Source organism: Callithrix jacchus, chromosome 2, assembly GCF_049354715.1.
Source record: "Callithrix jacchus isolate 240 chromosome 2, calJac240_pri, whole genome shotgun sequence".
NCBI lineage: Eukaryota > Metazoa > Chordata > Mammalia > Primates > Cebidae > Callithrix > Callithrix jacchus.
This window is the reverse complement of record NC_133503.1, coordinates 199,167,541-199,311,719: the sequence shown is the minus strand read 5'-3', so window position 1 is coordinate 199,311,719 and position 144,179 is coordinate 199,167,541. Positions and strand designations below refer to the sequence as shown.

General features: G+C 46.1%; 2 protein-coding genes across 7 annotated transcripts; one reads left to right on the top strand and one right to left on the bottom strand.

Moving 5' to 3' along the window:
- Positions 1–57,440: 57,440 nt before the first annotated feature.
- Positions 57,441–89,159, bottom strand: NSUN2 (NOP2/Sun RNA methyltransferase 2). 4 transcript variants are annotated; one of them, XR_013532372.1, is made up of 19 exons: positions 88,999–89,159; positions 88,724–88,881; positions 88,044–88,148; positions 83,590–83,695; positions 81,274–81,345; positions 80,055–80,139; positions 78,442–78,634; positions 76,325–76,399; positions 75,136–75,266; positions 72,528–72,601; positions 71,768–71,898; positions 70,630–70,726; positions 64,690–64,874; positions 64,287–64,379; positions 63,032–63,167; positions 62,372–62,452; positions 61,932–62,070; positions 60,558–60,789; positions 57,441–58,450 (listed from the first exon to the last, which is right to left on the bottom strand). XR_013532372.1 is itself a non-coding variant. In XM_002745141.5 (19 exons), the coding sequence occupies exons 1-19, from the start codon at positions 89,092–89,094 to the stop codon at positions 58,120–58,122; spliced, it is 2,328 nt and encodes a 775-aa protein (XP_002745187.3). In that variant the 5' UTR covers positions 89,095–89,159; the 3' UTR covers positions 57,441–58,119. The 4 variants fall into 4 exon arrangements, 2 of the variants coding, with proteins under 2 accessions (XP_002745187.3, XP_078221816.1); XR_013532373.1 differs by having other exon boundaries at positions 63,032–63,134; XM_002745141.5 differs by having other exon boundaries at positions 60,558–60,597.
- A 299-nt stretch (positions 89,160–89,458) lies between these two features.
- SRD5A1 (steroid 5 alpha-reductase 1) lies at positions 89,459–122,625 on the top strand. Of its 3 annotated transcripts, XR_013532374.1 has the most exons (6): positions 89,459–89,966; positions 101,984–102,150; positions 108,848–108,949; positions 111,032–111,135; positions 111,992–112,142; positions 117,032–117,704. XR_013532374.1 is itself a non-coding variant. In XM_008992258.5 (5 exons), the coding sequence occupies exons 1-5, from the start codon at positions 89,674–89,676 to the stop codon at positions 119,520–119,522; spliced, it is 729 nt and encodes a 242-aa protein (XP_008990506.1). In that variant the 5' UTR covers positions 89,459–89,673; the 3' UTR covers positions 119,523–122,625. The 3 variants fall into 3 exon arrangements, 2 of the variants coding, with proteins under 2 accessions (XP_008990506.1, XP_008990505.1); XM_008992258.5 differs by lacking the exons at positions 111,032–111,135; positions 117,032–117,704 and adding an exon at positions 119,507–122,625; XM_008992257.5 differs by lacking the exon at positions 111,032–111,135 and having other exon boundaries at positions 117,032–118,858.
- The last annotated feature ends 21,554 nt before the right edge of the window (positions 122,626–144,179 follow it).

Here is a 144,179-nt window from a genome sequence, read left to right as displayed (position 1 = left end):
GATTTGGGGTCCAATGAGTTCTAGCCTTTATGTGGAAAGGCGAGGACCGGTTTCTCAACCCCAGCCCTGCCGACATTCTGCACTGGATAGTTCTTTGCTATGTGAGACCCTCCTGCACACAGTAGGATGTTTAGCAGCATCCCAGGCCTCTACCCATTTGACGCCAGTATCTCGTCTCCCCTCCAATTATGACAACCAAAAATGTCTCCAGACGTACATGGATGTTCACAGCGGCACTATTTGCAATAGCCAAGGGGCAGAAACAGTCCAAATGCCCATCTACGGGTGAATGGGTGAACAAATTGCAGTCTATCCACACAACAGAGTATCATTCACCCACAGAAAGGAATGAAATTCCGATACATGCTGTAACAGGGATGAACCTCGATGATATAACGCTCAATGACAGAAGCCAGATACAGAAGTGTGTATGGTGTGTGGTTCGAGTTATACGAGCTATCCAAGTGGGTAAATCATAGAGACAGTGCACACCGGAGGTTGCCAGGAGCTAGAAAGAGTGAAAATACAGAGCACCTGCTTGATGGGGACTGGTTTCCTTTTAACTGAAAATGTTTTTAAACTAGATAAAAGTGGTAGTTGCGCCAGGCATGGTGGCTCACATCTGTAATCCCAGCACTTTGGAAGGCCGAGGCAGGTGGATCACCTGAGGTGATGAGTTCAAGACCACCCCAGCCAACAGGGTAAAACCCCGTGTCTACTAAAAGTACAAAAACTAGCTGGGTGTGATGGTGGGCACCTGTAATCCCAGCCACTCAGGAGGCTGAGGCAGGAGAGCCACCTGAACCCTGGAGGTGGAGGGTGCAGTGAGCTGAGATCATGCCAGTGCACTCCAGCCTGGCGACAAGAGCGAGACTCTGTCTCAAAAATAAATAAATAAATACAGTGGTGGTTGCACAACATTGTGTATGTGGTCAACGCCATTGAGTGGTTCACATTAAAACGGTTAATTTCATGTTATGTGAATGAATTTCACCTCAATTAAAAAATATACATACCAAACAAAATAAAAAATATCTACAAAGATTGCCAAATGTCCCTGGAGAAGAAAAATTGCCCTTGGTTGGAATCCAGTGATTTTGACCCAACTCTGTCCAGACAGATCCTGAACCAGAACCATAGCCTGGAGGCCTTGGGGGAGTCCCTTTGGGGCTGTGAGCCTCTGCTTCCCGCTTCAGAGAGGTTCCCAGGTTGTCGGTTGCTAAGGGTATTTCCATACAATCACGAAGAGGGGTAGCAGGGGAACTTACCATACAATATCTCACCAAGGAAGGTATTCACAATGGCAGATAGAATTGCTCAGCAGGATGAGGTGACAGTGTTTACAGGTACTGTGAACGCTGTGACCCACTCAACGGTTCAAAGCTTTGAGTGCAGCATGACCCAGTGATGCACCTGAAGAGCCGAGGCAGGGAGGGAGAGGCTCGAGAGCGCTTGTCAGGTTTGCAGCTAAGATGGAGTCAGTTAGGCTAACCCAGGTTAGGTTATTACAACACGAAGCCATTCAGAGCATTCTGGTGGTACCATCCGGCAGGCTCAGAAGGAAAGTTTTTCCAGTTAGGGCCAAAAGAAAATGTGGCGTATGTCTTACAATTGCCTGTTTTGGAAATCCACCAGTCAGACGTGAGGCCCAGGTGGCCTGTGCGGCAGGTACAGCGGGAAGGTCCTTACCAACAACCGCACCGCACCCCCCAGGACAGGACTACTGAAGACCAGAGACACTGGCTGTGCCAAAGTCCCCCCTTGGTCCTTGGGCTGCTCAGAGCGTAAGGAGCACAGCCTGGGGAGCCCCAGAGCCACAGAGGTTTCGGTGGGAGGATGTCACTGTGTGTCCAGAGGCACAGAAGGGCACCCTAGGGTGGGAAGTGGGCAACTGCTGAGCACCTCGGTGGGCCTGCTGATGTAGGAAGATGAATTTGATGTAAGGAACTCGGCCGACACCACTCTGTGCCGAAAGGTGGGTGTTCTGAAGCATGGCTCTGCCCCAGCAGTCCTGGTGCACAGGCTCAGCGGGGAGGGTCTCCCAAGCCAAGAGTCGCAAACCCAGCCCCAGCCTTCACCCCATCTCACCTACTCACACTTATTGGGGGTGATGTCAAAAGCAGCCTCGGGAAGAACGGTCCTTCCTCACCAACTCCCTTCACGGTGCTCCCCTCCTATGGAGTAGGACCCGGAAATGGAAACACCTCCCCGACGGCATCCTGGCTCAGGGACCTGCCCTCTGCCATGGCTGCACGTTGGAGGCTTTCTGCTTATTCTACTGAGATCCTGTCAAAGTCATCATGACATCTTCAGAAAGGGACAGAAAAGGGTCGTGATGAATGGGGCTGTTTCCTTCAGTTTGGGTCCTGTTACGAATGGAATGTTTGTGTCTCTCCAAAGTTCACATGTGGAATCCCTAAAGCCCAGTGTGACGGTATGTGGAGGTGGGCTCTTTGGGAGGTGATTAGGTTTAGATGAGGCCAGGCAGGTGGGGCCCTGATGAGGAAACCGGTGTCCTTATAAGAAAAAGCAAGAGAGCTCTTTAATCCCTCCTTTCTCTCTCTCTCCCTCTCTCTCCCCCACTCCATGTTTACACACACAGAGAGAGAAAGAGAGAGAGAGAGAGAGCAAGGTCACATGAAGACACAGGCTATCTACAAGCCAGAAAGAGGGCCCTCACCAGAACTCGGCCATGCTGAAAAGTATTTTCTCCACTCTGCAATGTATCCACTCCCTGCTCCTCGGCACATGAAGCAGTCATGGGTTCTGAGCATCCCTGAGGATCTTGCATCCCAGAAATACTGAAAGAGCAAACGGTCTACCCAGGATGGAGTTCACAGGCATCTTTAGCACCTGTTTGCCCCCTTCCTAGGCCATGAAACTTCCCCCGGGGCCCATCTCTGACCGCAGCCCTAGCCCCATTCCCTCCAGTGCCTTCCTGGTCTCCATACCTGGTGCTGGCTGCCTTCTTCCTGTAGCCCTTCCCAGTGGGCCTTCTGCCTGGGCTCTAAGTAACCAGCAGGAGAGCTAAACGGGAGGTGGTGAATTCAGGGGTGAATGACTCGTGGCTGCTTCACATGATTCCCCTCTGTAGTGGGCAAATTCATAGTGGGACACAATTTGTGTCCCCAGTAGATATGCTGAAGTCTTAGCCCCTTTTACCTGTGGATGTGACCTTTTTTAGGAAATAGTCATCAGGTTGAGGTGTCATACTGGACACGTGATCCAATGGCTCGTGTCCTAAGAGGAGAGGGAGGTCTGCAGGCAGAGACACAGGACGGGCAGTGGCATGAAGATGGGGGTGGAGACAGGAGCCCTGCGGCCACAGCCAAGGAGCACTGAGGGCAGCCAGCATCCTCCAAAGCCGGAGGAGAAGGAAGGAGCCTCCCCTTCTGCCCTTAGAGGGGGCACAGGCCTGCTGACACTGCCATCCCAGTTTTCTGGGGCCTAGAAACATGAGAGAACACATTTCTGTGACTCCAAATCACCCAATTTATGGTAATTGGTTAAAGCTGCCCCAGGAAACGAATTCACACTCTGTGTCGTCATCGGTACATTCATTAGAATGTCAGTCACCTCCACCAAAGAACAAGTAACGTGGGAATGTGGGAACATCTGGGGGACGTAGAGCCTCTGATGCCCCTGAGACCATGTCCCTCATGCCACCCACACCACACCTGTGCTGGCCATGTGCCCACTGCTGGGGTCCTTTCACCTGGCCGCCACCATCCCTGCTGGGTCCCCTGTGCAAAGCTCCATGATCCTTTGAGGCCTGTTTCCTTCTCCACGAGGTCAGTGCCAGCACCTCCCAGACACAGTTCACCCAACTCCCTGACCTGGCCTGCCTCCCTCAACCCGTCTCCACCCCTGCCCATCCCTGTCTCCAAAGGAGCTGGCATGGGTGTCCCAGCACCAGCATTGGCACATCCTGCAGACAAGCTGTGGAGTCTGTGGAGGCTGGTGTCACCCCACACCCTGCTCCTGTGGCCTAGGTGGCCCGCACTCTCCTGGCCCTCTTGTGGGCTCTTCAGCGCCCCTTCCCCTGAACCTAGGACCTACCAGGCTGGAGCTCCAGCAGGACCTTTCATCACCTCACCCTGTGCTCTGAAGCCTCATTCCCTCCGTCCTGTCATGAAAAGCTGACCGTTCCTAGAAGGTGTCGCGTCGCCCAGAGTCCTCCTTTCTCTCCCACGCCCAGTTCCACCAGTGCTGGGGGAGTGGGGCCGAGTCCCCCTTACCTCTCACTGTGTACCTGAACCCAGGCTCAGCTGATCATCACTCAAAAGTCAAGAGTCAAGAGTTAAGAGTTGGTGGGAGGAAAAGCAGGTTTATTCAGACTGCCAGAAAAGCAGGATGCTGGCCATACAGCATCTAAAAGCACCACTGGAAATCAGTTCATATTTCAGGCTCTCTGCGGGTTAAGGAGGTCGGGGGTGGGGAACGGGGATTGGGAGCAAAAGCAAACTCACAGCTGCAGAACCCGGGGCAGCAGGGAGAGTCCGAGCAGTTGGGGAAGGCATCTGTGCTTGGTCAGGTCGCCCTGCTCCCTTCACAAAACATGGTTGTTTACATACTTTCCCTTTCACCCAGAGTTAGTTTTTAGAACTCCTCGACTGCTGTACTTGCATATTATCTCAGTGCTCCAAAATTATCCTAGCCTACATGCAGGAATGGGTAGAGATGCCTTAGACAAAAATGGAGTTTGTTATGTCAGTTCTTTTGCCGTTTCACTGTGACAGCTGCCCCCTGCCCAGGTCCTCGGAGCTCTGTGCCCTCTTGCCACCGCTGTCCCATGCAGCCTGCTGTGTGAAGTGGGCTTCCTGGCCGGCAGCTGCAGCCTTCCCTGAGAGCCGGCAAGGAATGCTGAGTCTCCGGCCCCGCCTCAGCCCTGACACTCAGAACCTGTATTTGTCAAGGCCCCAGCAGTCTGCACCTGCAGACTGTGTGCCATACACACTGCCACCTCCTCCACAGATTCCAAGGACATCAGCACCCACATCCACACTCCTGGCAAATCCCCAAGTCAGTTAAATCCAGTTTCCCCAACTCTGCTCCTATGTCTGGGCAGCTGAATATAGCTGGAAGAATAGCACTCACCATGCCAGCCTCATTCAACCTCATGGCCAGAGGCATCCACTGGGCCCTGGCACTGCCCAGCACCCAACCTCATGCCCCCCGGGCCTCAGGCTCCTCCTGTCTCCACTGCGATTCTTCCCACTCTCACTGACCATCCTGCTTCTTACTTCAGTGAGAAAACAAACCAGCCCTGCCACAGAACTGCCGACCTGTTTGCGGGTGTGCTCCTCCTCTGCCTTCAGTCGCATTTCCCACAAAAGGGGCTGAACTCACTTGTGCATAGGATCCCACCTCCTCTTTTTTTTTTTTTGGAGACTGGGTCTCGCTCTGTTGCCCAGGCTGGAGTGCAATGGCATGATCTCTGCTCACTGCAACCTCTGCCTCACAGGTTCAAGCAATTCTCCCTGCCTCAGCCTCCCCAGTAGCTGGGATTACAGGCACCTGCCACCATACCCAGCTAATTTTTGTATTTTTTACTAGAGATGGGGTTTCGTCATGTTGGCCAAACTGGTCTCCAACTCCTGACCTCAGGTGATTCACTCACCTCACCTTCCAAAGTGCCACCACCTGTTTTACACTCAAGGATTTCACTTCACAACCGAGCTGCAGCACTGGACCAATTGAGACCATTGCGGGGTTGACTGAGCCCTGGAGCAGGGATGACTGAGTCCCAAACCTGCTCTTTCCCTTCCGTTTCCCCTCCAGCTCCCCGCAGTGCAGGCTTCACTGTATGCAGCAGCCACCAGCCCTTCTCTTCCCCACTCCAGGCCACTTGGGGCAAATGGCCCTTTCAGTCCAGCTCAGCCATTTGGTCCCTGAGGAAGCTGGACATTTTTCGGTCTGGGCCCAGGTACTTAAGAATCTGACCTCCAAATCCAAGGTTTTCCCCCTAGGCGCAGAAGACTCTGCTCCTTCCTCTCCCTTTTTCAGTTTGTGGAACCTAAATGGGCTCCCCCGATACTTCCACCACAAGCCATGAAGGCTGAGGACCATCTGTTTGCTCTACGGCCCCCCAGGTGGCTGCTCTGTGCAGGCCCGGGTGCCTCAGTCCTTGGAGACTATCTTTCCTTAAATTCCCACCTATCTGTCTACTGTACCTACTCTGGTCTTTTCTTAAGAGCTCCTACATTCCTCCACCCTCATTCTTTTCAGGTTCCCAATTCCAGTATGAACCACCACAGTTTAGCGCAGAGTGTCTGCACTCCCAGCTCACAGACTGTGGTCTCCCTGGTGTCCTCATTGTTGGGGGGACTTCAGGTCATTTACAAGCATCCTGGGAAGGAAGGGAAGAAGGAGGCAGGAGGAGGAGGGGAAAAGCCAGGCAGACCCGGCGTGAGGCACATTATGACTCAGAAGCATCAGCCGAATGGTTCAGGTCAGTTTCATCTTTTCTGACTTCCATTGAGTCTAGAATGATCTGCACTGATTTTGTTGGTTGGCAATCTGAAGCTTCATTTTTTTTCCTCTAATCTCCCTGCCCAGGTGAATTCACATGAAGGAATTCTTGCATCTGGCTTCTCTCTTGGTTTTCATTTGTCACATTAAATGTAGATGGAAGCCGGCCCACAGGCAAGGCCTAGAGCAGACACCTGCCAAATGACCCCAGCTGATATGGTTTGGCTGTGTCCCCACCCAAATCTGATCTTGAATTGTAGCTCCCATAATCCCACATGTTGTAGGAGGGACCCAGTGAGAGATAATTGAATAATGGAGCCGGTTTTCCCCATACTGTTCTCATGGCAGTGAGTAAGTATCACGAAATCTGATGGTTTCATAGGGGGCTTCCCCTTTCACTTGGCTCTCATTCTCTCTTGCCTGCTGTCATGTAAGATGCATCTTCCTTCCCCTTTGCCATGATTATAAGTTTCCTGAGGCTTTCCTGGCCATGTGGAACTGTGAGTCAATTACACCTCTTTCCTTTATGAATTACCCAGTCTCATAATCATCAGTGTGAGAACGAGCTAATCCGCCAGCCTAGCCAGACCCCTGCTCCAAGGTGCATGAGAAGAAAACAAGAGAGATGAGTGAGGCCTTCCACTTTCCTGCCTCCCACAATATTCCTGTCCATGGAAGGAGGAGGTGTCAACGAATATGGATTACTACGGAGCCTTTCCAGCAGCGTCAAGGGTGTGTTAGAGAAAGAAGAAGATCGTATCAAAAGGAGGCTGTGTTTGCCCAGGAAGAAAAAGTCTTCACTTCACTTGCTGGGCTTTGTTCCCAGCTACAGTAGGAAAGGGAAACTTGCAATTTGGAAAATCACGGGATCCAGCCCTGTAGGGTCCAGTGAGTCCCTCCCTGCTGGTGTGGAGATGAGAAATTAGAAATAAAGTCACACGACTCAGAGATGGAGAAAAGAGAGTTTGGGCCCAGGAGTCCACTGCTACCCAAAGCCTGGAGACCAGCAGTGTCCCCTAGTGGCTGGACACTCTGACTTTTACTGAGTTCAAAGCTGGGGGCAGGGCAGGTAGGATGAGGTAATGATGGTCAGTGACAGGGTCAGGTAAATCTCGTGTCTTGAAAACAGGGGGCCCAAGACTTTGAAGAAGACGAGGAGAGGAGAAAACCTAAGGCGTCAGCACTTCTCTCATACTTGCCAAGAAATAACAAGGTCACTATGATTTATGTTACTATTACTAATTCTTATCTTCTAAGAAAAAGAGGAACCAGGTGCAGAAGCAGAATGTGAGAGTTGCCACGGAACGTGACCGCTGAAGCACAGTGTCACATAGAGACAGTTCAGTCCCCGGATGTCTGTGGGCCTCCCTGACAGCCGTCAGGCTTACCACAAGAGCTTGGAAGAGCGGAGTTTTCCGCTCAGTCCTCCAGGGAAGGAGACGTCTTGGCCATCTCGGACACCTCCTTTCCTGGCCGGCTAAACGGCAGGCGCTTTCACAGCTCTGACACTGTCGCACAGCCGAGGTGTCCTCCAGCAGCCCTGATGCGGGTGACAGAGGACTTAAGCATCTTGCCTTAGGGTCACCTCTTTTCCAATGCCACTTCAGTCCCATGCTTCTTGACCTGAGACTTATTAGCAAGATTAAAGATTATATGATTATATATGTGTATATATTTGTGATTACTTATGAATAGCTATGCGATTATTTATGATTATATATAGGAGTAACTATGTAACTGTGTCTCTAATTTGTTTCTAATTCTATGTTTATCTGAGAGCAGGCTGAGGCTTCAGGCCCTTGCCTCGGCTTTTGCAGGGTTTCCGCCCCACAGAAAATGTTGGGGGGAAATTCCCTGCATGTTCCTTTAAGAGTCTCATTTTTAATAAAAGTATTCTCTCTTTTCTTCTGTGGTTGTTCTGTAAAATGTATCATCAGAGAGGAACCTCCATAACCTTGACATCACCATTTTATCAGTTCTCAGCATTTTTCAAAGACCTGATGGATATAAATACTTTACAACAACTTTTTTATTGCATTCTAAGCACGAGCAAGTTTCCAAGGAAATCTATGAGGTCTGTGACCTCCAGTGTAGCTACGAGCGATGGGTAGAAGATGAAATGGCTTGTTCCAAGTCATGAAGCAAGCAGCAACAAAGCTGGACTTGGGCTCTATCCCTTCCAGGCCATTTAATCTGCCACTTTCAAAGTGTATTCCTGCCCAGATCTAGAAAACATCTCAGACGAGTGGGGAAGCCCTCAGATATGCACCCTGAGCAGTACCCACAGCGAGGGCAGAATGTCTTCTCCCTATCCGACTTCCAAATGCTTGCCTTCCTCCTCCAAAACCTCAGTCTCACAATTACCTTTCAGCAGTGATTCCACAATTGTGCGCTTCCTGGCTGGACTTGGCTCTCTCTCCTCTAGCTCTGTACACCGTGATTTACTTTGGAACCCATCCTATTGAAAAGAGAGAAGAGTTGGAACAAGAACAGGTGAGTTCCTGCACGTGACACGCTGCACCTACAGCCTAGCGGACTTTCTCTTCCCTCTCTTTCATCTCCCCTATCTAGTCTGTCCAAAACTTCGGTGAATGCCGCCTGTGAAATGACTTTTTATAAACAGTTTTATTGAGATACACAATACACTTCACCCACTTAAAGTGCACAATTCAATAGTTTTTAGTATTCTCGGATATGTGCAACCACAATCAATTCTACAACATTTAATCACCTCAGAAAAGAAATCCTCTCTTTAGCCACGCCCCCAGCCCCTCGGCCACCGACTCCTAAGCACTCACTGCTCCACTTTCATCTCTGTAGATTTCACTCTTCCGGACACGTCATATGAATGGAATTACACAATGCTTGTCATTTTCTGACTGGCTTCTTTTGCTTAGCTTAATGTCTTCAACGTCTGTCCATGTTGTAGCACGGATCAGCATTTCATTTTTCAAGGCCAGATACTATCCCATTGCACAGGTAGACCACATTTTGTTTATGCACCCATCAGGTGATAGACACTTGGGTTCCTTCCACTCTTTAGCCGTTATGAATAATGTTGCTGTAACTTGTAATATGTGCAAGTTTTTGTGCAGACATATATTTTCATTTCTCTTGGGCTTGTACCTAGGAGGGGAACTGCTGGGCCATATGGCAACTGTGTTGAGTCCTTGGAGGAGACCACAGATGGTTTTCTGAAGTGGCTGCATCATTCTACATTCCCACCAGCAGTGTATGAGGATTCTGATTTCACCATGAAATGACTTAGTTTTTTTTTTGTTTTTTTTAGACAAGTTTCACTCTTGTTGCCCAAGCCGGAGTACAGCGGCACCATCTCAGCTCATTGCGACCTTCACCTCCCAGGTTCAAGCGATTCTCCTGCCTCAGCCCCTCAAGCAGCTGGGATTACAGGAGCCCGCCACCATGCCTGGCTAATTTTTGTATTTTGGGTAGAGATGGGGTTTTGCCATGTTGTCCAGGCTGGTCTTGGACTCCTGACCTCAAGTGATCCACCCACCTCAGCCTCCCAGTGGAAATGACTTTTAACTACACCAAATACTCATTCCTGATGCCGCTATCCGAGCCCAGGCCCTCCAACTTCATGACTGCTGTTCTGGGCTCCATATCCTACCCCTGTAGTCCACAACAGCAGCAGGGCTGGCCCCACACCAACATTGGTGCAACCCCCAAATAATACTTAGGGTAGAGCTACTGCTGTCACCAGGGAGCCTCCTTCATCCAGTCACAGCAAACCTTCCCCTCCCAGCTCACCGTCTCCCCAGCCTGAGCCTTTGCCTCTAGCCCATACCCGAGGTCCCCATGTCATGCCCTAGGGAAAGCCATTCCCAGCCTCTCAGAAGCCTCTCAGGCCTTCTTGACACTTGCTCCCCAAAAGTGACCACCATCTTTGCTCTCTACGGGGTGGGGGTTCTGACCACTGCAGTGTGCGTTCCTTGGGCTGCTCCCTAGCTTTTCTCTGGACTGAGCCCCTCACTGGCTCCCTTTGATGAGTCTGCTCCCTTCTCCACCTATCAAGGGCTGCTCCCCTCATTGTTCCAGTGCACACCATTCCACATCCATGAGGAGTCACAAAACTGCTCCACCAATGACCCCTCCCCTCTAAACTCCAACTGCACCATTGGGCTTTCCATTACATGTCCTTAAATAGTATTGCACAAATACGTCACAGTTCCAAGATAGTTTTTGGTCTCCTGAATATCATGGCAGCCCCCTGGGGGTAAAGACTGTGTCCTGTGGATCCTCCCCTGTCGGGGTTCAGAGAGTGGGCATAGTGGGTCTACAGCGGACATTTATTGCGTTGCATTCCACTGCAGGGAGCTCCATGTTGCAGTCGGAGCCACTCAGCAGCTGATGGGCAGACTGGTGATGATCTGGGAAGCATGGCGTATGAGTGTGGGAGGGGTCTGTGGTCCCAGCTTCCCCCTGAATGGCACAGTGAGGACTGAGGCCAAACATGACCACAGGCTTGGCCCAGGTTATACAACAGGTGACTCATCCAAGGCTGAACAGCTGGTAACCTCAGCTCACTGCCTGTTCCCTGGCTGGATGCTCAGAACACTGTGCCCGCCCCCACCCAGCCCAGGAAGCCCCATCATCCGCCAGGCTGGCACACCTTGCCAGGGTCCCACTGGCCTCCTCTGCACCAGCCAACTCACCTCCTTCTGAATCCCCTAAATACACAAATTATGTCACTTCTCCAGGCCTTTGCCTGGGCTGTGCCTTCTGCCTGGACAGCCATTCTGCCCGGCCTTGCAGATCTGCTGTGCTGCTGGGCATCAGGGTCACCTCATCCTGAACGGCCTGGCTGGAACAGCCACTGTCACTGAATGGACTCCTCAGGCTCTGTGTCATGTCTGGCATGAAGTGCTGTTTCTCTTGCGTGTTCACCTACTTCCCTGCCCCTGCCCCGATGCTGAAGGAAGCTCCTCCACGGGAACCGGTCCTCATCTGTGTCCCATAAGCATCATATCCACAGCACATACAGCAGGCATCTAATGAGTGATTCTGTGAAGGAAGCCGGTCACACTCTGCCGTCTAGAGACCTTCAGCACAGACAGAGGCAGGGAAATGACTTCTTAGCAAGAAGATTCTGGAAGTGAAGCAGAAAGGGCTGACAGGGAGCAGAGGAGTGGCTCGGGCCACAGCTCATGGTCACAAGGACATGACACTGGCCAACTGCTCATTACTCCACACAGATTCTTATTCAACACGGGCGGTGGCCCTCTGCAGTACTCACTTTAGACTGCTTTTACAAATAAGGAAACCGAGGCACAGAGGGTTTGAAACCTGAGTGAATCACACAGCAAGCAGGCAATGTCACCAGTTCAAAGCCAGGCAGGCCCCTTTGCCATGAGCCTCCTGTCTGCTGGTCTCTGCCATCTGCTTCCTTGTTTGCAAAATCAATAAAAGCATAAAAAATAAAAAGGGCTCAGGAAGCCATCCCGGCCTTCATTCTGAGCCCAGCCAACATCGTCCGGTTGCAGGCTCAGAGCTCTGGATCATCTTTCAGCTCTGGCCCCACAATGTGTTTTCCTTTCACTGTTGGTTAAAAAGGCATTCTGCAGTCAGCTGAAAGGAAGCCAAGGCTGAAGACACCTCTTTTATCTGACATGCTCGCCTTGATGGCCTGGGAGAGAGGTGCTTTTGTACCCACCTGTCACAAGGCTACACGTGAGACTCCAGACCTGTGTCTGGGCCTGCTGAGGGCAGTCTACCCTCCAGGATGCCAACATGCAGCGAGGTTCTCTGGGCATCCGCATTGGTCTGTGTCTGGGCATCAGTGGTTTTTATGAGCGCTGTTCAGTGTCACCACCTGGGGAGCTTATGAGCCCTCCCTAACCCAGAGAACCATGCTCCATGGGCCTGGGCATCAGCATGTAAAGCCTCCCCAGTGTGCGGTCAGGGTCAAGAGCCAGAGGCCAGACAGGCTCTAGTGCTCCCCTAACTCCACAGTTGGAACATTTCTACATTTTCTATCCAGAATAATGAACGCCACTGAACTCCCCAATTGCTCTTGTCTGGAAAGGGGAGAAGTCAGTAAATGTGTTCAATATTTATCCACCATCTCCTGTGTGCAGAGCTCCATGTCACTACGGCAGGTGGACAGCGGGGAACCAGGCAGAGTGACACAGCCAGTCCCGAGCGGCCGCAGGCCCTGAATACCTGCACAGCTCTCCACTGCTCCCCCATCAGTAAATGACAGTTCATAAATAAACATTTTAAAAAGTGTCATTCCAGAGGGATTGCCAAAAATGCAGAGAAGGCACTCATCTTCCTGAGACTCCAACCCTCCAGCACGTTTGGGCTGAGTGGTGCCGGCACCCTGAGAGGGTTGAGGGAGGGAAGGGAAGGAGGGAAAGGAAACAAGGAAAAAGATGAGAGCAGAAAGGGGATAGAGAAGGGACACAGGCAGTAAGTCAGGGAGGGAATGAAGGAAACAGAGGGAAGGAGGCAGGGAGGGACCCTATGAATGCTGGTTTCGGGAGGAGGCCAGTTGACCTTGGGCAGGGAGAAGGAGAGTGAAGAGAGCTAAAAGGGAGGGTTTTTGTTTGTTTTGAGACAGAGTCTCCCTCTGTCGCTCAGCATGAAGTTTAGTGGCACAATCTCAGCTCGCTGCAACCTCCGCCCCCCAGATTCCAGCGATTCTCATGCCTCAGCCTCCCCAATAGCTGGGATTATAGGCATGCACCACCACGTCTGGCTAATTGTATTTTTAGTAGAGAGGAGTTTTCGCCATGCTGGCCAGGCTAGTCTCAAACTTCTGGCCTCCAAGTGTGAGAGGGAGATTTTGTGTATACACACACACATGCACATGCACACGCACACACACACAGCAATTGGTATAATGTGATCACATTTATAGATCGGTATAGAATCATACAAACCTGTGTGCACATGTAAAAATAAGAATTCCAAGAAGGAGGAGGGAGGGAGGGAGGAAGGGAATGGCATCAAGCCTGCTGAAAGGGTCCCCACAAGGACATCTGGCCTCACAGATCTCACGAGGCAGGACTGGGGTCTCTTCAAGGTGAGAGGAGGAGACGGCATCTCCACACCCACACCAGTGAGCAGAGCCGAGCTGCATGCAAGATCTGCAGACGCTCCTTGCAGCCAGGCAAGACATTCCCCCACTCCCACCCCCCACCGCCCCCGGCCCTGCCTGGCCCCTGTCCCCCTCTCGGGCTCAGAAGCTCAGTGCTGTGAATGAATGAGACAGGATTCAGCTTCCTTAGGAATCCTCCTTCGCTAGAGATGTGGGTGCCCACAAGTTTTGCTTCACTTCCAGATGCCCAACAGGTACAGGATGCTTTTCCCTCTTCCACGGCAGGACCGGGGCCCCTCACCTGGCTCACCCTAAAACACTTGGAGAGAGCTTGGCTCCTTTTCAGATCCGGGGGGTGGGAGTGGAGCCCAGGATGCCAGGATCTGCCAGGGGCAACGGGGCCACACTACCTTCCACAGAACATCAGGTGTGGAAAGCATGAATACAAATTTGCATGGTGGAAGAGATTGGGCTGTACTGAAAAAAGCCCCACACAGCTTTTGGAATTGTCTTTCTTGTTCTCCATTTCCTTCATATGAGTCTTATATTAATCCTCTCTCTTTTAATTTCTTAAGGTTTACATTGTTATTTTGCAAAATTTGTAAAATGAATTCCAGGTATTCTTATTTCTCTTCTTTAATTGTGAAGCATTAGAGATGACACATTCCCTGAAAGTGTTATTCTCACTCTGTCCCACTGATTTCAGCAAGAATTTTTCTCTTTTTATGGTTTCTACACAGCAATTTTCCTTTTAATTCTTTTTTGACCCAAGAGGTATCAAGAAATGTGTTTCTTATTTCCAACTATCTTAAGTTATTTATCACGACCAATGTCCAAACTCACTGGTTTCCAATGAGAGACTGCAGCCTGCACGCTTTAATTTTTGGGAGTATTACAATATTCTTTCCGGCAAAACACTGTTTTTCTAAGTGTTCCTTGGACCTAGGGGGAGAAAATGTGGCTCTTTTTTACTTATTACATCAAATTTACTAATTGCATTCTTCAAATCCTCAGTATCCTGTTTATTTTTGGTACTAATTAGATATAATTCTGAGAAAGGTAAATGGAAACTCTTCACTCTCCACTGTATGTTTTTTCTTTATTCTTTTATATTTTTCTTTTTCTCTTTTTCCAGTGTCATGTGATACTATCTCCATTGTATTTTTCCATCAGGTTCTTTCTGCATCTTTAAGGGTTTTTACTTTATATATTTCTGCTCTATTGTTCACTACATTATTACATAATTTCATCAACTAAACCTTTTATCTTCACATAGCATTTAGTGTTTATCTTTGCACATGTAGCACTTTTAACCTTAAATTTGATATTTTGGTTTATCCATTCATTATTAGTGATATCTGATTCCTTTCAGCTAGAATTCCCTAATATCTTTTCGCCCATCTTTTTATCTCAAAACTTTCACCTTCACGTTATTTTTTTTCTTTTCTTTTTTTTTAGACAGGATCTCACTCTATCACCCAGGCAGGAGTGTGGTGATGTGATCACACCCCATTACAGCCTGAAACTCCTGGGCTCAAGCAATCCTCCCACCGCAGCCTCCTGAGTGTCTGGAACCACAGGTGCATGCCTCCACACCCAGCTAAAGTTTGTACTTTTTTGTAGAGATGGAGTTTCACTGTGTTGCTCAGGCTGGTTTTGAAATCCCGAGCTCCAGTGATCCTCCTGCCTCAGCATCCCAAAGCGCCCAGCATGAGCCACTGCACCCAGTCAAAACTTTATCATTCTAAGTGTGTTTCTTGGGTTTTGTTTTTTAACTCTATCACATATCTGTCCTTTAATGGTACCTTTAATGGTATAAACTGCTCCACTCTCATTAAGTGTAAAGGCTAACGTTCTTGATTTCATTACTTCAATCTTGTTTCCTTAGTCCTTAATTAGATTATTGTTTTCCCCGCCTGGGGAGTTTGGGGAGTGAGTCAGCACCTAGACCAGCTCCCTAAGCCTTCCAACCTGCATCTGCCATCTTCCTCTCATTCACTGCAGGCTCCAGGGCTTGGCAAGCTGGCTGTCTAGACACTAGAGCCTTTCAGAAACTGTTTTTCCAAAAGAGCCTGTGGCATTCTTGGCAAAGATGGAAAAGAACGGCCTTTCTGCAGCACAGCTCAGAAATGCGCCAAAGCGCACTGGACATTGCAAACTCACTTCATAGGGCTTCCCTCCAGCAGCCTTCAGAAGCCGGGTTTCCCTGGGAACCATGCCTTGGCCTAGACAGTCCATGACGGCAACAAATTTAAGAAATGAAACCTGCCTGGCTGCCAAACTTCCTCCAGGACGGTGCTGCCTGAATAGACAGGGATGTTCTCAGGGGGCCCTTGGGCTGAAGCTCCCGACCTATGAGAGCTTGGGCAGCACCTGGTGGCATTCATGGGGGAACCTGGCAAGCCTCGTGGCTCCTCCCAGGGGCTGCTCACAAGGGGATCAGCACCCGTTTCTCCCAGCCACAGGGGTACTGGAAACACTCACTTTTTCACAGGAAACAGTGTTGCCTCCGAGGAGGTTGGGGGTCAATTGGTAAGGAACGGGGAGTGATTTTATGATTCTATCCTGCACAGTCTTGCAGCCCTGACCGTGAAGAAGGCCCCTCAGAAGGAGATGGAGACCTTTGATGCTGCAGTGGGGCCAGGGCCGCTGGGCTGCATGAGCCACGGAGTGTATGTGGCCAGGAAGGGTGGGCAGGAAAGCGAGTGATGCCCTCATGCTACCAGAGGAAGGAGAGCAAGAGCTGGAGGATGGGGAGAAGGGTTTGTCTACTTAGGACGGTGAGGAGTGGGCGCTGTAACTTGGTGAGGGGAGGAAGCTGGGCAGATCCTTCAAAAGGCTTTGGGGAGATGGAACATGAATGAGTAAAATCCTGAGGACAGTAGGGGGCGCTGTTAAGTCACACCCAGAAGACAGCAGGTGGCTGGGGAGGACGAGGATGTGGCCCACCTGCCTCCACCTCCTGCCTGAGGAAGAGGTGAATGCCGCGGAGTCGCGGAGTCGCCGGGAGCCAGAGCACGTCCCCAGTCTGTCCTGTGCAGCAGCAGCTTGGTGAGGCTTCTTCTGGTCCCTGAGGAGTCCAGTCTTGGGCCAGAACCTATGTGTGCTCTTTCAGGCCCAACCACTGCCAGCAACGAGGCTTCACCAGGAGGCTGCTGGGGACAGTTGCCTTCCCCTCCTGGAGTTCGGGACGCAGCAGGCGCATTGAACTCTCCTGGGGGCACTGCAGCCAAGGATGCAGACCCTCAGGGCCAGACACACTCAAACGCAGACCCGAATTCCTCGCCCAAGCTCCTCCACCCAAAACCTCCTCCTCAGAGACTGTGGCCGAGGCACTTTCTCCAGACTAACTCCGAACTGTTCCACTTTTAGCCCCTCCACCTCCCCTCTCCCACCACAAGGTCCATAAAGAGGGAGGAGTCCTTCCTGTGGGGTCCCTGGGCCTTGAGAAAATGCCCCCATCCATGCTGGTTCCCCTGACCCTCAACTGGTACATTTCTTGGGGGGGATAAAATGAACCCCAGGAGCCGGTGCCTGTCGTAGTCAGTGCATAAAGGATGGGTGGTCAGTTTCAGTGCGGCTCACTGTCCTAACTGACCTCCTCAACACCCAATTGCACGACAGTCTCCTTCTGCTGTCAGCCAGGGCCTCTGACCTCTCAGCTGGAGGCAAGTGAGAGAGCTGGAGAGAAGGAGACTAGGAACCAACCTCAAAAGGCTCGGGTGGCGCAGCTGAGCCACATGTCAGGCATTCAAGTCACTCGGTAGACAGAAGCAGAGGCCCCTGTACTGCCCGCTTTAAAGCCACGTCCCACCTGAGCCCTCATGGAAATGCTTGTTCCCTGGAGTGTACTTGTTTCCTTCTATGTTCAGTTCCTGTCAAGAGAGCCACGGCATGACCCCTAGGGCCAGTCTTTAAGCACAAGTCTTAAAAAAAAAAAAAAAAGAAGATTCTATTTCCTGTACCTTGGAATCCAGCAGCAGCCACGCTGTGAGAAAGCCCAGGCTACATGGAGAGGCCACAAGGAAGTTCTCTGGTCAACAGCCTGAGTGGAGATCCTAGCTAACAGCCAGCACCAGCCACCAGGCGTGCAAGTGAAGACACCTTTGAGACGATGCCCGTCCCTAATTATCACACGACTACAATCACACAAGAGACCCCAAGCGAGGACCGGCCAGCCAGGCTCAGTAAACTCCCTAAAAGAGGGGAATAATATGAGTAAAAATGATAAAATTATCGTTTTGCTTTAAGCCACTAAGTTTGGAGTGATGAGATATTCCTCAATAAGAAGTACAAACGGTGGACTAATAGGCGTTGCTGACACCGACATTGAGTTCCTCTCTTGTCCCTCTTTGAATAAGCCTACTCAGGCGCTCCACTTTCATACAAATAGGTCGTATGAAAGCAACCCCTTCTTAGCAAAACCACTCTACTCTTATGAAAAATCACTTTGAATCTCTTGAGAGATACCACTAGGCAGCACCTAGAGTGCTAGAGTGGAAAGAAGTTAGATCATTTAAAGAGTCTTAAATTTTAAAATGTGCATTTGCAAATATGCCCTAAAGGCCACTCATAATAAATATCGAAGTGTGTCTGTGTGCTTCGGTCATTAACACAGTATTTTCCACCAGATCCTTGCTCTGAGCAACATAAAACTGTTTGCTCAAGGACCCAATATTTGAGCATGAACAGGGTTGCTTTAATAATTAATTATTAAATAACTTCAATATAGAATATAAGTCAGAGTGAAACATGCACACATGAATACAAATGAACTAGGTCAGTAGCATCACTGTGCAAAAGACCGCCTGATGCCAAGAAGGTTAATGTTTGCATGGCAGGAAGTCAGTCACCTCAAAACTCCTTAAAGAGGATCAGAACATGCCAGCCAATACCAGGGAATAGGCCAAAGGGCAGCTTAATTGTCTGGAAAGAAACTTCTTTGCACGTTAGCAGTCTCTTCCTCAAATGGTGAGCATTTACAAAGCAAGAGCGCTGGGCCTCAGCTGTACCAAGCTCTTGAGAATACAATGCTCCTTCCTGTTGCCAGAAAGACAAACTACAACAGGTTCAGGGAAGCTGTTGGCAGCTGCATGAGGCCTTTATCTAGACTCTCTAGCTAAACCTAGGAGGAGCGCAGAACAAAAGATGTATTTGCTTGGGGTGGGGATAATCAGGATTGCTTACAAGACTTACACAGCATTATATTGCAAGACCTTTAAAAGTTTTATCATACACCCCTTCAATCAGAAGTGGCTGTCAACATTGGAAGATGGGTTTTGAAAGTAAAGCCAATTCACCAGGTTAATCAGCAGTGCATCATTTGCTCCTAAGCTTCTTGACAGCTCTATTAAAATAAGGGGTTTTTTTTCTCTTTTTTCTTCTCTTTTTTCTTTTTACATTGGACCTCAGATGCACAGAATTGGGGTCAACATAATCCTTAATTCAGGTTATGACATCATCATTGGTTCATTATTATTCTCTTTAGCAGGTGCATCTGTCTATCAAGAATGTTACATAACAAACATTCTTGAACCCACAAGCGAATCCAAGAATGAGAACATTGCAGATAACTCAGACCTGTGTGCATTTTCCCCATTGATCACTTAAGCTGTTTCCCCAGAGGCAAAAACCATCTTGAATTTGGGGATTATTATTTCTTTTTCTATTTTTTTAAAAAAAGCATTATAGTATACCTATATATGCCTAAGCATATTTTGTTTAGCTGTGCATTTTCAAAAACATATATCCTAGCCAGAGCACTTAGGCAAGAAAAAGAAATAAAAGGTATCCACATCAGAAAGAAAGAAATAAGACTGTCAGTTTTTGCAAATGGTACAATCTTATATGTAGAAAACCTAATGACTGCATGCACACAAATGTGCACACACAAAGCCGCTAGTACTAATAAACATTGATTACAGAATACATAATCAACATACAAAAATCAGTTGAATGTCTATACACTAACATTAAACTATCTGAAAAGGAAATTTAGAAAATTCCATTTACAATAGCACCAAAAAGAATACAATACTTAGAATAAACATAACTAAAATGGTAAAAGATTTGTACATTGAAAACTACAAAACATAGATGAAAGAAATTAAAGAAAAGACCAAGTAAATGAGCAGACATTTTATGTTCATGGATTGGAAGGTTAAATAAATATTGCTAAAACATGTATACTGCCCAAAGCAATGTACAAATCCATTGCAACCTTATCAACATACCAATGGTATTTTTTACAGAAATGGAAAAATAATTACAAATTCATTTAGAACAACAAAGGATCCTGAATAGCCAAAACAATCTTGAGAAAGAACAAAGCTGGCATCACACTGCCTCATTTCAAGATATATTACAAAGTTATAGTAATTAAAACAGTATGGTACTGGCATAAAAACAGACATATAAATCAATGAAACAGAGTAGAGAATCCCAAATAAACCCCACCTATACAGTCAACTGATCTTTGACAAGGGTGTCCAAACTATACAGTGGGGAAAGGACAGTCTCTTCCACAGATGGTGCTGGGAAAACTGGATAACTGAAGGAAGAAGAATGAAATTATACCATTACATTACTTCATACAAAAAATCAATTTAAAATGAATTTAAGACTTAAATGTAAGAGCTGGATTTGTGAAAGTCCTAGAATAAAACAAAGGAAAATCTTCATTACATTTATCTTGGCAATAATTTCTTGGGTACGACACCAAAAGTACAAGCAACGAAAGCAAAAATAGACAAATGGGACCACATCAAACTTGAAGTTTCTGCACAGCTAAAGAAACAATTAATAGAGTAAGAAGGCAGCCTATGGAATTGGAGAATGTGTCTGTAAATGGTTTTATATGATAAAGATTAACATCCAAAATATATAAGAAACTCCTTCAACTCAATACCAAAAACACAAATAATCCAATTGGAAACTGTGCAAAGGACTTGAATAGACGTTGCTCCACTGAGGTATACAAAAGACCAAGAGATATATATGAAAACATGCTTGCTGTCATTAACCATCAGGAAAATGCAAATCAAAACCACAATGAGATGTCACCTCACACCTCTTTGAATGGCTGTTATTCAAAAAAATGAAAAATTACAAGTGTTGGTGAGAATGTGGAGAAATTTGAACCTTTGTGTACTGTTGATGGGAATGTAGAATGGTACGGCCACTATGGGAAACAGTATGGAGTTTCCTCAAAAAGTTAAAACAGAAGAACAGAAACACCATATGAAATACCTCTACTGAATATGTATCCTGAAGAATTGAAATCAGGATCTCAGAGAGATATTTGCATTTCCACATTTACTACAGCATTATTCACAATAACCAAGATGTAGAAGCAACCTAAACGTTAATAAAAAAGAAATTATGTGTATACACACACACACACACACACACACAAAATGGAATATTAGCCTTTTGAAAAAGAAATCTTGTCATATGAGACAACATGACAGAAACTTGAAGACTGTGCTAAGTGAAATAAGCCAGTCACAGAGGGACAAAAACTGCATGATTCTATTTATTTATATTTGAAGTATCTAAACTAGTCAAACACATAGGCAATTCTAGTGGAATAGTTTGAATATCCCCTCCAAAACTTAAGCTGAACCTTAATATTGAGAGGCGGGGCCTTTAAAGATAATTGGATCATGAGGGCTTGACCCGTTCATGAATGAATGGATTAATGGGTTAATGAGCTACCATATGAGAGAAACTGGTAGCTTTGAAAGAAGAAGAAGAAAGACCTGAGAAAGTACACTCGGCCCCTCGCCATGGGATTCCATGCGCTGCCTCGGGACTCTGCAGAGCCCCCACCAGCAAGAAGCTCTTACCAGATATGACCCCTCGACCTTGGACTTCTCAGCCTCCATAACTCTAAGGAGTAAATTTTTTTCTTCGTAAATTACCCAGTTTCAGGTATTCTGTTATAAGCAACAGAAAATGTACTAAGACAAATGGCAACCCCCAGGGGTTGGTGGAAGAGGGAAATGGGAAGTTGTTATTTGATGAGTGAAGTTTGAGTTATACATGATGGCTAAGTTGTAGAGATCTGCGGTACAAATGTTGCGCCTACAGTTCACAACATTGCATCGTACATTTAAGAATGTGTTAAGAGGGTAGATCTTACATTAAGTGTTCTTATCAGAGTTTTTAAACCTATGTGAAAGAATATCATACTATATGAGTCTTTTGGGACCTGCTTTCTCGTGCGACATTATGTTACTATGATGCATCCATGGTTGTGTCTGGCTGGAGTTCACTCCTTTTCAGTTCTGTATAATAGTTTATTATACGAATAGACTCAAGTCTGTATGGGCCTTTGGGATGTTTCCAGGCTTTGCTGTTAAAATCAGAACTGCTACAAGCATTCTTGTTCATAACCTACACGCATTTGCAAGCATTTCTCTTAGGTACATAGCTACAAATGGAATTGCCAGATTGCAGGGTGTGCTAATACTCAAATTTACAAGATTGATTTGCAAAATGATTGTGCTAATTGAAGTTCCCACAGTAAAGTATACAATAAATATATTCTGGGGCCTTTCTTCTCCAATACTTGGTACTATCAGATTCCTTGGTTTTGCCAATCAAAACTTGGTATACGATGCTATATTAGTGTGACTGGAATGTCCCTGATTACCAGTGAGATGTGTCACTTCTTCATAGCTTATTGGCTCCCTGTATTTCCTCTTCTCTGAGGTGCTTGTTCATGTACTTTACCCAATTTTTAAAAATTCAATTGTCTTCTTAAGTTAACTTTTGTACGTTTGTTTTATATAGTATGTGTTGGTAGTACCAACACATAGTTGTGCAGCAAATGTGTTTTCTTTAGCTTGCAAAACTCACCAGTGTTTCAGAGTTTAGGCTTTTTGTGCCTCTCTTAAGAAAGATTTTCCTATCCCAGGGTCAGGAAAATAACCACCTATATTTTCCTCTAAAAAGTTTATATTTTGTTTTTAATATTTCAAAGTTTTATTGTGTATATTGTAAGGTAAGGATCCAGTTTACTTTTTTCTACGTAAGCAGTGGAAAACCAGCTTTTCCCACACCAATGAATACACAGTCTCCCCTTCCACCAATGATCTTTCATCCCACTGATGTCATATATCAAGTGGTCCTGCTCTGTGGTTCTGTTTCTGAGCTTCTATTCTGTGTCATTGCTCAATTTGTTCTCCTTATACCAACACCACACTGTCTTAACTACTGCAGCTTCATAAATAGGTCTCAAGTTTGATAGGCAAGTCCTCCTTCTCTGTATTCTTCATTTGTAGAAAATTCAAGGCTATTCTTATCCCTTTGCTCTTCCCTACACATGTTAAAATCCAGGTGTCAAGTTTATGAGAATTCTGTTGTGATTTTTACTGGCATTCATCTAATCTAGAGATCTTGGAAGAGAATTATCTTTATGATATTAAGTTTCCCTACTCATAAGCACGAGATACATATCCATTTATTTGGCACTTCTTTAAAGTCTTTGTGTATACAGATTTTCTATGTGGGTCTCGCAAATGATTTCTTAGATTTATTTCAAGACAATCTGCAGCATTTTATTCTATAATTTTTTTGCTATTGACTTTTGTATGTTGAGTTTATATCCAGTCACCTTGATAAACATATAGTCTTTATAATAATTTATAGAATTTTAGGTTATCTCTATAGAAAATCATGTCTCCTGTAAGTAGTGACAAATTTCCTTCTTTTCTATCACATGCTATTAATTCCTTTTCCCATACAATGTCAAAGAGAAGCATAGAAATATGGGACATCCTTGTCTTGCTATTTTTAAAGTAGGTGCTTCCAATATTTTATCATTATATTGATTCTTTTTGTATATTTTTAGATAATTCTTTATCAGGTTAGGAACATTTACTGCTTCTTACACCCAGTTTCAAAAGGTTTTTATTTCTCATTTTGAACAGATAATTTTATCAAATGCTTTTCCTATATCTACTGAGATAATTTCCTCTTTCGAAACAGTAACAATTTTTATGTTTTCCAATATTAAATCATCTTTGACTTTCTAGGCAATTTCTAGGTATTAATTTTCATTTTTCTACCCTGTGGGGTGTAGTTTGCTGTCTTGTTAGGATCCATCCATCCATCTTCATAAATGAGATGGGCTTACAATTTGGTTTCTCATTCTGTCCTTGTTTAGCTTGGGGTTTAAGGTCAGACCAGGCTCATCAAATGAGGGAGGAAAATTCTCTCAAATAAACTAAGTTTTCTAAATCAGCTTATTGCCCTCTTCAAACAAACCTGTTCATCCCGGTGAGCAAGATGGGTAGGAATTCAAAATAGGACAAGAGGGGCATTTCACAGTTGTTAATATATGCACAAGCATGTGTTTTTTCTTGTTTTGTTTTTGTTTTTGTTTTTGAGATGGAGCTTCACTCTTTGTTGCCCAGTCTGAAGTGCAGTGGCACGATCTCAGCTCACTGCCACCTCTGCCTCCCAGGGTCAAGCGATCCTCCTGTCTCAGCCTCTTGAGTATCTGGAATTACAGGTGCCTGCCACAATGACACTCAGTTAATTTTTGTATTTTTAGTAGAGATGAGGTTTCACCATGTTGGCCAGGCTGGTCTCGAACTCCCGACCTCACGTGATCCACCTGCCTCGGCCTCCCAAAGTGCTGAGATTACAGGTGCGAGCCACTGTGCCTAGCTACAAGCACATGTTTTATGGAGACTATGTCAGTGTTCCTCAGCCAGGACACAAATTAAAATCACTTGGGAATATTTTTTTAAATGCTTATGAAGGACCCACCAGGCCAATGATATTGAATCTCAGGGAAGTTGGGCCAAGTCATGATAATTATTAAGAGGCCTCTTGAGTAAGTCTAATCTGCAGCCAGGGTTAGAAATGGTTTTCCGTGTAGCAGTCTCACATACTGTCTGTCGTCTTATAATGAACAGTCCATCAGTTTATCAACCAACAAGCATTTGCCAACTGCTGGCATATTTCTGCAAACATAGCAGCCTTGATAAAATTGCTATGATATCGTTCCTGCCTCCATGTACAGGCTCGCTGGGAAGAAAGAGTGACCACCTTGGTTTCAGTTAGAGAACAATCGATTAAAACAATCTGTATGTTAACCATGATGCTGCTCACAGCATAAACACAGACAGCTGACAATAAGCTACTGAATAAATTATGGCTCATTTATTCAATGAAACCTAGTCAGCTACAAAACGATGCTAATGATCCAGTGTTCATGCAGATGACAAAACAGTAGGTGCTACAATCACATTTTGAAACATATCTTGATATAGAAAAAAAAGTTAAATGGATAAAGAGCACATAACAGCATGAATTGCCCTGTGTTAAAAAGAATTGTTCAAAGGATACAAAGTTTTAGACAGGAGGAATAAGTTTTAGTGGTCTAATAATAATAATATATTGTATATTTCAAAATTGCTAAATGTTTCACCACAAAAAAAAAAGGTAAGTATATGAGGTGATGGATATGTTAATTAGCTAGTTTTATTTACTCCACAATGTATACATATATTATAACATCACACTGAGTCCCATAAATATATACAATTATTTTTGTCAATTTAAAATAAAATAAGAATTATTTCCGTTTGCTTTTATTTTTTTCCCAGCCTCTTTGCAATACATTGGAATTTCTTAAGCAATTAAAACATGCAAAATGTAACAAGAAAGAGTTATATAGTGGTTTATTTTATTTAAAGTCATTTTGTTACAAGGAAAATTTTCTCCTTGTGGCTCCAGCGCAGAGGAGCAGGAGTTTTGTATGGGACTTTCACATTAAGAACTGAACAAAGTCCAGTTAGCCTAGAACTAGAAGCCAGAAATGCAGGTCTAGTTTGCTCCAGTGTGACTTGCGGTGGAGTGACCCAGGCTGTAGCCATGGCAACATGATCTTTCAAATACAGCACCCATCCCTTGAGGCAAGTTCCTCCATCTCCCCAAGCCTTAGTTTGTCATGCACAAATAAAGAGCAGAATAGAACAACCTCAAATATATGTTTGAGAATGATATTGCTAGCAAAGTACCTGATGCATTCCAAACTTTTCCGAAATGTTCACTAATAGTGTTTGCGTCCTCACGGTTGAGGATGTGCAGCCAAGCCTCAGCATGTCCGCAGCATAAGGCCATGGGGAGCCCAGGACCAGGCCCTCCTGGGCATGAGTGGTGCCCCTGGACTTGCAGAGTCATTCTGGGTCGAGGGCAGCATGCAATAGAATATTATCCAGCCATAAAAAGAAGTCAAATTCCAACATGTGCAACAAGAATGAACCTTGAGGACATCACGCTAAGTGAAATAAGCCAGGCACACAAACAAAAAACAAATATGGTGACTCTACTCATATAATACACCTAGAACAGGCAAATTCATGGAGACAGGAAGTAGAATAGCAGTGACCAGGGCTGGGCAGAGAGGGGAATGGGGAGTTATTGTTTAATAGCCTGGAGTTTCAGTTTAGGATGATGAAAATATTTTGAAACAGTAATGATAGTTGTACAACATCATGGATGCACTTAGCCCCACTGAACTGTACACTTAAAATGATTAAACCGCTCTGGGCTTGGCAGCTCATGCCTGTGATCCCAGCACTTTGGGAGACTGAGGCAGGCAGATCACCTGAGGTCAGGAGTTCTAGACCAGCCTGGCCAACATGGCAAAACCTCATCTCTACTAAAAAGACAAAAATTAGCCAGGCATGGTGGCGCATGCCTGGAATCCCAGCTACTCGGGAGGCTGAGGCAGGAGAATCACTTAAACCCAGGAGGCGGAGGTTGCAGTGAGTCGAGATCATGTCACTGCACTCCAGCCTAAGGGAAAGAGTCATACTCCATCTCAAAACATAACAATTAAGCTGATAAATCATATATAATATATATGTTTGTGTATGTGTATACATATATATTTGTGCATATAGAGAGAGATATAAGTACCATAACAAAACTGAACAAACAAACAAAAAATCCCACAAATTTGTTATCTCATGGTGTCTGTGGAGCCAGGGACTCAGGAGCTCAACAGGCTGAAATGAAGTGTGGGTAAACTGTGCTCTCGTCAGGAGTCTTCGCTGGGGAAAGAGCCACCCGCCGTCTTTTGGGGTTGTAGGAATTTAGCGGGACTGAGGTCTCTGCTGTCTCTCAAGCTGCCAGCCAGGGACCACTCTCAGCTTCTAAAGCCCACCCAGGCCCCTGCCATGTGGTCCCTGGCAAGGGTCCCTCACATGTCTCATCTCTCACTCCAGGAAGGGACTGTCGCTTGTAAGGACTCATCTGGTCAAGTCGGGCTCACCAGGGTAATGTTGCTTTTGATAACTTGAAGTCAACTGATAGGCAACCTTCTCATAGGCATGATGGCCCATCACATTCTGAAGGACTGCCTGCCACCCAGGGAAGGGGACTACCCAGGGCATACCCACCAGGGCACAGGAATCCTGAAGGCCATCTTAGAACTCTGCCCATCGCACCTTCCCACGCACATTAAAAGTCCCACTGCATTTCATTTACCCGAAAGCAGCCAGGTGAGGACAGGTGCACACTGAAGTTCCCCGCTTGACCTGGGAGCCTCGAGGGAAAGCAGGTTTTAGTCTAGGGTGTTGATGAAATGAAAATAAGTCTTGGCTTTTCCGAAGGCCCTGCCTGTGTGTAAGACCTGGGGGGCATCATTCGTAAGACGCACATTTGGAAGGGCCAGCGCGAGCTGCTCCATCTCACTGGACAATGCGGCCCCTGGTGGTTTCCAATTAGCCTGAGCTCACTGGCTTAATAGTCCAGCCCCAGCTGTTGCCTGGGCTTGAAAGAAAGAAAACTGGGTCAAGCAAATTATTTCAGGCATCCAGAGCAGTTATTTCCACTAACCAGCCTGGCTGCCCTCTGGATACTGTCAGTGTTTTAAGAATGGGCTGGGCTGTAACTTCTCCACTGTGACTGCCCATCAAGACCACCCAGGGACCCACCCATGCAGACCTATCATCTCAGATTCTCTAAGGTGGGCCCAGGTTTTCTCAGAGCCACTAGGGTGACTCTAATGGCCAGCCAGGGTAGAGAACCAGTAGATGGGATAATCATTTGGGAAACAGCTTCTCCTGAGATGAAAATTACAATACCAGTTAACTTTGTTGAAGGGGTATTCAGTTTATTAGAGCAAGAAGCAGAGCCCTGCAGGGAGTGGAAATGCATTTTGGAAAGAAATTGGTTTCGTGAAAATGGGGAGGAAATGGCTTGTTTCCGGTCATCCAGATGCATTCTATGTGTGTGTGGTGAGTACTCCCAAGTACAGGGTGCCAAGACACAGCCAGTTGTGCACGAGCTCAGCAGGGGCCCCGCCTCCAGGAGCTGCAGTCACCTGGAAATGTACAGGAGCAGCACCACGTGTCCTCAAAGCTGCTAAGATCCTGAACTTGTTTGTAAGCTGGAGCACGGCAGAATTCGACCATGCCTTGCACTTTCCTTCAGGTGAGAAAAATCACACCACAGTTGTGTTAAGAGAAAACACATCCTGAAAATTTATGAATGAAATGACGGTGTCATGCGTGTACGTGTGTGGGTGCATGTGTGTGTGCACCAGGGGACCAGTCTGCATAGACATAACTAGATTAGACAAATGTTGTCACTTGGAGCTGGGTGACAGCTGCATGAGGAAGGGTCATTGTGCCATTGTCCCCACTTTTGTATGCTTGAAATTTTCCATAACAGACACTTAACTGAATTAAATTAATAAATCAAGAGACAGAAGAATAATGTATTGCAATGGTTACTACTGAGTGTCAACTTGTTTGGATTGAAGGATGCAAAGTATTGATCCTGGTGTGTCTGAGGGTGCTGCCAAAGGAGATGAACGTTGGGGTCGGTGGGCTGGGAAAGGCAGACCCACCGTTAACCCAGTGGGCACCGTCCGGTCAGCTGCCAGCATGGCGAGAATATGAAAGCAGGCAGAAAAACGCGAAAAGAGAGACTGGCCTAGCCTCCCAGCCTACATCTGTCTACCATGCGGATGCTTCCTGCCCTCAAACGTCAGACTCGAAGTTCTTCAGTTTTGCCACTCCGACGGGCCCTCCTTGCTCCTCAACTTGCAGACAGCCTAATGTGGGACCTGTGATCATGTAAGTCAAACTCAGTCAACTCCCTGTTAGTTCTGTCCCTCTACAGAACCCTGACTCATACACATATCAGTTAAAATTTTAAAAGTATATATACAGTTTAAAAAGCTATGAGTTCAAAGTGGAACAGAGCACTGTTGTATAAATCCTTAGCAATACTGAACTTTGCAGACTGTGCACGGTACTACCTGGCACATGTCTAAGTCTGGAAAGCGGACTTCCACCAAAGCCGCGTCGGGCTGCGGGCCCTGCCACAGCATGTTGGCCGATGACGTGGAGACGGCCGTGAGGTGTGTGCCTCCCTCAGACAGAGCATGTGCAGGGAGCAGCCTCAGGGTCCACAGGCCTGAACCCCAGCACTTGGCACAGTGTGCAGCCCAGAGAGCCAATGGCTGTTCACAGAACGGAGGTAAATCAACACAAGCACCCAGCTTCTCCTCCTACCAAGTCTGCTCAGGCTCTTGTGGAAAACATTCACATTCCCAAAGAACACAGTGGAGAGTCACAAAGAAAGGCCTGAGCCGAGGCTAACAGCAGAGGCACAGGCCTGGGAAGCAGGAACGAGTACCGGCCGGCTGCTTCTCCACGGCGCACCCAAAGGACGACAAGTGGGTTTCTCTTCTGGAAACAGGGGAGAAGCCACGTTCAAGATGCCCGGGAGACCCCTGGTGAGCGACATCTTCGCGGACCCAGGTCCTGCCTGTTTTCTCAGCAGCCGTCCTGAGCACACATCGCAGTGCTGAGCACACAGGGATGGGTGGTGGGGGAAACGAAGAGAGGGAGGAGAGAAGGAGGGAGGGAGGAAGGGAAAGAGGGAGGAGAGAGAGAGAAAGAGGAAGGGAAGTAGAGGGAGGAAAGGAAGGAAGGATGGGAAGAAGGAGACAGGGAGGAAAGAAGGGGGAAAGAAGGAACAGAGGAAGAAAGGGAGGGAGGGAGGGAAGGAAAGAGGGAGAGAGGAGAGAGGGAGGAAAAAAGGCAGAGAAGTGAGAGGGGAAGGAGGGAGGGAGAAGGAAAGGGAGTTGTCTGTCATTAACAGAGGTTATGGCATATTCTCCATGGGAGACCTTTTATTCTTTAATTTTTGTACCTTTTTTTTAATTTTGAGACAGGGATAGAGTCTTCCTATGTTGCCTAGGCTGGTCTTGAACTCCTGAGCTCAAGAGATCCTCACAGAAGACTTTTTAAAGAAAACCCAAAGCCCTTTGAATTGCAGTATTGAACATGCAGGCCTCAGATCAGTGGGGAAGACCTGAGCCTTGAAGAGGAATGCCAAGACCCCGAGGTGGCAGTTCCCGGCTTCACGACTGGGTTATAACACGCCGGCTGCCTGGTCTCACAGGGACACAGGTCTTGACCTCCATCAGCCCCAGTGCGCGCAGGGCGATCCTGCACCGGAGAAGCCTGGAGTGACGGCTCTGTGGCGAGCAAGCGGGCTGGGCTGAACTACACTGCCCAAAAGGCTCCTTCTTCTGTGGTCCCCTGGGGGCGGACAGCAAGGGATATGGTCTCCTGAGAGATTTAGGGGAGGGAGTCAGCCTCTCTGTAGCTTGTCTGCCTGGAGTCTGCTGTGTGGAGCGGCAGCCAGATCTGGAACTGCTCCCTCGGTGCCCCTCGCCAGCAGCCTTCGGCTCCCGCACACCTGCGTCAGGCTGTGAGCCCCGCGCTGAAGGTCCAGCCTCTTCAGGACATCCTGTCACCAGGGTCAGAGGCAGGGGGATGGATGTGGGTCCCAGTCCATCCTCAGGAGGTCCTGGCTTGCAGGGTCCCAGCTCATCCTCGTGGGGTCCCACCTTGTGTTTAGGGAGTTCCCTTCCTGACCACCTCCCTGTGGGCTTCATCACCAGCCTCTCAGTGGCAGAGGCTCAGTCCCTGGGTCTATGCTGACCTCAGACTCTGAGGTCGTGGGTGGCCGTGCACACCTGTCACTCCCGTGCTCCAGCAAGCTCTACCGGGCACAGCTGAGTGAGTGTCCCTGGCTCAGGGCAGCTGGCCATCCCAGATTCTTGTTATTTAGCGATGCTCATTGCAAACCTAGTTTGCTGCACACCCTTCCGCTTGCAAGGGCTCCAAAGGCCCTGGGGAAACAGCTTGGATGGCTGGTGAAGGGCATCACATTTTGAGACGGGGCATGGAGTGGAGCCAGGACTCCCAATTCCTGGCCTCTGAGCAGGTTTCTCACCGTGGGATGCTCACCCTCTGAGCAGGTTTCTCACACTGCTGCCACAGGTGTGCTCTGCGCACTGGAGGAAACTCGGGGGCATCCCTGGCCTCCGCCCACCCGATACGAATAGTGCCCTCCCCCCAGCTATAGCAACCAGAAGGTCTCCAGTCGTCACCCTATCCCACAGGGCAAAATGCCTCCGGTGGAGGACCACCACCTTCAATGTGGACTAGATAAATAAAGACCAAGCTACGTGAGGAGGAGAGCCGCCCACTGTCCTTTGTCGGGGAAGGCCTGCCCTGGATTTCCAGGTTAAGCACATCTTATTCTCTTGGTGTGAAATGGCCCTTTTTCTCTTGAAGATCTTGATGATACAGAAAAGCTGTGTTTCACGATTCTTTTTGGCAATCACATTTCGGTCTCCAGGATTGCCTTTGAGAGCTGCCCTGGCCTGTGAGATCTGAATGCCTGAGAGAGCTGCATTCTCTGCTGGTGTCCCCAGCGGGCCCCACAGTGCCTTGTGTGGCACATACAATGTAGAGCGAGATGAGGGATCGCAAACACGGTGGCGGCAGCTGAGCCCTAAGCCTCAGTAGCCGGGACTCCTCTCCTGCGATTGGTCTTCATTTATTTCTACAACTCTGCACCTCGGACTGCTCTCCTCCAGCCTTGCACAAGTGGCAGGGCAGCTCTGGCTGGCACTGTTTTGTCCTAACCCTCTCCTTGCTGCTCCTCTCAAGGTCACAGACCCTGTGCCCCACATCCCCGCCCTGGGGAATCCTCTCAAAGTGCCCCTGCCCCTTTCTTTCCTTTCTGTTCTGTGGCTCTGCTCCTCTTTCTGCCCTTTCCTGTCCCCCAAGTGGGGTGTCAAATAAGATACAGGCTGGGCATTATATTTGAATTTCAGATAATGAATTTTTTTTTAGCAAAAGTGTACCCCAAACATTGCACGGGACATATTATGCTTTAAAGCCATATTTGTGCTGCTGATCTGCCAGTCACACGGACCTGGGGACCCTGTATTTGTGTTTGCTGAATTTGGCCACCCCTGGTTTCCCCAGCTGGACGTTTGCCACATCCAGACTCCTCGTGTGGGTGTCTCTGGTCCAGCCTTCTCTGTGTGTCACTCACAGGCACTCCTCCCAGCGCTCCCCGTTTCCTCATAGGCATGTTAAGAGGCATTGTTCACCCGCCGGCCAGGGATGATGAAAGAATAGCTCCTGGCAGCAGGGCCGCTATCCCCCAGATGCCGAAGGAGGAGGGGAGTCCAGGAGCTGCGGCAGAGCTCAGGGTGAGCACACACCACGGGCTGCCAAAGCAGGGCCCCAAGGAGACCCAGCTCAAGAAGCTGGCAGGAAGTGTGCACCACATATGTGCTCTCAAAAATCACCACAGCTGGGGACAGGTGTCCTGCCACTGCCCGAGAGTCCCATGGTCACATGTGTCTCATGAATTCGATCAGATCCTCACAGCAACACCATGTGCTCCCATTTCCCCCTCATTCCAGATGGGAAAGTTGAGGACACACAGCCAGGCTGGACCCACGCTCTTGCCACATTCTTTGGTTGGGTGCTTCCCTTGTATGACAGACTGAGTAAACGGCAGGCAGCAAGAGACTCTCTACCCTCTCCTGTCCCGAGGCATCAAGGGCTGTGAGCTGAGAAGGCGGTTGGGGGTGGGGAGACCTGCGGAGAATGACTCCACGCTTGAAAAGGCCGAGTGTTTTTCCGCACACCTGCCAAGGCTAGCGCTTTGTGCTCAGGGAATGCTTTTGACTTGATCCCAGCCCACACTCTGTGATGACAGCTATTAACTTGATAAACTGCAAATACATTTGTCCAGGAGAAAAGATGACCCCAGAGGCCACCCCATTACTCTCGGTAGGCGATGGCACAATTTTGCATGTCCATGGCCAAGATATCCCAGAGTTTCTTTTCTGATGGGCTGCATAAATCAAATGCCCATTAAACCAGCTCCACCATCCTGCTGCTCCCCTCATCGCTGAATGAAATGAATCTTCAGCGAATCGTTGGCCACACTCATGATATGTTAAAATTAGACTCAGGCCCCACGAGAGCATGCCTGTGCTTACTGCACTCTGCATACACTGCAAATCAAGCCATGTTTAAAAAAAAATTATGCAGTGAAAGTCTGGCGTTATAATTTATCTATAGACTAATATTTGTCTTGTTCTCTAACACCAACATTAGGTTTTAAAAAAGAAAGCAGGCCGGGTGCGGTGGCTCATGCCTGTAATCCCAGCACTTTGGGAGATGAAGGCCGGCGGATCACAAGGTCAGGAGTTTGAGACCAGGCTGGCCAGCATGGTGGAAACCCCACCTCTACTAAAAATACAAAAAATTAGCCAGGCGTGGTGGCATGTGCCTGTAATCTCACTATTCAGAAGGCAGAAACAAGAGAATGGTTTGAACCCAGTAGGCAGAGGTTGCAGTGAGCCAAGATCACACCAGTGCACTCCAGCCCACGTGATAGAGCAAGACTCCATCCAAGAAAGGAAAGGAAAGGAAAGAAAGAAAGAAGAGAGGGAGGGAGGGAGGAAGGAAAGGGGGAAGGGGAGGGAAGGGGAGGGGAGGGGAGGGGAGGGGAGGGAGGGGAGGGAGGGGCGGGGAGGGGAGCTTGTTGGAGCAGTATCGAGGCAGCAGCTGGCTGGAGCCCACCCTCTGGGAAGGTTGCCAACCTCTTTGGTGTACTGAGTGACACCACCAGGCTGATTGCTGGCATATTCCACATTTCACATCCAGTAATGGTGCCGTTTCCATATCTATAAAACCCAGAGGAGTCTGTGCTATTCTGGAGAGTAGCGGTGGAAGAAGGTCCTCTCAGGTAACCCTAATTTAGATGGGAAAGGAGGCAGCCCACTGGAGTGTCTCCAGGGAGGGCCTGATGAGAGGAGAAGCCAGGCAGCCATCTCCTGGAGAGTGCAGGGAACCTGGGTCCCAGCCTCACCTGAGCCCTCCCTCAGCAGCAAAGCAGGTGGATAGGGGACCTGTAAGACCCAGCTGTGAGAAGAGCCCGCTGCAAAATTCCTAGAAGCAAAGCTGTGTTGTCCCTCAACATCATTAGTCAAAGACCCAAACAGTGCTCCAAGAAAGTCCTGGTTTCTCACGGATCTTAGCCACCGGACATCCAGTAGTAAAGTTTCTTCTCAAAGCCTCACCCAGTCGCTCCATCTCATCCTCCCCTGGCATCCTTCAAGGGCCTGCATTCCCTGCAACGTTTCTTTCTCTCTACAATCACTTCCTCCTTCCTTGAGCAGAGTTTCTTCTGATTCATGACAGCAAGAAAAGAAAGAACATTAGCCTTTCCTACATCTCTCTCCTCCTAAATGATGCCAAATGCTACATAAAGAAAAAAAAAGAAAGAAAAGAAATAAACAGGATGTACCTTAAATTACAAATGGATATTGAATGCTCATCAGCTTAGGAACACTGTTATCCAGGGTTGCAGTGGAGAAACAGGACAGAACCCTCCAGGTGTGTACAGAGAGAGACAAAGACAGAAACAGCTTTGTTTAAAGGCACTGGTTTACTAGACTATAGGGCTGGCAAGTTCAAATCCATGGGGCAGGCCCTCCGGAATGCAGGCTGGAAACTCCGGGGCAGGAGCTGGTGCTGCCACCTTGAGGCAGAATTTCTTCTGAGATGAGACCCACGCACGTTACTGAGGGTAGCCTCCCTGACTTAAAGCCAATTGATTAGAAACGTTAACTGCAGCTGCAAACACCTTCCAGGCAGCACCGGAATTAGGGTTTGATTCAGTAAAGTGGATATGAGAACTTAGCCAAGTTGACCGTGAAACCGATGATCGCAAACTACAGAAGTAACTTTCCAGTCGGTGGTGTGTGCCTGCAGTCCCAGCTACTCGGGAGGCTGAGTGCGGAGGATTGCTCGAGGCCAGGAGGTTGAGGCTGCAGTGAGCTGTGACTGCACCATGACACGTCAGCCTGGGCAACAGAGTGAGATCTTGTCTCAAAAAATAGTAAAGGAAGAATTAACCTTCCCAGTAGAGCGTGTGTCATTCGCCCTGCCATTGTGGGCTGCCCAGGCAGGCAACACTGACTGTCGTCTGCAGAAGCACAGGGCACTGGCCTCTGAGGCGGAAGCGAGGGGCACTGGCGTCTGGGGGTGGAAGCGCGGGGCACTGGTGTCTGGGGCAGAAGCGAGGGGCACTGCTGTGTGAGTCATCCCCTGACAGCAGCACACACAGTGAGTGCTCAGCCCCCATGGGCCCCTCTGAATGCTCATGGACAAAAATGAGACCCTTGTCCTCCAAAACTCCCAGCCAAAACAAGAGACCAAAGGTTTAGAACTCAAGAGACGGTTTCAGCTCTTCTCACTCCCTGTCCAGCGCCATGTACGGTTGGAAAGAGGAGGCCTGAGCAGGGGTCCATGTGACGTTCCCAATAGCGGCAGATGCAGGACTGGCCATCAAGCCCACATCCTGTATGCTATTGGAAGACACCACTGTGCACATGATGACAAACGCAACGTGACTACAGCCACCAGTTCCCCTTTACCCTGGTTAAGTTGGAAGAGACAAGGATTATTCAAATAATTCCCCAACTTCCTTCACCTCAAAATCCATCCATATCAAATCAAGAAGAAAAGATCCATTGAACATTTCTCAATGTTATAGCAGAGTATTGATTTCAGATAAATTGGGATTTGTAATCCTCAGGAACGGTGTCTCTGTGCTCAGGTGGGGTATCCAGGGGAATGACAAGAGGGCCCCCGATCTTCTGCACCCCACCCTTCACTTGGGAGCCAGGTCCCATGAGCTCTGGAAGGCAACCCAAGGGCAGGCTGCTGCCCTGCAGTCCCAGCTCTGCGACTGAGGATAAACGCCCTTCCCCCTCCATCCTCTAAAATGAGCAGGGAGGACTAATTGAGCCCTAAAATTCTGTTCCTTGGCAGATACTGCTATTCTCTCCTGTGATTACAGAAGTTTATAGTTGTTATATTTTTCTGTCCATGACATCTCTTTGGTTTTAGCCATGATTTATTGGCTGCCACGTCCTCGGTGTGACAGGCGATCCCAATCACTTTATACCATCCATTACTTCCATTGTTCCTCTGGGAAAATGCTGCCTGCTTTCCAAAGCAGTTTCTAGAAATACATTGCACAATGCCTGTGGTGTGTGTGCCCTCGTCCATCCTTGTCGCCTGGTGAGAGAGCTTCTGTGACTGTCGGGAGGGTCGTCTGAGAGTTCCCTGCCGCCCACGGCTTCCCACGGCAATGATTCTGAAGGTGCAGAGGTGTGGAAGGGCTGGGAAAAGAAAGGCCTGAAGTTACCCTACCTCTGAGTCACCTCCATGTCACCACAGATGCCACCGTGGGGAGGCAGGGTGACCGAGGGGAGCACATCTCATAAACCACTGCACTGGCTTCCAAAGAAATCAATCCTCTTGGTAGTTGCCGCGTGTCTTGGAAGCTTTTGGAATGTTGGTACGTGTTTATTCTTAGGAGAAATGCCAGGCAAACACAAAGACTTTCCACCATAGGAAGGAAAGTCTCCTGAAAGCACCTGGCATGCAGGCACAAGTGGAGATCTTGGGCAAGGGCTGGTAGTGACCACCGATGGGAAGACTGTGGGCATCGCCTAAGTGGGCTGAAGCAGGGGGCAGTGCCTGTGGAATGTGCAGGTTCTGAGGTCTCTTCAGTGGCCTCATCCACATTTTTCCCTTCAGGACAATGTCTAGTCAGTCTATAGTCTCACTGGGCAGAGCCACCTCCACTTGACATGGATGACACCTGCTGCTGGGGCTGTGCAGAGGCCACAGAGGAGCTCTGAGGCGTGTGGATAAATTTAGGCAGCTGTATTAGTCTGTTTTCATGCTTCTGATAAAGATGTAGTTGAGACTGAGCAATTTACAAAAGAAAGGGGTTTAACGGAGTTCCACGTGGCTGGGGAGGCCTTGCAATCATGGCAGAAGGTGAAAGGCACATCTCACGTGGCAGCAGACAAGAGAAGAGAATGAGAATCAAGCAAAAGAGGTTTCCCCTTATAAAACCATCAGATCTCATGAGATTTGTTCACTACCATGATAACAGTATGGGGGAGACCACCCCCATGATTCAGTTATCTCCCACCTGGTCCCTCTCACAACTCTTGGGAATTATGTCAACTACAATTCAATTCAAGATGAGATGTCGATGGGGACACAGGCAAACCGTATCAGCAGCTCCTGCTGCAAGCCAGGCCCACGGGGCCAGGAAGTTGGTTCCTCCGGTGAGCTTGGTGAGGCCCAGATGGGATCATAGACACACAGGACATGAATTCACCAGGTACATTCAACGGCCCTCTAAAAGGCATGGGAACCAGTTCCACAGAGCAGGCAATTCCCCCCACCATGGTACTCACGAGCAGGCCTCCATGGTGAGGTGGCACGTGCAGTCCCCGCTGCTGTGCACGGGCAGTCTCAGTTCCCAGCCAGAGTCTGAGGATGGGTTCCCTCACTACAAGCCACTCCTTCATCTGAGGCTGACCTGAAGAAGGATATCCACTCCAATTCCAGTGCAAAAGCCACCACACCTTCATTCTGACCACACAAACGTTCCATCATAGGAGTTAACTTTACTGTTTTTAAGTGCACTATTATTTTTAACAACATAAATGCAGACGTGAAACAAAAGTTAAAGTTATACAATGTGTTCCGCTCTAATTGAGGTTCATGAGGCACTCAGTCTCCTCCCAAGAGATGAGCCCTGGATCAGGCTCCCTGCATGTCTTTCCAGAGAGATCCATGTAAAGCGGACAGACATGGGAGATTCTGCCCATCGGCACCACCTTGCTCTTCTGCATTCACCAAGATAGATTAGCAACACACATCGGCAAACACGGAGCTGCCCAACTTTCAGCACTCCCTTTTGTGAACACGTGGTAATTTATTCAGTTTCTATTAGCAGGTGGCTTTGGATCTTTCACTCTTTCGAAGCTGTGTGATTAACTTTGCATGTCTGCCTCAAACACTTACCAAAAGATGTGTTGGATAAATTCCTGGAAGTACAATTCCTAAGTCAGAAGGTCTGAGCATTTTTGTTTGATCATTATTGCTAGCCAGTCGATTTAATCAACGCATAGCCTCATCTGCAGTAAGGAGGGCCCCCGGCCAGCACAGCAATGGGGGGAAGCTGTGTCCACATGTTATCGGCCCTTAGTGGAAATAGAGAGATATCTATTTTTACCTCTTTCTCTGTTTGTTGATCTTTTTTCAGTTTGATTTGGAGGCACTTTTCATTTTTTGAAGAAGAAATTAGCCGTTTGATTTGGGTACCTTTTTTTAGTCACGACTATTTTATGGGCCTTTTTTCATTCAGATTTTTGTGCAGATGAATTTATGATTTTTTAATGTCTCTGGGTTTGGGGGTCAAAATTTTAAAAGCCTTCCCCACTCCAAGATTGTAAGTCTGCTGACTTTAAATCCCCACACCTCCCCCCTCACACACACACATGCAGTAAGAAATTTCACTCTACGGCAGCTAAGCTGCTTAATGCTCTCAGCCAAAATTAAGGCTATTGAAGCAAAAAAAGTTGAGAAATGTTTACTGGAAGCCAAATGTGAGGACTGTTCCGAGGTCGGAATGTTTCTATGGGAAAGTTGAGGGGCAGGGAGGGGAGGGCACTCCTTACATTCGAGTTGTCCTTTCCATCAGAAGATACCAGGGTGGCCCAAAGAGGTTACAACCATTAGCTTCAGATTACAACACACACACAGGCTAAAGCATTCTATCTGCAAGACAACTGTCAAAACGTCATGAATCAGAGACAAATCTGGGCCAGGTGCACTGGCTCTGCCTGTAATCCCAGTGCTTTTCGAGGCTGAGGTGGGGATTCCTTGAAACCAGAAGTTAGAGGTTGCAGTGAGCTATGATTGTGCCACTGCATTCCAGCCTGGGCCATAGACCAAGGCCCCATTTCCAAAAACTAATAATAATAAATAGAAATGAATTGGTGTCCTTTTTCATATTGATCTGTATGCCGACAGTTGGAGGAGCTCATGAGATTCGAGGAACTCAGGAGGAGAACTTTACTCAAGGACAGGATGCAAGTCATGATTGTGAAAGCTTCCCCAAGCAGGTAACCTGGAAGGTGGCCAAGTGGGACTTCTACGCTCTCAGCACCTACCCGTGGAATGACAGATCCGAGCTGGAAGGCTCCGTGGAGTGTCTCCTGAGGTCACCCAGCCCACTGGTCCCAGGGAGCACAGGCCCTAGGGAGCCCATCCTTGGTCTCACCCAGATTCTGCCCAGCCCCCAGGTCATCTCCTTGCCTGGTTTCTCTGGGAACCCAGGAGAAGAGCTGAAGAGCAGCTTCTGCTTTATAATGTTCACATTCAATTTCTAGTTGAAATTCAATTGATTTTTAAATAATGCATTGCTTTTGATTGTGGGTTTTGGCAGGAATTTCAAGATACAGATAAAATTCCAGAGAGTAAAAAAGAGAAACACATTTCCTGCCAATTCCTTTTGGGGGGAATAGAAAAACACACTTTTGAATAAGCTCATCCTGGGTTCAGCTTTCCCTGGTAGAAAGACACATATAACAATGAGAAATTAAGGGCTCGGGAAGAAGAGGGGCCATCCTGTGCCCACCTCCAGGCAGCCCTGCAGGAAAACCCAGTGAACAGTGCCCAGGGGCCAGCCAGGGAGGGGACATGGAGGGACGGTTGCCGTCAGGCTCTTTGTGGACACTAGGAATTAATTACTGCTCGTTCTCAGCTCACTGGTGTCCAGCCTATCAATAACCTCATCGATAACCGAAGTTTGGGCAGTCAGGTTGGAGTCGGAAGGTGACTGATTTGCTGGCAAGGTTTTCTTTCGTCCTCTGTAAAGTGGAGTCCTTCATCACCCATCCCAAGACGATTCGCTTCCTGATGCCTCCACATCAAGGAGCCGTGCTCTGCAGCTCTTTGGTACCTGATGTCAAATAGATCGATGCGTCCTTCCGCCGACACGGTGGGTACCTCCCGGAGTCCAGCGCTCAGAGCGTGGACACACACCCTAACTCCGGCCAGGGGAGGGCGAAGCCACCTGCATGTGGGAGGCTGGCGCCCTAAGCAGGTCAGCCAAGTCCTCGCCGGGGCTGGGGTGGGGAAGAGTCCTTCGTGATATTCCCTGGCCAGGCTCCCACCGACGGGACAGGGTCAGGAGGGGCGAACGGTGCTTGGGGCCGGGACGGTTTGTTCAGAGGGCGTCGTCCACCCCAGGCCCATCTGGTCTCTTTTATTCGCTGCATATTAAGGTGCACGTGGCGTGTGGCCGGTCCCTGCCCTGCACACCTGTGTGGCCTGGACTAGGCCGGAGCGCCTCGAGGGCCGGGCTGGGTCCTCCCCATCCGCCGGATTCCGCGGCGCCCAGGCTGTCTCCATAGGTGGTCCCGGCTTCCCGGGCATCGGGGCTGGCCGCAGTCTCGCTGCGCACCCTCCCCCTCGGCAGCCGCGGCCCCGACTCGGGTCTCTCCCGGCGGCACCGCCCAATGCCCGGACTCGGAGCCCGGCAGCGCCCCCTGCTGGCCGCTGGGCGGAGGAGCCGCGGGAGGCGGGGAACGCGGGGCCGGGAGGGGCCGGGAGGGCGGCGCGGCCGGGGTGGGCGGTAGAGAGGGGCTGCGCGGCAGGTGTTCGCCAGCTCCAGCCCCGGGACCCCGCGAGGTCCTCGACACCCGCGCCTTTGCGGCGTGGGCCCCTTTCTGCAGCTCCTCCACCGGCGCGCTGTGGGCTCCGGGGCAGGGGGCTTTGAGGGGCACCAGCTCCAGCCGCAAGTGCACGCCGTGGGGGGCGCAGAGCGCGTGCCCGTGTGCGTGGAAGGCCCCGGCAGCCCGCAAAGAATTCACGTCACAGAAACCTGCGGCGTTTGCCCCCTATGTGCGCGCCAGGTGCTCTGTCCCTTCCAGGTGGCAGAGTAGAGGGAGGGGTCCCCCTGGTGAGAGCCACCGGGCTGCGGGGCGCAGGTGTGGGCGCCACCCCCGCCTTCTGCGTCTGCAGCCCTGGGCTCCGAGACCCCCGAAACCGCTTTGGAGCAAGCTGAGCATCTCTTTCCCCACGCTGACCTCCCCTATAGGCTCCGGACAGGGGTAAATGAGGGCAAGGGGGTTGCCGGCACCCCAGAAGGTGGGTCTTCTATGTAGCTCCACCGACAAAAAAAAAATCAGTTTAATTTTCTGCAGTTTATGTTATTTTTTCTAAGTTTTTAGTTTCCTCTTCCAAACGTGGAATTTATATTCAATACGCTAAATACATATGCTTTTAAACTGTACCCCCTAATAAAAGCACAAGGGAGTCTCTCCCCTGAGGAATTAGACTCCACTGCACAGTCCCACTCCTGGGGTCACATCACAGCTAAAAATGTCAGCAGGGAGTGAGGGACTTGCCTTCCCATGATATCATTGGATGTGCCTTACACATATACACACACACCACATATGTCATCTGTGGTAGTATGCACATGAAACATGATCTATTGACTGGGAATTACTTTCCTTACCTGGGGAGCCACTCCAGGGCAAGGCCTGTATTTAAGGGTGTTGCCAGCATCCAGGCTGTGTGTGCTGCAATGGAGGGCTTGGCAGACAGGAGGGGAGGACAGAGTGAGGGAAGGAGGGGGAAAAGGAAGGGGGTGTTTTTCCACGAAGCTGGTTCCCCGCAGTTCCCCTTGGTTGGTGAGCCTTGGGGGGCTGTGGCTGGTACCCCAGGACATGCTCAGCTTCCCCTCTCCAGGCCCAATCCTCTCCGTGTTCTCCCTCGAAGGGGAAGAGGAGAAGATGAGCTGGACTTTAATTTTTTCCTTTTTTCCTAATTATCAAATCTTTAATCCAAACCACTCTCCCCAGCCTTGGTGATGCGAACGCCAAGGGTATGGCAACAGTGAGTGTCTCTGTTTCCAGGTTGCCCTGAGGACCTGAAAGGTCAAGAGACAAGGTAGTGAGCACCCGGCCCTCATGATCAGCAATTTCCACTTTGGGATGATGAAAAAAAAAAATCCCTGGTTCAATTCCTTCTTGAGGTACTGAGCTCCTAATGTTGTCTTTTCCCCTCAAAGCCGGCACCCAGCATCTTGTGAACAAAGCATCACAACTGTCAGCATCACAAACCCCCTTTAGCCCGTGCAGTTGTGCTGGTCCGGAGCCCATCAGCCTGGCCTGCGGGCCGTCTTCCACCTAGCCCTGCCCAGCTGCTCAGCATGGCTGTGTCCATCTTCCATCTACTGCTGTGTACTCCCTGCACCTGGCCCCAGGACACGTCACCTGGCCCCAGGACCGGTGCAATGGGCTGCACTGTGGCCCTCTCGAAATGCATGTGCCGAAGTCCTAACCCCGAGCACCTCAGAATGAAAGCTCATGTGGAGGGAGGGGCTTTACCAAGTTAAATCGAGTCATTAGGGTGAGGCATCAGCCCATGTGACCCGTGTCCTTATTTTAAAAAAACGGGGGGGGGGGGGAATGTGGCAACAGACACACACACACACACACACACACACACGGAGAACACCATGTGTCCATGAACGTGGCCATGGACAGGCCAAGGAGAGAGGCCTGGAGCCACTCCTCCCTGCACCGCCCACACCTCGACTTTGGACTTACCACCTCTGGAACAGAGAGACAATCTGTCTTGGTTCTTTAAATTTCTAATTTTGCTGCTTTGTGATGGCAGCCTCAGGAGACCGCAACGATGGGGTAGCAGGCAATGAAAAGGGCAGGACCGCCCCAAGCCAGCTTCGAGTGAGTCATCTTCCCCCTCCTTTCCTGAGAGGTGGCCACCTTCTCCTGCTGTCGTGGCACACACCAGACACCGTTCCTGAGCACTGGTCAGTCCCCGAAGGGCTTGGGAGAAAAGTTATCCAACCCTGAAATACACAGGGAAAGCAACCACTTGACGCCCACTTCTCTTGTCCTGAAAGGGGATGCAATGAAGCCAGTTCAATGTGGAATTGCTTAAAAATGTGGATTTTAAGCAGAATGTAAAAAGGAATGATTTCAGAGTGCTAGGAAGGTCACTTTTTGCAACTCCTAGGAAATTCAGAAACTTCACTCTAAAGAAGGTTGTTTGGCCAAACCTTGCCTTGGGTGGTGGAGACAGAACATCACGTCCTGGATCAGCGTGCGGTGACTTTGGAGTCATTCACAGGCAGTACACTCCAGCTCTGCCACTGGGCCAGCTGAGGTGGCGCGGTGCCCGGGGCCGTCCTGAGCCTCAGGTTCCTCACCTGTCAACAGCATGAAAAGTGCCTCTAAGACATTCACAGGTCTGCAGTGTTAGAGCGGGTGAGCGTCCTAGCTTAGACTCAGCAGAGTGGGGCAAGGGCTGGGCTTAGTGGGTGCTCCGCCCCCTGCTTGCTACCCAGCCGTCCCTCTCCCTCAGACCCCGTCCAACCCTCAGGAACACCCGTATCTTCTCTCCCAGCTCCCTTTCGCTCAGCTTTGCTCCTCTGCTCTCCACCCTTCCTCCCCAGTCAGGGTCTCAGCTTGGTCAGCTCCCTTAGGGGCTGTGGCTCTCTTAGGAAAAGGCTCTGTCCCTCAGAGTACTGAGCGCCATCTAACGCTGTCCACTTAGAGACTGTGTTCACCGGGTAAGATGGATTCACCATTGCACCCCAGAGTGCCTGGAGCACAGCAGAGGCTGCATAAATACTTCCTTCTTCCTTGCCACCAGCCAGCGCCTCAATCATCCTGGTCAGGCTCCCATCCCGGCTGCCGTGTGGTTGCCCAGCCTGGCACGGCAGCTGACCCCAGGCCACAAAGGCAAGCACAGCCTTCATCACATCCATGCAGGAGCCCCCAGGGACCCCGTCCTTTACTATGTAGTAAGTATTTCCTGAACACCTCGTGCTGACCTCGCCAGACACAAGGCACCTGGAAGACTCTGTGAACAGACGTTTCTATGGAGCTGGTGCGCCAGTGCCGGGAGACGCCTCAGGTCATCACACACGGGGGCTTTGGACTGCGAGTTGCAGTGAGTCCCATGAATGAAACCCACAAGCTGCCAGATGGAAAGAACCAGAGGAGCCCAGTGTGGACAGGTTCAGCAATGGCCCCTGGAGGAAGCGAAACTGAAAAGGAAACCTGAGCGATTTTGGGGATGCGAGGGGTGGAGTGAGGGGATGAGATCCTTCCACGCACAGGAACAGCATGTGCAAAGTCGCTCGTTCGAACTCAGAAGGCCCCTTCGCGAGGCCGCCGGGGGGCGTGGCACCAGGTGGGCGGGGCCAGCAGTGGGTGGGGCCATCACTGGCGCTGGGGTGGCGGTGGGGGCTTTGTGGCCGCAGTAAGGAGTCTGAGCTTGCTTGGAATGTCATAATTGCCTCCTCTCCATCAACTTTCCTCTAAAAATTGCTTCACCACGTTTTGGTAGAAAAATTCGGGCTCCAAATCAGGAAACCTGGGCTGCCCCTAAATGCAGATCTTTAAGTGACCCTGATTTTTTCTTGGGTCAGATGAAAACTCCTTCCCCGAGGCACCTCACAAAGAGAAGGACGTGCCTGCAAGCCATTGGGAAAGCCACAGGGCCGTCCGAGGAGAGTGGGGGCCAAGCCCACCCCAGCCCCAGATGCTGTCCTCGTGAGGCAGGAGAGAAACCCCAGCTCCTCCTCGAGCAGACCCCTCTGCTTGCCCCTCAGCTTCTTCATGGAAGACGAGCCAGGTCATGATACCACCAGGGAGCGTGTTTCCATGTTGAACTGAGACACTGAGCCCTCGACAAATGTTGACTAAGAAAAAAAGGGGGATCCAAGAGGGGACCTGCGGCTCAGATAGAAGACGGTGAGCAAGCATTGCCTGAATCAGAGTCCGCTACTCTAGTTACGCAGGTGTCCTCGACCGATGGGGTCAGTCAAGAGCCCTTCCCGGAGTCCTGTGACAAGTGAGGGGAGGGAGGCAAATCAAAGATCCCACACACACCTCTCACGTGGATGGCCAGAGCACTGGTCCCAACTCCTTCCTTCCAAACTGCAATCCCCACTTTGGGAGGCTGAGGTGGGCAAATCACGAGGTCAGGAGATCCAGACCATCCTGGCCAACATGGTGAAACCCCATCTCTACTAAAAATACAAAAATTAGTCAGGTGTGGTGGTGGGCACCTGTAATCCCAATTACTTGGGAGGCTGAGGCAGGAGAACGGTTTGAATCAGGAAGTCAGAGGTTGCAATGAACTGATATCTCGCCACTGCACTCCAGCCTGGCGATAGAGCAAGACTCTGTCTTGGAAAAGAAAAGAAAGAAAAAGAAAAAATCAGCACAGCAGAGAGGCCTCCTGTGGCAGGGACAAGTAACCAAGGCTTCCCCTGGAAGTCTGGGATCACACAGGACACCAGATGCTGGAGATTTGTTCACCAACATTCATTCAACAAACACTTACTGAGGGCAACACTGGGAATAGAGACAAACTTCCCTGTCTTCATGGAGCTTGCTTTCAAAAGGGAAGGAGGCAGATAGCAAACAAAACAAACAAGTTAATATAGAGCATGATGCAGAAAAGGGGTGACACTAACCTCTTGCGTGAATTTATAACGAGCAGATGTTGTCCTAAGAATTAATTTCAGCCAGTGAAATACACCAGACAAAAAACCTGGTCTCGGACTTTCGGGCGATGCTTAAGGACATCGTTGCAGTTTCTGATTTGATCCTTTGTGCATCTCGCACTAGTGAAGGATTCTGCCAGGATTGTCACCTCTGGAGGTGTCACAGCCAGCACAGCCATGACCAGGGATGAACTTGGTCATCGACCAGCTGCTGTAAGTGAAGGTCATCATCCACCTGATTCACTGGCTTTTTGCCACTACTGCGGATGAAGTCCTAGAGCAGCCACCTTCTCTGAACTCAGACTTTCACTTCGCTGGATGTCAGTACGGTGGTGTCAGCAGCTTCATCAAACACAAACACCACCACCTCTCTGGAAGCAAATCAGAAGCGCATGGAAAGCCGATCTTCCAAGAGACCCAGCGAATCTAAAAGTACCCATATCCCTGTAGCAGCCTCTTGGCTGAATGCCACTACTCCATAAATTTGTGCCACTTTGAAGAGTGAAAAACTGAAATTCATTCATTTTATCATTTTTTAGTCATTTTTTAGATTTTTGCATAAGTGGAGCTGTTTATTGGCCATTTGTATGTCCTTTTTCTTTTTTTTTTTTTTTTTTTGCAAATTGCTCCTTTGCCAAATTTTCTCTCAAGTGACTCATCTTTTTCTTGTTGATTAGCAGAAGCTGTTTATATATTATGGATGTGGGGTGTCTAACATCCACAGCAAATATTTTTTTCCAGTGTCCCTTTTTTAAAAAAATCCTTGTTTATGATGTCTTTCATCTTTATAAAATTACTAAGCTATTATGAGCTTTTATGACTTATCAGTTACAGAGATAATTATCCGACATGCAAACAGAGGCGGTGTTAGTCTCATCTTCTCAACGCTGCATCTCAGATGTGGAATAGTGACAGCAATATGTTACCTTGTTCTTGTTTTTAAGATTTTATTGTTATGGCCTGGCATGATAGCTCACACCTGTAATCCCAGCACTCTGAGAGGCCGAGGCAGGTGGATCACTTAAAGCCAGGAGTTTGAGACCAACCTGGCCAACACAGAGAAACCCTGTCCCTATTTTTAAATACATTTAAAATGTTAACAATTAAAATATTTTACAGTTAGTTTGATACTTGATATAGGATTCCTGGTACATACTCTTTATCAAGTTAAATAAGTTTCCTTTTGGCCAAGTGCAGTGGCTCACGCCTGTAATCCCAGCACTTTGGGAGGCCAAGGCAGGTGGATCACCTGAGGTTGGGATTTCGAGACAAGCCTGCCCAACATGGAGAAACCCTGTCTCTACTAAAAATACAAAAATCATCCAGGTGTGGTGGCGCATGTCTGTAATCCCAGCTATTTGGGAGGCTGAGGCAGGAGAATCTGTTGACACCAGGAGGCGGAGGTTGTGGTGAGCTGAGATTGTGCCATTGCACTCCAGCCTGGTCAACAAGATCAAAACTCCATCTGAAAAAAAAGTTTTCTTTTACTCTTGTTTATTGTTATTTTTTAAAATAAGGAATGAATTTTGAATTTTAGTGTATCAATAATTATATTTTAGTTCTTCTTTAATTCCATAGCATTCCTTATAATTTCTTACATCATATTATGTAAATTCATATATATTTTATCAAATGATTCATTAATTTATAAACGTCATTATATAAGAGTATACTTCTTTATGTTTCACGAATGCACCATGACTGGCTCATTTATTTCATCACTGCTGAATTTGTGCCGCTGATGTTTTATGAGTCCTGTTTGTGTTGATGATGGTGAGTGTTGGTGTTTCCTCTGTGGGTACCCTCATCCACCTTGAGTCTCCTGGATTTGCTAGCATCACAGAATGACAGGGGGAAATTTCCAGCTCTTTCTATAGAATGAGTTTAACGTCAAAAATAGATCTTCCTTGAAAATTTGGGAACACCTCTCTGGCCCAGTGTCTCTTTTCTGGGAGAGGAAGTGTATGAAAGTGGGTTGATCTCCAATGCCTTTTGCTTTTTTTCTATGATTATTATCCCTACTCAGGCTTTTCTCTTCTTGGAACAATGCTGGTAACTTGTGCTTACTTGGATATTTCTACTTCTTGCATATTTTCAGACCCACTGGAGTGCACGTGGATTTAGTATGTTCTTGCAAGCCTAAGAGTCTCTCCATTAGTGTAACGACCTTCTCTCTTTTATTCTTTGAGCAGTTAACCAAGATGTGTCTATTTTATTGGTCTTTTCAAACGAATCAGCTTTCGAGTTATTGATCACCCTACTGTGTGTTCTAGCTCATTATTCTGTGTTTAAAAGAATCAGCTTTCGAGTTATTGTTCACCCTACTGTGTGTTCTAGCTCAGTATTCTCTGTTTAAAAGAATCAGCTTTTGAGTTATTGATCGCCCTATTGTGTGTTCTAGCTCATTGTTCTGTGTTTAAAAGAATCAGCTTTTGAGTTATTGATCGCCCTACTGTGTGTTCTAGCTCATTGTTCTGTGTTTAAAAGAATCAGCTTTTGAGTTATTGATCGCCCTACTGTGTGTTCTAGCTCATTGTTCTGTGTTTAAAAGAGTCAGCTTTTGAGTTATTGATCATCCTACTGTGTGTCCTAGCTCATTATTCTGTTTAAAAGAATCCGCTTTTGAGTTATTGATCACCCTACTGTGTGTTCTAGCTCATTATTCTGTGTTTGAAAGAATCAGCTTTTGAGTTATTGATCGCCCCTACTAGCTCGTTATTCTGTGTTTAAAAGAATCAGCTTTTGAGTTATTGATCGCCCTACTGTGTATTCTAGCTCATTTTTCTGTGTTAAGAATCAGCTTTTGAGTTATTGATCGCCCTACTGTGTATTCTAGCTCATTATTCTGTGTTTGAAAGAATCAGCTTTTGAGTTATTGATCGCCCTACTGTGTGTTCTAGCTCATTATTCTGTGTTTAAAAGAATCAGCTTTTGAGTTATTGATCACCCTACTGTGTGTTCTGGCTCAGTATTCTGTGTTTAAAAGAATCAGCTTTTGAGTTATTGATCACCCTACTGTGTATTCTAGCTCATTATTCTGTGTTTGAAAGAATCAGCTTTTGAGTTATTGATCGCCCTACTGTGTGTTCTAGCTCATTTTTCTGTGTTAAGAATCAGCTTTTGAGTTATTGATCGCCCTACTGTGTATTCTAGCTCATTATTCTGTGTTTGAAAGAATCAGCTTTTGAGTTATTGATCGCCCTACTGTGTGTTCTAGCTCATTATTCTGTGTTTAAAAGAATCAGCTTTTGAGTTATTGATCACCCTACTGTGTGTTCTGGCTCAGTATTCTGTGTTTAAAAGAATCAGCTTTTGAGTTATTGATCACCCTACTGTGTATTCTAGCTCATTATTCTGTGTTTGAAAGAATCAGCTTTTGAGTTATTGATCGCCCTACTGTGTGTTCTAGCTCATTTTTCTGTGTTAAGAATCAGCTTTTGAGTTATTGATCGCCCTACTGTGTATTCTAGCTCATTATTCTGCGTTTGAAAGAATCAGCTTTTGAGTTATTGATCGCCCTACTGTGTGTTCTAGCTCATTATTCTGTGTTTAAAAGAATCAGCTTTTGAGTTATTGATCACCCTACTGTGTGTCCTAGCTCATTATTCTGTTTAAAAGAATCAGCTTTTGAGTTATTGATCGCCCTACTATGTGTTCTAGCTCATTATTCTGTGTTTACTTGAGCTTGTCATTTGATACTCAAATCCCTGTATTTTGTCAATTTCTGTTAGATACCAGTATTAAAATGTCTTAATATAATCATAGCCTTGTCTATTTCTTCTTATACTAATAACAGTTTTTGCTTTTTTTCAATATTTTGTTTAAGGTGATTTTTAAAGTTCTTTTTGATTTTTTTTTCTTTAAGGTTAAGTGCTGTCATGTTCTTGGCAGGTTATTCCTTTTATAAATATCAAATGTAGAAAGTTTCCCTATTTCCTCATTCACTGTGCCTTGTCATTTTTTTGATATATTGACACACCTATTACCTATCATAATTTAAAACACACATACTCCTTGACCAATAAATGTGACTCCTAGGAATTTATTCTAACCCACACACGTGTGCAGCATTTTAAATGAAAGGTACAACCTTAGTCATTGCAGGTTTTGTAGGGATTGGAAGCAATCCATATGTATGTGTCATATCTGAGTGAGTTGCTACGAAAGTGCCAGGCTCTGAAATCTGATTGTGAGTCTTTTGTTGCCGGCAACCAAGGCAGCTCATACTCAAAATCTCTCGGCCGATTTCCTTTTATATGTTGCTCAGGGTGAGGGGGCAAAGCAGAATTTTACAGAAGCAGAAATAAGCAAGTCAGGGGAGGAGGCTGGTAACTAGGAGGCAGGAGGCTCCCATGATTGTTGATTAACTAAGAAGGGTATACACAAGTGGTTCCCACGATTGCTGGTTACCAAGGTGGAGGGGGGGCATCTGGTACTTTCCACGTAATCAATCAAGGGGGTATTCACAATAGCAAGTGGGCTTGTGAAGTAGGGTATGGTTACAATGGTTATGTTTCTATAGTTCTAAGCACAACATGACCCAGCACAGTATGGCCCAGGTATGCACTCAAGGGAGAAATGGCAGGGGGGAGAAGCCAAGATGGAGTCAGTCAGGCTTACATTTAAGATGAAGTTAGTTTTGTTCATCTCATATGCACAGGGATCTGGATAAACAAGGGACCCTCTGCCACTCTGGAACGAAAGAAGCTCTATGTACTGATAAGAAATGACCTGTCAGATCTATGATTAAACAAAAACAAATCCTAGGAACAGAACCTTCTGATTAGATGTCAATATTTGTGTAACATGGCTGGGCAAGGTAGCTCATGCCGTAATCCCAGCACTTTGGGAGGCCAATGCAGGCGGATCGATTGGGGCCAGGAGTTTGCAACCAGACTCATGGTGAAACCCCATGTCTACTAAAAACACAAAAATTAGTTGGGTGCTGTGGCATGTGCCTGTAATGCCAGTTACTGGGAAGGCTGAGGCAGGAGAATCACTTGAACTTGGGAGACGGAGGTTACAGTGAGCCAAGATCATGCCACTGCACTCCAGCCTGGGTGACAGAGCAACAACCTGTCTCAAAAAAAAAAAAAAAAAACCGTTTACCAGGGGAAAATCATATCTACCTATCTGCACAGAGTATCTGGAAGGATGGACAGGAAATTGTTACTGCTGGCTGCCCATGGAGGATGGGGCTGGGCATGGGAGTCGGAGGGAGCATTTCACCAAGCTGAATCTCTCAATTATTCAACTCAGTGTTTCACTACTCAAAACCTAATTAAGTATCCACACCTGCATCTTCCATTAACATTTGCCTATGTCAGGCCCATTTCCATTTTGTGAGCTGTTTTGCATTTTCTGTTCACTATATTTTCTGGCTATGTCTATCCTTTTTTCTCCCTTTCTTCTCTTTCCTTAGACTGATGCAATTTTGTGACTTTTTAGTGGTTTGGAGGTATACTTCCTCTTTACGTCTTTCTAATCATTACTTGACTTTCTGAACAGACATATTGAAGTGGTGGAGCAGATAAGGAGGTATTCAGGTCTGCAGCTGCCCAGTTCTGGCAGCTGAGCCACTCTTGGGGAGCTCCCCCAGCTGAAGACACTCTACCTGCCCAAGGCTGCACTTTTTCTCAGGGCAGCCCACACCCCACTTCTAATGACCGGTTGATGTTGGAGGTGCAGTGTCAACTCTCACCCCAACTCTGCCAAGCCATCCAGCTCCAGAGCTTCCCACGGGACCTGCTGGGGCCTGTCATGCCTGTAACACAGCCCTGCATCTCCCTGAGCCCCATCCACCCAACCCTGTGTCTCCCTGAGCCCCATCCACCCAACCCTGCTTCCTTCACATGGCTTCGGGGAATGATCCAGACTTCCTGCATGCAAATCTCTAGTGCAGAGTGTTTCCCAGGGAACCTGGCTTCCAAAAATTGACTTGTCTAACAAGTTCTAACACACACCATAATATACAAATGGGCAGCGTGATCATGAAAGTGTGATCAGTTTTATGAAGAGGCTTATGCGTATGTTGGTTCTGGTAATATCCCATTAGTACACTCTCTGGACCCTTCATATTGTTGTAGTTGTTTAAAATGGGTTAAAATTTTAGAGATCTTTGTTGATATTCACTTGGGGTGGCTGGAAAAATATTAAATATGAGGAAAAGTTACAGATTATAATCTCAAACCTTTTGGAAGGCCAAAAGGTTCGAGGCATGCTGAAGGCAGCTGCCTCATTAATACTGGCATAGGAAAGAGACAATCAAAGGCCTTCCCAGTTTAAGTCTGCTTACCCCACATCCCTTTGTCTCCACTCGGTTTATTCATGTAAATTTTGTGCTGGGTGGTCCTCTCAGGGGAAGGTCAACGGAAAATTACCTGTTAACAGTGTTTCCTCTGAGCCCCAGAACCTAAAGCTTTTATCAGTCATAAAACCACTCTCTTAACCATGTTAATAATCCACAAGTGTGTTAACTTAGAACATCTACTGCAAAGTCCACAGAATAAAAGTGTGGATAAACAGGGAGCTTTGTACTATTGGTTGCATTTCACCAATTGTACAAAACAGCCATCCCCAGCCCACTTCTTTCATGTAATGGTGTAAGAATGCATTCATTCATCCGTCCTTGAGTCAGGGTCTGCAGGCCAGACTTCTGCAGGTCGTGGTCCACGCCTCACATGTTGATACTGGAAAATGTCATTTATTTTAACCAAAATCTGCCTGGAGAAGCATACCATAGATATTTCAATTTTTATTGTAAAAAGTGAAGTCATTCTCTTGACACCAACAACAATCTTATAAATAACCTAATCACCTAATTAGAACATCAATTCGCATCAATTCCCAGGTGCTTGGATACTCATAGCGCAGGGCCAGTGTTTTCTCGTTTTTACTAGTTTTTCATTTGGTAGTTTCATGTTTGATACTGAAGCTTAGCATTGAGGATGTGAGAAGTAGGTAGTAGGAATTTGTGTTTGACATTAAAAAGCAGTCCGTTATGCAATTCTGTATTTCCTGCTGCAACCAGTTCCAGGGTGTCCTACCACTGACAGCTCAGCAGAAGGGCACAAGGCACCTCCTCCCAGACCAGTAAAGGGAAATTAGAACAAGAGCATATGAATGGTGACGCTACTTGGTTCTCAGGGCTTTGATTCAATGACCGTTAGTCTCTGCTAGTACTGAGGATTTTGCAGCAGCTGAATATGGGAGCAAAGATGACATTTAAGCTGTATATGCTTCACCTATCTCATCTTTGGATCCCCCCCCAGAGAAGTAAATGATTACTAGTAAACGTGCTGTCTTAGCACCTCACACCCCGAACAGCCCCACCTTGAAACGCTAACTACCAGCTGCCATTCTCAGTGTACTGCACGTATTCACCAACTCAGGCCTCAGCACATCTCATCGGACAGGTGCCACCATCTGCCCATTTTATAGATGAGGAAATAAAGGCCCAGAGATACTAAGAAACTTGCCCAGGGTCACACAGTTGAGAAGCAAGCAACTGTGGCAGTCATCTGTGGCTTTGTAACAAATCCCAGAATTTAGTGGCCTGAAGCAACATTTGATATCTCACAGCTTCTGTAGGTCAGGGAGGCTAGCAGGCTTACCTGGGTCTTCTGCTTCAAAGTCTCTGTAAACTAAAGTAAACTCCTAAGCCCCCCACTGTCTGAATGGACTCCTCGTCGTCAAGAGGACCCCAGAAAAACCTTAAAACTAAGCTCCCAGCCGTAACAGGATGTGAAGTCAGACACACCTCATTCTACCCCTGCCCTTTTGCGGTTTAGACCCAACTGACCAGGATGAATGTTAAAACAGAGATCCTAAGACTGGCAAATAGACTCTCCGTGGCAGTAAGATACCAGATTACAAACAGAACTCAAGGCCATGCCAGGCAGGGGTTAAGTCACACATCCCTACCCTTTCTTCACACTGTCATAGGGTTTTCTTTTTCTCTAGCAACTAAACAAGCACTGGCCTCGACATACAAAATATGAAACAATTACAGCTCATCCAACTCGGAGATGTTTACTAGCTGGCCCCGTTCCACCAGCCCTAACTGCAGCTTTGATTTGAACTTACTTTGTAGTACAACAAAGAGCCTATAGTACAGTGATTGATTTCAGTCACTCTCCTGACCATGAACTGGTCCTGGCTGGCTGCACACTTGGACACCTTCATGTCCTAAAGACCTTTTCACATACAGGACCTAACTGGAGTACATTTAAATGTTAAGTCTACATCCCAAAGTGAACATGGGTTGTATGTTATATGAATGTTTGTCCCATGTGTGTCAGGACCATGATGAATATTTATAGCTCCCCCTGTCACCTGTTGAATTTGTATGTTTAGCCAACCAGTTCAGCATGAAGCTCCTGCCCCAGCTTCTCTTCCTCCCAGGTGCTGGTCTCTGGTCTTGGCTGGAGCTGTGCTTCCTGGCTGCAGAATGGTCACCTTGCAGGCTGTAATCCTTTACAAGAAATAGTCTCCTGTTTTCTAATTTTATAAATTGTGGTTGATACGGTTTGGCTGTGCCCCACTCAAACCTCATCTTGAATTGCAGCTCCCATCATTCCCATGTGTTGTGGGGGGGACCCCATGGGATGTCATTGAATTATGGGGGGCAGGGCTTTCTCATGCAGGTCTCGTGGTGGTGAATGAGTCTCATGTGATCTGATGGTTTTATAGATGGGAGTTCCCCTGAACAAGCTCTCTTGCCTGCCAACATGTACCACATGACTTTACTCCTCATTCACCTTCCACCATGATTGGGAGGCCTCCCTAGACATGTGAAACTGTAAGTCAATTAACTCCCTTGTCTATAAATTACCAGATTCGGGTATATCTTTATTAGTAGCATGAGAACAGACTAATAGAGTGGTTTTGTATTTTTAAAGTTAACATCTCTTAGGAAGTGGGTTGACTCAAGCCTCAATCAGGGCAGGATCTGTTTCCAAGCTCACATATGGGGTTGCGGCTGGACTAAGGGCCTCAGTTCGTTGCTTCTCTAATGCTGCACCTATCGAGGGAAAGCAGGTGTGAGTAGTTTACCCAGTGGGCTCAAGGCCACTCTCCCTAAAATGGCCTGAGTGGCAAGGCTGGCCCTTAGCTGGCGTCTGGGAACTTGGATTTGGGGAGCATTCCCACCACCCCAACTGCTAAGAGTGGTTCACTGTGCCTAAAATGTTTATGCAAACAAGACACTGAATGCCTGCTTTCCCTGTGGGAGTCTGGGATGTTGGAGGTGCCAGACAGGTGCCCACGTGACCCTTGTAAACTCTCTGAGCACTGAGGCTCTAATGAGCTTCCCGAAAAGACAGCACTTTGCATGTGTAGGCACAACTCACCGGGGGAAGCAGGTGTGCCCTGTGGGACTCCTCTGGGAAAGGGCTCTTGGAAGCGCCTACTTCTTTTCTAGTTGTTACCCCATGTGCCTTTCCCTTTGCTGCAGTTACCAGCCTTTCGTGTAATAAATCAAAGCAGAGTAGGAGTGTGTGCTGAGTCCTGGGAGTCCTCACCAAACCCAGGGGTGGGTCTTGGGGGCCCTGACACAGCACGAGAGTATCGCCACCAAGATGCAAGTCATAGTCCTCTACGTAATCTCATGGGAAGTGACGCCCCATTGCTGTGTCATTCTATGCACTGGAAGCAAGTCACGAGATGCAGCCCCCACACACAGAAAATGCACCAGGACACGAATCCCGGAGGCAGGGGTCAAAGGTGCCACTGGGTAGACACCCAGGACACAACGAGTCAAGTCCCTCACCCTCCACCCCAGGCTGCTCAGCATTTGCTGAAGAGAGCAAGAACAGAGACGGCCCAAACCCACTTCCTAAGAAGTGCTGAGAATCGAGGGCCATTTGCCATCCCGGGCTTGCGGATACCCACTCAGAATTTTGTCTTCTGGGCTCACAGACACAGACATCTCTTTTGTATCACTTATCCATTATTCATTTACTTTTCTTCTGTTGTCCTTCCAGTTATTCTATGTAAATTAAAAAGCACATCTCTGTCTCTAAGTGTGTGTACCTCCCCCCTTTACACAATGGCAGCAGAATGCACATTCTTCTCTGCACCTTGCGTTTCTTTCTTGGAGGTCACTGGACTCCAGGACACAATGAGCTGCTTCAGCCCCCTCTGCTGGCCGCAGTGTCCACTTGGGGGCTCTGCACCATTTGTGTCCCAGTGCCTCGTCGTGGACGCTGAGGGGCTTCCGGGTTTCTGCTGTTATCAACATTGCATCAAATGACTCTGCAAACACATCTGACTCATCTGCAGGCCTATTAAGCAAACTTGCTGGGTCAAAGCTGTCACTTTTTTCAGGAAATTTACGTTATTCATCTATTCAACAGGTATTTCAAAGTTCAAAGGAAACAGAGTTTTCTGTAAAAAGTTTTTCTGCCATTTAACCACCCCCACCAGAAGGCAACAGCTACTCCCAGCCCAAGGAGCTACTTCAGAGAGGCCCTCATCACAGACAAGCCTGTTTGGGTGGAAACGAAAAATCCTTCAGGCAGTGCCTTTTCTTCTGCAGTACACTCTGGGAATTAGAAGACCCTTACCAAGATGCTCATTCAAGATAAAGAAAACCCTGTATGTTAGGAACGGCCTTCTCTTGAACATTTCATCAGGCTTATCCATAGACCACAATCACTGTCCACCTTATCTATCAATTTCTAAGTTGTCTACTCCCCGCGTGGTCTGTACTTGCTCGTTGCTGTTCTGTTGGTTTTGACCCCCACGTCCAATGCTGGAGGCTGCTCTCAGGTGTCTGGTCACCCCGGGTTGTCTCCTCTCACGAGGCAAGGTGCTCACAGGCAGTGCTGAGTGAGGGACTGACTCAGCTTTGAGCATCGCTACAGGGTAGTAAGAGTGGGCTACTTCCCAGGAATCCTAAGGCCACCATCTTTATGGCTTCTCTGGAGCTGGACAGTTTCCCCAGAGAAGCATCTTCCATAACCCTCTTCTGCAGACCAAGATCCCACTGCCCTAAACATTCTAGGGCTGAGGGAGGAGAAGGATGCCGAGAGCACTAACGCCACCCCCACACACCTGTGTGGCCCCCAGGTCCCCACCACGCCTGGTGTCCCCAGTCCAGGGCCTGGGCCAGCAAGTAGGATGATGGAGGAGTAAGAGGAGACTGCAACTGACTGGAAACAGTTCCCACTGGCCAATCCTGGGACAATGTGAGAACCAAAATAAATGAGAGTAAAAATAAATGACTGAATGAAATGGGATCCTTGAATCCATACTGATAGAAATCAATAAAGGAGTAAACAGATGAGAGAGAAGTGCTTATTCTACAGAGAATGAAAACTAATAATGTAAAAGGGATGGAAAAAGGGGGAAAATCATTTGCAGTTACCACAGTAAAACTGGCTAAGGCCAAAACTGTCAAGAAATACTAAAGCTGGTAGTCGGAAGTTTGAAGAGAGAGGAATATAGTCTTGAAATATCTCCTTGCAAATGGAGAAACTCGGCAAGCAGACACCATATTGATAAAAAAAAACTTCACCACCACTATAAAGAGAAAAACCAACATCAGCCACCTTCTGGCACGACGCAATGAAGAGAACACAGCACCAGCTCTGTGGTATCTTGTTGAAAATACACGAATCGCTGGGAGATCCGACCAACCAAAACTGAATCACATTCAAACTACCTGACCTGTACCGCCCCCCAAACTGTCAATCATAAAAGACGGACTGGGAACTGCTTCAGACTGGTGCGAACAGGAGACAAGAGAGTCAAAGGCAACAGCGGTTGCCCCAGGCAAAATTGGACACTGTGACTGCAAGGGACATTCCCAGGCCGTTGTGGTGACCTTGCCGGGGGTGGCCTTGCATCTACGTTTGTGCCGACGCCTATGCTGTAAAACAGCTGTAAAGAGGCTGTTTCCAGGAAACACAACGGCAGTAAGGGGGTAATGTAACACGCCTGCAACATCCTGTCAAAGAGACCAGAAAACAACCCGAGTGACATGCAAGCACACCGGAAGATGCAGGTGCGCATGGAGAGCCATGTTCAGGGCGGAATTTGGGGAAAGGGAAACAGCCAAAAGTCAGTCTGTTCTTTCTGCCTCCTAAGAGCAAAAACAAGAATCACACATGTATACACTTTATCATTAATAACTTTATTTAAATATTCCAAGGAACCCAACCCCATTTAAGAATAAAAATTGCGAAGTACTCCATTCAGTAAAAGCACATTAGTCCCCATCAATAACTAGTATGAAATTCACGTTACAGCTCTTACTCTGGGAGTTTATTTTACCCTCTATCCCAAAAGGCACAAAGTCATCTGAGGCCTCAGATATTAACCCAACCGCATGTTACCGTCACACTGCCAATGTGCAACTCAGTGTAATATTAAAGCTTGTAACACAGCTCCCCAAGAAGTCAGAGAGTTATAGATTTTCCTATAAATAAAAATTAAAAAATACTGGACCTTAAGACCAGTACAGGCTTAACAAGAGATCTGAAATTTCTGCAAGGGTAGTTTTATTTCTTGATAGAAGTACAACTTTAACAGTGAAAGTCTATTCCCAGCAAGAGATACTAGACACAGCGTGGCCAAAGACACAAAGTAAAACGAGCGACTTCTAACACGCTAGAAGAATACGTTTTCATCAGCTCCGTAAGAAAGCAGTCCTGGTCATTCAGAACGCTCCTATCATCCCACCAGTCTGCAGCCGTTAAAAATACAGCTTTACAGGCCACAGGCTGTTCTGTGACCCAGAAGTGGCCAGTTTTGTGTGTGAGGGGTGTGGGCTCTTGCTACCTTGGGCCTGCTCACCGGGGCAGGTGGGCCTCTGCCAGGTCACAGCCTGCTGTCACATCTGGGCTGTCGGACTCTCCGGCGTCTGGGCTGTCGGCCTCTCTGGCATCAGGACTGTGGGTCTCTCCTGCTCTCTGTCCCTCGGTCACCTCATTCTCCAGCTGTCCAGTGCTGGCTGCATTCTCATTTGTTAGGATAACCCCTTCCTTTTTCTTTTCTCCCAATACCTCCAGCCCCATCATCCTGAGATAATGAAGCCGCTCATTCTTGGGCACAAAAGTTCGAATGGAGGCCTTTCCCCGCCATCCGCATAAGACAATGGGACACTGCAGAGAGTCTGGATTCCTACAATTGAAAGTGGTTTCATGCAGAACATTAGACATTCCCATAACTGCATCGAAAGAGAGGTAATATGCAACTGCTCAAAAAGAAAACCACAAAGAGCCCAAACCCACAAACCCCCAAACCACTGGGAGGACATTTTCATCTGTGATCTGAGGGGTATTTTCTCAGCTTCCCTCTTCAGTCCTGAGTAGGATCCTCACCCTCACTTTCCCCTTGCCTCTTTCGTGCACAATGGGGTAGGCCCCAAATCTGCAGATGTCACACACACTTTCAGTGCTGGGATTTCTAATACTTCCTCCTCCAACTTAACTTCCTGCCCCCCACCCCGTGTCACCTTGCCCTACTACATGAGAAGCATTTCTCCACATGCTCCTCACAGCTCACCTCCAAGTTTCCTAAGTGACTGAGGCTCCTTACAGGCTGGAAGATGACGTCCCCGCAGGACACGAGACCACCCATCCTTCTGACACTCAGCATTTCGCATCATTTGTTCTCTAGGAGCCCTGCCGTGCTCATCTCCATTTCCAGCATGCTGTGTTCCCCACAATCAAACACCCCTGCCTCTCTGAACCTGCTCTGTCCCTCCCTACCTTCCAGGCGCCACCTGTCCAGCCAGGTGGCATCGACTCCCGTCCCTCACAGAGACGGAAGCCACCATTTCTAACCTGCAGATGCTCTCTCTCAAGTTCTCTAATTCTTTCCTAGGGGACTCTGACCTAGATTTTAGGCTCCTAATGGCCCATTTTAATCACCTTTCCATTTTCCCTAATCTAAAGCAGGGTATTAAGTTGGCTTCAAGAAGTGAGAGGTAACTATAGGAAATTCCCAACTCCCATCTTCCTTAAAAAAAAAAAAAAAAAAAATCATTATTCCTGAAGCTGACTTTTCACCTGTGTATTTCGACAAGTAAAAACGAGTGTTTAAATATGAAAAAGTGAATCCACAACTTAAAATATCCCAATGTTTCTATGTGGGCCACATGAGACTGTTATTTAAAAACCTTTTCTGGGTCTTTATTCAAACTCTTGTAAAAACACCCAGAAGCCATCAATCACTAGATGTTCTGGCCCCTCCACCGCCCAGACGGCATCTGCCTCCGGCAGGTCCCCAGGTGCCCATGCACATGGCCTCGCTGACCTCCCCAGCCCATCACCTGCTGTTCTCTCCCCTCTGATGCTCCTCCTACCTCAGCCCTGACCTGTCCACTCTCCACAGGGCAGCCAGGTGGCCTGAATCCTGAAGATATGTGGGCCTACGGCCCCCTGCCAATGTCTTGCCTGACCCCCGTCCCTCCCCGGCTGGGCACGCCCTGACCCCCAACTTGTTCCTGCCCCAGGGTCTGCACTTTGGTAGCTGCTTCAAGTCAGACCTGGACCCCTGGTCCAACACTAACTTCCCACAGAAACCTGTACAGTGGTCCTACCTACTCGCTCCCCCAAACTCCGCTCAGCCCTGGGCCCCATTTTATTTCCTCCTCTCAGAAATGGTGTTTCATGTCACCAAGAGGGAGCTGTTGCAGATGAGATCCTAATTTTGCCACTAGTGAGCTGAGGCGCTGAGCAAGCCACCTCACTCTCTGTCCCACTTCCTCCTCCGGCAAGTGTTGCCAACAGCAGTATCTGCTCCCCAAGGCCCATGAGGATGCAGGTTGAATACATGCACAGTGCGGAGCAGTGGGCCCGTGGTGACAGTGAACGTAAGCAAACCCCATGCTCCAGCCCTCGCTCCTGATGCAGTAACATGTCAGCAATGCACATGGCTGAACCGGTGATGAGGATGAAACAATGGAACCTCACTCACCTTTACACTTATTCTGTATAAGACAGAACTCTTCATTAGTTTCTAATATTTAAAAACTAAGTGCTATGTATTTTATTCTCTGTAAGTAAAAATTCATTTCGCCTGAGCTGAGTGTTCTATGAAACAGTATCTTCATGGTGACCTACAGGGATATTTTGGTTCTAAGTTTCCACAAAACTACTTGCAGAGGAACAATCATAAAAGGCTTGAAGGAGGTTCCCACTTCCCAAGTCACCTTTCTCACCAACAAGAGCCCTGTAGCTAATGACAAGGTGTGTGCAGAAGGACAGGGCATGCACTGACTTACGCAGAATCTGGTTCATACTTCAGCACGATGCTTCCCTTTGCTGGAAGAGAAACAGACACACATTTGCCAAGTTCTCCAGGCAGGGGATGCATGCGACGAGGGCATTTATGCACCTACTAATAAGTATTCTGAAGAAACAGAACAACAAATAATCTTGGCCTCAAGGATCTAGATGGTGAAAAAAGGCCTTCTGGAGACATGAACCAAGTCCAAATGATGCAGTAGGGATGATCTGGAAGAGGACACAGGCAAAAGCCATTCAGGGACTTCAAGGGATGTCACCTCACAAGCCACGCCGAGAGGCAAGGAGGCTTGCTTCTTGGGATTAACTGCTAGTTAATTCTTCCAAATTCAAGATTAAATAAACTGTAACACCAACTCCCAGAATGGCATGAAATACATAAAAATTGTCTAATACTGCAATCATGTAAGTACAGGATTAAAAGGAAACCAACAGTTCCCTTATCCTTTACAAGAATCTCTACTTTCAATTGTGGTCCTTGGCTGAGACGGCAGCGGGAGACAGACGCCACAGAGCATGTCTGATATTACAAAGGAGCGCAACAGGAAGCTTTACATGCAAGTAAGAGACATGATTATACATAACTGCAAGAACTGATTCATATAGTTTTGATCAAATTGAGCCAGAAATATTAAACGGCAAGTTATTTTAAAAAATAAATGAGAAAGAAGACATCAGAAAAACAAAATTAGAATAGCTTGAAGAAATTATTTTTATGCTTAGGGGAAAGCATCACTGGAGTGATTTGAAGTGGAAGTTGATGAAATATAAAAGCAGCAAATAAACCAAATAATCTACTGAGGCCGGCGAGCAGAAAAGTCGGAACTGCTGGCCAGACTCTTACTCTGCTGTCACACAGGTGTTAAAATGCTAAGTGAACCAGATCTGCATGTTAGCCAGTCTCGTGAGGGTGTGGACCTTAAAACACAAATGAACCCAAGCACAGAGACCTGCCTCTACCCACCCCCGACCTGCTGAGAGGCAAGTGGGTCAAGAGCGCTGGCCAGGGGGCTGGTTGGGGCTGCTCACAGGCCAAGCCCTTCATTCCCCGGACTCTTGGGTCCAGCAAGTTGAGCGAAGGCCAGCCCCGCAAGCCACACAGACACACTGTGGGCTGTTGGAAAGCAGCAGGGCGCCACCAGGGCCTGGGGAAGTAGAGCAACCCCAAGATGCCTTTGCCCCTTAGCATTCTGAACTGTCATGAGGGTTCCACAGAGCCCTCTGGAAAGTGAGGCAACCAGACTGTACTGAAAAATATGATTGATAAATATGCCCGAAAGATACCACCTGCATTCTGGCTGTCCTTTTAAAGAGAATACAAGTTATGTCTCTATCCATTTCAAACTACTCACCTAGGTCCTTTGCTTGGCTGTATGTCTCACTGCTGAGTTTTCTAAAAAAGGGGTTTTCCTGGGTCAACAGTATCTTAACGTCTTCCATTGATACGGTAATTATTCTTGAATTAATAAATGGATACAATGTATATATTCCCTGTGTGAATAAAGAGAAGATACCCTGATGTCATTCATGAATGACAACAGACTGCTGTCAGAGGCTTTCAGTGGCACCTCGGGCCCTCATAATGGGCCCTCCTTGGGATAGGTGTGGAACCGCCACCCATCCCAAGCCCACCCCGCGCCACTGGAGAGCTCAATAACCGGTGAAGGTCAAGTGGCTGGTAGGAGCCAGCCAAGCCCTGAGCCACTCAGACCATCTGGCAAGCCAGAAAGCCCATCAACTCCCGACTGCCTGATCTGCGGCCAGCGCTGTTCAAGTGCACTTCCAAAATTACCTCCTGTGCCAACCGGAAAGCACAGTCAAACTCTTCGCCACTGTTATTTCGACACCAGACTTTTATTCCCGTGTTAATAACCTGTAAGTAAAAGTGAGAAGAAGCACACAGAGATGAACACAGGACCACCCTCTGTAAGGACACAGGGCCACACAGAGTGGCCGTCATAGAACAGGAAAGGGGAGGAGAAGCAGAAACCATCGGGAAACCCCGGCAAGAACCCACTGGTCCTCATAACTTGTGTTTATGTGACCTGGAGAGCAGTAGAGCAAATGAAAGAGGGGGCCCCAAATGGCCAAATTCTACGGGAAGTGTCTCAAAGGACAAATCCCAAGGGTGGGGGCAGCAGTGCTTGCAGCCTCCAGGCCCTCGGTACCTTCTCTGCCCAGGAGGATGAGCTGTGAGAACTACACTGAGGCTCACCCAGCTGCGGGAATGGGGCAAAGAAAAGACACCAGGCACCAGATTCGGGACTCTGGTCGGAACCACTCAGCCCTGTGCCGGCCAACAGCTCTGAAGCCACAGGGCAGGCTCAGGGACCTGCAGCCAATGCTACAGGTGGGGAGGGCAGATGCCAGCGTCTGCTCCAAATGAAATTTAAGCAGCTGTGAAAAGCCACACGCATCCCCAGTCAGCAGCCAGTGTCCGTGCAGTTGGCACCTTCATCCTCTCACTGTTATTCAGCAGCACGTTCCGTAGCTCCTTAGAAACCATGTAGAGCTGCCTTTTCTTCCCTTCTGTTGTCCGAGTTAACAAATTCATCCTTGGGAATGAAGGATCCAAAGCATAAAATTTCCTGTACACAAAGACAGTGCTATTTATACATACTCAGCTCAAAACCCAGTAATTGTTTGTAAACATCTTCTCCTCCAGAATTCAATCTCTAAAACTGTAGTGTGGCTCAAGGGCATGGGGCTCTGTTCTGGACTCCCAGCTTCTAACCTTTGTCCACTTCCACCTGAAACCTCCAAGTGACATCTGGGGCACAACTCGATCAGAAACCTACATTAACAAGTGCAGCTTCTCTCCCTCAGCTGCTACTCCAATGATAATGACCTGAGAACACTACTTTTGATTTATTTTTCAATACTTTTACAAATGTATGCAAAGGACCAGTTATGCAAACGACAGTGGAGTGACTGCCCCGGCAAATAGATTCTAAAATTCAGTGAGTAACACATGAATGTGAGACTTACCCTAAACCCTCTTCCTCTATGTTCTAGCTACGCCATCCCTCATCAACCCCCACACATGCTACACTTCATTTCTTCTACAGGTACTGAACTAGGCAGCCTTGGCCTCTGGTCTCTACACTCAAATGAACAATTTCGGTTCAGGATCACAACTGAGTAATTTACATTCATAGTCACAGCCCAGGTTTTTTAATCTATCATGTTCACAAAGTAAAGTTTACTTTCTCCTTAAATCGAAAGGTTGAGTTAATAACCTCTGAAGTTTCATCCTGTTCTAATATGCAGTTAAAAAGGTTAAGGGGAAAAAAGCTAGGCGAGGCTCAGTGGCTCATGCCTGTAATCCCAGCACTTTGGGAGGCCAAGGTGGGTGGATCACCTGAGGCCAAGAGTTCGAGACCAGCCTGATCAGCATGGATAAACCCCATCTCTACTAAAAATACAAAATTAGCTGGGTGTGGTGGTACATGCCTGTAATCCCAGCTACTTGGGAGGCTGAGGTAGGAGAATCACTGGAACCCAGGAGGCGGAGGTTGCAGTGAGCTGAGATTGCGCCACTGCAATCCAGCCTGGGCAACAAGAGTGATACTCCATCCCCCCACCCCACCCCAGCAAAAAAAAGCTAGACAGAATTACAGACAAAATGGTTAAATGTGATCAGTTGTACATTTGTTACTTTAGAGTAAATTTCTTTAAATGAGTAATTAAAAAGGCTGAATCCTTACTCGATAGGTGGAAATAATGGGTCATCTTCAGGAATGAATACAAACGGGTCTTCTTTAAATCCGAATAACTTCCTTTTCTTCGATGGAGGAGGACTAAAAAGGGAATGAGGATGAGACACATCAATCTGTAACGAGCGCCAACCTTCAGTACAGCCTTCCTTTCCCATCAGTGCCTGTGTCAGTTCCATGCAATACGAGGTTTGCAGCATGGATCTTTGCCAGGCAGCCGATGTTGAAACCTTCCGGCTTCCACACAGACTCCAGCCCTCCCACTTCATGTGTCTGATACCATACATGTACTGTGCCCTCAAACCCACCAAGAAGTGGCTTTGGGATTCCACTGAATCTACAAGGACTGTGAAGACACTGGAGTGTTAGGTCAAGACGTAACCCCTTTTCTTACCCACACACGCCATCTTTCCTATTGCCATTACTCTCTAAATCCTCCGGTGCGTGAGCTATTTCTGTGTCACCAGTTCCTGTGACTGATGGACTTTCCAGCTTAGAGGGATCTGCGGGTGTCCCTTCTGTGGGATCTGCAGGGCTCAGCTGGGTGCTTCCTCTGGTGTCTGCGGATTTACCCTGCAGCTGTCAGACAGAACAATCTCACTGATACACAAGGAGTAGCAGTCTTTGTGCTGCTATGAAAAGTTAAAATACCAAATTTATAAAATCAATCATTTGTACTTTTCTACTGCATTATATGTGGAGAAAGACAACAATTTTTTAAAGTGTCATTTTAAATTTGTTATTATAAACAAAATTCATGGACAGTTTCTTTGGAGTTAAAGCTGATTCTACCTTAATCTCACAAACAGCATATACAGCCTGTTTCTTAGCAGAGCCCTATTACGCCAGCTAGTTCTCATCTAAAAATGAACGTTGATGCGAAAATCCTCAATATCGTGCACCTGCTCTGGGTAAGGTACAGTGAAGAACACGAAGTGCATCGAGCAAGATCTCTAAAATACCCAGCAGGGGCAAAAAGACAAACACATAAATAACAAGAAAGGAGGGTACAAACTGTTCTGAGCACCTGGACGAACTGCCACAGGAACTGGGAGAAAGAGTATCTGAGGCACGAAGGAAACTTCTGCACAAGAATGAACTTATGAATTAACGCCATGGTATAATTTAAATATGGCTTTGGGAATGAGCAAAATGTTTTAGTTATGTTAAAGATCTTTTAAAAATATGTATTCTCTTTAAAAAGTCACAAAACTGATAAAAGTCATAATTCCTCAGTCTCTCTGAAGTAAGTTTAAAAATTAGGATGCTTCAAATTAAGATCAGAGCAGAACTGAAGGAGACAGAAATACGGAAAACCCTTCAAAAACAATCAGTGAATCCAGGAGCTGGTTTTTTGAAAAGATCAACAAAATAGATAGACTGCTAGCCAGACTGATAAAGAAGAAAAGAGAGAAGAATCACATAGATGCAATAAAAAATGATAAAGGGGTATCACCACCGATCCCACAGAAATAGCATCAGAGAACACTATAAACACCTCTATGCAAATAAACAAAAATATCCAGAAGAAATGGATGAATTCCTGGACACTTACACCTTCCCAAGACTAAACCAGGAAGAAGCTGAATACACCAATAACAAGGTCTGAAATTGAGGCAGCAATTAATAGCCCACCAACCAAAACAAGTCCAGGACCAGACGGGTTCACAGCCGAATTCTACTGGAGGTACAAAGAGGGGCTGGTACCATTCCTTCTGAAACTATTCCAAACAATAGAAAAAGAGGGAATCCTCTCTAATTTATTTTATGAGGCCAACATCATCTTGATACCAAAACCTGGCAGAGACACACTAAAAAACAAAGTTTCAGGCCAATATCCCTGACGAACACTGATGCGAAAATCCTCAATAAAAGAGTGGCAAACCAAATCCAACAGCACATCAAAAAGCTTCTCCATACTGATCAAGTCGGCTTCATCGCCGGAATATAAGGCTGGTTCAACATGGGCAAATAAATAAACGTAATCCATCACATAAACAGAACCAAAGACAAAGATCACATGATTATCACAACAGATGCAGAGAAGGTCTTAGACAAAAATTCAACAGCCCTTTATGCTAAAAACTCTCAATCAACTAGGTATTGATGGAACATATCGCAAAATAATTAGAGCTATTTATAACAAACCTACAGCCAGTATCATACTGAATGGGCAAAAATTGCAAGCATTCCCTTTGAAAACTGGCACAAGACAAGGATGTCCTTTCTCACCACCCATATTCAACATGGTATTATAGTATTGGGAGTTTCTGGCTAGGGCAATCAGGTAAGAGAAAGAAATAAAGGGAATTCAATTAGGAAAAGAGGAAGTCAAATTGTCTCTATTTGCAGACAACATGATTGTATATGTAGAAGACCCCACTGTCTCAGCCAAAAATTTCCTTAAACTGATAAGCAACTTCGGCAAAGTCTCAGGATACAAAATCAATGTGCAAAAATCACAAGCATTCCTGCACATCAGTAATAGACTAACAGAGAGCCAAATCACAAGTGAACTCCCATTTGCAATTGCTACAGTTTTATACCTAGGAATACAACTAACAAAAGATGTGAAGGGCCACTGCTCAAGGAAATAAGAGAAGATGAAAACAAATGGAAACACATCCCATGCTCATGGTTAAGAAGAATCGTTATTGTGAAAATAGCCATACTGCCTAAAGTAATTCACAGATTCAACGCTATCCCCATCAAGCTACCATTGACTTTCTTCACAGAACTGGAAAAAAAAAACCACCTTAAATTTCATATGAAACCCAAAAAAGAGCCTGTATAGCCAAGACAATCCTAAGCAAAACAAAACAAAACACAAACCTGGAGGCATAACACTACCTGACTTCAAACTATACTACAAGGCTACAGTAATCAAAACAGAATGGTACTGGTACCAAAACAGAGATATCAATCAATGGAACAGAACAGAGGCCTCAGGAATAACACCACACTATCTACAACCATCTGATCTTTGACAAACCTGACAAAAACAAGCAATGGGGAAAGGTTTCCCTGTTTAATAAATGGTGTTGGGAAAACTGGCTGGCCATATGCAGAAAGCTGAAACTGGATCCCTTCCTTACACTTTATACAAAAATTAATTCAAGATGGATTAAAGATTTAAACATAAGACCTAACACCATAAAAACCCTAGAAGAAAACCTAGGCAATACCATTCAGGACACAGGCATAGGCAAGGACTTCATGACTAAAACACCAAAAGCAATGGCAACAAAAGACAAAATAGATAAATGGGATCTAATTAAACTAAAGAGCTTCTGAACAGCAAAAGAAATGCATGCAACCAACAGAAAGAAAGAAAATTTTTGCAATCTACCCATCTGAAAAAGGACAAATATCCAGAATCTACGAAGAACTTAAACAAATTTACAAGAAAAAAACAAACAACCCCATCAAAAAGTGGGTGAAGGATATGAACAGACACTTCTCAAAAGGAAACATTTATGCAGCCAACAAACATGAGGAAAAGCTCATCATCACAGATCCTTAGAGAAATGCAAATCAAAACCACAATGAGACACCATCCCATGCCAGTTAGAATGGCAATCATTAAAAAAAATCAGGAGACAACAGATGCTGGAGAGGATGTGGAGCAACAGGAACACTTTTACAGTGTTGGTAGGAGTGTAATTATTTCCACCATTGTGGAAGACAGTGTGGTGATTCATAAGGATCTAGAATGAGAAATTCCATTAGACCCAGCAATCCCATTACTGGGTATATACCCAAAGGATTATAAATCATTCTGTTATAAAGACACATGCACATGTATGTTAATTGTGGCACTATTCACAATACCAAAGACTTGGAACCAACCCAAATGCCTATCAATGATAAACTGGATAAAGAAAATGTGGCACATATACACCATGGAATACTATGCAGCCATTAACAAGGATGAGTTCATGTCCTTTGCAGGGACACAGATGAAGCTGGAAACCATCATTCTCAGCAAACTGACACAAAAACAGAAAACCAAACACCCTATGTTCTCACTCATAAAGTGATTCATAGGTGTTGAACAATCAGAACACATGGACACAGGAAGGGAAAGATCACACACCAGGACCTGACAGGGGGTAGAGAACTAGGGGAGGGTTATCACTGAGAGAAATACCTAATGTAGATGACAGGGTGATGGATGCAGGAAACAACTATGGCACATGTATAGCTATGTAACAAACCTGCACATTCTGCACATGTACCCCAGAACTTAAAGCATAATAAAATTAGAAAAAAAAGGCCCAGTGAGGTGGCTCAAGCCTGTAATCCCAGCAAGTTGGGAGGCCAAGGCAGCTGGATCGCGAGGTCAAGAGATCGAGACCATCCTGGTCAACATGGTGAAACCCCGCCTGTACTAAAAATACAAAAAATTAGCTGGGCATGGTGGCGTGTGCCTGTAATCCCAGCTACTCAGGAGGCTGAGGCAGGAGAATTGCCTAAACCCAGGAGGCGGAGGTTGCGGTGAGCCGAGATCGTGCCATTGCACTCCAGCCTGGGTAAACAAGAGCGAAACTTGGTCTCAAAAAAAAAAAAAAGAATAAAAAATAGGATATTTCAGCACAGACAAGTTCCTTTTATTCAAAGCCACAAAGCTACTGAGCAGAGAAGCCAGAAGCCTCCCAGGGAATACATTGTATTTCCATGTTAATATAATGTAAAAAAGCAAAGAACAAAACAGATGAACCCCATGCCTGTGAGCAGGGGTGAGGGCACATGCCCTTTGTGTCCAACCCCAGCTCCTCCAAGTGGGGCCTTTTTCCTGAGTCCAGCTCTAAGGGCAAGTTCTCCCATCTCTGTCCTACCTCAACAACCACATTCTGTGACCTTAAAATACCAAGGTCAGTGTGAGCCTCCCTGGCGACTTCTAGCGCAGTGCTTACAGGTGTCAGCACCGCAGCAGATCACGGCATCCTGACCATGGAGACTCTACGTGTGCTCCCAGTGGGGCCAATGGCAGCACAGGCCATGCTAGCACTAGATCTGTTGAACTAAATGAATAAGAAACTGACAAAGTAACAGAAAAAGAGAAGTACTCGTATTGTTTAAATAAGCAAATGACAGTAAGTTGTCCTACAATGTAAGACGATACATCAGAGGCAAACCGAAAACAAATCAAAACCTTTCTACATAAGTATGAACACCAGAAACATCAATGTAACCCCCTACACAAGCCAACCTAAAGCATGTGTCTCCAAGACAGGGTCCTCTGTGACTGCACTGTGTTGTGCAGCTGGACAGCCACGAGCCAGTGGCCACTGACCACCTGAAATGTGACAAGTCTAAAACACAAGCTACTGAAACCTAGTGTGAATGAGTGCAAAGTATCTAATACTTCACAATATAATTTCTTATACTGATTCCAAGAAAATCACATTCCAGCAAAGTTAAGATACCTTGTGAGACTTTTAGCCCAAGGCGAACACCGTCTAACCTGACAGAAAAACCCTGGTAACAGCAGAAGTACAGTCGCCCCCTTTGCCAGTTTGAGTCTGTACGTCCCAGTGTTAATCTGCATGATCTGTGCCCCAGAAAAAAGCTGGAGCTCTGTGCAGAACTGTTTCCTTTTTGTTTCTCCAAAGGCTAAGCATTTTTTGTCCTGATTTTCAAGCAGGGATCTCAAAGAAATAGAGACTTTTAGACTTTGATTCCAGGCCAGGTTCTATAATCATGAAAGGCTGACTTGTGAACTAATAAATAACGCTGGCGTGGATACAGGTGAGACACCATGCATTACAAAGGACTGCCTGTCAAGATGAAGGCTACACTCCTTCTTCACTCTGCTTCCGGGTCCGCCTTGGAAAGGAACCAGTAGGCAGTTGAGATCCATCGCAAACAGGCCAGCTGCATCTTTCTAGCCAGGCCTGGACAAGGCTTGTCATCATTCCTCGCAGCGAAGGTGAAGCTGGGCTGGCCTGAGGTCAACAGAGCTCTGCTATCTGTAAAAGGCTGAAATGAACCACTCACAGGGAACTGGAGCTCAGAAAGGTGGCAGCTTCCAACTCAGAGCCACAGAGCAATCTTTGCATCTTTTCAATGTTTATTAAATAACTGGATTTAGAGTGTGGCAGGAATACATTCCCCCAAACACTGATTTGTCCACTTACCTATCCCCTACAAGAAATGTCTGCTTTTTGGAAAACTTGGTATTTAAATGAGTTTCCCTCATTCAGGCTCAGCTCTCCCACTGCCCACGGCAGGAAGCTCCTCTTTTCTCTGCACTTCCACTAAACTCCAGTTAGTTTTTATCTTAAATTTATAAGATCAAATGTTATGTCATTTTGGAAAAAGAAAAGCTCACCTTTGGTTGACGTTTGTTCCATGGCATTGAAGATTTTTTCACCAATACTGCCACAAAGAACCCTCCAGTATTCTGATGATGGGGTAATATCCTAAGGCTAAATATAGATATATAAATTCATACTTCTTAACTAATCAAAAATGCGTTTTTTTTTTAGCATTAAGGCAAATAATGCAAATGATGCAAGAGAAAAATCATGTCTTCAACCCTCACTCATAGAATGGCCGATAGTAATCTTAATTTTTTTTTTGAGACAGGGTCTGGCTCTGTTGCCCACACTGGAGCGTAGTGGTGTGATCTCAGCTCACTGCAGCAGCCTCCACCACCTGAGCTCAAGAGATCCTCCTAAATAGATGGGGTTTTACATTGTCCATGCCGGTCTCAAACTTTTGTAATCCCGCACTTTGGGAGGCCAAGGTGAGCATATCACCTGAGGCCGAGAGTTTGAGACCAGACTGGCCAACATGGTGAAACCCTGTCTCTACTAAAACCACAAAAATTAGCCAGTCATAGTGACAAGCACAGGTAGGTCCAGCTACTTGGGAGGCTCACAAGCACTGCTTGAATCTAGGACGCAGAGGTTGCAGTGAGCTGAGACTGTACCACTGCAGTCCAGCCTGGACAACAGAGAGAGACTCTGTCTCAAAAAAAAAAAAAAAGTTCATGAAGTATCCTAAGCATTAGAGGTTCTAGCCAATTCCACTATTAATAAATGCTTGCCATCCTGCTCAACATGGTGAAACCCTGTCTCTACTAAAAATACAAAAAATTAGCTGGGCATCGTGGCACGCGCCTGTAGTCCCAGCTACTCAGGAGGCTGAGGCAGGAGAAATGCCTGAACCAAGGAGGCAAAGGTTGCGGTGAGCCAAGATCGCGCCATTGCACTCCAGCCTGGGTAACAAGAGCGAAACTCCGTCTCAAAAAAAAAAAAAAAATTAAATGCTCTATGCCAGCAACTAACAGGCATGAAGCCATACTGGCTGGGAAGTTCACACACATAGGGTTGACCCTGGCATAGCCCAAGCCTCACAGCAGTGTCATCTGCTGCCACCAACTCACCCCAACAAGACCTACCAGCTCATAAGGGAGGGGGCTTAACTTTCCCCAATCCCCACACCCGGAGGCCTCACAAGCTCACCATCGCTCTAGATGCATGGCCTGCAGTTTTTCCGGGTCCTTCAGAGGGAACATGGTAGGTCGGATCTGGGTGTGTCTGCTGTGAGGAACAGCATCCCAGTCTGCAAACCACTGCCCATCTTTTGTCATTACCTATAGAGCCAGAGTACATTCCAGATTACCAGCACTATTCAATAATAACAAAAATCACAGGGCAAGAGTGTCAGTTCTCTCAAAGGTGACAAATAGTGATTCTCATTCGCTCCAAAGATAGGAAGAGTATTTGCCAAGACAAAACAATCTTTGCAGACAATTCCCAAATTATTAATACATAAATTCTGTTAAAAACAAAGATGAAATACATTTATTCTAAAAAGTAGGACAACCATTATAAAATAATTTGCCATCTAGTTTTTTTCTTTTTAAACAAGCCTCAGGCCGATTGGGACCTACAACTTTAATGAATTATTTCATACTGGAAAAAATGCTTGAATCCCAGACCACTTAAAAAAAAAAAGCAAAGCTACCCTTACAGGGATAAGAAAAAAGAGTTAATTTCCATAGTGGAATAAAAAAAACCTTTCCACTGCCAAAAATAAACACGCCATTTGTCATAAAATTTGTCATGAAATAACATTCTGAAATTGATTCTAATCTGCATAAGCAGAGGTAGTATTTATTCAAGTTACCCACACGTGAATGCTTTGAACGTGGATTTGAATGCTCTAAATCCATTACACCGCACCTCCTCTTCTGTATGAAAGTCAGTGAGGAAAGGTTACCTTCCACTGAGTGATTCCCGGCATCCACTTCAGCCCTGGCAGTTCATTAGACACATCGGCAAGCTCCAAGGCACCTGTGGAGCAAAAGCATAAACGTCTTTTTTTTTCTTTCAAAAAAATAAAACACACTATGCCCAGTGGAAAAACCAGACACAGATCACATAATATATTATTCCATTTATAGATAATGTCCAGGAAAGGCAAACCTATCAACAGAAAGTGGACGAGTGGCTGATGGGGCTCGGCTGGAACCCGGAGCGAGTGCTGATGGGCACGAAGATCTGCTGGGGTGAAAGGAATGGCCTAAAACTGGACTGTGCTAGGGGGCTGTCAACTGGGTAAACTTAACTGAAAATCCCTGGACTGTACACTTGACAGCGAGCAAACGCTGACAATATGTAAATGACACCTCAATAAAGTTGTTACAGTGACAGAGCACTGAGGAGTCCGCCATGAACGTGAGACTAACTCTACAAGAAGACAACCAGAAGGCTGGGCTGCGGACGCCCACTCTGTCCCCCATTCCAATGCACACCAGGGCAATGATGGGCGTCTTCATAAAGTCGTGTCTGACAAATATCCCACAACAATGCTGAAAACGAACTGTCGGAATTTTTAAACCTAAAGTTTGTGGTCCCAGGAAGTTTCCTAAAATTGCCCATCAGGACACAGTTAGTCCAATTTTAAAACAATGCAATAATAGCTGTGAAAACACACTGGCCTTATGCGTCCATACCAGTGACACAATGGGAAGCTATAAGGTGAGGCCATTACGGGAAACCGTTGACAGCAGCTACTAGCACAGATACAGATGTGACCGCCTCTCAGCAGAGGGAAATCCAACAAAGTTCCCAGAAAACTTATGAAAATGGACAATTACAAAACCAAAGCAAAAGAATCCCTAAGGTGGAGGGATGACAATGGAATCCTTGGAAGCAAGCATCGTACTGACTTCTGCTATTGTTTCTGAATCTTCTCCTTTGAAAAGCTAACACTAAATGACAGTGACGGGCTTCTATCACAGTGCCCAGGGCAGGCCTCAGGTGTTACTTCCCCTCAGCACCTGGGTTGGCAGCTGTCAATGCCACCCGTGTCACCCTTTCTCCAATAAAGTCATTGAGCACTTTTGGGTGGGGAACGCACACCGCCTCTGGTTAAAATTGCTATCAACCACCCACTCTGAGGCTCAGTCAAGGTCTGTTCCTTCCTGGATGAAGCCACATCCATGCACACCGCCTCTGACAGAGGAACGGGAGGAAGCATCTACAATGTGGTCTGAAGCCAACCACAGGCACAAAGTTGGCTGTGACACCATGCTGTCCACAGGTCCATACTGGAAACCCACCTGTCCGGTAAGAAAATGACTACAGAACAGGAGACTCACTCAATGAATTAATCCATTTTTGACACGTGCTAACAGGAAAAACCACTACAACATACTGGAATGTTCAGTGAAAAAGTAGGGTATTAGACATATACAATGCAATCAAGACTATCCAACACGGTGAAGACTATAAGAAGAGATGCAAAAAGCAATGCAGGTACTGGAAGGAAAAGAACCCATGTACTTTTTTTCTGAATATGAACGCCTTTATACATAAAAGCCACTTGCCTAACAGTACTGGCTGTTCTTTGAAATCTATGTGGAGGCAAAAGCCAGCCCCTGACCAAGAACTTCCTCCACCCACAAGGCATCTCCCCTGGCATCTTAGAAAGCTAAAATGATTCCAAAATGTGTATAAAGAACCTGAGCAGACGGTCTCCTGTCCTGGCTTTGTTTCTCCAGTCTTGCAGTGGACCTCGCTCTAACCACAAAGTTGAACTGTACACCAGTCTAACCCCTTCTGTGACCTGTGATGATGAGGGGATAAGCCCCATTTTAAAGGTAAGTATTTGAAAGCACACAATCTGCTCTATTGGTAATAAAGGTGCAATTCTGGGTTTGGTCTGCCTTGCTCCATTATCTTATTTGTCAACTGGTTCAAAACCTGGACAGGGAAAGAGGGCATCATTTACTGGGCTTTCAAAAGAAAGCCTCCCAGGCCAGTCATGGTGGCTCACACCTGTAATCCCAGCACTTTGGGAGGCTGAGGTGGATGGACTGCCTGAGGTCAGGAGTTTGAGACCAGTCTGGCTGCCATGGTGAAACCCCGTCTCTACTAAATATAAAAATTGGCTGTGTGTGGTGGTATATGCCAGCTGCTTGGGAGGCTGACGCAGGAGAATTGCTTGAACCCAGGAGGCAGAGGTTGCAGTGAGCCAAGATCACACCACTGCACTCCACCCTGGGCAAGAGACCAAGACTCCACCTCAAAAAAAAAAAAAAAGGCCTCCCACCTCGAAAACACATGAATAGTCAGACATTAAGCCAGCTAAAGCCTACAAATTTGGTGAAGTCTAAAAAGATTCGCAAGCATCCACTCAGAAAACCAGCAGTAGCATTCTAAATACAAGAAAAGGAACCAGCCAGTCTGGAAATCAGAAAGACCAATGAAAACCTATAATCAAGAAAGGTTTCAGACCGGATGAAGATGAACCCATCAGTGCCACAGGACAATGTTTCTGAAAAGCATATACTTTTAATAAAAGATGCATCAAGCATGCTTACCTTCACTTTTTTCGAGTAAGGATGCTATGACTGCTTCATCCTCAACAGGGTTTAGTGAACATGTGGAATACACCATCCTTCCACCTTCAGCCAGCTGCTCAGCCCCGCGTGTCGCAATCCGCAGCTGCAAGCTAAGGGGAGATAGCGGATGGCCGTAGGGCTAAACACATCCATGACGTGACGTACAGAAACACCTGCTTATGTCACATATTCATTACACGTTTTATAACACAATTATACTCAAAAAAACCTTCTAGGGATCTAAGTGAAGTTAGAGTGAACCTGTATAAAGTGTTTCATGTTAACAAAAAAAGTCTATTCTGATTGGTCTGTTAACCTTTCCCAATATGTCAACCAGCAAAGCATAAAGTTCAGTAACAACAGAATTCAACATACCAGATGAAATTTCACTATTAAAAAGCCTCTATACTTTATAAATCTGTGGTTTTTCTATGAAAAATTGGTATCATACATTCCAACCAAACTCTCATCTCTGTGTCACGAAACAGTCAACATGTTTTATGGAGGCGAGGCCTCCTGCTGTAGTTAGCTGTGGTGGATACTGAGTAGTATTCTTTGGCTCATGCACAGGACAGTCCTGCATGCAAGACCGTGGCATTTGTCACATCAGAAGAAAAAAGAATACAAGAATACAAAGCTCTATGGACAGCATGATCCAAAGAATTCAAAAAAAGCACTTTAAAAATTCCTAAAAACAGAGAAACAATACACCAAACATTAACAGACATTATCATCATGTTATAACATTTCTCTTATTTTAAGAATTTTCCAAATGTTCTTTAATGAGTAGTTCCCCATCATAAAAAGCCAACCAAAAAAATATACCTAAGAGATCAAACTGTCTTAGCAAAACAATGATTAAAAAAGAACAAAAACAGAGAGGAAAAGATTAGTAAGACATACACCAAGAGATAAATGGTCATTTCATGGAAAAATACATATTTGAAATAAGAAATTTTTTTAGAAGGCATTTTTAATAAACGTGTCATCTGAAATATATACAATTTGCAATTACTGCTCTTGAAAGGTTTTCAAACAAATTCTGATAAAACTGTTGAAGGTGGACAGCTCTATAATTAAAGATGGGCTGCTCAGTTACATAACGTAACAATAAACCTCTGCTAATCCACTTATCACACAGTGTCAGCAGTGACGAAGTTCCACTTACCCATGTAGCTGCAAGCTATTTAAAGTGGTCCACTTTTTCCAAACGTCAATGTTTTTTCTCATAGTGCCATCTCCACTGGGAAAAAAGGCATTAAAGAGTGTAGAACTGTACGAGCGGATGACTGCACCTTAACAGACAGGTCACATTCGAGCTAAGTTACAAAACAATCTACATTTTTCACAAACTACAATCGACTTTCTGTTTTAGGGATTTTCTCATGTATTATACTTTACTTCAATTTCCAAACAGGAGATAACAGATTTGGACAGCAAACTCCATTCCCTATCTAGAGACATTAATGTGCTTCCACTTGGAAAAAAATTTTAACAAGACTAATTTGTAGACCTAGGACACAGAACCTAAAATACTATTGAAAAACTCAGCTAATCAACAATGACATTTTAATCAGAATTACATGAATAATAACTAATAAGAAATTTTCCACAGTAACTGCAATTAAGCTAATACATTAGCAAAATTTTTCCTACAACCACAGTTAAACATTTATTTCTACTTTTATTTAATGGAAATGAAATAAAAATTTTCATGTTTTTCAGAACCTAAAATACTATTGAAAACCCAGTTAATCAACAGTGGCATTTTAATCACAATGATATGAATAATGACTAATAAACTTTCCTCAGTAACATATAGTAGCTAAATTTTCCTACAATCACAGTTAAACATTTCTGACTTTCTAATTTTATTTAATGAAGTTATTTTCATGTTGTTGTTAACAGAAGCAATTTCCATGTACATTTTATAGTAAAACTGGATTGTACCTTCTGTCTGTGTCTAATTTTATCTACCCTGTTTCCCCAGAGGTAACACCTGTTTCTGTTGGTCTTCTCTGTAAATGCTCATTTTCCTTGGTGGTGTAGCCACGTGTACACAATGTACCAGGTCTGCAGGACAGAAGTGTCCCATGAGATCTAATCCCTCCTTTCCAATGGCAATCCTGGCTGTAAACTAGTGGCTTCTATTGTAGAAATCGCACCACAATTTCAGAAATTCCCTCAGCTTGCAACTGTGTTCTCAGATCTCAGAGTATGATACAAGATCATCTCAGAGTATGATACAAGGAATCTCAGATCTCAGAGTATGATACAAGGAATCTCAGATCTCAGAGTATGATACAAGAAATGAGTTATCTTTCTGATCAAAAAACAGGTGGGAAAACATGAGACCCCAAGGAGTACTGAAAAACTGCAACAGAGAGGAAAACAACTTGAGTTCACGACCTGCTTTAAATTTTACTTTAAAGAGTTTTCCGGATATTGTGACTCAGCTATATTCAGAGCCGCCAGCTGCCACTTTCATACTGAGTTCTGCCACGGGCAGCAAATCTGCCACTTACTTAAACAGAATGTCATTCTTCCATAACGTGGAATGTATTTAAACCTTGTATTCTGTGCTAACAAGTTTTGTGGCAGCTTTTGAATTCTGGTCTTGACAGATTTATGTCACTCAGAAGGCATTATCACCTGGGGTTGGCATCCATGCACCTCCTATGGGAACGGAACAGAAGAGGTCTAGTTGTGTTTCTTTCCTTTTAAAAAAACTGTTACTCAGTTATACCATGAGTATTGCTTTATATCTAAACTGTAAATATCTAAAATGTTCACGTATTATCTCAAGAAAGGTATAAAAACACAAGTAAAATGAATTTCCTAAGGGTTTGAACTCCGAAATTTCTTTCATTTAATTAAATAACATAAAACCCAATGTGATTACATAGTACTCTATGACAAAGTTTTTTATATACTGTACTTGCTGGAAGAACTAATAAAAAATAATTGGGGCACACGAATTGTTCCAAGCAATCACATTCTAAAATACACCACAATGAGAGTCTACGATTCTATTTTGCTCTGAGATGTTTTCTCTGGATTTTCCTGCAGGCTATCACAACCCCCCCTTTCTGTTCCTTACCCAGCATCTGCTCCTTCTCATTCAGACTCTACGTGTCCACCTTCTGGTTTAGGCTCACACTATCTTTCTCCGTACCCCAAGACTCACATATAGTTGAGTCATGTTCACGCACAATTTCATTTTAGTCTTCGTTGGACTTCATTTCTTTAGTGGATTTTGGGCTTTCTGGCCAATAAGATAAATACCTGCAAGGGACATCACATAAAATTCGATCATAGAAGAGGATCTCCTTCGTGCCGCCCACATCCATCTGGAGCCGGGGTATGCTGGAGGCGTCATGGTTGACCACCATGATGCAGGGGCTGCTCAGCCTCTTGGCTTGATGGACGAGCAGGTAGCAGCGCTTGTTGTCCACATCATTCGCAATAACAAACCCCTCTGGAGACAGAAGTGCAGTGTCAGATGAAACAGAGCCTAAGTGGAGTCACTTCCTGAAATATGCAACCTCTAAATGTCAGCCAGTGAGAAACAGCAATCCACCAAACTTGAGACACACAGTCAAGGTTTTCTACAAGTACGTTAAGTGGTTCAAAACAAGGAACCAGGTGGCTTTGCGTGGATTTTATGGACACTTGAATTTTGAAAACCTCAAAAGTTATCTATTCAACAATTACTCACTTTGTGCCAATTACCAGACCAAAAATGCCTTTTCTACTATTAGTAACGATTAATTACAAAAAAGGTTGAGGAGAAAGGTATAGAAACAATAGAATCACCTGCCGAATGTTTTGAAATCCTGAATATGGGCCGGGACTCTGCTCTGACTGAGTCAGGCTCCTAGGGCAGGGCCCAAGCACCTGAAGGCAGAAGCTGTTCCTGGAGGCTCCGCGGGCTGGGAATTCTACTGGGTGTGCCTCTGCTCATTTCTGATTCTTCCCACACCCCCAGCAAAAAGGCAAATATATCGACAACATTTATGATCAAAGCCACTCTTCAAAACAATATGAAACGCAAAACATCCATAATACAATGAGAATCTGCTGCTGCTGGGACATCAAGGCTCTTTACTGCCAGTGTGGAGAAAATAAAAACAGGGAAAAATAAGGCAGGCTTTTTAGCCAAAGCATTATCTTTAAATAATGTAAAAAAGAGGACTTCAAAAAACAGACCCGACAAATATGCCTATTAAAACAGAACTAGAGAAGTTTGCCTGAACAAAGATAGGACGAGATGAAAGCTGACTCTAAAACATGACGAGAGGTATTTGTTTCCACTTAAGGCAAAGGGGCGTGAGTGTTACCATAACAGCTGCCATTTCCTGAGCACCTTGCAGGCTACACACTGATGTCCCATTTCATATGGGATGTCTAACACTCTCAGCAACTTGCCGATTAACTGGTAGTGGGATTTGAACCCAGGGAGTCTGACAGTAGGTTTTTTTGGTTTTGTTTTGACAGTAGCTTTTAACAATTACACACTACTGCCCTTCACATAAGGCAGTATGTAATAATAATAACAATAACAAAGGTGGGGGAAAAGGGGACGTTGTTACTACTAAGAATTCAAACGGTGAAATCCATCTTCCATAAGTAGGCTTGATAAAGAAACACCATTTACTTTTATAGAAAACACACATAATTCTAAAATAAAGCTCCCCCAAGGTATGAGTGTGTTGGTTTGTGAATTATTGACAGTGGCACGCAAAATGTCCAGTGCTACTTCCGGTAGCAAGAAAACCCATCTGCTTGTCGTAGGAGACTTTAGGACCAAATCTGCAGGCAAAGTTAAGAGTCTTTTCCTCGTCTACAATTTGCCAAAATGGCATTCCTACCCTTCTGAACACAAGTCCAATGCATACCTGGAAAGGGGACACTCATGTCGGCATGTAGCATTTCAATTAACTGTGTGGTCTTTGAGCCAGGTGCTGCACACATATCTAAGATCTATTAACAAAGCAAGAAACTGTTTCATGTTTTTAAAAAATCAAATATTCTACATTTAGTTTAAAGCAATTTTATGAGTCATTCTAGTTTTTCAATTTCTAGTCCAAGATCTAAATACACTTCTTTACAGAGTGAATCTAAAGCATGACATATTTTAGTTTTTATGGGATTCCATAAAATATACTGCCGCAAAATCACAGAATGACATAGGTACAGTCTCCAAAGAGGATGGGAACAGAATGGAACCGGAAGCCAGTTTAGAGATGAACTAAATTTAGAGATGAGCGAGTAAGAATCGTGAGAACATAATACTGAGGAACAGAGCTACCTAGGCTCAAACCTCAGCTCAGCCACTTATTAGTTCCGTAACCTCGGGTCAATTACTTCACTTCTCCTTGCTTCCTTTTCCTCATCTGGAAAAATGGAGATGGTGATAGTATCTGCCCTTGGAGGGTTGTGTGAATAATAAAGCACATTAATTCACCTAAAGAGCACAGAGCAAGGCCAGGAGCAGTGGCTCACGCCTGTAATCCCAGCACCTTGGGAGGCCGAGGCAGGCGATCACCTGAGGTCGGGAGGTCGAGACCAGCCTGACCAACATGGAGAAATTCCATCTCTACTAATACAAAATTAGCAGGGTGTGGTGGCACATGCCTGTAATCCCAGCTACTCAGGAGGCTGAGGCAGGAAAATCACTTGAACCCGGGAGGCGGATGTTGTGGTGAGCTGAGATCACGCCATTGCACTCCAGACTGGGCAACAAGAGCAAAACTCCGTCTCAAAAAAAAAAAGAAAAAAGAAAGAGTACAAAGCGATGCCTGCCACACAACAAGCTCTCGGCACATGTTCACTATCATTTTCAACCTAACTTAGCCGATCAGCATCACTGAAGATAATCCACACAGTAAACAAATCAATAAAACTAAAGGGGAAAACAGTTTTCTAAACCATAAAAATTAAGTAGGACAAAAGTTAAAAAAAAAAAAGAAACTAAGATATATACATATCACTCTCTATCCACAGTGGAAAGAAGAAAAAAAGGACTAATTAAGAAAAAGTGGTTTCAACAAAAAAACAGGCAATGACACTGGTAACAAGCTGCCCGCCCACACGTTTCCGGTTGCTGTATGCTACCTTATGATGAGGCTGGACGTTGAGCAGCAGTGGTGGGATCATGCTAACAGCTTCCTGACGACTGATATTTCCCTTGAGAAAAAAAAAAAAAATCAGCCACAATTAAAAAAAAAGGCAGAGACTTTCAATCTTTGGCATTGTTTCAAAGGCAACAGGCAAACACCATACAATCTTCCATAGAGTAAGAGAACTCACACAGAACACTAAATGAAGACGAGTCTGTACACTTGCGGACAAATGGCTGCTATAGTCCCAATATTAGAAATTCAGGTATAACACCAACTTTCATGACGGAAAAGGGACTTGAAGCTTACAGAGCCCCAGTTCCCCATCGCAGGAGAGCACAGAAACTGGAGGAGCAGCTCTCAAAGACAGAAATGCTACTCAATATTTAAACAAATACCTTCAGCAGCAGAGAGTATCAACTTAGGACAGGAAGTGACTGTCAGACGGTTTTTCCCCCTTGCCTAAAATTCTATTTCTTAGTCCTCTTCTTTTTCAGACACAGCCCATCCACTTTCTGTTTCTCACAACTACCTTTTAAGGAGATAAAGACATCCATCTCTGCTCCCATCTTTCCATCTCTAGGCCAACAATATCTAAAATCCCTCACCACACTCCCTGCCCTCTGCCTTCTCTAGTGGGCAGGGCATCTGTAAGAAGGCAGAACTGTTCGGACGCAGACAAAATCCTCCTGCCCTGGCCCAGCACTAGCCTCAATCACACCTGTATTTTAACCACCTTAAAGGTGAGGCTTCTGCTCCACCACAACCCTACAAACGCAGGACTTCTAGAAATGAACAGCTACCCAGGCAGCCACCACTCACATTAAACTCAGGCATCTGACTGTCAGAGCCTTAAATACAGGCTTTTACATTGATGGCTGCTAAGTTTCACCTCACGAGTTTCTGGCCAGCATGAGTCTGAAGTGATTCAATCACGAGGCACACAGATTCCAAGCTTTTGAATTAAATGTGTGATCCTGACATGCCTGCCTTCTGTCTCCATCCAAGGTTTCAATTCAAGCATTAAGTAAGATGGAGACAACCCAGCAGTCACCGGATTCATGATCGCCCTGTGTAGAGGTTTTACGGCCAGGTTCCGTCACCCAGAGGGTACTGCCATTCATCTCAAGAGCTCTCATCATGCTGACTCCTCATCAAAAATCTACACCGGCTCCCTACAACATCTGCTACCCACACTAAACTCTATCTCCTCCAACTTCCCAACATGCCAAAACCCGGCTCTTCCAACCTATGCATGTGTATCGCACCACGCAAACCCCATGCTCTCTTCCAAGTGCAAACCTGAGCTGTTCTCTAGCAGCTTACTCAGCCTTATTTGGCCTTCCATCTAGATTAAAAGTTAAGCAAGAGAATCCTTTCCTGCACTGGTCACAAGTATGGAATGGGGTATGCGGCAGCACTTAGTTCCTGGTTCTTGTTACTCTTCAGGAAGGAAAAGCCAGCCAGACAGAAGCTTACTTTAGCCAGTTATCTAGATGACCGAAAGCCATGGTGGAAGCTCAAAGTGAAAAAAACCATAATCTGGTGACACACAGATTCACTAAAAAGTAGTAGTTTAGAAAACAGAAAGGAGAAAACCTCAGATTTTAAATGTGACACTAGGGATTCCAAAAATAACAAATACCCAAACTTTATGGGCATTCACTGAATGATTTACTAGGTAAGCAAATAGCTATTTTTCTGGGGATGGTCTGATGCTAACAATAAAAAGCTCAGCACCTGAACTGCACTGAAGGAATGCAGGTGGCAAGAGAGGTGAAGACGGATGCCGTCCTGTGAGAACAAAGCTGTACTTAGGTGTTCTGTGGTTCTGGCAAAAGTAAAATCCAGGAGCAATGCATGGCAAGAAAAAAATATAGTAAAATCAAAAGCTTCATTTTCAGTAAATCAGTTTTTAAAAAACAAAACAAAAACCTATTTCCGACCAAGATGGCCTTAAAAACATATTACTTTATATGTATAACAGGCATCTGAAATGTGTACGTAAGAAGGAAATGAGAGTGCAGTGCTCACCCTACTCCTACTGCCCCCAAATCCATGAGCAAGAGGAAACAAGAAATCAACTAGCTGGGATTGATACCCTTACTAAATGTCATGCTTAGATAAACCAAACATGGCTACAGATATACAGATAATCAGAAACCACAGGTGATGCACAGACTGCAGGTATATTTACTGTGTATGACGTCTACCTATTGCTTCTCGTGACAAGAACCTAAGAAGAGAACTTCGATACATCTATGCATTTCCAGCTTTACGGAAACTAACAAATCGAAAGAAATCAACTTACGGATTCCGTTTCGCTAACTAGAAACTGATGAAACTTTTCCAACTGTGGTGATTTTCTCAAAATTTTTCGACTTAAATTTGTGTGCCAGGCAAGTTCTTCAGGATACCTGACCAAAAAGAAAACAAAACATTAATGGATTATAAATACTAAAGTGTCTGCTGACAACTTTGTGCTTTTATCGGTCATGTGCCAAATCAGACTTGGGATGTTGTTCTCCTTGCTCCGAATCAATCCTCTAGGACAGCTGGCAACGCTCAGAGATATCCCTGTGGCACAAGGAACATGACTCTAGCTACACCGTGGCCCAATCAGAAACAGGAGCGCTACTGGGGGGGTTATAAGACATATGCTTATTACTATAAAATCATAATGATGAAACGTTAACAATCAGATGGAAAAGCAGACACTCCTCTGCTCTTATCCACTCTAAGGTAACAACAGAAAAAAGACACAAGATGACTTATTCAACGCGCAGGTCGGACAGAATCAAAATGATGCAGTGTCCACAGTGTTCCACAAACATCTGATTAGTTTTTTTAAAATATATTTTTCATTATTTCTAAAACCAGTACAATAACGTACTAAAATGTTTTACATACAAAAACACCCTACCTCGGAAACCACTAATGCATTGAATTCCTAGGCTGTTACCCACATATACCGAAGAATAAAGCATTTCCTGCCATCATTTCTCTGAATATATTTGAACTTTTATAAATGATGGCATCAATGTTTTTATTTTTTTTTTTAATTAGGAGAGAAATGGGGGATACTAAAGACTTTTGTCTTTTTTCTTTTTTGAGAGTCTCACTCTTGTCATCTAGGCTGGAGTGTAGTGGTGCAATCTCAGCTCACTGCAACCTCTGCCTCACAGATTCAAGCAATTCTCATGCCTCAGCCAGCCACCTGAGTAGCATGGATTACAGACATGTGTATTTTCAGTAGAGATGGGGTTTGGCTGTATTGGCCAGGTTGGTCTCAAACTCCTGGCCTCAAGTGATCCACCCACCTCAGCCTCCCAAAGTCCTGGGATTATAGGCATGAGCCACTGTACCCACCCCAGGATGTACTTTTAAACTTGGCCTGCACGTATACAGGAATCTGCACTGCACGAGCAAGCACATTGATGTCACACAGCACCACACTCAATCCAATGCCAAACCAAGTGTGACATATCACATGGCCATAAATCTTACTGTAGTTTCAGGAATTCTCATTACATCTGAGATGCAGTAACACACTCAATTTAACAATGCAGGGCTCACAGTGTTTCCATGCATCAAATTGTAGCCAGAGTGAAAACCATCAAGATAAATTAAAAGGACCACTGTCAAATGCGTATCAAAAATTCTCAAGTGGTAAGAACTCTAAATATATATAACATCTGTGACCATACTCAATCTAGACATTAAAAAGCATATAAAAAGGCCGGGTGTGACGGCTCATGCCTGTAATCTCAGCACTTTGGATCACCTGAGGTCAGGAGTTCAAGACGAGCCTGGCCAACACGGCAAAACCACATCTCTACAAAAAATACAAAAATTAGCTGAGTGTAGTGATGTGGGCCTGCAGTCCCAGCGACTTGGGATGCTGAAGTGGGAGGATCACCTGAGCCCAGGTGGAGGTTGCAGTGAGCCAAGATCATGCCACTGCACTCCAGCCTGGGTGGCAGGGACCTTGTCTCAAAATAAATAAATAAACAGCACATAAATAGAATGACAATAAAGGGCACTCTGAACAACTGGTTGTCAAAACAATGGTTTTATAAGAATGCTTTAGGATAACTCCTCACTGTTCTGAGTCTATAGAAAGTAAGAAAAAAATAAAAAATGAAATTCACCCAAGCTGTGGTCCTATTCATAACTTTCCTTCCAGAAAATGTAGTTCTGAAAAACACGTTCCTAAATCACATTTCACTATGTACCAGAGGATTGGGAAGAGTATTTCATGATCTATTCCTGCATCTTGAGCAATACAGAAAACCACCAAGTCCTAGAAAGCTTCTGCTTTACTTGCTTGCTGGGTTAGTATCCTACAACTGACAGGTGAATTTAAATAAACAAATGTTTAGAGAATAAAGCTCCCAAGAAACTGGCACTGGGCAAGAATGGTGGCTCGCATCTGTAATCCCAGCGCTTTGGGAAACCAAGGCAGGAGGACTGCTTGAGTCCTGGAATTCAAGACCAGCCTGGGTAAGACAGTGAAACTCCATCTCCTCAAAAAATATAAAAATTGCCAGGCATGGTGGCATGCACCTGTAGTCTGAGCTATTCAGGAGGCTGAGGAGGATCACTTGAGCCTGCGACGTCAAGGCTACAGTGAACCATCATGACATCACTGCACTCCACACTGGGTGACAGAGCGAGATCCTGTCTCAAAATAAAATAGAGAAACCGTCATTGATAATGGAAAATCCAAGTATTAGGAACCCAAATCATACAATGTTTTGTTCAGCTGTGTGTTCAGAAAGTTTAGGCAAACAAAAACATAGCTGGCTTCTGGCAGAGAAAGTGATTCACTTTCATTCTTCAACTACGGACAACCTGCAGATGCTAAGAGTTTGGTAACTGCCTTGTCATACACCCAGACATGTTCAATAAATGAGATGAAAAGGCAGCTATTAAATGTTAAAAGGACTGATCAAATCAAAGTTTAATCATAATTTGCAGAGAATAACAACAAATAGCAAGCCTTCTTAACACTGCATGGTTTCTCCTAGTTTGTCGGGGCCTGCAGAAGAAAGTGCCCACACTGACGTGCCTTGAGAGCCCATCTCTTCCCTACAGATGCATGTCCTGCTGGGCAGGGACGTCTTCATCTTAAAAGCATTTCTTATCCCATCGCTGTGCTTCTAGACACAAGGTTCTAGGGACAAATGTTTCCGGGTGATTGTGTGAAGCAGCACACAGATGCATCACTGCTGAAAATACAGATGTGCCCAAGGACAATCATAATCCTGTCTTATGGTTTGTCCCTGTGTTCCCACCCAAATCTCGCCTTGAATTGTAATATTCCCCACATGTCCAGAGAAGAACCAGTTGGAGACAATTAATTGATGAGGGCAGCCCCCCCGTAGGTCATTCTCACAACAGTGAGTGAGTTCTCAGGTGGAGAGCTGATGGTTTTTAAGGGGCTTCCTCCTTTGCTCAGCACTCATTCTCTCTCCTGCCACCCTGTGAAGAGAGACCTTCGGCCATGATTGTAAGCTTCCTGAGGTCTCCACAGCCATGCAGAAATGTGAGTCAATTATACCTTGGCTCACTGCAACCTCCGCCTCCTGGGTTCAAGTGATTCTCATGCCTCAGCTTCCCTAGTGGCTGGGATTACAGGTGTGCACCACCATGCCCATCTAATTTTTGTATTTTTAGTAGAGACGGGTTTCACCATGTTGGTCATATTTACTATCATATCCCAGAAACACATTCCGTGATGGTGATATTTGGTCTTGATATTGACTGAATACTGACTTAATGTCTGGCCAGTCAGCATTCCTTCTGAATATATATGCTATGTACATCTGCAATATGAACAATGAAATTCCGAGCAGCCAATGAAAGAAAAGCCAGCAAATCTGTGTCCCATGAGTAATGAAAATCTGACTGTGATTTGCAAACATTAAAGGTTATCTAAAAAGGAAAGATAACATCACATACTGGAATAGTCAAAGGGTCAAAAGCTAATGCAAAACGCTTAATTCGCCTTTTCATAGCATTATTTAAGATAATGTTTTTCTTTTCTGAGAACTTAATACCTCAAAGTTAGTAATTTGAAATACGAAACTAACAATTTGCTTTAATGACTCTTCCATTTGTAAGTTAACCAAAGGACTGGCGCCTCCGGAGTACTCCAAGCATCTTCACAAGACGCTGTCAGCACAAGGAATCACCTTCATACAACTGAGACTAGATATGAGCCATGAGGAACCGGTAACCCAGAGGGCACCTCCAGGACAGGTGAAGAAAGAGGTAGTCCCAGAGCAGCAGTACGCTCAGGTGCTGAAACTCGGAATGCTACACTGGCTGGGGCAGTCTCTACTGGGAAGTACCAGGAGGTAACCAGTCTGTAATGGAAAATACCAGTAGATCACTTAACAGGAGACTGTCGTCCGGCTAAGTGTGTCCTTTTCCTGAAGGCAAAGAAGCCACTCTGCAGCAGTTTTGATGAGAGAAAGCAAGGGCTGTAACATGGAGCTGGCAGAAGTGGCGACATAAAGGAAGAGGCTGGATGTACCAGGAAGAGTTCGCTGAACTCAGCGACTCAGGAAGCTGCAAATCGCATGAAAACTTGCATACCAATGCAATGTTGATAAAAGCACCGGGTATTAGAACATTCGGACTTCTGCAAAGTAAACCCAGGCTCTTTCATGTTAACAGTAAATGCACTACCAAGAAATAGAACTCAAGTGACAGAGACTGAGATCCCAAATATTCGAGATGAAGCATTGTGGTACCTACCAACTCAGTGGCTGTGGAACTTCAACTTTCTGACCATCCACCTCCAGGTCCTCCAATTCCTTGAAATATTTGTTCTTTAAGCAGTGGAGAATCTCTTTTGCATGGCTATTGAAAAACAAGAAAGTTTCAAACTGATCCAAGAAGCTAAGCTAATACGTTGTATCATTTAAGACCGCACATGTTTTAAAACTAAAGCCAACTTTGCACTGAGAGAAAACATTCTTTAGTCACTACTTTTACACTGTATCCCTTCAAAATGTAAGCAATCCACACGGTTTGATTCCTAAGAGCAACACTGCGTTCCTTCTCTCCCAAGTATACCTACAGTTTTAGTTTTACCTCCGACTCATTTAGAAAGATGTACCTACAAAGATGGGGGAGGGGAAGGATCAAGGGGTTTTATGCATTCTCTATAAACGCTCTTACGTTCCAAGAGGTAGGACCCTCAGCTCACCAATCCCCAGGGGCCGCAGCTTCCTCAGATCTCATTTTCACTTCCTTCTCTAACTCTGCACCTGCAATACCTGCGTGACCATTTCACTGGACCCTGTGCTCCCACCTCAATGCTTCCTGAATTCACACCGCTGAAACGCCATGGTTCTCCGGAGAAAACACCATCGCCTTTAACCTGGAACATCCTGGCCCCAACTCCCTAAAAAAACCAGGCACTGCCACCTTACCTTTTGTAACCAGTAATTCTTAAAGTGGCCGGGAGGGGCTCCCTGAGGGCGTCCATGAACTGGTCCCACTCGCCCTCGGGCACGATCTTGAGCTCCCGGTAGTAGTGCTCAAACAGCTTGTTCTCCTTGACGATCTCGGGATACCCTCCTTCCCAGCCCTGAGGAAGGAAAGGGACTTCTACCCCGAGGCCCGAGGAGCCGCCCCTCAGGCCTCGGCGTCCGGGAGGCCCAGGAGGAGCCCCAGACCCACCCGCCCGCCGCGTCCCGGCTCCTACCGCCTCGCCGCGCTTTCCGCCGCCCTCAGCACGGTCCTCGGCGCTCTCAGGCCGCTGCTGCTGCTGGAGCCGCCGGCACCGCGACCGCCGCCCCATGGCCCACGCGGGCGCGCACGCAGCACGCAAGAACCGGCCCGCCACAACCGCAACCTGGGCCCGACAGCTCCCCGGACTTCCGGCCGGAACCCAAGGCCCCACGTGTCCGGGCCTGGTCCTTTCGGGGGCCTTCGGGGACCGTCCAGAAATAAGCCCAAAGCGCAAAACCCATCTTCCCGAAAAACAGCGTGAGAGGGAAAACCGCGGACAGCTCCGAGGGGGAAAAAGGCTCCAAGAAGTAGCCACAAAGGCTTCTCGTGCGAAGCGCCAGGGTTTCCCACGCGGGCTCAGGGATCTCCCCGGACAGCCTGAGGCCGCGCGTGCGCAGAGCGGAGTGATTGCGGCGGCCCGGCGCGGGCGGGGCGTTTTGCAGGTCCCGCCCCTCGAGGGCGCTCGCTCGGCTCCCTGGGACCGCGCCCCCAGCCTTGACTGCAGGGAAGAGGTCGGAATACATGACCCGTCCCGTCGCGTCCGGGCCGTGCGGACTTCGGGCAGCCGCGCCTCCCGCCCCCGCGCCGCCGCCCTATTTGTTGCCCGTCGCGTCCTCCGGGGCATGGAGCGTGGCACCCAGCCTCGGCGATGGCGACGGCGACGGCGGTGGCGGAGGAGCGCCTGCTGGCCGCGCTCGTCTACCTGCAGTGCGCCGCGGGCTGCTTGCTCCTCGGGCTGAACCAGCACAGCAACTCGCCGTACGGCCGGCAGGCGACACCCAGCTGCAGGCTCCGGGTGCCGGCACGAGTCGCCTGGGCCGTGCAGGAGCTGCCGTCGCTGGCCCTGCCGCTCTACCAGTGCGCCAGCGAGTCCGCCCCGCGCCTCCGCGACGCGCCCAACTGCATCCTCCTGGCCATGTTCCTCGTCCACTACGTTCAACGGTAACGTCCCCGGCCCCCGGCCCGGCGTCCTCTCCAACCCTCCCATCACTGCCCGGTGCCCTCTCCCGGGAGCCTTCCCCTCCCAGACGCCCTCTCCCTGCCGACCCCTCCGCAGCGTCCCCCCTCTGCACGGGTCCCCTTCCCCTGCCGTCCCTGGGATGCTCTCCCCGAGTCCCCCGGCTCCGGGATTTAGAAACAAGGAGGGATTCGTCTAGAAGGAGCGGGAAACCTAAAAGGACTGGATGGGAGTGATGGAAAAAACGGGATGAAACCGATCTGGAAAGAGCCGCTCAGGGGTTCCAGATTTGGTTTCCTTAGCCGGCACGGTGGCACCTGTCTGTTACTCGGAGGCTGAGATGGGAAAATCGCTGGAACCCAGTGGGCAGAGGTTGCAATGAGCCGAGATCCCACCACTGCATCCAGCCTGGGCGGCAGAGCGAGATCTGTCTCAAAACTAAATAAATAAAAATAAAGAATTAGTAAAAAGATACGCAAACTGAAAATGGAGACTAGATTTTGTTCCCTTAGATTAAGACTGCAGGAGTGCCTAGAGTCTAACGCTGATGGTCTCCAGTCTTGAGGGCTGGTTTCTGCACCTTTCTGCTGGTTTCCCTTTTGGTATCTTTGGTGATGATGGAGCTGTTTTCTCCCAGCCAAGTGATCAGCTGCAACTGGAAACCTGGTATCCTAACACTGCCTAGCAGTTTCCCCATAAAGGCTTGATCACTTTCAGAGACTTTCACTCCACCTTAGGCAGAGGACTCAGGACTGTGGGATGGCTTTCCAGGCAATGACCTTAAACCTTAAACAAATGAAGTCTTAAAGAAGACTTCTAAATCTTTCAAGGTTTTGGGGGTTGTTGTTGTTGTTTAGTATTTGAAAACTGGCTTTGTCTGCAATGGCTGGTCAAAAGTTCAAAATCCAATTTTCAATGCTTTCATTCCGTCTCTGGAAAGCTTCATAATTAAAAAGGGTGTCTGCACCCAAGGAAATTGAACTCACTAGCTGTGTAACTACGGGCAGTTTACCCAACCTTTCTGATTTGGGGTCCCGCCTTAAAACACCTACTTCCCAGAGAGACAGGAAGAACTCTCTTCTTTCCCCTGGGGTCATGCATTCCAGTGAAGAGAAGGTACACGGCTCCGCTGCTTGGAACAGTGTTGTACCCAGCACAGTTTTCAGTACCTAAGTTCCCGGAAAGCCAGTACCTCACCCTGTACCTGGTGCAGTCTGTGTCCTCAGTCTGCTCCGATGCAGACAGTTTAAACAGGAAGTTTAAACAGGGGCAAGTCAACATTTATCAGGTGCTTAATGAGTGCTGTGTGCCTGAAACTCTTTACCATTACACAAAGTTTTTGTCTGCTTGAATTTTTTTTTTTTTGTAATGGGATCAAGCATTGCTACAATTTGAATAGTAGTCAGACTTTGCTGCTTGTATATACTTTTTCATAAATATACCTGTATGTCTGTTTCTTTATAGCTAAAAGCAATCTCAGGTCAGAGTATCTGGTGCTGTCCTAGCCCCATTGCACATGACCCGGATGAGTTACCAAGCTGCCCCACACCAAGGTTTCCCCCTGTAGAATGGGCATTGGTGGAACCACCCTGTGGGATCACATGCATTTTAAGCAAGGCAACTCCATAAAGCGCTTGCATGGTGCTGGCGCATCTGGGTGCTCAATGCACAGTACCTAGCACTACTTTGCATTGCTGTGCATGCGCGTTCAGGCATGTTCTCTGTGTGTCATTCATGTACACTGCTGCCAGCCTTGTAAGCCAGCCAAACTGTGGCGTTGGAAATGAAGGAAGCACCTTACGAAGTTTTGTGTGAAATCCCAAGTGGAAGCTTTTTAACTAGAGACATGTTTAATTGTGCCTATATTCATTCCAGCAGAAGAATGAATGCAGCCTCCCATAGGGCCAGAGTCACCTTGAGTGATAGACCTTGAACTATCAGCCATACAGAATACAGAATAGAACACGGAGCATACTGGTGTCTTCTCTGAGATGGTTGGATGAGGAGCTGCTGGGACGAAAGCCCACTTCCTACACTAATAGTTTAAAAGCTGCTTCAAGAAAATTGACTGGGTCAGGTATAGTTTTTTTAAACTACTGGGCTATTTTTTTTTTTTTTTTTTGAGTTGTACATGTTATTGTGTACATAGCTATGTGGTTTGGGGATGTTTACATTTTCCAAATAGAAAAAGATAAACACTTTCCATTCTGTCCAAGCAACTGATTTATTAAACAGTCATTTGACCTAAGTCAGTGAGCACTTGGAAGAGAACCAGAGTGGAAACAGCATTGAGCACTCAGCACAAACCATCTCAGCAGCCCCTGGAAGCGTCTGGAGCCCCTTATTTGCATAGGGTCCTGCAAAGAACACCAGACCCAGTGAGAGGAGGCTGTGAGTACAAGGATGACTCAGGAGAGGCAGGAGAAAGGTGAAACTGAGGAGGTGCTGGCCAGGCAGTAGCACTTTATACAACCTGACAGGTATCCACACAGGCCCTGTGCTGAGCTGTGAGGTTGCACAGGAGTGAGGCAGGGCCCTGCTTGGAGCTACAGCCTCTTTTGGGAATGGTGAGAACCAGAGCCAGGTGCAGGGACTTTGCCCAGTCCATGAGGCCTGAGGTCAGCAGCAGAGATACAGCTCTTGGCAGAGCAACTGACAGTTCCAGGTACTATGAGTACAGGACAGTCAGCTCAAGGAGGGAGGAAAAGTAAAGGGCAGGGTGGAGGGAGCAGTGTGCTTTCATATATTCATTCATCAAACATTTACTGATGACTCATGTGCCAGTGAGGATTTCTGGACCTGGCATTGTACTGGGGATATAGTGACAGCACATTTCCTTTGAGTTGAGGAGTAAAAGACAGGTTGCAGAGAAGCTACAGGGTCTTTTGGACATAAACACAAGGGAGGGAAAGACAGGCTGCCTGGAAGGGAATAGGGCTGGGGATGGAGCCAGGGTCCTGACCAATTCCCCCAGGAGGGCAAACAACATTTTCAGGAACACCTTTAGGGCTCAAGGTATTGGCAAGTATTGCCTGTGCCCTGTCTGTGCTGAAGCCTCCTGTTCTGATCCCAGGGTACCTGGGTTCTTGGGGGCAGAGGCAGCAGCATCTCACTGGGGCCTTAGGTAGCACATGGAGTGGCATCTGGCACAGTGCCAACCTCCTACCAGGCCTTCCTAGGGCCTTCTGTAGCCTGTGCTTACTCCTATCACCTTTGCTCTCCACTCTGTGGTTACAGGGATGTCCCCCCAGCCCCCACATTTACCTTGTTACCTGGCCATCATTTCTGTCGCTAGCCTCTATTCTGTCTCCCTGGGCTGGAGCCGTAATCCAGGTCCTTGTCACCTGTGTTGGTACTTGCTGGGCTTCCTAGCTCCTGCCCACTGGTGTTTCTCTACCATTGCCCTTAAATCCTCCTTTGCCAGACACAGCAGAGGTCTCCTGGAGTCAAGGGCATTAGCTCTGAACTGTGTTGGAGTCACTGGGGGGCTTTGCAGACTGCTGCCTGACCTCAGGCTCTTTCTCTCCACCCAATCAGGTTTGTTCGGTATTATTTGAACCCAGTCTGCTTTGCTTGTGGAGTTTCCCTCCCCACCATCAGCAGTGAATTAGTCGGGGGCTTATCTCTTCATTGCACCTCCATTTAACAAATCACTCCAAGGAGCCTGAGCAGGCGGTGCTGCTTGCCATGGGAGCTCTCACTGCCTTTGTTAGGACTGGTGGCCAGATGGTGCTCAGAGAGGCGGTCAGATGTCCTGAGGCCTCCTCTTTCTGATACCTGCCCCAGGTTTGTACTCAGCCAGGTCCTTGACCTTGTGGGACTTTGCTTCTGTCTTTATCTCTGATGAAGGTGTCTCAAAAAATTACACTGACTTTGATTTCTTATTTCTCTCATGTAATTCTATTAATGGGTTCTTGTGGGATACCCGGCCCAGCTTTACTTCTAAATGTGTTGTGTGTAATGTTGAAACACAGCAGGAAACTTCCAGGGTAAATTATGTTAAAAGATAAATTCAGGTGCATTAAAATTGTAGGGTTTTTGAGGCTGGATGTGGTGGCTCATGCCTGTAATTCCAGCACTTTGGGAGGCTGAAACAGGTGGATCACACGAGGTGAAATGTTCGAGACAAGCCTGACCAACATGCTGAAACCCTATCTCTACTAAAAATTAGCTGGGTGCAGTGGTGTATGCCTGCAATCCCAGCTACCTGGGAGGCTGAAGCAGGAGAATCGCTTGAACCGGAGTCAGAGGTTGCAGTTAGCTGAGATTGCACCAGCTTGTGCAATAAGAGTGAAACTCCATCTAAAAAAAAAAAAAATGGCCAAGCACAGTGGCTTATGCCTATAATCCCAGCACTTTGGGAGGCCAAGTGGGCTGATCACCTGAGACTGGGAGTTCAAAACCACCCTGACCAACATGAGAAACCCTGTCTCTACTAAAAATACAAAATACAGGTGGCACATGCCTGTAATCCCAGCGACTCAGGAGGCTGAGGTAGGAGACTCACTTGAACCTGGGAAGCGGAGGTTGCAGTAAGCCGAGATCGTACCACTGCACTATAGCTTGGGCAACAAGAGTGAAATTTCATATTAAAAAAAAAAGTTGTAGTGTGTTTTTTGAGCAGACAGCAATTCGTGAATCAGTACCAAACCACAAGCAGGGTGGGCTTCACCTAGAAGGTGTGTGAGAAAGTAATTTTGTAAGGCGTGTTTGCACAAGGAGGAAAAAGGAAGCGTTTGATTGGTCAGAGTGGAAAGTCCTGGAGGTTAATGGGTGGTTTCTGATTGGCAGAATGTCTCATTAGAAGTCACTTGGCAGTTTCTGATTGGTTTAAGTTTCCTTCCACTGTTGGGCTTCCATGTGCTTATGTAAGACAGAAGACACCATCTCAGCCTAATGGCCTTCTAATTAATTTTTTTTTTTTTTAACAAGGGCATACTGAATCCTTGGTCCTTGCCTCATAGATTGAAATAATCTGAAAAAAGAAAAACTTCTGTGCAAAAGTGTAGAATGATGAAAAGTGAAATGTTGATAGCCAAGCGCTTATTTTAAGCATGCTTTTTTAGCAACTGTGCAATTTGGCCATCATTTCAAATGAGTCTTTTACAGAAAGAAAGGCTAGGTGAAAGAAACAGACCCAAATCTAGGAAGTGCTGTAGATTTCAATGGCCTCAAGTTGTTAAGAAAAAAAGTAATAAAGCCAATTATTAAAATTAACCACTCTCAGTTTTAAACATTTAAAAATGGTTAAATCCACCATGGCCTAAATTACTCCTAGATAACCAAATCCGCGATTTCATTGTTCCCAAACTTAAGGATGCAGCATTCTAGGTGGTGCTGAGAGACGCTGTCCAGGCGCTTTGAGGGTCAAATCATCTGCTGAGTAAATATCTTACTTGTCATCACAAGTAGACCAAGGGATTATTATTCCAGTTCGTTGGGAAGCTATTCCAAGACATACTTTTGTTCACTGTGTGAATTAAACAGGCATAGAACTTGCTTCCAAGAAGACAAAACCCAAAAATCTTGCTTTAAATGTTTTAAAGAATAGTCATTCCAAGTAGTTGCTTGCGTCTTCATCCTCTGGAACGCATACTGTATTGTATGTTGAGTCTTTCCTCTTTGGAGCAGATCATGTCGAGCAGATGAGCATGAACAGTTATTTACCAGTTTCTTGGGTTTAATCCTGAATGGGCAATTCTGCTGGCGTGAATAGCTGGAGACATCACTCAAGTGCTGCTTAGGAGTAGATGTTTGGGAAGTTTGGAGTTCTCAGTGCCCTTCTGTGGGTGCCACCCCGTAGCCCTCGCAGAGAATAAGTACAGACATGGAGGCCAGCCCTGATGATTTTGTGCTTTTCAGTGATCCATTTTTCTTCCTGGGTGCTTATGGGGTACTCTCTTTTTCCTTAGAGGATGATCTATGTGTGCTTGTTTGTTAATTTTGCCTGATTCTCTCCAAGCCTTTTCAATCAGCGGTTGTAAGTCTTCAGCCCGGGAAATTGGATTTCCCCATGCCTCTCATTCCACCTGTTCTCAATGTGTTAGGTGCCAGGACTGAAGACACTTGTCAGTGTTGTATGTGAACACACTTACAGGTGAAATACATGCTTGTTGAAAATTTAGAAAATAATCCAAGGAGGGAACTCAAAGGTGCCCGTAATTTCATCTTAGAGATCAGGCTAACAATATTGCGGTATTATCTTTTTCCCTTGTCTTTCATTGTTTTTAATAAGTTTTTTCTAAGCAGTAAAAATACACACGGACAAATACAAAGAACATCTTGTAACTTACTTTTCACAGTTGCTGAGTATTTCTTCTGACTTAATAGAAACACTTAATGAAAGTGACTGACAGCGACGATTTCATATGCTTGGGCCAGACATTCCCAATTCTTGACGGGTCCTCATGGTGTGGTGGCTGGAGCACCTGAGAAGGGGACATTGCCAGCCAGCCCTGCCACTGTGATGTCCTCCGGCCACATCACTGTATTCCTGTGACCTTCCATGTTTTCATCTGTAAAATAGGGATGATAGTCACAGTTTTGCAGTATAAGAAAAAGAGCATTTAGTATAGGATTAGGAATTCTTAGAGACACTTCTATAAGAAACTATAAGATGCACTATTATATTATGTCTAAGCTTGTAAATTCAACCAAAAGGCAACTGCAAATCATCCTGGCCATTGATGCACCAAAGAAATTCTAGCTCCTTAATACTCTCGGTTCACCTCCATCATCAAACACGTCTCCCATTCCTGGTGGCCTCACAGACGCCAAGGTTTGCAGCTTTCATGGGTTATGCAAACAATTGATGAAAAGCAAGTCTTACTCTATTCAGGTAGTGCATATCTTAGGCTTTGTGGGCCAAGATACTGGGTAGGTATTTATGATGAGAGAAAACAAATGTTCACAAGAGTTTTAGTAATAAATTCAAAATATATTATCTTCGTGTGCTTTTTGTAATATGTGTCTAATGAGAAGAATAGAATTCTTTTCTTGGTGAGAGAAAACATTTCATTTATAGGGATTCAAAGTTAGTGTTTCCTATTAGCAACATCTATTCCAAATCTTCCTCTTAATGTTGATCTGTAATTCGATTTTACATGTTTTATCTCTGTAAATGGAAGCACTGACATCAGTCCAGGTGTACGTGGTTTTAATTGAGCGTGGCCATTACTTGGAAGGCATTCATGGAGTGTGGTTAGATTCTTCTCTTAGTCTTTGCCTTTCCATATGGTATTACACTGCAGATTCATATCTTCCTGTGGAAGGTTAGATGACAGCCCCTCCACTGCACAGCTAAATGGATTTTGAAATATGGAAATCCAGGTTCACAAACACACTGTAGTGTAAAGTGAGAATGTATAGCCACTGCAGACTGCTGGGAGCATGGAGCTCTCACTTCCTTCAATTTGAGTGGCATGGCCAGTGCAGAACACAGTTTGATGTGACTTGTGATTGGAACAGTGTCAGTCACCATCAAAATGACTTTAACAGAATCTGAGTTTTGCACATGAGCACTGTTTTGCCTTGCAGTTTGAGGTTGAATTTATTAGGATACATTATCAAGTCTGTAGTGAAAGCTGCTTTCCAAAGCCCTTCCGAACTCAATAATGGTGGGGAGCGCAGTTCTTGTTCAGAAAAGTTTCAGTCTCAGCTCTGAGCTCAAAACAATGGATTAAACGTTATTAAGCCATCAAACTGGTGTCTGGTGGGACAAATCGGCATGGTCAGCTTATTTCTGATGAAAAGTTAGAGAGCAGATGGTGGTTGAGTCCATGAGAGGGGTTGGCATTCACCGTTGTCACTATGGGTTCAATCACACACAATAGATTTTCTGCAGAAGACCTGCTGATACAAAGAATAGCTTGCAGCACCTTACATTTTGACAAGTTTTGTAAGTTTTTAATTTGTTTTTCTGTTCCATACATTTTTACCACCATGAATTGCAACAGCGTAGCGGATTCCACTTTGGGTTCTACTAAATTCATGTTTTCTCAACTTCTTTGAAAGTATTCTCGCCAGTAGTTGTTCTACACAGACTATTTAAAGAGCCTAACACGTCACTCCAGCCTTGATGTGAACTCCTCAAATAAACAACTGAGCCATGTCAGGAACATCTATAGACTCACCCGGAGCTGACAAAGACTGCTCATCCTCTGCCTTCCTTTTTTTAAATCATTATTTTGAGACAGGATCTCACTCTGTCATCCAAGCTGGAGTGCAGTGGCATAATCTCAGCTCACTGCAGCCTCCACCTCCCAGGCTTAGGTGATCCTCCCTCCTCAGCCTCCCGAGTAGCTAGAACTGTAGGCACACACCACCACATTCAGCTAATTTTCATATTTTTTCTAGAGAGGGTGTTTCACCATGTTGCCCAGGCTAGTCTCCAGTTCCTGGACTCGAACAATCTGCCTGCCTCGGCCTCCCAAAGTGCTGGGATTACAGTCGTGAGCCACAGTGCCTGGGCCTGCCTTGCTTTAATTGACTGTAGATGTTGCTCCCAGTGTCCACTTGCTCCTCCAGCAGGTGTTCTCCCTGAAAGGCTAATCGTGAAAGCAGATGTATGTTCTCTGGACATGCCTCTGTGGCTGCTGCTGCTAATTAACTCACCACCAACGCGTGCATTCCTTGCTTCACTAACCAATGATGAGCTGCTGATAATCTACTTCGGCTGCAGCCTCATTTTCCTTTGTTTTGTGAAGAAATCCTGCTGTGATGAGCTTCTGTCTTAAATTGTCTAATTTCTCTGACCAGTGCTTCCTGTGAGCTGGGAATATGTTGGCAAGCGCTGAGTCAGGTAGTTTATGCTCTATTCCATTCTTTTGACACAGTTCTAGCGTCATCACCAGCTGACGTTTGCCCGCTCAGCATTCAACCCGGAACTTGAAACCAAATTGAGAGAAATGGATCAAAGTTCTCTGTGTGCGATAATCACATCCTGGAAGGAAAGGTTCCTGGGCATTGCTTCTCTCACACTGCATTTGTCCGTTGTTTAAGTGGGTGACATCCAGTGCAGAAGTCTCTTAGACCACTTTCAGTTCTGTGTATTTCAAGCGTGATAATATTTTTCCTTCCGCTTTTTGACTTTGCCTTCCTGTTATCAAGTATTGAATTTAGGATGGACTTTTTTCAGGTCCAGAGGCCCAACCTTTTATGAACTGAGTACTCTGTTTTAGCAGAAATGTTTCTAAACCAAATCCAGGCCTTATATTCCCCACAATTTTTATGTCTTGCTCTTTTTTTTCTGTGTTTCTTCAATCTTAGATTAAACACTTTCTCAGCTCTATCCTGCAGTTTGCCTACTGGGAAATATCGTGAGGCCGTCACTCTCAGGGAAGTTTTCTCTCAACTTTCTCACACTGGTGTCCTTTTTGCTCTTTGCCACATTGGGAATCTCCTAAGCTGACTTCAGAAGTGGGCTTCCTGCTACTGGTGCTTCTCAAGTTGATACACTCAGGGATAGAGTGAGAGCTGCTCTGTCTTATGTCATTAATTCTGTCCATCCAGGTCTAACACAAGGCCTCCTGTTCTGGCTGACAAATGGGCAGAGGCAGGAAAGGTGTCTGATCACAAATCAAAATCGCCTCCTATGTTTAAGGGAGCCTATGCCAGTCCAAGAAGCACACTCTTATCTCCGTCAAAAGCAGATTCTACTTGTTCCACAGGAAATGTTGGTGTGCAAGCTCTTGCAGTGTACCTGCCGCATCCCAGATGCCACCCCACGGTACCCACCCAGATTCAGATCTGGTCTGCCCAGATCTGAATCATGTTTCCAAGAAGCAGAGAGAAATTGCTGGAATTCTTTGTTCTTATTCATTGCTTGCCAACACTACAGCTTCCAGGAGAGTACCCACCCCAGTGATGACACAGCATCCGAATGCACACTTACTGGCCAAAGTGTGCTTTGCTGTAAATCAGTATGAAGACTTCCTAGAGGTCCTGGGCTGCAGGAGATGAGAACCTTGGAGGCTGCTTTTGACTCATGTGAATGTCTTTGCCAGGAGTTGAGTGGAAGTGCTGGGGAGAGAATGGCTTGATGCACGGCCAGCATTACACTACTCATCACGTGATTGCTCTCCATGTTCATAACCATAACTAATGACTAATTATGATTTCACCCTGGCACAAATGGTCAGAATGGAAACAACAAGCTTTAGAGGTTTTCTGGCTCTGTTAAGGTATCATTTACAAATAATACCGTTCACTCATTTTAAGTCTGTAGTTTGATGAATTTTGGTGATTGCATATAGTTGTGTAATCCCCACCCCAAATCAAGAGATAGAACAGTTGCATTCCTCTAAAAAAACTCCTGTTGTATGTCTTTGCAGCCAGTCTCCACCCTGACTCTATTTTTGCCTTTTCTGGATTTCATAAGTCTAAATTCAAGTTCACAATCTATTAATACATAGAGAGCAGTAATGCCCGAAAAGGGAAAGTTAATCTTTGCAGTTACTCTCCCTTGAGTCTCATTTTGCCCTTTCTAGAATTTCCTAAGTCTAAATTTAATTTCTTTCATTGGTATCAGTGCTGTTCATGTCACCTTTCTTTCTTCTTGGGTCTGCTTTGGTCATTCGTGTCTTTCAAGGAGTTTGTCTATTTCATCAAGTTGTCGAATTTGTTGATATAATGTTGGTCATAATAGTTCCTCATTATCTGGGTGGATCACTTGAGCCCAAGAGTTCAAGACCAGAACTAAAGACCAGATGTAGAGAGACCCCATCTCTACAAAACAAAATTTTAATTAACCAGGTTTGGTGGTGTGTGCCTCACGTCCCAGCCAGTCAGGAAGGTGAGGTAGGAGGATCGCTTTAGCCTAAGATGTTGAGGCTGCAGTGAGCCGTGATTGCCCCACTGCACTCTAGCCTGGGTGACAGAGCAAGACCCTCTATTGAAAAAAAAAAAAGAGTTCCTTATTATCCTTTTAAGGTCTGTAGGATATGTAGTGATGCCCCTTCTTTCAGTGTACTGTACATTGATATTACAGAGAAAATTCAAACACAGAATAACATTTTACATTCTCTTTATAATTTTCTAATTTCTTGTCCTTTTATTTTCTCTCATTAAACCTTCAGTAAAGTGCACCTACGGCGGTGTGGTACAACAGAACATGATCTTTGAATTTCCCCAGTTTACATTTAACCTCAACCACTCAGTAGCCCGTGGTCTTGAGCAGTTTACTTAACCACTCTGTGTCATTTCATCCTCTGCCAAGTGTGGATAGAGTGCCTCCTGCCTGGTTAGCTAGAGGCTGGGGGGAGGGGGTGGGTTGCAGGTAAAATGCTCAGGGGGTGGGAGTCGTTGCAATGGTGAGGGATGATGTGATGGGGTGTTCCAAATCTTATTGCTCAGACTAGGACTGGTTAATGGTTTTAGGAAAGTGGAAATTTTGAGACCTTCTTGAAGCCCCTAGTTTTCTCTAATTCAGTATATTCTGTTTTATGTTGTATGTAAGTAGAATCTGGAGTTTGTACACTGTGGTGAACATGATTGAAACGTGGTAATGCTTTATTTAAAAATCTGCATTTTGGCTGGAGACAGTGGCTCACAACCTATAATCGCAACATTTTGGGAGGACAAGGCAGGAAGTTCACTTGAGGTCAAAGTTTGAGACAAGCCTGGACACCAAAGTGAGAGCTCGTGTCTATAAAAGAAAAATAATAATAACAGTAAGTATGGCAGCACATGCTTGTAGTCCCAGCTACTCCGGAGGCTGGGATGGGAGGATCGCTTAAGCCCTGGAGCTCAAGGCTGCAGTGAGCCCTGATCACACCACTGCACTGCAGCCTGGGCAACACGGCAAGAACCTCTCTCACAAAATAAAATTAAAATCAAAATCCACTTTTACTTTAGCTTAAATACAATAAATCAGTGTGAATGTTACTAAGGATGACATTTGTACAAGAAAGTAAGATTTAAAATTCAAATCATTTAAGATAGGATTACAGAAATGATGATCTTTAATTTTTTAAAAACGTGTACCTGTTTCTTGTTTCCTCAGGTCCTTAATTTACCCATTTCTGATTCGAGGAGGAACGCCTATGCCACTGTTTTCATGTTTATTGGCGATTATGTTCTGTACCAGTAACGGCTATTTGCAAAGCAGATATTTAAGCCATTGTGCAGTGTATGCTGATGACTGGATAAGGGATCCCCGTTTTCTGATGGGTGAGTGTCCACAGCAGGGAACTCCACCTCATTCACGTCACTGCTTTTATGTTGCTGTCCCGGTGTTTTTTAATGAGAAAGTCCAAGGTTCCTGTGAGAACAAAGACTCACAGCAGAGACAGCAGCAGGACCCCAGGATCCCCCATGGGAGAGCCAGGCTGTCTCAGCACAGCTGGGGACAGGGAGGTGACACAGGTGCTGGGCTGAAGCACAGGTGCCTGGTCAGGCTGAGAACCTGAAAACAGCAGCGTGCTGTGGCAGAGCTAGCAGGGACTAAAGGTTGAGACGATTTGGCACTCATTGACCACGTGATGTAAGATGGGCCCCAAACTCCTGCGGTCTCTTCTGTGATGTGAGAGAAAGCCAGACTGTCACCTTCCTACAAGGCAGCTTCTGTGATTCCGTGAACCTGAATCACTTTTAGGTTTACAAGGTTGTTGAATTTTTTTATTTGTATCAGTTAATGTGAATTAATGTACCTTTTCAATTATAACTATTTATAGTTATACCTCTAATTATAACTTTATAAGATCTGAGCAAAATGAAAATAAAACAGCCATCAAAGATATTTGCAGGAGCATTAAAAATGTATAATCTGGCTGGGTGCAGTGGCTCACACTGTAATCCTAGCACTTTGGGAGGCTGAGGTGGGCAGATCACTTGAGTCCAGGAGTTCAATACCAGCCTGGGCAATATGGCGAACCTCCATCTCTAAAAAAAATACAAAAATTTAGCTGGGCATGGTGACACACACCTGTGGTCCCAGCTTACTCACAGACACTAAGGTGGGAGGATCACCTGAGGCCAGGAGGTCAAGGCTGCAGTGAGCCATGATTCTGCTGTATCAAAAAAAAAAAAACTTAGGAATCTTATATATAAGAAAGATTCTTTCCAAGAAGCAGCTTCTCTACTCCTTCTGGAATCTCTACCTGGTTCAGCCCTCCTGCCTTCACTCCTGCCTCCACCTTGTCCATCAGGGTGACACAGAAGTCCTCCAGGGTGCCCACCGCTGGCCCCTGGGCCTTCAGCAGCTGCTCCTACGTGAGTGAACCCCATGTCTGCATCAGCTCCTCAAGCTTCTCCTGAGTGGGCAGCAGCAGCTTCCGGGGTAGCCTGGGTGGAGGCTGTGGTAGGGCGAGCAGCATGGAGGCATCACCACCGTCACAGTCAAGCAGAGCCTGCTGAACCCCATTAACTTGGAGGTGAACCCCAGCACCCAGGCCGATGCTGCGTGCACCCAGGAGAAGGAGCAGATCAAGACCCTTAACAACAAGTTTGCCTCATCCATCAACAAGGGAAGGTTCCTGGAGCAGCAGAACAAGATGCTGGAGACCACGTGGAGCCTTCTGCAGCAGTAGAAGATGGCTCAAAGCAACATGGACAACACATTCGAGAGCTACATCAACACCCTTAGGTGGCAGCTGGAAACTCTGGGCCAGGAGAAGCTGAAGCTGGAGGCAGAGCTTGGCAACATGCAGGGGCAGGTGGAGGGCTTCCAGAACAAGTACGAGGATGAGCTCAATAAGCTACAGAGATCGAGAATGAATTTGTCCTCATCAAGAAGGATGTGGATGAAGCTGACACGGACAAGGTAGAGCTGGAGTCTCACCTGGAAAGGCTGACTGATAGATTAACTTCCTCAGGCAGCTGTAGGAAGAGGAGATCTGGGAGCTGCAGTCCCAGAGCTCAGACACGTCTGTAGTGCTCTCCATGGACAACAGCCGCTCCTGGACATGGACGACATCATTGCTGAGGTCAAGATGCAGTACGAGGAGATCACTAACCACAGACGGGCTGAGGCTGGGAGCATGTGCCAGATCAAGTATGAGGAGCTGCAGACGCTGGCTGGGAAGCACGGGACAACTTGCAGCATACAAAGACTGGGATCTCTGAAATGAACTGGAACACGGCCGGCTCCAGGCTGAGACTGAAGGCCTCAACGGCCAGAGGGCTTCCCTGGAGGCCGCCATTGCAGATGCCGAGCAGCTTGGGGAGCTGGCCGGTAAGGATGCCAATGCCAAGCTGTCCAAGCTGGAGGCCGCCCTACAGCAGGCCAAGCAGGGCATGGTGCAGCAGCTGCACAAGAACCAGAAGCCAATGAATGTCAGGCTGGCCCTGGACATCGAGATAGCCACCTATAAGAAGCTGCTGGAGGGCGAGGAGCGCCGACGGGAGTCTGGGATGCAGAACATGAGTATCCATATGAAGACCACCCAGCAGCTAGACAGGTGGTTTGAATTCAGCCTATGGGGACCTGACAAGCCCCAGCTGTAGGTACGGCCTGGGCTCCAGTTCCTTCATCCGCACCAGCTCCACCAGGGCCATGGTTGTGAAGAAGATTGAGACCTGTGCTGGGAAGCTGGTGTCTGAGTTCTCTGACGTCCTGCCCAAGTGGACAGCTACAGAAGCCCCTCCCAGCCTGCCCCTCCTGTGGCCACCGAGCAGGGGAGCACAAAACGGGACCCACGTGAAGCTCAGCCTAAGCCCTCAGCCCACATGCAAAGAGTTTACTGCCTGGGGGCACCCTTTGCCCATGACTGCAGCTACCAAACAATTCAATTGCTTTTTTTTCTTTTGTCCAAAATTAAACCTTAGCTAGCTCTGCAAAACACAAAGGTTCTTCTGTGTATTTATTTAGTCTATTCTAGCATTTAGATATTAAACCATACTAAGGTGTAGCTTACCCCCATGGTAGCATGCTAAAATTCTGAAGTCAGTCCATCAAATTTGCAAACTACCCTGCAGTATTTCACCTTAAGCTACATAAAGTGACTTTACATTGCATTTTGCTTTCTTCGTGTGTATTAATTTATAAGCATAGAAATAAACTAACACTTGGGTAGTACTTGTGGCTGAGAGATCCCTTTCAACATTTCTCAGTCATTTTTCTTTTTCCTTTTTGGTGAATTAGAATTTTATTCCAGGGTTTCATCATACCCGAGGATTGTTACAATGAGATACCTCTCCCTCCTCTACAAAAGGAGGGTTGGCTGAGAGGTGTTTCAAGATCCTTTTCTAGCCCCAGAAATCTGTGCCTCCATGAAATCCTGGACTAAATTGTTTGGTACTAAACTGTTGTACAGTGACCACAAATATCTTCTTGATTTACTGGTTTTTGACTGCTTTATTTTCTTCTACCCCACCTGTCAAGAGAAGGAACAGGCTTTTGAGTTCCTGTGCAGAACACAAGATTTATGCCTCCCCATGTTCTCTGAGACAGAAAGGATGCCCTTTTCAGATAAGACATGAAAGGTCAGAAGAGTTACACAGCTGGCCTGAGACATCTAGACACAGTGAATGGCAGAGCGGTGATTTCCACCGCCTCACCGAGCTCAGTGTCCACAGGTGGCAACAGGAATCAGAGGAAGGGGAATTTTTTTCTTTTGTCTATTTAAAGATACAGATTTTAAATGTTTACTGAGAGTCTCATGGGACTCACTTCTATGATGAACAACAACAACAAAAGAATCCTTTTGATCTATGGATTTAAATCCTATTTAAAGTAGTTCTGCAGATGGGTCGCATCACGTAGAGGTGACTGTGAAGCTGGTTGAAATTCCAGACACCAATAAATTGTATGCAGACTTCTTGACTTCTCTACAGTTCAACAGAAGGATTTGAAAAGGAAAAAATTTGCCAGTTGGGAGACAATCTAGGATACCTTTTGTGTGTTACAATTATTGCCTAGAGTTTATTGTTTTTGTGAGGAAGCATACATGAAATTACATCAATAAGTCAGTATGCCTACTGTAGTTACCATGAAGAACTAAGCAAATAATAATAAATTTCTTTTTTTTTCTTTTTTCTTTTTTTTGAGATGAAGTCTTACTCTGTTGCCCAGGCTAGAGTGCAGTAGCGTAATCTCGGCTCACTTCAACCTCTGCCTCCTGGGTTCAAGAGCTTCTCATGCCTCAGCCTCCCGAGTAGCTGGACTATAGGTGCATACCACTATGCCTAGCTAATTCTTCTATTTTTTTAGTAGAGACAGGGTTTCGCCATGTTGGCCAGTCTGGTCTCGGATTCCTGACCTCAGGTGATCCACTCGCCTCAGCCTCCCAAAGTGCTGGGATTACAGGCGTGAGCCACCACACCCAGCATATTTCTAACAGAAGGTTTTCCATAACAGCAAAAGTGGGTAATCTAAAATATTTTACAGAAAGATTCTTCTTTTTTAGACAGAGTCTCACTCTGTCACCTAGTCACCCAGGCTGGAGTGCAGTGGCGCAATCTTGGCTCACTGCAACCTGCACTTCCCAGGTTCAAGCAGTTCTCATGCCTCAGCTTCCCAAGTAGCTGGGATTACAGGCGTGTGCCACCACACCTGGCTAATTTTTGTATTTTCAGTAGAGACACGGTTTCACCATGTTGTCCAGGCTACTGTTGAACTCCTGGCCTGAAGTAATCTGCCCAACTTGACCTCTCAAAGTGCTGGGATTATAGGTGTGAGCCACTGCACCCAGCCGGATTTTAAGACTCTTATAAATAGAATTAAATATTTACCTTAGGTGAACACAAGTACTAGTTTTCTTCCAATCTAAGCAATAAAAGGAGCTTGTCTCCTAGAAGACACAAAGTAGCTGTGCTATTAGACAGCATGCTTGCTTTCTTTTTTTTTTTTTTTTGAGATGGAGTTTCACTCTTGTTACCCAGCCTGGAGTGCAATGGCGCAATCTTGGCTCACCACAACCTCCGCCTCCTGGGTTCAGGCAATTCTCCTGCCTCAGCCTCCTAAGTAGCTGGGATTACAGGCACATGCCACCATGCTCAGCTTTATTTTTATTGTATTTTTAGTAGAGACGGGGTTTCACCATGTTGACCAGGATGGTCTCGATCTCTTGACCTCGTGATCCACCAGCCTCAGCCTCCCAAAGTGCTGGGATTACAGGCTTGAGCCACCGCGCCTGGCCAGCATGCTTTCTTTCCAGAACCTCATATTGGAAGCCAAATTACCTAGGGTTGAAATACTAATATCAAAAAAAAGATAGCAAATCAACTATAAATGTATGGATCCAATCAATGACTTATAAAACCTATTATAAAATTTGGTAAGAACTGCTGAGAAAAAATGTTTTTAAAAATCTGCTTACAGTGGTGAAATCAGAAGGAAGAAATCGTGCAACGCTTGCTGTACACCAGGTTTTCTACATCCTTATGCTAACTGAAAAAGTATTCAGTGTCACTGATGTGATGAATAAAATAATGATACCCCAGGTGTACATTTATTTAATATTGAATTGAATGCCACCATTAAGCAGCATCTGCCTTTCACATTTTTAAAAAGTATCTCGGCCGGGCACGGTGGCTCACACCTATAATCCCGGCACTTTGGGAGGCCGAGGCAGGTGGATTGCGAGGTCAAGAGATCGAGACCATCCTGGTCAACAAGATGAAACCCCGTCTCTACTAAAAATACAAAACTTAGCCGGGCATGGTGGGGCGTGCCTGTAATCCCAGCTACTCAGGAGGCTGAGGCAGGAGAATTGCTTGAACCCAGGAGGCGGAGGTTGCGGTGAGCCGAGATCATGCCATTGCACTCCATCCAGCCTCGGTAACAACAGTGAAACTCCATCTCAAAAAAAATAAAATAAAGTATCTCAGAACTATCAAGTTAACCTCTTTTTATCAGTATTTCTTTTATAAAACACTGTTTTGGCATTTTGCCTTTTCTTGATGGAATTAATTGATGTGATATAAGAACTCTCCTTTAAGTGACAGAAAATTCCCAGAGATTTATAAGAATAGGAGAGAAAGCTGGGGATACTGCGGGGTCCTGGGGAGAGTCGTGCAGCCAGCACGGGAGACTCTTGTTGGGAAAGGAGGAGGAAGAGCTGACCGAGGAATGCCGATTGATGAGCCTGCAGGAATTCTGCGGTGGGCCAAGTGTGTATGTGCATTAATTTGTTCAAATGAGGTTGTAAGTAAGAGAAGAAGACCAGAGATCAGCTCCTGGGAACTGTCACCCCTCAAGAGGCAGCATACAACCAATGGTAACAGAGCAGCCCGGGTGCCTTACCCCTCCTGCTGTGTATAATGGAGACGGTAGCATCGCCGCATACAGATCGTGAGAAAGAAGTGGGGTGAGCCTATCTGCCAGGCTGACCCCTCAAGAGGCAGCATACAACCAGTGGTAACAGAGCAGCCCGGGTGCCTTACCCCTCCTGCTGTGTATGATGGAGACGGTAGCATCGCCGCATACAGATCGTGAGAAGGAAGTGGGGTGAGCCTATCTGCCAGGCTGACCCCTCAAGAGGCAGCATACAACCAGTGGTAACAGAGCAGCCCAGGTGCCTTACCCCTCCTGCTGTGTATGATGGAGACGGTAGCATTGCCGAATACAGATCGTGAGAAAGAAATGGGGTGAGCCTATCTGCCAGGCTGACTCCCTGATGCTCCCTGGAAAGCAGACTTGTGCCCGAGTCAGATTTCTATCCATACCTGTCATCCTGAAATCACAGATTGTGACAATCAGGTCCAAGTATTCTGAATACATTAGATAATTTATTTGTATTATTCAAAAAAGCCCTCCTTAGCTTACCTGACAACAGTGTTTAGTGGTTTTTACTACCAGTCATGGCCAATACGTTTCACTAACAATGGTAATATGAAGGTTACAATAGTACTGTTCAGGCAGGCTGGGCTCATGGTGAAATTTTAGGGTTTATTAGCCATAATCATCTTGCAATTTTTTTTCCTTCAGGTTTTGGCTTGTGGTTAATGGGCATGTTGATAAACATCCATTCAGATCATATCCTAAGGAATCTCCGAAAACCGGGAGACACTGGATACAAAATACCAAGGGGTACGTACTGAAAGTGAAGGATTCACGTGAGAGTTGAGTGGCGTGGTGCCTCACTATTTTAGTGTTGCCAGCTCTAAGAGTAGTAGTATAGTATCTATTAGCTATACGTTTTCAGTGTAAGTCGTCATCATTAATAACAAGTGCTATTGTTATTGTCTTATTAGAATAACAAAAAAAAACAAATCTGGCTAACTGAACAGTTATTAAAGCAGGGACTCCAGTTACATCTGTGTCTGGAAGAGAGAATGAGGAAGAATTTACGGTTTATGAGGAGCGTCTGACACTTCTGTTTCTGGCATTATAATGGAGTAGATACTTTAACCCTCCTCTGACAACAGTTTAAAATGTTGGAATTTTTTGAAAATCTTTTTAAATGCATCAGTATACTAGCAAGAAAGGAAGTCATCAGAGAACAAGATCCAAGTGAATGGTGGAATCACATGAGGTCAGGAGTTCAAGACCAGCCTGGCCAACGTGGTAAAACCCTGTCCCCACTGAAAACACAAAAATTAACCAGCCGTGGTGGTGCGCACCTGTAATCTCAGCTACTTATGAGGCTGAGGCACAAGAAACACTTGAGCCTGGGAGGCATGGGGTGCAGTGAGCCGAGATCGCGCCACTGCACTCCAGCCTGGGCGACAGAGTGAGACTCCATCTCAAAAAAAATTATAAAAATAAAATATGAATGGAGCAGTTGCAGGGTCTATACCCATCAGCTAAAGAACACCTATGACAAACCCACAATCTACAAACTTAGCTTAATTCTGTCGCAGTAAAGGGAGACCCCTCCGTACCATGTTTTCACACCATGCATAGCCTCCTTCCTGCAGCAGGTAACCACCCCAGCTTCCCGACAGCCCATGGCCATCAATGGCGTCTCTGAGAATAGACAGGCCAAAGGAGATGCAGAAGCTTGGCTGCGACTCCCAGGCAGCAGGAGGTGACACCAGACGTCAGTGCAGATGACATGGGACACAGAAGACTTCGGGAAGAAAATGCTTTTAGAATTCTCAATTTCTCCCATCCAAGTCCTAACCAGGCTCGACCTTGCTTAGCTTCCAAGATCGGACGAGATAGGATGTTCATAGAACATTCCTTATTTCTAGTCATTAAATTAAAAGTCCCACAAGACCAAAAGAAACGCCACAGAAGCATGTTAGAAGATGGAAATGAAAAAGCAAAGGATATGAATCCTAGACTGGGTTGATATGAATGGCTATGACCGCTTACAGCAAAGTAGTAGAGAGCCCAATATTGCAAACGTCTGCACACCCCAGCTTCCTGAAATAAGAAAAAGTAAAACACTTTGCTATCTTGGGCTCAGCAAAACCATTTTCTTTCTTTTTAAAAAGTAGACCATCTCAAGCTGGGCACCGTGGGTCATGTCTGTAATCCCAGCACTTTGCGAGGCCAAGGTAGGTGGATCACCTGAGGTCAAAAATTCCAGACCAGTGTAGCCAACATGGTGAAACCTGTCTCTACTAAAAATACAAAACTTTGCCAGGTGTGGCGGCACATGCCATGTGCCACTTGAATGTGGGAGGTGGAGATTGCAGTGAGCTGAGATCATGCTGCTGCACTCCAGCCTGGGTGACAGAGCAAGACTCTCTTTCCAAAAAAAAAAAAAAAAAAAAAGGTAGATCATCTCAGCTCCAGCCAAAGCCCTCATGCATGTAAGTTGCAGTGTGCTCGGAGATGTGATCTCTACCCTCTGCAACATTTTTGAAATTGGTCTTATGACTTAGAGTGTAATGGTTTGTTGTGTTGTTGTTGTTTTTAAGGCAGAGTCTAGCTCTGTTACCCAGGCTGGAGTGCAGTGGCACGATCTCAGCTCACTGCCGCCTCCACCTCCTGGGTTCAAGCGATTCTTGTAGCTGGGACTATAGGTGTGCACCATCACACCTGGCTAATATTTGTATTTCCAGTAGAGAAAGGTTTCATCATGTTGGCCAGGCTGGTCTCAAACTCCTGACCTCACATGATCTACCTGCTTCAGCCTCCCAAAGGTCTGGGATTACAGGCATCAGCCACTGTGCCTGGCCTAATTTTTTTTTTTAATGCTCTGTCCTTATATGCCTTCAGTATTTTCTCAGCTCTGCAGACATAGTGCCCAATTAGAACCCAGCGCAGACCACACCAGGCCTCTCTAGAACACACTTGAGTGGCTACAAAGCTACAGCCTAAGGGTGAGTCCCACGGAGGGGCCTCCTGCCTTCCCTCTCTGCTGGGACCCCTCTACCACCCCTCCTCTGGTTCTTGGAGTGTACCAGCCATTGCTCTCTGCCTCAGGTCCTGTACTGCATCTCTTCCCCTGCTTGGAACACTCCTGAGAGCACCCCCAATACCTGCCAGCCTGGCCCTCACCTGCAAGCCCTGAATTGACCCTCACCTTCCCCATGAGGCCTGTTCCCAGCCACCCTGTGATGGTGACCTCCTCCACCCCATCCCAGCTCCAGGCCCCCCTCACTCTGCTCTGCCTCTCGCTGTTCCTCCCCTCTGCGTGCTGCGTGCTCTCCTTGTTCATGACACTGGAGTTTATGGTTCTAGATGTGGGGAGGGGTCTGTCCAAGTGCCTGGGCGGGGCCTGGCCCATGATACTGACTCAGTGCATTTGTGAAGATGTGATGAATGAATGAATGAATGGATCTGTGCTTGAAAATGACTGTCTTCATCACTCATTGTTCAAGGGTTCTACGTAGGTCTGTTTTATGTGGCTAGTTCGTTGCCAGTTGTTACGCTGTATTCTCTGTGCTTGCATGATTCATCAGCAGGTGCATGGTTTATTGGCATTTTCCACTGCAACTGTACGTGTGTATATTCACGTAGATGGGTATTGATATAGATATGTAGTTGACGATCAGAAGTTGTGATATAAATTAGTAGACCACGTAACACTGAATATGCCTTAGTGCTGAACGTTCTCTATGGGTATATTTTTCCGTTCTTGACATCATGTTCTCCTGGTAAGTATTCACTAGCATCTCTGAAGTCAGTATTTCATTTTGTGGTAAATGCACTACCTTGGTCTGTGTTTTCTTCTAGGAGGCTTATTCGAATACGTAACTGCGGCCAACTATTTTGGAGAAATCGTGGAGTGGGGGGGCTATGCTCTGGCCAGCTGGTCCGTTGAAGGCGCGGCTTTTGCTTTCTTCACATTTTGTTTTTTATCTGGTAGAGCAAAAGGGCATCATCAGTAAGTTTGAAAACACTTTTCCCATTTATAATTTGTTCTTTCACTGTTATTACTATTTTCAGGCTGGATTTTTGAAGAGTTAATTTAAATTGCTGAATCCCAATTTATTCTGTGCTTTCGCCAAAAAAGTACAAAACCAAACCAACAGCTGTTGAGTCACCCAGCTCTAAGGGGTCGTCAGATCTACAGCCGCACAGTTGTTCTCTCTACCACGTCCTTAGCCTTTCTGAATTGACATTGCTGGAGTCAATGGTCAAGTTAGACACCAAGCAGAGGATTCAGGGCTCTAAATGGGAAAAGGCTGAATGAAGCAGAACCCTGGCCGAGCAATAGCCAACGGCCGGATTGTGGATGCTGCAGGTCGAGGAAGTCCTGAAGAGGAAGGTGAATCCCACAATCAGCCGACACCGGCAGAACTCGGGCACACAGGAGCTCTCTAGCTGTGTGGTGGCTTAGGTCATGGCTCTGAACCTGGGGTCCTTGATGGGCTACAGAGGCTCTGTGCACCCCCTGAAATGACATCATTTTCCAGAGCGGGTCCTCGGCTTTTATCTGATCTCCCAAAGTGCTTGTGAGCCATTTGACCAACAAACTCATAAAGAAACCAAAGGGGCCAGGTGCAGTGGCTCACGCCTGTAATTCCAGCACTTTGGGAGGCCAAGGCGGGCGGATTACTTGATGTCAGGAGTTCAAGACTAGCCTGGCCAACTTGGTGACAACCTGCTATACTAAAAATACAGAAAATTAGCCAGGCATGGTGGCAGGTGCCTATAATCCAAGCTACTTGGGAGGCTGAGGCAGGAGAATCACTTGAACCCTGGAGGTGGAGGTTGCAGTTAACCTGTATTGCATCACTGCACTCCAGCCTGGGCAATAGAACAAGACTCACTTTCAAAAAAAAAGAAATCAAAGGATGTCAGGGCTGAAGTGAATTTAGCGAACATCTTTCTAATCCAGTGGATGAGGAAACTGAGGTTCGAGGAGGAGAGTCTGAGGCCAGCCAGGAACCCTGTCTCATTGTCGGAAAGAGATCTCAGCAGCAGCATGGGACCCTTACCTGCCCTGACGTTGGCGCATGTCCCTGACAATAAATGATGGAGACTGAGCTTAGCAAGCAGCCAGCCTGGTGTGCACATTTACCATGTCCCCTGAGCCACCCACATCGTCCACTCCAAACAGCTCATCAAAATCTCCAGTGCTGGTGATGCTACGAGGTGTGCAGCAATGTATAATGCTGTCCTACTTCATGGAGTTTACCATTTCTTTTGAGACTAAGGACAGAGAGAAAAAGCTAAAAGAAGAATAGATTGATATCATGGGATAGTGGGAAAAGTACCTAGGTGTACTTCCCAGCCTCACCATGTGTTTGCGGATGCGAAGGACGATTTTTGGAGATAATAAGAAAGATCAGATCTGAAGTATCTCTTTGTCTAATTTTTTTTTTAAGATAGCGTCTTGCTCTGTCACCCAGTCTGGAGTGCGGTGGCACAATCTCAGCTCACCGTCACCTCTACCTTCCAGGCACAAGCTATCTTCCCACTTCAGCCTCCCAAGTAGCTGGGATCACAGGCACACGCCACCATGTCTGGCTAATTTTTTATATTTTTTGTAGAGTTGAGGTCTCACTATATTGCCCAAGCTGGTCTTGAACTCCTAGACACCTCAGCCTCCCAAAGTGCTAGGATTAGATGCATGAGCCAACATGCCTGGTGGCCTTTTTGTCTAACATTTGAAGACGTGATAGTGTAAATGCGAGAGCTTTTGAGACACTCCATCATGCCAGTGGCCTGGTAGTTTCACGCATAGACAGTGAGGAGAGAGCGAGATCAGAGAGCCACAACCTACCTAAATCCCAGAGCTGCTGAGACAGACAGAGGGGTCTGCAGAAAGTTGCACAAGTGCCAAAGGCAGAGAGGGTTTGAGAGGGAGGCTCGAGGCCAAACATGGCAGAAAACACTGTGGGCCAGGAATGGGCCTTCTGTGCTGGGAACTGTGCCTGCTGAAAGGTCACATGGGAGTCGTAAGCCCTACTACCTGTGAAAGCAACTTTATGGGGAATGTAATTAGTTGAGATGAGGTGGAGCAGGGTGAGCCTAATCCAGTATGACTAATGTCCTTCTGAGAAGGGGGAACGTGGACACAGACATACACAAAGGGGAACACCAGGTGATCAGTGGGAAGACAGACACAGAAGCAGTGGTGATGCAGGAACATGTGGCGCCACCAGAGCTGGGGGAGACGGGACTGGAACCTTCCCCGAACCTTGGGAGGGAGCGCAGCCGCCACCTTGATTCCCAACTTCTGGCCTCCAGAACTGGTAGAGAATCAATGGCCGTTACTATAAACTACCCAGTGTGTGGTAGCTTTGTTCCAGCAGCTGCAGGGAGCTGATACACCAGCCTTGCGGCCATTTAAGATTGACTAGGAAAGTACAGGCAGAGGAATATGATTTGTGAAGCCTTCACTTCTGTCCTCTGCCAGGTCACTTTGTCACAGGTTTGGTTGAAAGACTACGTTATCACTCTAAATATACATTCTAGAGTCTGACTGCCTCCCCTCTGCCCCACCTCCCCCCAGCGCTGCAGCAGCCTGGGCCGCACTTCCCGGTGAAGATGCCATTCTTTCACATTCCTAATATTTGATGTGAAGAGGCAAGTAGCGGCTCATTTCTAATAATAAAAACAGGTGAGATAACACTGACTTTAAGAAGACATGGATCAGAGTAAGATTGAGCAAGGGCACACCAAGTCAGTGGTAAAGATATTTTCTCAAATGGAAACAGGAAAACCCCTCTCAGTATTTGAATATGAAACATACAGAAATGGAAAATAAACAAGTCAGTTATCTAAATGAAGTCTTTGCTGATGAAAACCCAGAGATGTGCTTTGCAGAAGAATTCATGAGTTGAAAGAGCTCTTTGTCATTCATTTGCTATTTAAATTGGTGTCAGTGTGAAACCAGTTTTAAGTCCTGAAGAATGAATCATTCAGTTTTGCAGAAGAATGTTCAGAAATGAAGGACTTACAAGCTGAGAATAAAATAAAAACTACTTTTTGAAAAATATTTTCATAAACCCAACGAGTTAAGCCATCAAATAAGTATATTCCAAAATAATACATGCTAAGGACCTATTCCTCCCACTCCATTTGATTGATTATAATGTTCTAAAAACAATACTGTATTACAATGAAATTCTTTCTATAGTAATTAGTATTTAAATTTATAAATGATTGCATTGATAGTTAAACTCTAGGTCAGGAACAGTCAGCCAGCTGTGCTGGGTTGTTCACAAACATTCTCTTTAAGGGCAAAATTTAAAGGTATTCTAAGGAGTGAGAAACATTTAATCATTTAACAAGAAATAATTTATTTCTATATAATGGTTTCTGTGAAATACGTTTAACCTCTTCAGCCAACATCCCCTTCGTTGTGTGAGAACATCCTGACCTCACACGTGTTCTCTCTGTTGTCACGAGCCCAGCCTCACTGCCCAGCCTGCGGAGGGCGTCTTCGGGGGTCCTGCGGCTGTCCTGTGTCTCCTGTGTCCTGCCTGCCCTCTTGTGTTTGTCCACTTTAGGCTCTCCTGCTGTTGTGTACTCTTCCCTTGCCTATTTAGGCCAGGGTACCCATCTTCCACAGGCATCCTGGGAGACAGGAGCTCACCCCGTGTCCCTGTGCGGTGCCCTGTCCCGCTGGCCCGTGGGGAAGCTTTTCAGCACGTGCAGGTGGTAGCTGGCCCGGATCCCAGCAGGCCTGTGGAAAGCTTCAGCACCTAACCAGCGAACATCTTTGCAACACACTTCTGCAGTTTTCACACCGGCCGGTAGCCTTGGCCACGTTGTGTGATGGGCACTCTTGGGTCCATGCGCCACCACTGAGCCACACAGCTGGGAAGGCTGCAGTCTTGAAGCCTTATGCCAGGGGAATTGACGCTTGGCCCGGAATCCTGACCAACTTCTTAGAATTGTCCCTATTACATGCCTTTCTGGGGACACAGAACATACTAAAGTAAACATGGCAGCCCAGTGTGTTCTCATTCTCTGTTTGTGGATTCTGGTGTTAAACTTAGAACTAAGACCAGCAGCTCACTCTGTTTCTCATCCTCATCCGTTTCTACCACATTAACAAAGAGCTAATTGCTTTCTATCATTATTTTTAGTCTGTTGTTTAATCTTTCTCTGTGTTTGTAGAAAGTCCCTTTCTATGACCATTTATCCATCCTGTCAAACTGTGTTTAATTTTTACTCCACTTAGTTGCCACCTTTCCCAACTGGCTATTACCCCCAAAACAAATGAGCATGCCTTTGTTAATATAATTTATATCAAAACGGAAAATACTGTTTGTTTCAAGCACAGGGCTGAATTGTGGACAATGCCATATTGCATTTCCCCAGATTTCACTGAATCTTTGCTAAGAGCTGTTCAGGAGCCCCCTGGCATGTTCTGGGTGCCCACTCTGCACACCCCAGGCTGGGCCAGTAGTTCTTGACTACAGGCTAGAGAAAACTGCTAGAGTCTCCAGCAGAGATTCAGGAAGCACCCACTTGGTCCTGCCCCTCCTCCAGCCTGCATACTTCCCCTGGGGGCTGAAAAGATAGCCCCACAATGTGTTGATCAGTATTTTCATCAACTGTCAGTACTTTTCCTTCCATATAGAAAGGCGCATTCTACGGGCTACGTCTTCCAAATCATACTTTATGATTAGACATATTTAATTCTTCATGATATAGGCAAAATTAAACTATAGGTATGAAATGCCAAAGTTTTTGTTACTACATTTAAAAAAACTCAGTATTTTATAGTGAATAATAGTGTCACTTTTGTTAGCATCTGTTAAATGTTTAAGTGACAGAATTATTTCCTTTTTTAATGTTTTTTCTTATTTTTAGGTGGTACCTGCAGAACTTTGAAGAGTATCCAAAGTTCAGAAAAATTCTAATTCCATTTTTGTTTTAAGTGCATTTTCAATGAAATTATTGTCAACTTGAAGCTTTCCAATGCATTTATCGAGGGACTTTATAACTAAGTCACATCTTTGAAATTTTCCTGTTAATTCATCATTTTCAAGATGTCCTCTAGGAATGTTTTTCCTAGTAATTTTGCAAGCTATCTAAAAAGTAGCTAAATAAGCTGAAACAGGGCCGGGCGCAGTGGCTCATGCCTATAATCCCAGCACTTTGGGAGGCCGAGGTGAGTGGATCACAAGGTCAGGAGTTCAAGACCAGCCTGGCCAATATGGTGAAGCCCCATCTCTACTAAAAAAAGAAAATAAAAAAATTAAGGCCAGGTGCGGTGGCTCACGTCTGTAATCCCAGCACTTTGGGAGGCCGAGGCGGGTGGATCCCGAGGTCAAGAGATCGAGACCATCCTGGTCAACATGGTGAAAGCCTGTCTCTACTAAAAATACAAAAAATTAGCTGGGCGTGGTGGCGCGTGCCTGTAATCCCAGCTACTCAGGAGGCTGAGGCAGGAGAATTGCCTGAACCCAGGAGGTGGAGGTTGCGGTGAGCCGGGATCACGCCATTGCACTCCAGCCTGGGTAACAAGAGCAAAACTCCATCTCAAAAAAAAAAAAAAAAAAAAAAAACGGAGATTGAAGTATCCCACCATATAACAGGTCAGAATTTCAAACTCTGGGTAAAAACTGCTGACATTTTTTCTAATTCCAAATTTGCCTCTTTGGCTACCTCTTGCCACGTGTGTATGAGACTAGAATTTACCACTGTCTTTGATGGCATTTAAAGAGCAACAAATGTCACGATCCATTCTATAGCCCCTACAGTGCTCCCTTCAAGGTCAACAGCAGTGTTGCCTCCCAACTCCATAGGGCAGAGATCTGTCTTGGAGCCCTCTCTCGGAGGCCACAGAGGTCTGGGGTAGCCATTGTGCATTCATGGCCTGAGAAAAACTTCCAGCCTTCATGCCAGGTACTGTGTGTAAATGGAGAACTTGGGGATAGAGGAGGAAGCTCCACGCGGTCCTTCCAAGGCTGAGCAAAGGCATCTGGACTTGTTCCAACCCGGCCCACCAGGTGACATCACCAGGCAGGGAGGGGTGCTGGTGGTGGTTCCTAGGGAGTGAGCTGCTGCTCCTGTGCAAGGGGCTCCTGAGTCCTTAGCAGGCACCTTTAGGCCATGGTCACTCACCGTGCGCCATCAATATGTTCTGTTCTCAGGTGGTTTCTCTTTGTCCTCTAGTCTAGAGCTAGTTTTTTGTTCTGTTCCCTGCATGTGGATATAGTAGAGATTATTGGCTGTGAAACTTTTCCTTTGTGGATTTTGAGTTTTCTCTCATAGTGTAAAGAATCATCACCTACTGTAAATTAACAAGACCACTTTTTAAGATTTATCCTGTTTGTTCTTTGTTAATTGAAACATAATAATTATGTTGTTAAAATTCTCAACAGCCTTTTTTTTTCTTCCTTAGCTAATCTTCCTTCTAATAATTTTTGCTTTCTGTTTTGCTGTTGTGGTTTTGCAAAGCTTTCCCCCACCTGTACCTGTTATCAGTATAAAATGATCTTCCTGTGGAATGCTCCCTGACTTCAGTTCTGCGTGGATCGGAACATTGCCATACTGCTTTTCATCTTGATGAATTCATCTCTCATTTCTTTGCCTTATTGTCTCATCTGAAATTTTTAAATGCCATTTGTTTTTGTTGACTTTAAAAACATAATAAATAGACTTTACCATTTAATAAGGTAGGTCAAATTCTTTTACGAATTGTTACATCGAAACATTCTTTCATTGTGTGTTCTGTTTTTCTTTGGTTTTTTGCAACTACTGTTTATTATCTACAGTGATTTGGAAAGGGGATTTCCTTTAAAACAAACTTATTGGGAACGGCTTTTATGATTTTAAAAGTAGCCTTGAGAGCTTCCAGTTAAATCTGATGAGCTGAACATACACCTTTCCTTCTCCACTCCCTATCCTGACCCCAGTTGAAATCACCTCAAAGGAATTTAAGTAGGGGAGTAGCCCCATAAAGTGAGAGAAAGTCATCACTGCAGACAGACCACAGCCCGGGTGGAGATGGGCCTGAGGCAGCAGGGCAGAGGGCCATGGCGCACTGCTGAGACTGTGGGTCCTCACACCTGGGCTGACAGAAGGTGGAAGGGAAATGAGCACCTCAAAATAAGACCAGCTAAACATGGGGCACGCAGCAGACAGCAGTGTCCTCTGCACTCCCATTCCCCACGGAGAACACAGAGAGCCCAGAAATGAGTGACGTACCCATTGCCGGGGAAGAGAAACGTGGGCTGAGGAGGTGGTCTCTCCTAACACAAAAATGAACTCACTGGGGAAAAGCAATGAGGTATTGACATCCCAGGAAACAAAATAAAGTCTCCACATTTTGGTCCTTAGGGATCCTGTCCCATAATGGCCGGTCGCCTCCTGCCTCAAGCTGCAGGGAAACCAGACGGGGCATGGGACTGCCACAATTACAGCTCCTGCTCAGCCTTCCTGGTCCTTTTTAGAAAATGTGAACCAGAGAGCATGAAGCATCAGATACTTAGAAACATCTGCATCATAAAAGAGCAATGAATGCCTCTCAAGAAAACATGATTCTGGGAACCAAAGGGAATTTTGAAAAAGAAATTGTACTTCAGGGAGATCCAGCATCCACAGGGGAATGGACATCACTTACTGTGGGACGTCGCATGCTGGAATACTACTCAGCAATGTGAAGAATGGACTGTTGATAAATATTTATAAATCACATATCTGATAAAGGTTTTAATATTCATAATATGTAAAGAACTCTCAAAATTCAATAATAAAGCATAAGTTTTTTAAATGGGCAAATGATCAGACACATCACCAAATGCATACAAATGGCAAATAAGTACATGCAAAGATGCTTAATGTCTTTGGTCACTCTGGGGAAACATTAATAAGATATCAGTACACGTCTGTCAGCCTTTCACAGAACTCCGATTTGAATGTTGAAATCTCTAAAAATGCATTCTGTTGAACAGTAAGCTGAGGCACGAATAAATTTTAAAGAATTTATTTGATCAAACAATGATTTATGAACTGGGAAGCTCCAAACTTCCATAGGACATATGCAGAGTCTGTGGCTCCAGCTACTCGTGCCTCATTTGATCTGTTCCCTTGGAAGGTCCCTGGTTATGTAGGTTTGTTGCCTGCTCTGGTCAGTTGAGTTAAACCCTGTTTTTCTTCAAGACAGGCATTTACAACCAATAGCTCAAGTTAAGTGAAGCTTGTTTGCAAAGCAAGCAAGGTTTAGGTCATTTATGAGGCCTAACTCTTTCCGTCTGCCCAGGGATTCTTCAGGTCTGGTCTCCATTTGAATTTACTTTGACACTTCTACATAGGATGGTCCCCAAAACGCCAACATTTTCCCAGTAACACTCGTAAGCCATAGCTTATTTTCCTCCGTTAAATATTGTTACATTTATTTCAGATAGTTTTAAACCCCTTAAAAACTACATGTTTGCTCAAAAGGCTGTTCTTCAGTTAAAGTTCAAACCTGTTTGACCAGAGAAAAGCAAAGCTTGTTAACTAAGAATATGATTATGTTAGTCTATTTTCATGCTGCTGATAAAGACATACCTGTGACTGGGTAATTCATAAGGAAAAAGAGGTTTAACTGACTCATGATTCCACATGGCTGGGGAGGCCTCACCATCATGGTGGAAGACACGTCTGACATGGCAGCAGGCAGGAGAAGGAGAGCCAAGCGAAAGTGGAAACCCCCTATAAAACCATGTGATCTCATGCGACTTATTCACTACCATGAACAGTATGGGGGAACCACCCGGTGATTCAATTATCTCCCACTGGGTACCTCCTGCAACACGTGGGAATTGTGGGAGCTACCATTCAAGATGAGATTTGGGTGGGGACACAGCCAAACTATATCAAACATCTTTTGTGGACACAGCCAAACTATATCAACCATCTTTTTTTTTCATTCGTGAATGTAAAACTTTTTTAATGTTTACAATATATTAAATAACTATTATAAATGCACATAGTGTATTCTATAGCAGCCAGGTTTACTTTTTTTTTAAGGAAACTAAGTTACACTATGGTTAAGACTATGGTTAAGACTTGTATCTTCACCCTTGAAAAAGCCCACATTCTGTCACAGCCACGTATGGTCAAACTTAGCCCCAATTGTTAAACACTTGCATCAAGTCATAACGAGTTTTTTGTTTGCTTGTTCGTTTTTTGACGGAGTCTCGCTCTGTAACCTGGAGTAGCAGTGGTGCCATCTCAGCTCACTGCAACCTTCCCTTCCCAGGTTCAAGCAATTTTCCCACAGCTATAGGCACGCGCCACCACACCCAGCTAATTTTTGTATTCGTAGTAGAGACGGGGTTTCACCCTGTTGGTCAGCATGGTCTTGATTTCTTGACCCCGTATTCCGCCCTCCTCAGCATCCCAAAGTTCTGGGATTACAGGCGCGAGCCACTGCGCCCTGCTGTTATAACCAGCTTTATTGCAAAGGGGCCCTGTAGACATTGATCAATTCTAGTGCCTTCACAGCTACCCAACAAGGCATGAATATACAGAAACATGCTTCATGAGAAGCAAGAAGTATCACCCATGGCTTCTGCACATCAGCAACTGGTCACTGCTCACATCACTGAGGTCTGCGGACGGTCACTTTTCGCATCCCTCTCGAGTGAAAGATGGAATGACTTGAGCACAAATGCAACCTGTTATTAACAATTTCTTACAAAAGTCACAAACCAACGTATTTTACAGAATTTACTACAAAACGCCATAAAAACTGCCTTCACTTCAGCTCTCTTCGGGTGTCCGGCGAGCCAGCTGTATGTCTTCGGGCACGATGGTGACTCGGCGTGAATGGCACACATGTTCGCATCTTCAAACAGACGCACCGGGTAGCTTCTAGCCTCCTGCAGCGCACGATGCCTGCGCAGGGCAACCACAGATCGCTTTTGAAACCCAGCCTCGGCAGAGGCGGCTTCGGATGCGCGGCTGGTGGACTGCTGATAACCAGGAGTCTCTCGCAGCGCCCCGGGCCCGGGCCTGCAGCTAGGAGGCGTCACCCGCACGAGGGGCCTTTCCTGGCGGCCTTCGTGGCCAGCCGTTAGCTGGGAGCGGGGCGCGGGGGCGGGCTTTCCCCCGAGGAGTTAGGAGCCGTCGGCTTGGTTCCTTCGGGCCGTTTTCTTTTCCCCAGCGCAGAAGTCAGGAAGAGCCGCAGCCTCCCAGCGGAAACCCGTTCAGTCTGAAAAACGATTTCATTCTACAAAAAGGTGTCTTTTCCAAATCGCAGTGAAAAAGACTTGAGTAATTCTGTTTTACTTTCTATTGCTTGCTGTAGAATTCCCTCCTAAAGCTGCTCTCCAGCACACCACAACAGCATTTGTAACATGTTATTAAGGTAATGACAGTGTGACACTAATTGATACATGTTAACAAGAGCAGGTCACTGATGGTCAGCATAGCAAACCAATTAGCTAATAAATGGTTGCCCGCTGAGTGTTTACTTAAAACATTGTTTCTTTCACCCACATAAAAATAAACAGCAGCCAGGAGGCTTCCCTAGTCAAATCCAGAGAGCCGCCTTTCTTCCCATTTTCTGCAAGCCAGTCCTTTATGTTTAGAAAACTTACCTGCATGGCATGCTGATGCCACCGTGAGCGGGAGGTCACCTGCAGCTCAGGAGCTGACCAGCATCACCACTGATGAGACAGGGTTATCTCTGGGTTCTGATGAAGCTCAAGACTGCCACATAAATCATGACTCCGGAACCTGTAGCTTAACCCTGGCTGGGTATCCTGGGTTCCTCCAGCTTTCCTCTAATGTCGCCTCGTGAGGGCCCTATGTCCGTTCCAGCTGCGGAAAAAATACCATAAACTAGGTGGCTTATACACAACAGAAATTTATTGCCTACAGTTCTGGAGCCTGGAAAGACCAAGATCAAAATTCGGTGTCTGGTGAGGCCCCAGTTCCTGGTTCACAGGTGGTACTCCCTGTGCTCTCACCTGGAGAAGGGACCAGCCAGCTTTGTGGGTTTCTTTTGTAAGGACACAAATCCCATTCATCCCTAATTATCTCCCAAAGGCTTCACCTCCCAACACCATTGCATTGGGGGTTAGGTTTCAACATTTGAAAAGGGAGGGGGTGGGGGTCACAAACATTCAGACACTGCAGGCCCACTTGCTTTGCTTTTCCTATCCGAACATGTCCCCCACCCCCAGCTGCAGTGGCCAGCCCTTAGGAAGTCGGTGAGGGGGCTGTGCCACTGCCCACCATCACACTCCAGTCTCAGGCAAGGGGCTGCTCCCATGGAAATGGCCCTGCAGTGCTGGGGTGTGAAGCCTGTTCCTCAGGCAACCTGGGGGTCTGGCCTCTCTCCAACCCATCAGGGCCAGTGGCCCTGAGCTCGCTCTGCCCCCTGCCACCCTCCTCTGTGGTTTGGGGTTCTCAGGGAGCTCGCTGAACCCAGGCACCCTGCCCCAGTCCTTGGTCTGGCATGGCAAGTCCCAGCCTTGCCACAGCATAGCTTCCTTCTGAGCTGCTCTTGGTGTCTGTGGGAACCAGTGGGTCCACTACTTCCCCAGCCTGGGTCCCCTTCCCTTCCTCCTGTCCATGCTGGGGTGGGATTGCTCTGAGGTGGCCACCCCAGGCTGGTATAGAGGCAGAAGCCCTGGCCCACAGTGCTCTCCTCAGCTTGTCCATGCCTCTTCCCTGCCCTGTGCCAGGGTCTGGAGAGAGGTGCTCAGAGCCCAGCATCTCCCTGCTGCAGCTTCCTCCTCCCTCCCACAGGACCCCAGGGCTCCCAGGGGCAGACATCTCTATTGGGCCTCCCTTGCCTAGCTGGACTTCTTTTTTTTTTTTGAGACGGAGTTTCGCTCGTTACCCAGGCTGGAGTGCAATGGCCCGATCTTGGCTCACTGCAACCCCTGCCTCCTGGGTTCAGGCAGTTCTCCTGCCTCAGCCTCCTGAGTAGCTGGGATTACAGGCACGCGCCACCACGCCCAGCTAATTTTTTGTATTTTTAGTAGAGGCGGGGTTTCACCATGTTGACCAGGATGGTCTCGATCTCTTGACCTCGGGATCCACCCGCCTCGGCCTCCCAAAGTGCTGGGATTACATGCTTGAGCCACTGCGCCCGGCAATTCCTGTGTCTTAATAAATATTGGCTTATGAAGAATTTGCTGGAGCAAGTATAGACACTATTTTAACTTCTTTAATTCAACAGAATTTTAAACTAGCTGGTTCTCTCAATAAAATAATACTTTCCTTTCTTCCTTAAAATCTAGCTGAACTGGCCTAAAATACACATGTGGGAGGTGGGATTGTAGAAATATCTCAAATTAATTAGTGTCTAGCTCTTTGTAAGGTATTTGACAGTCTGAGTTGGTTGCTTCCCCCACTGCAAAGCAGCAAAATCTGCTCCGAAAGGCTTCACATGGCTGGAAAACTCCATTCCGAATTTAGATCCTCTGGGGAGGGCATCAATTATTTCCTATTGTTTTTAGCACTGATTATTCTGTCTAATTTGAAAGCATCCAAAAAAGAAAATGATAATTGGCATTAGTATCATTCTCCATCACTTTTGAAAGATATATTAAGGGAATGTTGGGGCAATCAGTCTAGAAACATATTTTCCCATAACAATTAGCCAGTTCTTTTTTCTTTTCTTTTTTTTTTTTTGAGACAGAGTCCCGCTCTGTTGCCAGGTGCCAGGCTGGAGTGCAGTGGCACAATCTCGGCTCACTGCAACCTCCGCCTCCTGGGTTTAAGCAATTCTCCTGCCTCAGCCTCCTGAGTAGCTGGGATTACAGGCACACGCCACCATGCCCAGCTAATTTTTGTATTTTTAGTAAAGACGAGGTTTCCCCACATTGGTCAGGATAGTCTCGATCTCCTGACCTTGTGATCCGCCCACCTCAGCCTCCCAAAGTGCTGGGATTACAGGCGTGAGCCACCGCTTAGGCCCATGAAGAAAATGGAAACAAAACTGAGTGCCAAGCATATAAGATGCTCAGCATCATATCACATTAGGGGATTGCGAATTGAAACAACCATACCACTGCGCACCTGTCAAAATGGCCAAAATCCAGAAGACTGACATCACCACTGCTGGTGAGAACATGGAGCAACAGGAACACTCATTCATTGCTGGTGAGGATGCAAAGTGTGGAGCCACTTGGGAAGACAGTCTGGCAGATTCTTACAAAGGTAAACATACGCTTACTATACAATCTAGTAGACTTGCTCCTAGGCATTTACCCAAAGGAGTTGAAAACACAGAAACCTGCACATGAATGTTTATAGCAGCTTTACACAAAATTGCCAAAAATTGCAAGCAGCCAAGATGTCCTTCAATAGGTGGGTGGGTAAATAAATTGTATCCAATGCTATTTCTATAAGGAAAATCTATTCATACAATAGAATATTGGTGTTAGAGTTTCTTTCTAACAAAATGCTATCATGGCATGAAAAGATAAGGAAGAACTTTAATGTATATTGGTAAGTGAAGAAAGCCAGTTTGCAAAGACTACATCCTATATGATCCCAACTGTATGACATTTTCATGGAGACAATGAAAAGATGAATTTTAGGGCAGTGAAACCATTACTATGATACTGTAATGGATATAGAATATTATGCATTCTTCAAAACACATAGAATATACAACATGAAGAATGAATGCTAATGTAAACTATGGATATTCATTAACAATAATATGTTATATAATTTTAATAATTTATTTTACATATTTTAATTATCTAAAATGTCATTTATTAAATTTAGATGCTACTTAATTTTTACTTTATTATGATTATGTTAATATCAGCTGTACTAGTGTTCAACACTAATGCAAGATATTAATAGGGGAAATTGTGTTGGAGAGGGAGGTATGTGAGAACTCTGTACTTTCTTTTCTATTTTTTCTGTAACCATAAAGCTACTCTAAAAAATAATATATATTAATTAAAAAATAACTGATTAGAAAGAGAGCATTTTGCTCATTGGGCAGACTTTTTGTCCTCCATGTGATGGAGTCAGCTGAGTGGGTGTAAACCTGCGGAAGGCAGGAGAAGGCTCTACCAGCCTCGCCCCTGAGGTTTCCACCTTCCCGTGCTCTGATTTCCTGTGGTTATGCTCTGTTGCCTCTGGTGAGAGGTGGTCAGTAACTCAATAAGCTGCTTCTGGTGTCTTTGTGCCAGACAGATTTCTTAAAGGCAAGCATGTCAACTACAACCAGAGAACAATTTCCCTGGAGTCGGATTTCAGACCACAAGCACCACTCCTCCTCACAATGTAATCTCTTCCCCAGGCTAAGCCCTGTCAGAGGGGAGAGTTAGGACTGGTGGGAAAGGCTTGCCCACTTGGCTGCAGGAAGCTCAGGTGGCATCTTGGGAAGAATCCTAAGAAGATGCTCTTCTTAAAGATACCTTACATCTACCTGTCAGAAAATTGTCACACCATTCTGATGTTTCAGACAACTCACTTTCATCTGCTAGAAAACTGTCTTGATACATACAAGCCTGATGTCTGTACCTCTGATGGCGTCCCCTAGACATGGTATCCTCCTCCACTTATTGACGGCAGGTGGCCCATCTGACCTCCTGGTTGCCAGTTCCCTCTATCCACTAGGACAGGCAGGCCACTGGGAAGCCTCCTCCACAGCCGCAGGCCCTGTCCTTGGGAGCTGGGAGACATCTCAGATGACGTACAGGATCCCTTCATACAGGCTCATCACGAGCCCTCTGGTCCTTGGAGTAATAGCAAACAAATGTGCTGTTGTTCCTCATTTCCGTGTATTTCCATCAGTTAATTGGAAATGGCTCTGCCTGAATAGGAAATTTTTCTATCTTGGGCTTCTTGAATAGAGAAGCTTTGGGGCACAATCCTAAATCTTCAGAGGACAGAGCCCACATGCCACACTTCCAGTACTTAATAGCAGCTTGGGTTCCTGAGGATTTCCAATACCCATATTTTAGGGACATTTTGTCTACTAAAAGTATCAATTTCATTTGGGACAAGAGGTGTTATTCAAAAATACATAAATAGTGGCCTCCACTGAGAACTTTCATCATGTAGAGAATAACACATTGGGAAATGCTAAACTACCTAGTGAATGGCAGGTATGGGGGTGGGGAGGAGGAACAGGCTTTCCTCTTGAATAAATGAAAAATAAAATAATGATGCTTTCATTTTTATTAGACAGTATGTCATATACAAAATCCCAATTTTTTTCTTACTAACAGAGAAACCCATCTTTCTCTGAGGAGAGGACTGACTCTCTAGGTCCACCCTAAGCCTGTCTTCCTTCCTATCTCAGCCTTTGCTTTACCAGCTCTCATTCAGCAGGGAGCCTGGCACTGGTGCCATAAAGATGAATACAGGGGAGATCTTAGCCTTATGGGGCTCATTACCTGATAAGTGCATAAAAAAATTATTTTTAATACAACATGGTAGGTGTTATGATACAAATTATGTACAGTACACATGTAAGCAGAGAGGTAAATATCTGATTCTACATGGGGGTTCCAAAGAAATCGGATGAAACCTAAGGTGGTCATGTTAGAGAAGGTAATTAGGCAGATATGAGAGGGCAGCATGGAGCCCCAAAGAATCTCAGGTGACTTTCAGGTTACTGTTTGGTGATTGTTGACAGCCAGGGAGGTGGCGACAGGGAGGGGAAAATTTCTAACAAACAGGAGACACCTTAAGTTTCTGGGCAATATTTTCCCAGTAAAAACTTGAAATGGTGGAGTTTGACCTTCCTCTTGGACATGTCTAGGCATGCACAGTAAGGGGCAAAATGGCAGCATTTGATCCATATATGACCTTCCTCTGGGGGTGCTAGACCAATAAGGGGAAATTGCCCTAAGACAGCATGCACATAGCTTCAACCAACAAATGGCACATGCAGCCCCTCATACACTAGCAAGTCACTGTGCACTTGGCAATTAGCCAACAGCCCACCCAAAGGGAAAGATGGGGGCACAAGACTGGGAGAAACCAGGATATTATCAATCTATAAGAGCCCTGAGCCAGCAATCAGGTGAAGCATTCAAATTATTTGACTTGCCCACTTGGTTCCTTCCACTTTGCTTCAATAAACTGTCATGTCTGCCTTACATCTGCCTCTGTCTCTTGGCTGAATTCTTTCTCCTGAGACAAGGATCAAGGACTAAGGGAGCCCACCCAGACTTGCCACCAATAACAGTCATGGCAGAAATAATCCAGAAATAGCTCTAATTATTGCCAACCATTTAAGTCTGTTCCTGGATGCTCACAAGGATCACATTTACCCTTACATCTGAGTAGAGCCATAAAACTAATTCTGACCAAGGTGAATAGGTGTGCAAATGTGATGTGTGACGCTTCCAGGCTATCCCATGAAATGTCTCTTACATCCAGTCCTTTCTCCTCCCATAGCAAATATGAAGCCACGTGTTGGGGACTGCAGTATCCCAAAATGCAAGGAGCCTGGATCTCTGAGTCACTCCACTGCCTGGAGAGGGGTGACTCAACTGCAACATCCTCGCTGGACATTAGGTAGACGAGAAATAAGCTTTTATGTTGTTAAGTCACTAAAATTTGGAGGGCGTTTGCGACACCTGGCATGATTTGTTTAATACTATGGAAATCGGTATTCTGAAGTGGGGTTGCTGCCGTAATAAAAATATGTGGCCACTTATTTAGCAGTTGAGCAAGAGGTGGGTGGAAACGGCATTCTGGGTGACTGGGCATCTGCGTTACATTGTGACACGACATCTGGCAAATGGTCATGTGCAGAGACTTGGAAGGCTGACTCCATCACTGTAAGCTCATGGCAGAGATACTGGACGGAATGTCAGAAGTGTGTGCTAATTAGAATTTATTCTCTTTGAAAAAAGGCAACAAATACAAGAAAGATAAAAGCACGGAAATAATTGGCTATTTCGGAAACAGAAAACCAAAGGCAACAGAGAGGCCAGAAATGTAGGGCCCTCTGATAGGATTGTAAAAGGTAACTGCTTTCAGTCCCCAGACAGTAAAACATGAAAATAAAAAATTATTTGAGCCGACAAAGATCTAGTGAACTTTCTAAGCTAATTAAAGTAACTCAGAGCAAATATGTGAGTAAGGGTATAGACTTCCCGCTCAAGCCAGTGACATGGAAGAAGCTGCCATTCCACTGAGCGGGAGAAACAACGTGAAGAGGTGGGAACCAAAGGGGATTAGAGAACAATGTCCAGGAAAGGTCTTTAAATGGGGTCACTGATACATGAAATTGACTGGAAGCAAATAGGTCAGAAGTCACTAAGATTTTAAGACAACTACACTGCCCAGAATACCATAACTCTGAACCAAAAAGTTCCTTGACTGTTGGAGACTTAAAAACAATCTTTGAGGCTAGGTACTGTGGCTCACGCCTGTAATCCCAGCACTTTGGGAGGCCGAGGAGGATGGATCACAAGGTCAGGAGATGGAGAGCAGCCTGACTAACATGGTGAAACCCTGTCTCTACTAAAAATACAAAAATTAGCTGGGCATGGTGGTACGTACCTGTAATCTCAACTACTCAGGAGGCTGAGGCAGGAGAATCGCTTGAACCTGGGAGGCAGAGGTTGCAGTGAGCCAGGATCATGCCATTGCACTGTAGCCTGGGTGACAGAGTGAGACTCCATCTCAAAAAGCAAGCAAAAAAAAAAAAAAATCTGTGAGTAACCAATCTTTCCTGAACAGAAGGTGATTTCCAAAAGCTGCACTATCCCAAACCAAACACACTAGCCAACATCTATTCTTAGGTGACCGTAGATAGTAATGAGGAAGGAGAGCCCCCAGAGGGTGAATTCTGAAGCCACAAGAACAGGACCTAATCAGAGTTTCCCCAGCATTAAGAACAGGGAAATATCACCATGCAGCATCTAGCATCTACAGGAGTCAAGTGCAGCTATGGGCTAGAGATGCACGTGAGACTTCCATTCCTCCATTCCAAAAGGAAGAATTACACATAGTTCTGTTCTTGAACCATCACTGTCTACTGGAAGGCAGGGTGGCAAATAGCACATCATTCAGATCATAGGAGCTCAGACCAACTGGAGCAGTTCAGTTTCTGGTGGAGAGTCCTGAGCGGTTCAGGGATCCTGGGCTTGAACTGCATACCGTGACTGGGTGGGCCCCTGTGTTCTCTCCCTTTGGCAGAGGGGAAACAAGTTTTATCATATAGGAAGAGAAGCAAAAGAATTTGGTGACCAGAATAGTGGCTGGGTAGGCCTTCATTAAACTGGGCATTTTCCTCCCAGGCTCCAGGAGACCACATTACCCAATCCTGTTGCATGTGCATGGAGCCATGTGATACGGGTATTAGAGATGCTCGAGCCCAGCTGGGCAAACAGGCAGGAAGAGTTGTCCTCTTTACTTTCTTTCTTCTGGAAAGTGACACGTTTCTCCTCTGGACTTTGGACATCAGGCTTCAGGTTCTCCAGCTTTCGGACTGTGAAGCTGGCAACAGCGGCTTGACGGGAGCTTTTAGAGCTCATTGGAGGCTGCATTGTTGGCATCCCTGGTTCTGAGTCTTTGGACTTGGACTGAGCCACTGGCTTCTCTGGTTTTTCAGCTTGTAGTTGGACTAACATGGGACTTTGCCTCTGTGATTGTGTGAGCCAGTTTCCCCTAAAAACACCCCTTTTCATATATCCTACTGGCTGTGTCTCTCTGGAGAACCCTGACTAAAATAGCCACTAAGACTTGGGAGTTATTATCGTTTCTAACATGACTCGCATGAATAGCACAGTATTGAATAGTGATTGTGAGTTCACAAGGTAGACAAGGGGGACGTAAGGAAAGTATTTCAGGCGCAGAAAGGACAACACTGCTCCAACATGTCTATCAGAGGGAGTTCAGGATGGTTCTGGATGGCTGCAGAACTTGGTGATTCCAAAGGCCATGTGCAAAAGAGGAGGGAAGGACAGCAGGACCACATGATAAGGAGTCCATATGCCCTGACGGGAAGTTGAAGATATTATTCTGCAGGTGATATGGAAGCACGGATTTGAGGCTAGAAACACTATGACGTAATATTGTATTTAAAAATACTTCATAGGACACAAATGAAGAGGCATTCTAAAATACCTAACCAGTGTTCTTCAACTATCTCAAGGTCATGAAGGACAAGAAGAGAATGAGAAACTGTCACAGACTGGAGAGAGCTGGGGAGACAAGACAACTAAACAAAATGTGGGATCCTGTATCATACCTTGGGTAGAAAAATCACATTCATGGAAAAACCATCAAAACTTCAACAAGATCTGTAATTTACTTAAGAGGGCGGTACCCATGTCGATTTCCTGATTTCATAATTGCCCTAGGGATTTATGGGAACTCTGTACTATTTTGAAACTTTTCTCTGATTATCTAAAACTATTACAAAATAAAATTAAACAATAAAAAAAAATAAAATTCAAAGCATGAGATCCAGTTGAAAATCTAAATAGCTATCAGGGAATTCCACCAAAAGACCCCTGGCAAGAGAAGGGGAGGATGGCCTGGTAAGATGAATAAGGAGATGAAGGTGGCCAAGAAAATCCCAGCCACCAGAGGACCACACAGGTCATTAAGGGAAGACCTATGACTCTGGAGCACCCAGATGTCCACGCACACATAGATGGCATGAGTCAGAATCAGGCAAGTGGCAGAGGTCACTTGACACTCAGGCTCAGAGATTGGCCTGGTGCTTCTCCTGTCCTTTTTGTGTTCAGTCCAGAATCATCCTTGGAGCTGAGACATGGCTAAATCCAGAGATAGAGACCAGCAAGTCTCTATTCTAAGTAGGAAAAAAGAGGCTGTCTCTAACCACAAAAAGACTGAGATGGTCAAGACTCAGAATTCTGAACACCTGGAATCTGGTCCTATGAAGCTTTCATGCGCTGGGGGGCCTGAGGGAGACAGATGCGCAAGCTTGAGTACAGGACACTATGAGCAGCTGGAGTTTTGGTTTCACACCTGTGTGTGAGCGGGGCCCAGCATCTGGTGACTTCCTTTTCCTCAGTCCATCCCTGATTTATTCGTTCAGAACGTGTTCACAAACCTCCTCTGTGTCTGGGTCTGTGCTAGGTTCTAAGAATGTCAGAGTGAGCTGAGCTGACATGCCTCTGTGTCGATGGAGCTTGTAGTCCAAGGGAAAAGACAGTACTGTTACCGAACTGCTAGGTATACAACCAAAGATCCCGAAATGCTGTCATATATTTATTCTTTCTCCAAGTGTCCTCCGAAAAACCAGTGTCCATTCAGTAGGATAAATATGCAGTGGAGAAGAGGAAATTTTTAGAATTTGGATGATTGCTAGATGACGGCTCTGCGTTGATGCTAATTTATGGGAATAATGATAATGCTGTGCTTCACCAGTGAAAGGGAAGGCTTATGTTGTTTAAATGATAAATGGAGCTTTTGGCTAAGCCCCACAGTGGGTCCAGTTGGCCATGGGTCCACTTTGCTGTTATTTTCCAGTGCCTGTCAAGGTTAGTTAGAATGCATGTCATCAGCAGTGCAAAGGTTACACACATGCTAGCTTGGAATAAGAGCTAGTATGGGAGGAAAGAGCAGGTAGAATTCCTGGAAATTTTCCTTTCTTCTAGGACCATAAACCCAAAGTAATACCATATTCCTGAGTACACTGCAGAGATTGGCATGATCCTCAAAAACTTGAAAGATATAAGAATGGTGGCATTGGCAGTATTTCTGCAGTAAACTTTGACCAGGTTACTCTCTTTGCATAATCTAAAAGACTATTGCACCCCCATTTAGCTTACCTATTCAGTCTTTCCAGAAGGTATGGGCTGTGGATTACCATAAATTTAAATAGGCTGTGACTCCAAAAGTAGTTGCTCTTCCACCCTCTGTAACTTTATTGGAAAATATTGTCACAGCTCCTGGTATTTGATAGACATCAATTGATCTGACAAATGCTTTCTATTTATTTTCCAATTTCAAGTGCTGTATGCGAAGGAGTTTGCTCTTACCCAGCAGGGCCAACAGTACCCTCTCACAGTCCTGCCTCAGAGTCAGGTTCACCTTCCTTCACTCTGCGGTAATCTAGACTGTGGGGAACTTGATTATTCTGACATCCTGGAAAATGTTATACCAGCCCTCTGTATGGCTGGAATTATGCAGGTTGAATTTGATGAGCAGGAAGGAACAAATACTTTAGATGGTATATTAGCTCAGGCTGCAATAACAATATCACACACTGGGTAGCTGACACAACGGAAATGTATTTTCTCACAGTTCTGGAGGCTGGGGTCCAGGATCGAGGTACCAGCAGGGTTGTTTTCTGGTGAGGTCTCTCTTCCTGTCCTGCTTACGGCACCTTCTCTCTGCATCCTCAAATGACCTTTCGTCTGTGTGCTCAGAGAAAGAGTGGGCTCTGGGGTCTTCTCTTCCTGTAAGGACACCATTCCTAGTAGATGAGGGTCCTACCCTCATGGCCTCATTTAATCCTGAGGGCCTCCGTAATGCTTCCATCTGTAAATGCAGTCACACTGTGGGCAGGGCTTCAATATAGGAACCTGAAGACACATTCCATCCATAACAGAGCTGGTGTGTTTGGTGGTGTGTGCATGTATCTGTGGTGTATGTGTTTGTGTGTCACTGTATGTGTATATATTTATGTGTGGTTTGTGTATGTATGTGTATCATGTGTGTACATGTGCTGTGTGTCTGTGTACCCGTGCAGTGTATCTGTATGTTTGTGTGTCTTTGTGTGTCATGTAGGTGTGGTGTGTGTGTGTGTGTGTGTGATGTGTGTGTACATGTGGTATGTGTGTCTGTGTGGTGTATGCATGGGTGTGGTGTGTGTGTATCTGTGTCTGTGTGGTGTGTATGTGCAGTGTGTATTTGTGTGTGTGTGTGTGTATAGTCAACAAAATCTGGCTAATACCACAGTGGGGGAATAAGCTTCTTTAACCTTCAACATGAAAAGTCCAAAATCAAGTAGCAGGTGGGTGGGAGCTACTGAAGGCCTGGAAGCCAAATTCAAGGGCTTGCTCAAATCCCTCACAGGAGCAGGACAGCCTCAGAGGAGCCCGGGCCGACCAGTGGAACTAGAGGGGCGGAGCTAGAGGAGTGGGGCTAGAGGGGTCAGGTGAGGGGTGGGGCTACAGGGATGGAGCCAGAGGGAAGGGGTTAGAGGGGTGGGACTAGAGGCGTGGTGCTACAGGGGTGTGGCTGGTGGGTGGAGCTAGAGGGGTGGGGTTATAAGGATGGAGCTAGAGGGGGCTAGAGGGGTGGGGCTAGAGGGCTGGAGTTAGAGAAATGAGGCCAGAAGGGTGGGGCTAGAGCAGTGGGCTAGAGGGGCGGGGCTAGAGGGCTGACACTAGGACTCGGACTCAGACTCCCGTGGCTGACTCTGCTGCGCTCCTAGCGATTTGTGAAACACAGATTTTACTTTGAAACGCAAACCGCTGTTCCCTTTGTTGACGGTCATAAAGACATTTTTAGGCAAAGAAGTAAATAATTAACGAAATGTTTTGTTTTATAATTTGAAGAGAATGGATCCATGCCTTACATTTGTATAAAGCAGTGAAAAACAACTCCCTACCCCGCTTAAGAGGACCAGTTCAAAAACAAGACAAATGTTTGTGCAGTTCACATTTTATTCATAGTGAAGAAGCTTTATTAAGTCCTACGGGAATAAAACGTAGATTCTTACAAATTAGGTGACCTGTTCGAAGACTACAAAAGCATCCTTGTCAGAATAAGCCGTGCAATGCTCCTTGTCTGAGGGCAGAGGCAAAGCTGCTGCAGAAAAGCAGGTTTCCATTTTTTCCCTGTTGTGTTGGACACCGTTTCATACGCTATCGCTGTGTGCTATACCCAGAACTGTCTTGAATGTTACGAGTCTATATTTCAACAAATAAAACTTACTAGAAATGAAGACAAATGAATTTTATTCTCTAGTCAAAACCTAGGAAGTTAACTATTCTGTAATATACATAGTAATGCAGCTTTTCTGTAACCGGCACAGAAGAGCTGAGTATTTCGTATTTGATGTTGTCAATAGATAATTATTTTATTTGAGATAAGTTAGCACAGTGTGCTCCTTCCTTTCCTTCTTCCTTCTTGGACACAGAGCAGATGTCACTGGAGCTTTTGGCTTTGGCTGTGGCCAGCTCCAAGTTGCCCACCTTGGGTTTGTCATTGTTCCTGCACAAGGGTAAGCTTGCCTTGAGGCCTTAGTCCAACACAGCCGACAAACGGTCATTTGCACTGTATGTGTGGCCTAAGGGCAGAAAGGCTCTGTAAAACCTTCGGAGAGTGGAGAAGCGGCCGGACTCCATTCCACCATAGGGTCTAGGGTGGCTACCAGAGCTAGGCTTCCGGTTGCCTCCCTCTAAGTAACTGGAACTCAGTGGACCCCATCCTGGGGCAGCTGGCTTGGTAACTGTTAGGTGAGTGCGTGCCTCCTGACATTCTGGGCTTGCGGAGAGGGGCCAGGCAGGCAGGCCCTGAGGCTCCTCGTAGGTGGAAGTAGGCTGCACTGTTTCGCTGCAACTGATGTGCTTAGAGGACACAGTGGGATGACGGGAAGACCCACGGAAGGTAACGAGTCAATTAGAATGCACAAGGGCTTACGATGCAAGGCCTGGCTGTCTCATAGGATGATTAGGCCTCTGAGCACCCTTCCTGGTACCTGGGAGGTTTCACTAGTGGGCAGAACATCGCTTGGCTAAGCATGAACTGAAAAGCAGGTGTTCTCAAAGCAGACGTTGCCTGGCCCTGGAAAGGCCTCTCTGCCCAGGGAGCCTTCTTTCTCCCTTGGACAACACCAGCTTTGTCTTCTTAGGCTCTCTTTCTGACCCATTCTTTCTTCGTACACGTTCCTGCCTCAGCCAAGGCCTTCTTGTTCATCTATCCGGCCACCGTTGTAGAAATATCCCCTGATTAGCTGGATTGGTCTTGGGAGTTCCCAAGTCCCCTCTGCCCCAGGTGAGGCACCCTCTATTTACTCATTCAACTAATACTTAATGTGGACCTGCTACGTGCATGTTCTGGGCATTGTCCAGATACTGCAAAACTTCAGTAACAAAGCTTGTATTGTAGTGAAAGAAGTGAAAACAAACAGTGAAGAGTAAATAAGTGAGCTGGGTGCAGTGGCTCCCAGCTGTAATCCCAGGACTTTGGGGAGGCCACGGCAGGCAGATCACCTGAGCTCAGAGGCCAGCCTGGACAACATGGTAAAATCCAGTCTCCACTAAAAATTAGGTGGGCATGGTGGTAGGCGCCTGTAATCCCAGCTACTTGGGAGGTTGAGGTAGGATAATTGTTTGAACCTGGGAGGCAGAGGCTGCAGTGAGCCAAGATCGAATCTCACCACTGCACTCCAGAGTGAGACTCCAGCTCAAAAAATTTGATGGCAGAGTAGCGAACAATTGAAAGTTGTGCTAGGCAGGACTTGAGGGCAGGAGTGCAAGGGAGGAGAGGAGAGTGGGTTCATCAAGGTAGGCTCAGCCAGTAACATGCAGGTAGCAGGTCCACATGAGCAAAGTATGTGGCTGAGGGAACCAGCCAAGGGGACACCTCAGGGAAGGGGGAATCCCAGGAGAGGGAAAAGCATGGCAAAGAGCACAAGGTATAAGTAAGTGAGCCTGGCAGGTTCAAGGAGCAGCAAGGCAGCCAAGGCGGTTGGAGCAGCAGGAGCCGGGGGAGGGGTGGGAGTGTGGAGGACAGAGAGAGCAGGACTGGTGTGGGCAGAGCCTTAGAGGACTGTGACACCGTAAGTACCGTGGCTTTCCTCTCAGCCAGTTGGGAACCATTAGAGGGTTTTGAGCAGAGGGGGGGCCTTGAGCCTGCGTAGGTTTTCATGGCATGGCTCTGGCTCCTGCATGGAGATTAGCCAGGGAGGAGTGAGGTTCAAGGCAGGGAGATTCACTAGGGGTTATTGCATTGACTCTGGGGAGGGATGATGGTGGCTGGAACATGCTGGTGGTGGGGATGCTGAGAGGGGCTGGGCCAGGGTTCATGGCGAAGGGGAACCAGCAGGTCTTGCTGAAGGGGTAAAACCAAAAGAGAGAAATAAAGGAGGTCTCCAATGTCCTAGGTCTGAGCAACTGGAAGGATGAAGATGCTGTTGTTAACAGAGGTGGGGAAGGCTGCAGGGGTTAGGGGCTGGGGCTCAGCTCCCAGGGAGGACCAGCAACTCAGGTGTAGATTGTGGGATGTGAAGTACCCACTCACAGCGGGTGTCACCTGCTTCTCTTAATTCTGCCTAGATTCACTCACAGAGGAGATTTATCCCAGGTATTAGATCCCCTGTACAATAACAACAGCAGGCTATTAATTTTCCCTGCCAAACAACACTCTTCTGCAAAACAAGTAGTCATCGGATGTGTCATATTCATAGGCAATTTAAAGTTAGTGTCATATATTAAAACTGTTGTGTATCAATAGGTTTCTATAAATGATGAAATTATAACATGTAGCTAAATAACGTTAATTACACATTAGTGACTTGATTTCTTCTCAACCAGAGTCTTGAGGCATAAAAAAAAGACAGAAATTTCCCAATTGACTTTATTCAACTGATTGATACAGAAAGTCGACCAGATACCTCTGTCAAAAAGGTTATACCTCATATGGGTACGTTCATCTAGTCCTAATTCAGGTGTTTTGATACCTGTATTGTATTTTAAATATGTACATGTGTCAGTCAGGGCTTTCCAGAGAGACAGCACTGTTAGAATGAATAGACGATTAGGTAAACCTATCTATTTTCAGCATTGCCTCACTCAGTTGTTGGGGCCAGAAAGTCTGGAATCTGCAGGCTAGCAACCCAGGCAGGAGATGATGCTGCCATCCCGAGGCAGAGTTTCTTCTCTGGAAAACTTCAGGTTTTGCTCTCATGGCCTTCAACTGATTGAATGAGGCCCACCACATTATCAGGGATAATCTCCTTTAATTAAAGTCAGCTGATTGAAAATGGTTGTTAATGACATCTACAGAATAGCTTCACAGCAACACCTACATTAGTGTTTGACCAAACAATAATGCACTGTATTCTAGCCAAGTTGGCACATAAAATTTACCATCACAGTAACCTATACAAGTTAGTGTCCTACTCTTTTCAGAAGGCTCAAAACTGGAAAATACCAAGACATGTACAAAAAATTACTAATTTCAGTGGAGAGTAATTCATAGCAAGGGTTTAAGACCCTCCTGGTTCGAGACCAGCCTGGCCAACATTAGAAATGCCGTATCTAATAAAAATACAAAAATTAGCTGGTAGCTCACGCCTGTAATCCCAGTTACTCAGGAGGCTGAGGCAGGAGAATCACTTGAACCCGGGATGTGGAGGTTGCAGTGAGCCGAGATTGCGCCACTGCACTTCAGCCTGGGTGACAGAGCAGAACTCCATCTCAAAGAGCCCCTCCTGGGCAGGTGGAGGCATAGACACTGTGCAGAGGCTGTTGTGGGTGGCTCTTTGGAGGCCACCACACGTGCTTCTTCCCGCAGAGCAGACAGCATGGGATGCACAGCCCGTGCCTGCTCTACTGTGTTCAGAGCATGACTCTAGGGCCAGGTGAACCACACAGGTTCTTGGGTCCACCTGTGCCATGTGTTGGGTGGGACAGGAGAGAAGCTGACTGTTCTGGTGCCAGTATTCCTGCCCTCAAGCCCCGTGCCTGTGCTGCCCCTCCTTTCAAGGTGGATTCACCCATCTTTCATATTTATTGAGTGCCTACTGCACGCCACTCCTGCTGTTGGCCCTGGAGATGGGAGGATGAGGAAACGGTGGGTTCTACTCCCACAGAGCCCACAGTCTGAAGGGGGAGGCTGCCAGGAGAACTATGACTGAGGGTGGAGGGGTGATTGTGGAGCTACACTAGCCCGGAGGGAGGGCATTGGCAGCTCTGAAGTTGGGTTTTGGGGAGGGAGGAACGACCTTCCCACACGCCGGGAAAGTCAGGGAAGGCTTCTGGAAGGAGGTGACCCTTGGGCAATTTTGAGAATGCTTTAAAAGCTTTATATATAATGATGAATCCACACGTCTCAAGGCTATTTGTGACAGTAGTGAACTGTCACAAGTAGCCTCAGGAAAGACGGATACTAATCCTGAAGACTTTTTCTATAGCACAGATTTTAAAAATAGGAATTTCTAATTCTGGTTGTTCACCTTCCTCCCCACTCCTGTGTTTCTGACAGGGTCATCAGAAATTATCTCCTAGGGTGGCATAAAAATCTCTCCAAAACACACACATTGAATATGTAGTATGATAAAGCAGCATGAATATGTAGTATGATAAAGTTGAACATGTTCGGGGAAAGCGATTCAAACTCAGGCAGGCAACAACGGCATTTCCCACTTCCAAAATGGGTAAAAATTCCCATAGCCAGTGTGAAGCAGGTCAGATACCTGCCATGCGTGCCTTGGAAAATCAACCAGGACGTATTCAGGAACCAGAAAACTGACGAAGCCGACGGGAATATTTTTGCGTGTACATTTCCTGTCTGAGCCCTCATACCTGAAAACAATGAACTGCCTTACCATCACACTGCAGTTGTTTATGGAGCTGCTTGCTGGGCAGGCAGTGGAAGCCCCTATTCATGGGCAGCTCTTAGAGGAGAAAACCAATGAGCCAGTACCTGCAAAAACAAATGTTCGATTAGAACCCAATTAATTCATGCATGTGTGAACCTCACAGGGCACAGTGCTGGGGAGGGGGAGGGGGCATCAAAGAAGGCCTCTCCAAGAAAGTGACATCATAGCAAAGGTGAGGCAGGACAGGTGAGAAGGGTGAGAAGTGTGGGAAGGAGCCAATCCCTCCAGGGCTTTCAAACAGGAAATAATCCAATGCTCCAGGCAGGAGGAGCCTGGCCTTCTGAAGGCATTGACAGCTCTCCAAAGTGGAGGGTTGAGAGGTCAGCAGGACCACTGCAGGGCTCTGGGTCAAGCTTGATGGAAATGAATGGAGGACCCAGTACAGTTGTAACCTAGAAGTTTTCCTTACTTATTGGTAAATATTTGCTGTTATGTTTGAGCTTGGCACCTGGAATGTTCTTTTAGTCAAGTAATTTTGATGAGAGTTATTTTCTGTCCTCAAGTTCAGCCAGATATGCTTCCTCCTCCCAGTACCCCAACAGGTCATCTGAACAGGTGCACTCAACTGTCTGGGTGCAACTCTTCCCGTGACATCAAATGTCTAGCTTGTGAGAGCTGCACTGTCTTGCCGGTGCCGCTATTCCTGGCTCTCAGCAGCACTGTCACAGGGCGTGTACCTTGATGGAGGCAAGGAAACCCGAATCGTGGGGCTCAGAGGTTCTTGACACTGGCTCTCCAGTAGGATCACCATGGACACTAAAACGTTTCTATAAAGGCCAAGGCCCCACCCAAATCTGCCTTTCTGGGCTGTCCTGGCCCCAACTGTCCTGTTCAGGCTTCCTGGCATTCAAAAGGAAGAGTCAAGTTCAACCAACATTTATGCTGGCAGATGATCAGATTTTTCTGAAAAGAGTAGACATTTTCTTTTCTTTTCTGTGAATACCAAATTATAAGCTGAAAATTATTCCCTACTGCTGGCACACATCCCTTCTGAAAAGCAGAGAAACTTTCTCAGGTATTAAGCGAGGTGTTTTAACACCATGGACAGCGCCCCTGGGACTTCGACCGGGACAGGCTACCTAATAAACCGGCATTCCAGGTTCGATAAAGCATTTCGGCAAAACAGGTTCAGAAACATCAGATTCAAGAGAATAACTATGATATGTGAAAACATTTTAAAATAGATCACACACGCTAACAACTGAAATGTGGAGAAAAGATGAAAATTCGTCCGTTGACGTTTAAAAGCCCATTTCTACTGATAGCATTCACCTGCACGCTCAGCACAGCGAAGCAGCTAACCCTGAGGACAGCGCCCGGGGCTGAGCCAGCACGGAGCCAGCCTGCAGAGCTGTGAGGGGCCGGCTTTGGGCTCACGCTGCCCGTATCTGAAACCCTGGGATGGGTATCCAACCCCCTGAACCTCGCTCCTCTGGCCTGTGAAATGTAGATGTGCCAGCAGGAGTTTTTGATGATTGGAAGCTTGGCATGTAAAGGCCGTAGCAGAAAGCTACCCTTGGTTTTAGGACCACTTGAAGTATGCAATCGCGTTTCCCTTCACTTTGTTTTATGCTTTTTTTTTTTTACAAATATGATGCTTCTTCAATGGAGCTATTTCCTCCTCCTCTCCACATCCAAAATACAAACAAAAGCACAGCCACCCACATACATTCACACATGCACAAACATGCACACAGACACTCATACCTATGCGCACACATGTTCACTCACACTCAGTCACACCCACCTGCACACACCCACTTCCCGTGCACATATTCAGGCATACACGTACACACACATTCACTCATGCACCCTCCCACGCACAGCAGGCTCAGATGAATATGAGATGTCCCTCGCAGCTCTCCCACCTCTCAGGGATTATGCTAGAGCCTTCTGGCATTGATGTTTGGAAAATTTGAGCGACCTCTGCCTCTAGACCACATTATTATAATATTAGTTTTCTGTTTCTTCTATATTTTTGAGTTTTATGTTTTTTATTAGAAAAATGATGTGTGCTCATTGCAAGTGAGGAGAGAGGGAGAGACAGAGAGAAAAAAAAGAGAGAGAGACTGAAGGGAGGTTTTAAATACTTCTGACTTCAAATCTCTCACCTCTGAGATAGCTACTGGTTTGCTTATGGAGGTCTTCCTGAATGTGGTCAACTGAAAAATGGCCCCAACAATGCCCTTGTTTTAATCTCTCAAACCTGTGACTGTGACCTTACATGGCAAATGGAATTTTGCAGGTATGATTAAATTAAGGATCTTGAGATTGAGGATTACTTTGGATTTTCCAGGAGGACCCAGTATTATCTCAAGGGCCCTTTAAGAGAGAGGCAGGCAGTTGGAGAGGAGAAGGCCTTGTGATGCTGGAAGCAGAGGACTAAATGATGTTCTGTGAAGAGGGAGGAAAGGCCACAAACCAAGGAATACAGGCCACACTGCAAGCGGGAAAAAACAAGGAAAGTGATCCTCTTTATAGAATCTTCAAAAGAAGGCAGCCCTACCAACACCTTTACTATAGCCCAGCGAAACTCGAAACTCATTCCGGATTTCTGACCTCCAGAACTATAATATAATAACTTTATGTGGTTTTAAGTCACTAAGTTTGTGGTAATTTGTTAGAGAAGCAATAGAAAATTAATATACCATACACTATAATACATTTCTGTGTGTGTGTGTGTGTGTGTGTGTGTGTGTGTATACCTCAATTTTTTGGCCAAATGAAATTATATAAAGTATGTATTTTTAAAGAACACATAAAGCTGGTCAGTCACAGTGGCTCATGCCTGTAATCCCAGCACTTTGGGAGGCCAAGGCAGGCAGATCATGAAGTCAGGAGTTCAAGATCAGCCTGGTCAATATGGTGAAACTTCATCTCTACGAAAAATACACAAATTAGCTGGGCGTGGTGGCTCACCCCTGTAGTTTCAGCTACTCAGGAGGCTGAGGCAGAAGAATCACTTATAGCCGGGAGGTTGAGGTTGCAGTGAACCAAGATTGCACCACTGCACTCCAGCCTGGTTGACAGAGTGAGACTCTGCCTCAACAACAACAACAAAAACAAAAACAAAAAAAGAAAGAAAGAAAGGAAGAAAGCAAGCAAGGAAGAAAGAACAAAAGAGAGAAAACAAACACAAGAAAACCCCACAAAGTTATAATCCCAGCACTTTGGGAAGCCAAGGCAGGTAGATCGTGAGGTCAGGGGATCGAGACCATCCTGGCTAACACGGTGAAACCCCATCTCTACTAAAAATACAAAACGTTAGCCAGGTGTGGTTGCACACACCTGTAGTCCCAGACACTCAGGAGGCTGAATCAGGAGAATTGCTTGAACCTAGGAAGCAGACGTTGCAGTGAGCCAAGATTGCATCACTGCACTCCAACCTGGGCGAAAGAGTGAGATTCTGTCTCAAAAAAAAAAAAAAGAAAGAAAAAAAAGAGAGAAATAATCAATGAATACTCATATCTACATCGCTGTGGATACATATGGCTGTGCTTCTGTAGGATAGACCCCCGCGGTAGAAGGATGCCTAGGTTTGATAGGCGCTGTTGAATGCACTTCATATTCATTGCAGCACAAGAGTGGCCATTCACCCACACCTCAGCAACAATAGATACATCATCTTTTGCCCACCTTTTCTACTGGAAATGTTTATTCTTTTTTCTTAGTGATTTGATAATGATCTTTATATATTCAATATATTACTTATATGTCAGAGAAATTGCAAATATTTTCCCTCTTTGTGTTTGTCTTTTAGCTTTTTCCTTTTGGAAAGAAAATGTGCTCAGTTTTTATGTCTTAGAAGTAGGGAAGGTGACCAGGCGCAGTGGCTCACACCTGTAATTCCAACACTTAGGGAGGCCAAGGTGGGTGGATCATCAGGTCAGGAGATCGAGACCATTCTGGCCAACATGACTAAACACTGTCTCTACTAAAAATACAAAAATTAATTGGGCATGGCGGCATGTGCCTGTAGTCCCAGCTACTCCAGAGGCCGAGGCGGGATAATCGCTTAGGGAGTCGGAGGATACAGTGAGCCAAGATCGTGCCACTGCATTCCAGCATGGTGACAGAGCTAGACTCAGTCTCAAAACAAAAAAAATCAAAAAAAGGAAATAAAACGGAAGTAGGAAAGGCTTTTTTAAATCCAAAAGCCTATCAGAAAAAGACTGTCTAATAAATATCCTCCTATAATTACATCTAAACTCTGTAGTTTCACTTTAAAATATCTTAATCTCTAATATATCTGAAATTTGTGTGTGCATTGGGAAATAGAGATACGACTTTATATTTTTTTTTCCTTAGAGAAAAGCCAATCATTTGTATTTTCCTTGGGTGTTTGAATTACGACCTCTTTTCATCTACTAGGTTCCACAGCTATCTGGGGCTGTTCTAGTGTTCTCTGTGTGCTCATTAATTTGCTAGATATGAAGCTGGGCATGGTGGCTCATGACTGTAATCCAGCCTAATTTCCTAATTTCCATACTTTGG

Coding starts and splice junctions, on each gene's coding strand:
- SRD5A1 (XM_008992257.5), top strand. CDS start 89,674: ATGGCGACGGCGACGGCGGTGGCGGAGGAGCGCCTGCTGGCCGCGCTC. Junction 89,967..101,983: donor CTCGTCCACTACGTTCAACG/GTAACGTCCCCG, acceptor TTGTTTCCTCAG/GTCCTTAATTTACCCATTTC. Junction 112,143..117,031: donor AGAGCAAAAGGGCATCATCA/GTAAGTTTGAAA, acceptor TCTTATTTTTAG/GTGGTACCTGCAGAACTTTG.
- NSUN2 (XM_002745141.5), bottom strand. CDS start 89,094: ATGGGGCGGCGGTCGCGGTGCCGGCGGCTCCAGCAGCAGCAGCGGCCT. Junction 78,635..80,054: donor CATGAGTGTCCCCTTTCCAG/GTATGCATTGGA, acceptor TTCTGTCTCCAG/AGGGGTTTGTTATTGCGAAT. Junction 76,400..78,441: donor TTATGTGATGTCCCTTGCAG/GTATTTATCTTA, acceptor CTTTTTTCCCAG/TGGAGATGGCACTATGAGAA.